Genomic DNA, 143,348 nt, shown 5'->3' on the forward strand with positions numbered 1-143,348 from the left:
CTTATGATCTTTAGAGATGTGCCAAATTGGAAAATTTCAACGAAATTGTCCAATTCGGCAGGTTTCGGGGAGCCCGATAAATGATCGGGATTTTCCCGTTTTTTCGCGAAAATTAGTTTTTCGGATTAGTGTGCACTAAAGGAAGTTAGTGCGCGCTAACTCCCATTAGTGCGCACTAACAAAAACCAACAAAAAGTAACAAAATCTAACGGTTTTTGTTAGCGCACACTAACGGGGAGATAGCGTGCACTAACGGGGAGTTAGCGCACTAACGGGTAATTAGCGCACTAACTCCCGTTAGCGCGCACTAACCAAACAACGATTTTCCGCGAAAAAAAACCCGAACTGCAAAAAAATGACATTTCCTGCGGCGGCCGAAAAACGAAGAACGACACGAACACAAAAAACGATTCACATCTCTAATGATCTTTTGTTCTTTTGTTCTTAAATGCACACAATTGTGTTATAAAATTGCTGCAGAATTTAAAAAATGAATGTTTTAACACTTGCCACAGAATCTACCCCTGAATTACTGTAGGAAAACAGGGCCTTGGCTATATTTCTGGAGGGCAGTTTTTAAAGCAATATAGATAGATATATTAAAATGAATGTATTAAAATGAATTAACATAGCTATATTGCCCTGTTTGAAAATCAACCTCTTCAGCTAAAAACATGCACTGGTGTGTCTTTTTAGCCACTGGTATGTCTTTTTAGCCAGATTGTGAGATGTTCTCAAGGCAAAGGGGGCTGTTTAAATTGGGGAAGAAAAATAGGATGTGTAGATGATATTTCCTAAGGGGCAGATTTTAAAACAAATGCGCAAGCGTACATTTTTGCGCGCAACCCGGCAGACACAAATGTACACCGATTTTATAACATGCGCAAGCAGCGGCACGCATGTTATAAAATCAGGGGTCGGCGCGCGCAAGGGGGTACACACTAGTGTAAATTGTGCGTGCCGAGCCCTCGGGGTTGGCTTTCCCCGTTCCGTCCCCCCCCCATCTTCCCCTCCCTTCCCCTCCCTGTCCCACCCCCAGCCCTAAAGAAACCCCCCCTTACCTTTACTTTGGAAGTTACACCTGCCAGAGGCAGGCGTAACTTGCGTGCACCGGCAGACTGCTGGCGCACGATCCCCCGCAATGGCTGCTGTGCCGGAATCCTCGGCCATGCCTCCAAGACCGCCCCCAGACCGCCACGCCATGCCCCCAGACCATCTGCCCCACCCGGTCCCACCCCCTGCCCGCCCATTCAGAAAAGCGCCGGGACATATGCGTGTCCCGGGGCTTTATGTGTGCTGCCGGGCCTTTTGAAAATAGGCCCGGCATGCGTAACCCCCCTATGCACGTAAATCCTCCTGGATTTACGAGCATAGGTCTTTGAAAATCTGCCCCTAAGTATGCTGGCTATTTTATGTTCTTGAGTTATTTGCATAAAATAATATATGCAAGGTATACTGGCACTTATAGCATGCACACTTTATGCTAATTATCTTTCTATTAGTTTCTGTTTCAGAATTAGCAGAAAGTTTGTGTTCTGATAGTGCCTGAATAGTTTGTAACTGTGCAAGCTGTTTGAAAATTGCTCTCATGATGTACATAGAACAGTGAGAAAGATGCATGGGTTTCTCTCTGAAAGGACCACAAAAGCAGCACATGAATTTGCAGGTCAGAATAGTATAGTTTTCACTTGAACGTGTGAAAGATCAGTAAAAAAAATAAAATTAGATGTTATAAATTAGTCCAATAAAAATGTTTTACCTTATGTTTATTTTTGTGGTTGGTAACCTCAGTTTTCAGATGAGAGCACTTCAGGGTTCATGCATAATATGAAGACACCTTGGACTAGCCTCCAACCCACTCCCTTCCCCTCTCATTCATCGCAAATAATTTCACAACACTAATGTTTGAGAGGTCAAAGGCCGCAGCTTTTATTCAAAATTCAGTACCTGAGCAAAATAACATAACAATAACTTTACTCAATTAAGCCATCCCCAACCAGCCCTGGTAGCTTAACTGCCACAACCAGCAAGTTAAGATTGCATGACCTGTAGGTTTGTTTAACCTCAGGCGTCCACCATAGCCAGCAATGAGCCAAATATCCGCAGTGCTGAACCCAGCCCACAAGGCATCACCTCTACCAGAGACTCCAAATATTGAAGCTTTCTTCTATCACTTGGGTACTCCGCCACAGGTTCATCTTCCTAAGACATCTGCCCCACATAGCCTGACCTTTAAACTTAGGCCAAGTGGGAGAGTGAGAGGAGAAAGAACTGCACTTTCCTACCTCATTGCCAGCAGCTGTTTGACCCGGGGGTGAGCGCTTTGGAACTTTCCCCAACGGTAATCGTCGGCCACTGTGAACTGTGACATCAAGGGGCGGACCAGGAGGCGGGACCCGGAAGCGACCTATATCATCGGCCCAACAGAACATCTTTCCGAGAGTGAGAGGAGAAATAACTGCACTTTCCTACCTCATTGCCAGCAGCTGTTTGACCCGGGGGTAAGCGCTTTGGAACTTTCCCCGATGGTAATCACCGGCTGCTGTGAACTGTGACGTCAAGGGGCGGACCAGGAGGCGGGACCCGGAAGCAGCCTATATCATCGGCCCAACAGAACATCTTTCCGAGAGTGAGAGGAGAAAGAACTGCACTTTCCTACCTCGTTACCAGCAGCTGTTTGACCCGGGGGTGAGCGCTTTGGAACTTTCCCCGACGGTAATCGCCGGCCGCTGTGAACTGTGACATCAAGGGGCGGACCAGGAAGCGGGACCCGGAAGCGGCCTATATCATCGGCCTGCCTGCGGCGGGCAGCAGACGCCGGCGCACCACCAAAGCCGCGCGCGCCTAAAGGGCGTGCGCTGGGCTTTGCCGGGATTCGCAGGGATTCGCCTAAGGTAGTCCGAACTCCTTAAAATTTTGTTTCTTACATTTATAGATTAAATTATATTTCCAGAGGTAAATATTAAGATTATCTGTGTCTTTCCCTTATATCAACTTATACTTGTTGGTTTAAGTTGGCTGCATAGATTGAGACGAAGTGTCTGTCCTTTGAATTTGCTTTTAGATAGATTACTGAATTGAGTCATGCCTCCCAGGCAAAAAGGGAAGGTTAGGGTCTTTCCCTCCCTTCCCTTACCTTCTCCTATTCAACAGGAGATTAGTCACTTTATGATCTCTCCTGCACTTAGAAAACAAGGTACTGAGGAGACTAATGTGCCAGGTAGTCAGGGAGAACTGCCTGGTCTGGCAGAGGAGGCGTCCTTAAGCCCCCACTTCAGATTACCACCAGCATAGAGAGTTAGTGAGGAGACTCCAGAGGGTGCAACCCTAAATAACAACACTATCGTTCCTGAAGCGGGAGCTTGCTTAACCCGTGAGAAAGGACCGGTAGTAGAAGGAGCTGTTTTTAGCACTGGTTTGACTCCAGAAGGGAAAGTAGAGGGACTAAAGTCCCTTTTCCCCGAAGGGGAAGCGGAACATCTAACTGGTGATAAAACTTTGGAACTCCTAACTCATCCTGAATTGGTTACATTAGACATTTTATGGGATATGATGGCTGGTATGATGTCAAATATTAAAGGTTTAGAAAAAAAAAGTGGATGCGTTAAGTATTGGTAATCAACGAGACTTTTTACTGACACAGAAACAGATAAAAGATTCAATGGAAAAAATGAAAAAATTGGAAGAACGTGAAAAAACAATACAAGATTTTAATATGGCAGTGGTGAAGGATAGAGAGATACTGGCCAGGAGAATAGAGTCTTTAGAAAACAATGCCAAGCGTCTTAATTTAAGATTTCTTAACTTTCCCAGGATTGTAGGGGAAGTTCCACTAATTAGTTAAAAAGTTTCTTATAGACAAGCTTGGCTTTGTTTTAGAAAATACTCCTGTAGTAAATAGTTGTTACTTTCTATCTAAGCCTAGAAATATAAATAACAGATCTGAATTGCTGTTCCAGCGTGATCTTACTAATTTCTTGGAAGATTCATCCGCACAAGTTATCGAATGGGGGAATTTATTGGTTACTTTTTCCTCCCTTGAGGATATAGGCGATAGCAAAAGCCAGAAGAATGCTGGGCTGCATAGAGAGAGGAATATCGAGTAAGAAAAGGGAAGTGATTATTCCCTTGTACAGGTCCTTGGTGAGGCCTCACCTGGAGTACTGTGTTCAGTTCTGGAGACCGTATCTACAAAAAGACAAAGACAAGATGGAAGCGGTACAGAAAAGGGCGACCAGGAAGGTGGAGGATCTTCATCGGATGACGTACGAGGAGAGATTGAAGAATCTAAATATGTACACCCTGGAGGAAAGGAGGAGCAGAGGTGATATGATACAGACTTTCAGATACTTGAAAGGTTTTAATGATCCAAAAACAACGACAAACCTTTTCCGTAGGAAAAAAATCAGCAGAACCAGGGGTCACGATTTGAGGCTCCAGGGAGGAAGATTCAGAACCAATGTCAGGAAGTATTTCTTCACGGAGAGGGTGGTGGATGCCTGGAATGCCCTTCCGGAGGAAGTGGTGAAGACCAGAACTGTGAAAGACTTCAAAGGGGCGTGGGATAAACACTGTGGATCCATAAAGTCAAGAGGCCGCCAATGAAGAGTGGGTGACTCGCCAGAATGATGGCTACTGCCTGGACACAATACCCTTATTCAATAAACATACACATGCTTACTGTGACTCCAACATCGCTCTAAGCTTCAACAGCAAGAGGAAATGGAAAAATGGATTTGCACTCACAAAGAGGGGAGTAGCTGGCTTGTTACGGCGGTTACTACCCCAAACCAAATATGCCTGATACTTCACTTTCAATGCATATACAGCATAGCTCTCTGCTTCAACGACAGAGGAGAAGAATAACTGATACTTCACACATCCAGCAGAGCTCTCTGCTTCAACGGCAAGGGAGAAGAAAAAAGGGTTCGCACTCACAAAGCGGGGAGTAGCTGGCTAGTTACGGCGGTTACTACCCCAAACCAAATGTGCCTGATACTTCACTTTTCATGCATATCCAGCATGGCTCTCTGCTTCAACGGCATGGGAGAAAGACTGATACATCACGCATTTCCAGCATAGCTCTCTGCTTCAACAGCAGGGGGAAAAAAAAAACAAAAAAAAAACTGATGCTTCACGCATATCCTGCATAGCTTCAACGACAGGGGTGAAGAAAAAAAGGATTCGCAATCACAAAGCGAGGAGTAGCTGGCTTGTTACGGCGGTTACTACCCCAAACCAAATGTGCCTGATACTTCACTTTCAATGCATATCCAACATGGCTCTCTGCTTCAACAGCAGGGGAGAAAAAAAACTGATACGTCACGCATATCCAGCATAGCTCCCTGCTTCAACGGCAGGGGAGAAGAAAAAAACAACCAACAAGGGCTGTACAACATAGTCTAGGTAAAACAAATAAGCATGGGTGTAGCTTGCTTATTGCGGCGGTTACTACCCCTGCTACCCCTAACTAATCAAGCTAGATATTTCACTTGGATGCAGCTCCATCACTGCTCTCTACATTAATGGTGGGGGTGGAAGGGGAATAGAACAAAGAGCTAAGAGAAACAGATAAGTATGAGAGAAAAAATGTGTGAAGCTTGCTGGGCAGACTGGATGGGCCATTCGGTCTTCTTCTGCCGTCATTTCTATGTTTCTATGTTTCTAAATTATGAAAAGATATTTTAATAAATATCCCATTGTGTATTTGGAAAAGGCTGTTAAAATATTTCCAGACTTAGTCGTATCCACACAGGTTAGGCGAAAGGCTTTTTTAGCCTTTCAACAGGAGGTAATCTCCCTGGGTTTTTTCATTTACATTACGGTATCCTTGTAAATATTTGATTAAGAAACAGGAAGATCTATATATATTTTTCATACCTGATCAGTTAAAAACTTTTCTTGCAGAAAGAAGGTTACCAACCTCATCCCCAGTGTCTAATTAGTAGAAAGTAAAGAGAAGTGCAGGTTCTATGTTATTGCCTTTACTGGATTATTAATGGTTAAAACTCCCCTTAGGTTTGCCACCATCAGGTATAACACTCTCCTTTTGAGCTTGATATGTTAATGGTATAGGTAAAAGATTTATAATTGTTGAGAATTTGTTTTTCTTTTTTTTTTTTTTGTTTGCTCAACTTTACCATACCATGTATTTCTGATGCAAACAATTAATAACATTTGTATTTTGTTTGAAAATTATAAATAAAGAATTTAAAAAAAAAAACTTAGGCCAAGTGATGACATCTGATAACACAACACTGAAGATGAAAACATATGCAAAAGCAACACAAAGTCCTTGCGAGCCACATCATTCAGCCTCCTATAAATCCATCGGTCTAGATCATTGACATCTAAATGCACAATTAGGATCTTGGGAGGAGCCATGGAGCCAATCAAGCAAGAGAGTAGTGGTAGCAACTGGTAGCAACTGATCCCAGCTCATGCCACAATTCCCCATCCAGCACACTTGAGCTCCTTAACCATCTAGACCCAAATGCAAACCATAGGAGCGCATTCGAATTCACTCAGCTGCCCAATGAATGTAGAATGGTCAAAGATCCAGACAGATCCAACAAAACACAGCATATCTGAAAAGCAAAAAGAGTATTAAAAGACTACTCACTTATTATGAATGTCATTCCTGACCTAGGATCAATAAACCCCCGGCTGCCATTGCCCAAACCGCTAAATAATGGAAGGGGGGAGGCCAGCTTCTGCAGTGCTGGTGGCTGAACCAGTTCAAAAAGAATGAGTTCCATATTCATCCACAGCACAAGCAGCTCAGATAGCACTTTTTTGAAAACTATAGTGAACTGGCATTTGGTCAAAGGTGGACCATTGGAATGTATCAAAAAATGAACCCCTCCAGGTGGGCGACACTTCAAATAATGATGAACATTGATAACAGGGCAGATAGCCAGACCTTCCGTAGCCCCCCACAACCGAGCTGATCAGTGGTAGGCAAAAGGCCTTACTCATCTTGACACTACCAGTCTGACCCTGCAACTCCCCATGGCAGGGAAACGCCATTGATGCATGTCTGCCATTGCTCCTCCACTTTCTAGGTGGGCGCATACATGACACGGCTGGTCTTAAGGGGCCCACAGTGGGAAAGGTCTGTGGTGCCCTCAGATGATGTCTTGCCAGCTTTCCTATAAAAGGGCTCTTTGGATACACCAGCATTGCCTCAGCAAGAAGGTTAACTGGTTCCTGATTCTTCTTGGTTCCAGTTCTAGTCTGACTCTTGCCCTGTTCCAGTCTCCGGCTTCTTCCTGGCTTCAGCCTTCTCCTAGTCTTCAGCTATTCTTCAGCTTCAGTGTAGTTCCTGTCTTCAGCTTCAGCCTGGTTCCTATCTTCAGTCTTCTGTTCTACTTCAGGCTTCAGCTTGCATCAGTCTTCAGCTCCGCTTCAGTCTTCAGCCTGTTTCAGTCTTCAGCCCCGCTTCTGTTATCAGCCTTGTCTTAAGCCATCAGCCTTGTCTCAAGCCATCAGCCTTGTCTTTGCCAGGTCTTCAGCTACAACCTGGTCTTCAGATAGACTTTTGGACTCAATCATAGTCTGGCCCATGCCAAGTCTCACTCACCTGCCATTGGCATGATCCTTGAGGAACTACCCATGAGGTTGCGCCACAGAAAGAGATGCTCATGCATACATCATTACCAATGGTTTTCTGAGGCCATGAGCTCGGTGAATGTGTCCCCACGATGGGCTATTGCTGCCTTTGTCCAACAGATGTCCTGCACCAGTTCATGCAATGGGCACAGCAGCAACACAATCAAGTAAAAAATTCACTACAGACCTTGACTCAGCGCCTATATATGTTACAGGCTCCACGTCCGGTTTCTGTTCCAGTGCCTGCCCTGGCGAATCCTGCACCAACACTCATCTGGGCCATGGAATCCCTGATTCAACTTCCACCAGCTCCAAGGTATAGTAGTGCTGCTAAGGGATACAGAGGATTCCTCAATGTGTGCAAGATGCAGTTTGAACTACAGCTGACTTGATTTTGTTCAGACTGTGTCAGGATAATGTATATTCTCTCCTTGTTGGACAACCCTGCTTTTACTTGGACTTCACCCTTGTGGGAACAAGATGATTTACTCCTCAGGAACTTGCATAACTTCATACAACAGTTTTGCTTGATCTTTGACCAGCCTGGTCACCTTTCGCTCGCTGCTACAGAAATTCAAGGCACTCATTCTGTCGGTGAGTACGCAGTAGAATTTCATACCCTAGCTTCTGAACCTGGTTAGGTGAAGACAGCCAAACCACCATTTTTTGGCAAGGGTTATCTGAGAGAATAAAAGACGAACTAGCAGCCCTGGCTATTTGAATAGATCTCAAATTACAGGAACAAGCTCAGGAAAAGAAGAGCTCCCATTGCACCATACCTGTGGTTCCCAGATCTCCAAATCTCTCACAACCCATCCTAGAACCTCAGAGGTCAGTTCCCGTCGAACACATGCATTTGGGTAATATCCGACTTTCGCTCGATGAGAAAAAAAGCGAAGATCGCTTAACCTCTGTCTCTATTATGTTATGCAAAACCATTTCATCAGTCAGTGTTCCCTGAGACTGTAAAGTTCTGTAAAAAGAAGCCTCATCGGGAAGGTAGTCTTGCACCCTCCTGCTTCCTCTCCACAACTAATGATACCAGTGTGTCTTACCTATGGAAAATAGTTCAAATTGAAGCCCTAGTAAACTCCGGAACCAGGGGCAACTTCATCCAAGAGCCACTGTTACGCCAACGTGGTTGTCCTACCACCACCTTACTCCCTGCATCATTTCTTCTGTCTACAGAGAGCCTTTACCTAGTTGTGTGACCACAGCTTCCTTGCCCATAACAATGCAGATGGGCCTCACCAAAAGAACCTTCAGTTCTATGTGCTATCTAAAGTATCCAGCCCTCTTGTTCTTGAACTATCTTGGCTTAGATTCCATCAGCCATCCATTGACTGGGGCATCCTACAGATTGACCAATGGGGTCTGTCCTGCCAGGAGCATTGTACAGCTTCATCCTCATCCCTGGGCTATTCACTCTGAACTACCTCGTCGGAAATACCAGTCTTGCCGCTTCAATGTACATCATGTTCCTACATGAATTCTAAAATGTGTTGTTTGCCTGCCAAAGAATTTTTGTTAATAGATCAGGACCAGCCTCAGTCTTCATCCAAGACTGCAGTCTCGAATGGTTCTTCAGTTCAGTCCCGAAACTAAAAAAATGTAAGGATCCTGTGTCTGGACTCCCAAACACCCATTTGGTAAAAGGAGCAAGCCTATATTTTTAAATGTGGAACAGTGGCCCCTAGGATCCTTAACAAGAGGTTGAGTGGAGTATGTTTTTTGAAGAAGGTGAGGGATTCTATCTATTATCACATCTGTAATGCCTCGTAAAGTCTTTTCTCCTTGATTTAATTTAAGTTCTCATTTATCTTAATTTGTTTTTACATTAATTGACCCATTTTATTTGTCAATGCCTTTTATAAATGTTTTTAATTTGTAAACTGCTTAGATGTGCAATTGCTTGTATAGGCGGTATAGAAAAACTTCTAATTAATTAATTAAATAAATAAATAAATAAATAAATAAATAAATAAAGTATCTGGAATAACAAACAGAAATTTGGTTTTGATGGGTGGAATGATTGCTATAAAGATGTTTATTTACATTTACATTCTGAATGGGGGTGTGAAGTATTACACTGGTGCATCTAAAAAACAGGCTCTGTCATCAGACAGGCATTAGTTAAATTGAGAATCAACGTTGCAAGGAATATTTGATACTGCCATCTTTGAACTTACAAACAGATGCTGAGAATGACAGTAAGAGCTTTCACACGTTTTAATGCATGATATAGACATAGTTTATAGAATTTGATTATGAAAATTATTTTTCAGATTGATGGCTTCATTCCCCTGATGCAGGAATAATGTTATGCCAACACACTGCAGTGTTCGGAAGCCAATTATTGTGGGATGGCAATATATGAGCCAAGGAAGCTGTGAAGTTTAAAGCTCCAGTGTTTTCAAACAGCCAATAGTGATAATATTGTAGCTCCGGTGATCCCTTGACTTCAAGAGGTTGTGGCAAAGATTGTGTTTTGTGCTTGAGTACAATAGTATTGTTTACTATTGGATGGTGAATACTGTAGGGGTGGACTATTGGATGGTGAACACTGTAGGGATGGACCCTGACCCGTTGGACTTTTCTAACAAGAGGTCGTAGCAAAGACTGTGTTACTCGCCAACTGAGCGGGTGCCTTGGTGGATATGAAGGAGTTCCATGGCGGCGGACAAAACACGCCCTGGCTGGTCAAAGATCAGTCAAAGTTGTTGAGTAAAGTTATCCAAATTCCTGAGAAGTAGGTCCATCTTATTCCCACAAGGGAAAAGCCCAGGAGAGAGCAGGACTGTCCAGTAAGGAGGGGATATACGTAATCTTGACACATCAGAAAAAATAATGAGCCGGTTATAATTCAAAATGCATCTTGCACATGTTGAGGAATCCTCTGACTCTTTAGGATCACCACTATAACTGGGAGGTAGTAGAAATTGAATCATGGATTCCCTGGTCCGAATGGGTGCCAGTATGGGATTCACCGGAGCTGAAACTGAGATGGAAGCTGGATATTGGACTTGTAACATATCTAAGTGCTGAGACAGGTTCTGTAGTGAGTCCTTTACTTGATTGAGTTGCTGATGGGCCTGTTGCATGAACTGGTACAGGAGACCAATCAATTCCATTATTTGCTCCTGCATCTGGGTGATCAAGGCAGCAATGGTCCGTCGCAGGGACTTATTCATCCAGCTCATGGCCTCAGCAATCTGTTGTAAACAACATGAGCGTGAGCCCCTTTTGCCGTGGTGCAATTGATGCAACCTCATGGGCTGTGCCCTAAGGCTTGCACCGACAGCAGGTGAGCAAGTCTTAGCATAGGCCAGACTATGACATAGTCCAAGAGTCTATACCTAGACAAAGCTGGGGCTGAAGACTTCAGCCCCAGCTTTGTAAGGCTGAAAAGCCGAGGCTGATGGCTGTAGCACAGACTGAAGACTGAAGCAGAGCTGAAAGCTGGAACAAGCTGAAGGCTGAAGCATAAGAAGAACATAAGAACATGCCATACTGGGGCAGACCAAGGGTCCATCAAGCCCAGCATCCTGTTTCCAACAATGGCCAATCCAGGCCATAAGAACCTGGCAAGTACCCAAAAACTAAGTCTATTCCATGTTACCATTGCTAGTAATAGCAGTGGCTATTTTCTAAGTCAACTTAATTAATAGCAGATAATGGACTTCTCCTCCAAGAACTTATCCAATCCTTTTTTAAACACAGCTATACTAACTGCACTAACCACATCCTCTGGCAACAAATTCCAGAGTTTAATTGTGCGTTGAGTAAAAAAGAACTTTCTCCAATTAGTTTTAAATGTGCCACATGCTAACTTCATGGAGTGCCCCCTAGTCTTTCTATTATCCGAAAGAGTAAATAACCAATTCACATCTACCTGTTCTAGACCTCTCATGATTTTAAACACCTCTATCATATCCTCCCTCAGCTGTCTCTTCTCCAAGCTGAAAAGCCCTAACCTCTTTAGTCTTTCCTCATAGGGGAGCTGTTCCATTCCCCTTATCATTTTGGTAGCCCTTCTTTGTACCTTCTCCATCGCAATTATATTTTTTTTGAGATGCGGCGACCAGAATTATACACAGTATTCAAGGTGCGGACTCACCATACACCATACAGAGGCATTATGACATTTTCCGTTTTATTCACCATTCCCTTTTTAATAATTCCCAACATTCTGTTTGTTTTTTTGACTGCCGCAGCACACTGAACCGACGATTTTAATGTGTTATCCACTATGATGCCTAGATCTCTTTCTTGGGTTGTAGCACCTAATATGGAACCTAAAATTGTGTAACTATAGCATGGGTTATTTTTCCCTATATGCATCACCTTGCACTTATCCACATTAAATTTCATCTGCCATTTTGATGCCCAATTTTCCAGTCTTACAAGGTGTTCCTGCAATTTATCATAATCTGCTTGTGATTTAACTACTCTGAACAATTTTGTATCATCTGCAGGAAATAAGACTGAAGCAAGAACAAAGCTGGAGGACCTGGAACAGGCACGAAGCTTAGAGACTGGATACAGGCAAAACAAGGAATCAGGCGACCTTGCTGAGGCAAGGCTGAAATGACTGAAAAGCCCTTTTATAGGGCAAGCAGCAATGTCATCATCCAAGGGTGCTCTGGACTTTTCCCATGACGGGCCCTTTAAAGGAAGCTGTGTGCATGTGCGCCTAGGAAGGAATAGGAGAGTGGTGGCATATGCCATATGGTGGTGGCATTTCCTTGTTGTGGAGAGTGACAGCATTGGGCAAGCAGCATCAGGGTGAGTGAAGCCACTCGCAGGGACATCCCATGTGCTGCAAAAATATCACCCATTCCTCATAATCTTTGTACCAGACATTATCGTATCCACATACACTAATAAAGGACCATTATTGCGAGGAGTCGTAATGGCTAGCCATGCTTGTAAAATGAAAAAAAAAAGCAATCAACCCAATTTAATATGTTCCTTGCTACTTTCAACTCGCACCCACACAAGTCATCTCTTTTAGATTTCTTCTTCTTCATTTTACCCTTTCCTCTATGCCCTTCCAACAAAGAAAACATGTATTTATATTGCAATTTTTAATCCGCTTATGCCTAGATCTGGGGATCCCTTCCCACAATTCAGGCAGTGTAACAAGAGCAGGGAAGTACTAGGTGGAGGGCAAGCTATGCCTGAAGGAGAATCTGGATCAGAGGAAGAGCTAGAAGAACTCAAAGAAGAGGATACAGTAGAACCAGAATGTGATCTATGGCAACACTTGCGCTTAGATTTCATGGCACTACTTTTCTTAGGTCCCACGCGCAGTTCCTTAACATTTTCAATCCCGGGGCAGCCTGAATGGTAACATCTGAAAGTCCTGTATTTGCAAGCATGCCTATATCACCTGATTTCATCCCTGCCACACTAGAATCCACCTCTTTTTCTACACCTCTGGACAAAGCTGCAGCCTGGATCACTCCTCTGCTCGCCGGGAAATTCCTCCAATCTTTCTGTCTTGATGTCCCTAGCTGATCCGACAAGTCCAAGACTCCCACTCTTTCTAAAGGCTGAGGAACTTGAGAAGAAGAAAGAACATTCACCATCCTGCTCGAGAGTGGGGCAGTGACATCACGCTAACCAACAGAGGCAGAAAGCAAGGACAAATATGGACAGGACACCAAAGCCTAACTCTGAGGTCAGGCAATAGAATTGGACCCAACAAGAGGACTATTTCCCCTGCCAGAAGCCCCAAAACCCCAGCCAAGCAGGAGTTGATACTGATGGAGAGGCAAGCCACTCAAAGGCAAAGCAAGAGCCTCTGCTGAACTGGGGGCAGTTACAAAAGGACCCAGCCAAGAGGTCAAATTAGTAGAAGTAAGGAGACCTGTCCAATGTCCATTCCAGCCTGTCAAGGAGCTACATCAGCTGATGGCCACAAATAAAGAGGGATAAAACTAGCAGCTGGTCCTTTAACATCTAAGGGGAAACAGAGAGAAAAGGGGGAAAGATAAACCAGTGCTGAGTGACGAAAAACCCAAACTTCCTGAAATAAGTGGAAAGTGGCCTCTAGAAAGGGGGAGTACCAATTCCAGCCTGGAAACTAAAAGATCAGAAGGCCAAGACCCCAAACTCACCACTCCAAGCCCAGGGATAGACCTCCAAGGCCTTGTTTGATTGCTTCTGGCCACACTACGGCTCCATCCCACGACTCCATCTCCTCCCTTTTAGGCAAGCACAGCCACAGACGTAGCTGAGCACCAACTCACCATCGCAGTAACAGACATGCTCCCGGCAGCACCAGTAGTCGATGCAAAGGGGGCAGATAACGCTGCCACATCACCCAAACCAATATATAAGGTACCTGGGGAGAGGGGGGTACTGGCTAACTAAAATGGGGTCCACGTGTGAATGAGCTAATAGCAGACTACTATGCACACTGTCTAGGGCAGGCAACTCACATGGGGGAGGATTGAATATTTGAAACCTCCAGTCCCCTACTAAGTTTCTATCTTCCCGGAGGGGGAGGGGTGGACGTAAACGTGCCTCCAGGCCAGCCAGGGGTCCACATTATTTTAGGCAGCCCAAGACAAGCTTGAGCTGCCGTTCCATTATGCTGGCATAGCGTAGTCTGGCTAGCATTCTTTCATGCTGCCCTGTGCCAAGCTCCACATTTTAACGGAATGGTTCATCTGATACTAAAATAATAAGAGGGTGTGCATTCAAACACATTTCTAAAATAAGCCAATCAGAATCCTGTACTATAAAGAATGCCAACAATGTGCTAAACCAGGGGTGCCCACACTTTTCAAGAGAAGGGCCACATAAGATACTTCAGATCGCTGAAAGGGCTGGGAGCAGGGGTTCCTCCTCAGGCAGGGGTGCCTAAAGGCAATCTGCTGCCTGAGGTGAGGGATAAGATGGCACCTCCCCTCTGCCGCCCTCTGCCCCTGCCCCCGCCCCCCCCCCCCCCCCCCCACATTCCCCATAGGCTTCCTCTCTCTGGCACCCACACGAAAGCACCCTCACACATGCTCTCCCCCCCAAGCATCCTCACACATGCTCTCTCTCACACACCCCCAAGCACCCTCACACATGCTCTTTCACCCTTCTCCCAGGCTCACAATCTCTCTCTCTCTCACACACACACACACACACACACATAAGCTGCCACTCACACACACAAAAGCTATCTCACACATGTGCACATACACACAAGCTGCCTCTCACCCAAGCACACACACATGCACACATACATGCAAGCTGCCTCTCAAACTCACACACACCCACATGCTGCCTCTCAAACTCACACAAGCTGCCTCACATCCATGCACACACACAAGCAAGCTGCCTCACACATGCACACATACACACATGCTGCCTCTCAAACTCACACACACATAAGCTGCCTCTCACACAAGCGCACACACTCACACACAAGCAAGCTGCCTCTCTTAAGTGGGGTCTTTTCTCTTTCTTCAGCAGATGCTGGCCTGCGCTCCAGCAGCAGCCCCCAGCCTCTCTCCGGTCTTCAACCGCCACCGGCCTGAGCACCGATGGCAGCCTCCAGCCTCTCTCTGTCTTTGCCCACTGTTGGCCTGAGCTGAGGCAGTCGCGGCAAGAGCAGGCAGTGTGAGGCGGACACCACAGTGGCATTCTGAGACAGGCATTTTTTTGCCACCTCAAAATTCTGCCGACTGAAGTGTCCGCCTCACCCTGCCTCCATTATAGAACCACCCCTGTCCTCGGGATTGTAGATCTGGGGAAGGAGGAAGGGAGAGAGAGAGAGTCCACCCCTCAGAGTTCTTTACTGAAAAAGGCTAGGGGGGGAGGGGAAGCAGGCAATCATGCCTGGTCTTTCAGTAATTTGAAATGCTGGGGAAGGGGCAAGGCAAGGGATAGGATTCCCAGGGGTGTAGGATGTGGCAGATAGCGACAGTAATTATATTTCTATGCTTCTCCAAAGTTGGAATTCCTTCCACATCCCCAGCAATCTTGCCCCATGCCTCCCACTCCCCTTTCTGCCCACCTAAGGAAGTAGAGAGAATGGAGGTTTAATGGATAATGGGATGGGGAGTCTATGGTGTGCACTCTCTCTCTCATTACCCCCTCCCCCTTGCACATTTGCTCCATCTCTACTTCCATATCCTTTCTCATCCCTTTTCCACACCCCTTCCTCCTCTTCCCCTCCTCTCACTCCCTTCTCTTCCAACATGCCAGGTTCATGGGATGAGCAAAATAGCCCCCTCTAGAGACCCGAATCCAGGGAGAGACATTCAGACTTGATATTGAGGATTTCTGCATCTGCGCCTCCAAAGCCTGCATCTTTAAAGGACCATGCCCATGCTCCCTCCCCCACAGCTCCAAAGAGGTGGCGGCATGGTTGGGAGCCTCCAGGATCCATCAGTCTTATCTAGTTTTCCCTGCTAACCCCACAGAACCCACAGCACAGTATCTGCTCAGTACTGCCAGTGCCTTCCTTCCCAGGGCCTGCACCACCCTCCACAGCATCCGAAAATTCCTTATGGCTGTGCTGCAGCCTCTCTCCCTGTCTGTGGCCCACGTTTCTTCACCTGAACAAGCAGCACTGACACCAGCAATGCATAAAGCAGCCAATCAGTGGTGGCATCACACCGATATGCCTTGCCCATGATCCTCTGATGTGCTGCCCCTTGCATATCCGACTTCATCTGGGTTGGTGGAAACGGTGGAATGCACTTCTGCCAATGCCATTATAGGCCAAATCCAGCTCCTTCTATCATCTCTCCTACAAGCCAGCTCAAATTCCTTCTGCTGCTGCTGCTAAGGGCCCGATAAACTTAAGCCAAGAGTCGCAGTTTGGGGATCCCTGTGCAAAACCATCGGGAAAACAGCTGGAAAAGGAGATTTCTCCACCACAGAAAATGTGTCGTTAGGAAATGTATAATATTGTCACAATGTGTCAAACCTCAAATTTTGTTTTGTTTTGGTTTTTTTTTGGGGGGGGGTTGTTTTTTTTTTGTTTTGTTTTGTTTTTACAAAGTTGAGTAAATCTTTTAAAGAGGGTGATCCACTCTCCCTTTGCTTTGCAGCAGTGTTAAACCTGAAACATTAAACTGGAATCTCTGCAACACTATACACTGAATTCATAAAGAAAACATTGAGGGGAAGGGCATTTGCTTACACAGCAAGAAGCCAAATCTAATGGGATTTGTACATTTGCATCTTAAGATAATTACAACACAAGATGACAGAAAATGCAGAAGCCCTACATGTGAGTAATATTTATATCACAATATGAGAATAGTCAACTAAATAATGTATCAACAACAAATCAAAACACCATCAATGTATTGCAAGAAGCAACCTAAATGAATAAAAGTCAGTCTACCCTGTCATAATAATAAACACAGATTAAACAAGTATGGTTTTGAAAGTACAATAAGTATATATAGAGAGAGAGAGGTAGGTGCTTGTGCAGCTGGGCCTTTGAAGAAACTCAGAAAGCAGATTTGAATTCCTTTGTGGCAGGCACAAAAAGAAGGATAAGGGAGCTCTTATGTCTTATTAGGTGCTAGTTTACCAGACATTGTGATCTCCTCTCATAGCAATGACTTATGTATTACAGATAACAGTTCATTAAGCATTGTCAGTCCAAACATATTTATGCCATGAGTGTCACAATACGTGACACTTCCAAGCAGATCATGCGTCTCCCAGTGTATAACATTTAGCAGAGATGGGCAGAGTGCATTTCTGAAGGAGGAAATCTTTTTTTTTTTTTTTTTTGCTTCGCTTAGCAGGACACAATATTGCTTTTACATATATTGCTTTTATTTCAGTACCTAAAGTACAAAGCAAGCTGGCTTCTTCTGTGACAGTATCTTTCTATCAACCTCCCGGGTTACAATAATGAGATACTTTATTTATACTGGCCATTACTGTGAACATAAGACGCACGCTGCCTTAGAAAACCTTCCCAAACGGAAAAGCCATAATAGTTAATTACGCTGCTAATTTTCAGCTAACTTGCCAGCCGGATTAACAATACAAGCAGTGAAAACATTAGTGTAAATAAGGATAATGTCTGTAATGAGTCATAAAATGAAGAAATGTCTTAAAAGAGTCATCAAATGAGCAAACGATGCCGATTTATGTAACTTCTTTTGGCGGAGGAGCCCATAAAGTTGCCTAACTCTGCTAATGAAATGCGCGTTTAAAGAGAAATGGCATCGGAACTCCTGCCCCCCCCCCCCCCCCCCCAATAAAACTTCAGGTGAATTTGATCCCTGGGCTTGATTCCTTGCAAATCACTTGAGCAGAAGAATGAATGCGATTATTACAAAAAAAAAAAAAAGAGAGAGAGAGAGAGAAATAGTTTAAAGAGGAGCTCTACTTCGTTTGGCAAGCAATGATGAAGAACATATGTGGCATGAAAAATAGAGGGGGTGGTGAAGGAGGAGGGTGGGCAGCTCAACTCTGTGTCAGCGTCTTTCAGCAAGTCAGGCAAGAAGGCGCCGGCTTCCCAGACCTGTGCTGGCCAAGGAAAAGAAGTTCGCCCTCGTCCCACAGCCTCCGCTGGCACTGCGGCCTGGAGGAAAGCCAGCGGAGAGGGAGAGGAAGGAAGACCAGAGCTCGCTTTCCTCCGATACCAAACGTTAGCAGGGGTGCAGTGCAGGGCTGACAGGGAGGCTGATCTGGGCCTCCCTCAGCTGGAGCAGGTAACAACCAGACTGAATCACGGACTCCCCCCCTCTCTGCTCATCAGTTACATTTGTGTATTCACCCCTAGAGGGGGGGGGCGGGGGGGAATAGCCGCTCCCTGGCTCCTGCATTGGATTCAGCCTTCTCTTTCTGGCCTGAGGACCAGAGCTCATTTCGGCGTGAACTTTCGGGCTTCAGTTTTCCAGGGGCAAGTCTTTTGTGGGGGCAACGATACCGGTTAGGCAACATTCTTCTACCTGCTACTCGCTTACACGTGTCCATCGAAATAGGTCTCCCAATACCATGACCAAAAAAAAAAGTAAATAGACACAGAGGAAAAAAAAAGAAAAATGATAATTTCGTACGAACGCATGGATGGAGGGGACTGAAAGAAGATACCGTGCAAGCCTTTATTTCATATTAAGGCAATATTTGCTCTCTCTGTGTTATTATGCTGGAAAATAAAGGTCACTAAACATACATGAAATAGTTATGAGCAAGCAGTTTGGGGGAAATAGTTCATCTTCATTATTCTAACGCTTTATAGCTGGTGGAACTCGGATCTCGGCAATTCGTTTCCTGTGCAAAGGTGACGTTGTGAGAGGCTCGACCTCCAGGCCCAGCGTTGAGCTGTCCACTGCCGTCTGTCCAGTGCTGGTGCATGACCAGAGGGAGAATGCCAAGACCTAGCAGGACTAACAAATCCCAATCCTATGGACGGATTGGGACTTGTAATTCCTGAACCAACTAAAGTCGCTTCCGGTTTTCTTTCACTGAGTTCTATATAAAATTAGGTTTTATGTTTATCAAAGGGCACTCATTTCTATATTTTTTTTACCAGTCTTTACTATGTAAAAATGGTTGGGAACGTAGGCAATAAATTAGCTTTACTTGAATATAGGCTATTCTTGTAGTGTCTCGTCTTTCTTTTCACGCGACAGTGTATTTACTATATTTATCCGAATGCATATAAATATATTTATCTGAATCTAGGCAAAAAAAAAAACCCAAAACCTTCTAATTTACTATTAGAACATTAACTAACTTTAATTAACTATTTTAACTTTTTGTTTGAATTTCGTTGTATGTACTTTCGTTTATCATAAAACAGGCATTCTTTTTCAATTGTACCAGAAATAACCTACTGGGATATTTGAAGCTCAGACTATTTGGTTTCTATAAGAAAAACAAATATATACATATATATATATATATATATATATATATATATATATATATATATATACACACACACACACACACACACACACACAGGAAGAGACAGTGACAGGGGGAGATATACTTGATTGCTACTCAAACACTGGATGAGTGACAAGACATTTTAAAATGAAATGGCATTCTAACTGAAACAGTTGTCTGTGCACATTAAGATATTAAAAAATTAAGAACGCTCTTTGTGAACGTTGACTTATTTAAATGTTGACTTTGAAATCTATTAGAAAACAGGCGCATAATTTAAAATAAGTATTTCTTATCTGAATGTGGTCGATATATACGCATTCCAATAGTTGTAATGAAGAATCCGTGGGGTGAACCCTAATGGATTTAAGGTACTTTGCCTGAAAGTTTGCAAATGGTGGTACACACAATAACACTGCTGCTGTAGGAATTATTTAACTACTACTGGTTAAACTGAGACACCAGAAGATAAAGTGCCTTGCCCGGGGGTCATACAGACAGTCACTGGTGGAAGGGAGTTGAACGAGTGTCTTGGGAGATTTCCTGACCTAAAGTAAAACTCAAACAGGAGTATTCACTTCCCGTGATGAAAAACTACAAGCCAGTCTGGTTTCCAGGATAAAAAAACAATGAATATTCATCAGAAATATTTGCATGCACTGAACTAACAATTGGATTCATTTCTTTAGTTTGTTTTTCCTCGAAAATCAGACCTGATTGGCCCTCGGAGAATTCTACCAAATTGTCATGACGTTTCAACCACTAAACCACCTCTGGTAACCCTAACAGCATCCTGTACAACAAGATGATGGAGATAGGATTTCTGCTTTGAACAAGTGGCCACCGCATGCGGCTAGTAAAAATGTTTGAAGACCAAAGCAATATTTTAATATTATGGGGCTCATTTACAAACTCTGCTGCACAAAATGCCAGGCACAGCATAGAACATTGCTATGCATCCGGCACCTAAATTTCGCACTCAGAAAAGTTACAAGGCAGTGGCAATTAATTATATGTATGCATTATTTAAAAAGAAACTTGTCTGTTGCCCATACTGTGAATAAATAGCACCAGAATCGGCCTCAGTAATATTATGCAGGTTAAAGATCAGCAGGCAAACTCCTTTCTCCACCAGTCTTTAACCAGAAAGGAATCCTACAAAAATGTCTCAAAGTGGACAGTTGGCAACCTTCATACTTTGTGAAGACTTTGTATTTTTAATTGGAGGAACTCTTTTGAAAACAATGCAGCCAACGTTGCCCCTATTTTTTTCAGTAGCAATGGAGCTGAAACAAGGCTAGGCAGGGTCCTTTTAATTGTGCAAGTTTTACTGAATTCCCTGAGCGGATTTATCCTCCCTCTGAAACTCAGTTTTATACCATTTTTATTTTATTCATTTTCGTTTCCATTTGGAAATGAAGGCTCATGGGATACAGGATTTAAAGCAATCCAGTTACTCCTCAGTTAAAAATACGGTGCTGTTTTCGGAGCTAAAGTGTATAGGGTGGGTTCGTAAATATGATCACAGCGTTAATACCACTGACCCATCCATCTCCTTTCCTATCTAGACAAAATTCGGTTCCGTCTTCCTCCGAGGTTGTAACGGCTCTTCTCAACTCTCCATCTCCTTCTGAATACAGCTCAGACTTCTGCTCACCTATAAGTGCCTTCACTCTGCAGCTCCTCATAACCTCTCCTCTCTTATCTCCCCCTGCAGCCCTCCTCCTGACCTCCATTCTTATCGGAGCCTTTCTCCTCCTCACCAGCTCCCGACTCTGCACTTTCTGCCTGCTGCATCTTGCCTTTTGATGAGTTGGTGCCTCATGCCCCCTTTCTGGCTATTTTCAAGCCCCACCTAAAAAGACGCATCATTTAGAGTTTGTTTTTAAATCGTAATCATGACCTTTTTCTGATCAAAGCCTTCTTGATTTTAACATTTACAGAAATAAGCGCATTTCTGGAAACCTTCCGGGTGTCTTGTCTGTATATCTTGACTAGACCATAGGGAAGGGGCTCTAATTTGTATCGGTAGGCCAGGCCACTACATGCCTCCAGTAATGGTACTGAAATGATAAATATGAATAGTGATAGCCAAGCACTAGCGCATCTGTTGCAAATGATCCCCATGAAGTACCAAACCTATGACTATATAGTTACTTGTAGCATACTGATGGCATGGTTTTCAGCTCAAAATTTAGGAAAAAGGAAACTATAAACCTAGCATTCCGAGCTGTGTTTGATAAACTGTTGTGTAACACTATAAAAGATATAGAATTATTTCTGTAATCCTGTGACTGAAATATGCTGTCCAGTTAGTTTGCAAGCACATCTGTCATGGCTGCCTCTAAAAAAAAAAAAATAGCCTCTAAACGCACCATACGGATGTAGGTTAATATAATATGACCCTTTGTGCAAGGATGGCGTTGAAAGTTTTTCAGACCTACAGTTCTCTGTTCTAGCAATGAGAGAGCTGTTTTCCAAAGACATTTCCTGGACTGGGAGAGAAAACGCGGGTTCCGGAGGGGGGATGATTGTCACATTTTGCCTATAAGACACATCCACGGGAAAAAGCAATTAGGGATCCGCAGTCTATCCTTTCACCCTTTACTTTCCCCCTCCTCTTCCTGTCCCCGTTCTCAACCCGTCTTCCCCTTTCTCCATTTAGGACTAGGGAAGTTTTCAGCTTCTAAAAATGAATCTTGTAGCATTTTTTGACAGAATCTAATAAATGTACCAAACCTCCATCGCAAAAAAAAATACATTAAATAGCCATTTGAGAGTTTAAAAAAAAATGTGCATTTATTTTCTTTCGGTCAAGAAGTAAAGCATTTATTGACCATAGGTCGGGTTTTGCCGTTCGGGGCCCTGAGCATAACATCTACTGTGCTTATGAAGGAAAAAGAAACGGATGTTTGAGTTCTTGTATTGTACTTGTGGAAAGTGTTCAGGAGATTACCCAAAACGTGACTTGCCATGTAAGTAGGGCTAATAGATTCCTACTAAATATTCATTTATGCAGTGATTACGTGAACTTTGACTTATGAGCGTTTGTAGCAATTAGCTGTAAATGCCTAATACTTTTACTAACACTCCCTCACGTTGTTCATTCTTTAATTTGAGTCCGATATACCAGGTGAAAATGATAAACAACAGGCTAGGTGTGAATTAACTTTGCACAGTCCCCGGTTCTGATCATTAGCAAGCAATATTCTGGAATAATCGAATCTATGTGGGGTAAAGAAGGAGTCGTGTTATCCCGTGTCATTGAAAAAAAAAAAAAAACCTATATAGTGCTTTGTAAAATATATTCTCCATACAATGCTGGCAATTAAAATAGTGATCATCCTTCTAATGTTAGCACCGTTTTTAGCTTTATAAATAATAATTTAAAAAAAAAAAAGACGTGAACTTCAGAAATCGATTTTCCATACATTCCAATATAGGTTCATAGTTTCGCTAAAATTCTGGGTCACTGATAATTCAGGCTTGTAAAATATTGTACACCACACACACGTAATACAGTTTACCAAATGACTGTAATTTATTGATATGTACTGGTAAAAGCCTAATAAGAAATAGCACATGATTTGCAGAATATAATGCGGGATGGAGTAATATACTGGAAAGTCTTTATTAATTTTCTGCTAGATTAATTCCAGCGATTTTGGTGGGGGGAAATGGGGGAGAAGAAGGTACTTAAAAAAAAAAAGAGAGAAAGAGAAAGAGAGAACGATGTTATTTAGTGGGGGGGGGAAAAAAAAAGCAAGAAAGCCGGGCATGGCGTGGAGGGGCGGTTCTGCAGTTGTTGCCTTTAGCAGAGGCCAGAGATGCTCCACGGGGACTCGTTCTAAAGTGACCCATCGCCGAATTCGTTCCTGCGTGAACTTTCGGTGAACCTGAGATTAAACAGGGGTGAGCTGCTAAGCAGTTTGTTCCTAGCTGCCTTTTCAACGGCCCTTTCAGACTGAGTAAATATTGATCGCTTTCAATCTGATTGCCCCAGAGGAAAAACACCCAAACATCTGAATTCCCTCAAAAAGTAAACTTTGAAGGAACAGATTTTAAGAACTACAAACAGCCCGAGATTTCGGCAGGACTATTGACTGCCTGCATGAAGTTCTTGGGGAAAATAAATGGATCGTTTTAATCTAACAGCTGGAACTCGTCTGCCCCCCCCCCCCCCCGAAAAAAAAAAGATATTTGGGTCTTAATTTTAAACGTATTATAGCTGGAGATCAAGATAATATTCCAAGGAAAACGATTTTACAGGTGTGAGGAAAATAGATGCGCTGGTTAGGGACGGGCTCTGCTAATTTCAATATGATTGTTTTTAAAAAGTTGTAAAAAAAAAAGTGCATTATGACATTCATAAACAATTATTAATATACTTGCAGTTGCTTACAACATGAATTTCGTTTTATCGGAACAGAGACACCTTAACTTTTTTTTTCCGTTTAGAATTTTTTTCTACATGTTAGATAGTGTTTGTTATTCAAAATTTCTCCCATTCTGTACTTATGGGAAATGTCCGTACTCAGCAGGACTAACGATCTGCATTTTGCTGTCTGAACTTTGCAATTCATTTCAAGATAGCACAACAGCCTGCAGCATTAACCTTATTGTGTCCTGCCCTTTGAATTGAAAATTCATTCACATTAGGAAATGTCCGCTGCTTTTTTTTTATTAACCCTACCTCGCCACAAAAAGAAACCTTTATTTTAAGTTGAATTTCAACCAGAGATTGAAAAAGTCAACCAGACTTTGGTTATTGTCTTATTTTAAACTTATTTTATATCTGCATAGTGACGTGTTTCTCAGAGCACTTCAGGTAGGAAGGCGATTTATAATTTCTGCTTTAGGCCACAAGGTAAAATACGGTATTTGGCGATGAGTGGCCTCCTCCTCTTCCTCAAACTCCTCTCCTCTCTTTCGCCAATAGCCGCTGATCTCACCGACTTACCTAAACTGCTATTGATTTCATAGAGATTGGACTTTTTTTTTTTGAGAGTATATACTGTTGTTTTGAAATAATTGGTACGAGCTATTTTTACTTGATTAAAAAATTAGCAAATCTTTTTTTTTTTTTTTTTTAAAGAAGGCGTTCTTTAGACTGTGAACTTGTAAACCTGCTGTGCAAAATATTCAACCACCAAATATTTTCCTCCTAAAACAAGATTTTCGCTTTCATTCGATTCACCTTGACTTAACTGTCTTTCCTTTTTGTATTTTTCGTTCTTGCCTCCAATTTGTTAGCTGACTTTTCTTTATGTGTTTCTGTTATTGTTTATGCTAACAAGAAAACGAATGCTGCGTCTTCCTTTAAATTTATATTTAAGCAGTGTGTCCCATAAAAAAAGAAAACCTTTGAAGCTAAGAAACGGAGACCCTAAATGTGTTCCTTGATTTCCGTTTTAGATATGGAAATATTGAGCTTTCACGTGCAGATGCATTTTAAACACATGAAAGTATTTGGAAGAAAGCCATCTGTTTGGCTCGGTGTCCTTACACTAATAAACAAAGATACAGTACAAGAGCAGGCGGCGGGCAGGGCATTAAAGCTCGGCCTCCTCTTTGAAGTTTCTCCACCATCCATTTACATTTTTCTTGTCAGCCTCTCCTTTTCCACAGCCCCCTGCCCTTGATATGGCCGAGCTGCCTGGGGGGGAATGGCGGGTGGTGTCACCCTAAATTGCGGGAAATCCTGTTAATGCTCTATAAAATCGGAATAGCATCGTCATGTAAATCAGACGAGTTTATTTTATTTATTTATTTATTTAGATGTTTATATTCCGCTTTTCGCACTTTTTTCAGCACTTCAAAGTAGATTACATTCAGTTATTGCAAGACACTCCGATGTTCATTTCTTAAATGCTGCAGGTTAATATTAATTTTACAAGCAAGAGGCAAAATATGTTTCCATCCAGTTTTATGATATGAATATATATAAAAAAAAAAAAGGTCTTAAAAGTGTAGCAGCAGTCTGTGCACATTTGAAATGTTAATTCGATTTTGAATATGGTCAATGCAATACTAGAATGTGCAGTGTTTCCGGGCGTCTTGGGTTACCTGAAATAATTCGCACTGTCATGTGAAGCCTTAAATTTAGTTGGGTAATTGTTCACAAGCAGGCAATACCTCTACCTGCTTTGCCGAGGTAATTGGATAAGGAAAGTTTAGAAACGATGTGGGACTGGTCAGCAGAAAAGACAAAAGCCTCGAGGATTGCCTTCACTGTCCCCGTGTTTCAAACTTAGGCTAATTGAACCTTTTTGTATATTCTGTATCTAAAAACTGAAACATTGTTCATTCATCCTTATGTCATTGCGTCAAAACAAAATAATAACGTGTCATGACAAATAAAACCTCTGGTTCCGTTTACTACTCTGTCTAACTTATCTCGGGAAATGTTAGTATGCCATTAGAACTTTGTTTTATAAAGCATTTTTCCCATCATGTATTTCATGGGAACATCTTTAGGTTGGACGGACTGGCACTGCAGTAATTATAGGAAAACACTATACCTGGACATCTTTCTGCTTATGGTAATTAAAAGTGCATCTCGTGTCTTAACCACCGAAGAAGTGAAGTGAAGAAAGACTGAAGGAAGAGAGTTTCAGCTTTTGAAGAGTGCTCTGTTTATGTATATGTCAACATCGCATCTGAGGTGAAAAGGTTACTACGTGACCCAGGAAGTTCTTGGAGAACAGACTGCTACAAGCCGATCTTGGGTCACACATTCTCTCCCTTTCTATATATGACAGTTGCAGCCATGAAAAGTACAGCCAAGAAAAAGCCTGTGAGCTGAGCCCAGGGACACACAGTTAGGTCAGAGGTGGTGCCACTCGATGTGGCGAACTAGCGTTGCCCAAAGTTCTGACCTCTGCAGATAAAGCAGTTCAGGACTTTTAAAGAAGTGTTTCGCTCAAGATCCCAGCACATCGCTGGCCAGATCAAAGAAAACAAGAGCGCACGCGTCTCGAGCTGTGGTCTGACTCCTGGTTTTGAAGGACTGAAGAGAAATAGACAACTGTAAAGAGGCATACTTGAAACTTCAATATGTTTATTACAGACATCTTAGGACCCGTAAACTTTGCCCTGGATTCCACCACTCGCAGAATCTCAGAGCCTTGAATGATTGTACAGAAATATGATTGGATCACAGACGACAACTGATAGAACTCAGTGTGCAGTAGTCACATCTAAGCACTGTGCATCATGCAAATTTCGATATACATCAATCACATAAAATATACATTCATTTGGCCATTAATCACATTTACGATTTGGTTGAGAAGACCTCACGTCTAAGAAAGAATTAATGTGAAGTTAAGGATTTTAAGGTCTTTTGGATAATATACCCTTCAGTTCATTGTAGTCCATCAGGCATGTCAGAGGACAAAAACAAAAACAAAAAAAAACCAAAAACACACCTTGCTGGGTTTACAAAATCCAGCGCAACTTCAGCAGTTTCTTTTTCTTCAAATAGAGAAAAGTGCTACCATGTGAGGTATATCTTTGGAATAAGCTAGTTGATTTGATCATCAGTTTTATACTGCACTTATAAAATTGTATTCAGCTCTTAAGGACTTCTCCACCTGTTTTAATACCATAGTCTAAACATTTTTAGAAAATTTGTAAAAAGATAAATCTCTTGGACTAATTATTTACAACCAACAAACTCAGACACACAAAATAGAATACATTAAATTATAAGATGTAAATTATTCCACCTTTGTAAACACTTCCTACAGTGCATCTCTTCTGTATGAGGCTGTGTATTATTTTCTGACTCTTATAGGAAACAAGTGACAGAAAACTCCCTTATTCAGTTCTGTTTGGCTAGATTCTGTCTGGTAAAGGTTCCAACTACTTCTCTGTAGCAAAAACAGCTCACATAAGGGTTTGTATATGTTAAGAAATGTACAGGAGTATCATTAGCGTTATCAGTTCACAACCTTTCTAAATCCAGATTAGCTCTAGAATTCAGTGGGCTTGATGTAAAGGATTAAGCTTTCTAGAGAACAAACGCAGGCTTTCAAATCATCAACATAAATCAAGAGTGTGCTAGACAGAGCAGGCAGCAGCCCTTGGAGAGTTTTAGTTCGAGGTAGTTAGGTTATCCGAGCTGGTTGAAGCTGGTGAAGGGGTACAGGGAGACGAGTGGGGTTTTTCAGTCTCTCCTGTTTTATCTTCACTTCCTACAGGAGTGGCGGGAGATAAGGGGAGCAGCCCTTCCTTCTCCCTTTTTTTCTGCTTCATCCGTCGGTTTTGGAACCATATTTTCACCTGGGTCTCGTTCAGTTGCAGGGCAGCTGCTATCTCCACCCTTCTGGCCCTAGTCAGGTACTTGTTGAAGTGAAATTCTTTCTCCAGTTCTGTGAGCTGTTTGGTGGTAAAATTTGTTCTTACTGTATTAGGTTGGCCCACGTACCCGTACTCTCCGGCTTTCCCTAAAAGAGTAGAGAGAAAAATGGTAATAATGCAATATTAATACGCTGTGATGTATACATGTGCTGTGCCTATTATCTGGAAAAGCAAACGGGCATGATAAAAGGACCGATCTTAACAGGATTGCTTTAAAACATAAACAAACCAGGGAAAATGGAATCTAAGGTGTGAATATAATAATGTTGTTGTTGTTGTTGTTGTTTTTAATGTATATTCCGCCTTTCAGACGTTGTGCATAGAGTGATCCATCAGGATAAACCAGAGACTTCTACTAAATGGTTTATGAAGGGCATGTAATTATTACTACAGAGAATTAACGTTTAGCTTCCAGAGTCTTCCAGGGAAAGTCTGTTTCACACACACACAGGGATCAAAAAACACCCTTAGGTGTTTACATAATTATATATCCACATATATCTATGTCTTTCATAGAACCAGGATGCCTATGTGCTTTATAATACAATGCTCCAGACATATGGATGCAGCCACCTCTAATGTGGAACACCTGACTACCTTTATAATAGTAATGAACGTTTTAATATGCACATTTTTAAGAACTGATAAGATCCTTTCCTCATGCAATGTCAATGCCATATTCCTTCATAAAAGGAACATTAGTAGCCCTGAAAGGCTGCATCTTAAAGACATGTTGACTTGTTAAAGGAATCATTTCTACTCAGATATTTAGTTTTCCTTTTCCAAAACTGTATGTCTGGGTCGCTAAGATCATTAGTATGATGCCTTTTTATCAATTTACAGTGTGCAAACTGAGACATGCACGCTGAGCTAAAATTATTTCCCTAAGTTTTGATCAGCGACTGGGAAGTGCTGGAACCACATCTCCTATGGTGTCTTCTAACACTCGATTCATTGCTCTGTGTAAAACTTACGCACTACGTAGGACAACAAACAAGCAGTGACGCCTTTCAGTTCAGGAAACCTTTTTCAATAAGAGCGACAACAAAATGAACCAGGGACTCAATGTCTTGACATACCTGTTTTTGGTGGATTTCTTTTCACTTTCATCCAATCAAACGTTTGTGCTGGAGGCGATATATCTGCAGAGGGAGAGTGACAGGCTTCCTGGTGACTGGCATGGAGGGGGGATAATGAATTATTGTAACCTGCCAGAGTCAGGTTTTGCTGTTCTGGTCCATATGGATGATGAATGTATTGAGCTGAACCCACTGTCCCTCCGCCATAGCCCTGGTGGTGATGAGGCTGGACCATGGACGATGAAATGTTCCCAGGGTAAACAGCAGGCGTGCACTGAGCATACCCTGCACTCACATCTGGCTCCTGATTTAATGGGTAGTGACTGTAACCTGGGTTGAAATTCTGCGAACTATACCCTGTGCCACAGCCAGTGTGGGGATAGGAACCCCCCAGACCGTTGTGATGCTGGTAAGCAGCAGGCTGATGGTGGGGGTGGTGGCGAGGACTTATCTGGACCCCCCTGCCCACAATAAAGCGATCCTCCCCGCTGCAGGTATTAGCACTGACCGCACAGGACTGGAAAGTTGCAATTCCATGATCTGGGTGATAGGCTCGGGAGGAACAGGTCCCCGCTTCTCCGCTCATGAGGGGTGAATAATCAAGGAAGGAACTCATCCTCGCATTGTCCATTTATCACTAAAGTGACTGGGTCTTCAGAGTCCTGGATGACCGTGCCAACTTTCTCACTTCCTCCATGGGGGCCAGAAGAAAAATGATATGAATGTACAGTGAACCTGGGTCAGGTGACTGCGGCAGCCAATGGCTGCGCGCCCTGCTAAGGTTTGCCTGCTCCTTGCGGTGATGGATCGCCCTTTCAGTGGCATTTAAATTCCGAGCGCTCCTCCATCAAGGTGACGCACGGCAGCCCATTTCTCGTCCTGGCGCTGGGAAACATGGGCCAGACTGAGGTAGTGAGCAGAGGGGAAAGGAGCCGGGGAGCGCGGCGTAAGCCCCGAGCCTGCAGCGGACAAGCAGCCTGTACCCGGAAGGAAGGGGGGGACGGGGACGGGACCGGGGGAGGGGGTGGGCTTTATTGACAGGGAGAGAGAGCGCACGCTGGCAGGCAAATGCTAGGAGCCCAGGCGGGAGACTTCGGATCAAGGCTTCCACTCTCGGCAGAGATCCTGCTCGCTTGGCGAGCCGAGCAGCAAAGATTGCCGGAATTCCTTCGTAGGTGAGTATCCCGTGTGTGTTTCTTTATTAAAAAGGCCGAATCTGATCTGTACTTTGCCTCTCTTTATTGCACCGTAGATCGCCTAATATTATTCAGAACAGTGTGACTAGGCTGTCTCTGGCTTACTGAATAAAGACCGGAAGAAAGCCATTTGGGGGGGAGGGGAGGGGAGGGTGAGTGCGTGTGTGCGTGTGTGTGCCCGTGTTTAGTTTTAAATACTGCAGTTCAACGCCGCTGTGCTAACCTCAGAGATGTCTTAGTAAACTGGGCAGGCTAACGCTGAGCAACGGCATCGACAGGGCTTCACCGCGGCACAAACGATCGCAGCTAATGCCGGTCAGCACAGTGCCCTGCTGGCTAAGGAGCATGGATGAGGGCTTCAAGCAGCGTAATTATTGTTAGAGAGTTCGGCGGGAAGGTGAAATCGCAAAGCCAGCGACAGTTTTCTTTTCATTCTGATCCGCAGTTCTTTTTTTTTTAACAGATATAAAAAAAAACAAAACAAAACCTAAAAGGTTGTAAAAGCTCCTCCTACTTAGCCACTCCCATCCTTATGAACTAAGTAAAGCAGGGTGTTCCCGTGCTGATCCTCCTTTGAACCTTATTGCAGGATGATACACACGTGAAGCATGAGAATAGCAGGCACCATAGAAAAGTGGATTTAAGGACGTGCGTTGCTATAACAAACAGGGCAGGAGCAAAGCCTTTATTACAAAAAAAAAAAAAAAGATACAAATGTAAGAAATAAAAAAATATATCTATAAATATTAAGACATTAGGACGGAGACTTAGGAATAAGACCAGACAGGAAGCAGTAGAGGCCAGAAATAAGTGAGTTGATATTTGGAGCAATCTAGCAGGCACTGCAGCTTTAAAACTTAAGCCACGTAAGAAGCCTGCCTGCCTGCCTAGGCTCTGCATTGCAGCTGCCAGTTTTCGGCAGCGCTCCTGACTGGGCGCACATTTGCTGGCTCTGCTTGGGAACCACGGGCAGGGCTTCTGTCCCGGCATTGAAAGCACTGGATGACCTCACGAACGAAGGAGGAGGGAGGGGGGGGGGAGGGGAGCTCGGAGGGCAGTAATCATTTTACTTCAATTAATTCTTTCTGTCACATCATAGTTGAACCCCCCCACCATACTGTACACATGCGAGGACGGTACAAGCAGACAGATGTCTAGTGCTACATGGCCAGGGATATCCTTTGTGAGCTGCGCTTGTAATTTGCCACCCCTGGCCCTGATGTTACCTTTATTCTTCCTTGCTTGCTTTCTGTTTGAAAAGATAAACGCTGCTGGAATAGGGAAACTAATGTCTTCCCGGAAAAGTGTAGCTGGCCTAGCAATTAATAATTAGTGACAAATGCTAATAGGATAGAAATTGCCATTTGGTGTATGGCCTGACAAGCCACTTTCTACATGATTATATAGGAAACATCTAGACAAAGAGAGGGAGAGAGAATTTGAGATTGAGTAGGCACAGTTACTCAGACAGGAAAAGTTTCAATTCCTGCTTAGCCTGTAGAGTGTACGATTTCTCATGCAGGTCGTTCTGGTTTGACATTTTGTAATCATGGTTTTATTTATTAATCTGCGGGCATCTGATACACTGAATTTTTTATTTTTATTTTTTTGCAATAGGGAGACATACCTTCTGAATATTTTTTATTCAATTAGTATGTTCCTGATTCTAATTAGACTTGAAGTTAGAAGGCAAAACCTGATAGTGAACCAAGAAACCAATTTCTGGCCGTTGCTGCGTGGAATCTATTTTTCAAGCTGGTCCTTATCCTCAAAAGCATTGCTTTCCTCCTACGTCCCGCTTTTCTTTTCTTCTTGACCAACGGCCAAGAATGCGTAGGGGAGGTAGCTTGAACATTTAAAACAATTAGATCCCACACAATTGGCCAAGAGGAATTAAAATGGAAAATGGATTACATTTTTACTTGTTAAAGCTCCCTTTCTTTTAAAATACATTGTTTAAATGTATGCAAATTACTCGTGCTTACCTACATATGAATGTGATTATTCGGCTTATTTTATGTCAGCATTATAAGAAATGTAACTTTGTAATGATTAATATAAAATATTTAAGAGGTTTTCAGACATATCTTCAGCCGAGGAAGAGGATAGGGGTTGTTGGTTTTTTTTTTGGGGGGGGGGGGGGGGGGGAGGTTGGTGCGTGTGAATTGTTTCAAAGAAGTAGGTTTCTTTTGTTGTATTTTCCCAAGCAATGCTCAGGAATCCGCTACTGCTTACGTTTAGAAAAGAAGTACAAAGAGAGAAGGAATAAACTATACACAGATGGATCTCACGATCTTTGAAATTAAATTAAAAATGACCATCATATACGAGCTCGGAGAAGAATCATTAAAATAACACTGATTCATACGTTGTGGTCTCTTTAAGCCTTGTAAGCCACATTTTTTGGACAAAGGTTTTGTCGAAAGACCCTTATCTTATCCTGTGCTATTTGGCAGAAGTTAGAATTGTTTCTCGATTAATGGAGACTACACGGCCTGCATCAGGTAGCTCCGCGGTCTCCTTCTGCCCACATTATGATATTCGGAATTAGGGGGGGAGGGGTTCAGTTCTAATTCTTTTATGAACGTGATCGTTTGTCGAACTTCCTAAAGGCTTTAGTTAGCAAAAGATGCGCCTATAATTTAACAAGGGCATGCGCAGCAATAGCAATTAATTAAAAAAAAAAATCACATTAAACAAGTGCGGTTGAATTTTAAAGTAGACTTGTTCGGCAAACGCGTAAGTTAGAGAGCGAGCGAGAAAGAGAAGAAAGCAGGCTGCTGCTTTGTTACTGCATCCACAGCTCAGCCAGGCTGTTGTTTTTAAACAGCATTAAAAATGAATTATGACTTAACGCCTGCTAACTTAATGCTTGTGGACGGGGAACCCCAGCCCAGACTAATACGTAAGAGGAGTTTTATTTGTGCATGTGTTCCTGCAATTGATCTCTTTGATGACATTCTCATTCATAGAAAGAGTTTGATTTATTAGTTTAGGAAGAATTGCATCCAGCTCGTCCAACTATTGGCTAGGCGGCTTCACAACGTGTTGCAGTACTAGCAGTACTAGCAAAGCAAAACACACAATGGACTATATATATCCATGTATGACTTAGATACAAACACAAATCAGTTACCGGACATTGAAAAGTTGTCTTTGCTATAGACTATAAAATACGTAACACTTACACGCATCGTTTAGTTTAGGGGCATATAATTTAAAGCCCCCAAAAGCATTCTTCTCCAATCCAGAAATTTTAGAAAGAAGATAAGTGAGAAATAATAATACAGATTTACAGTGATGAATGCGGCTGTGTTTTTATTTTAAGAAGTGCCTCTCCCTTTGGAGTGGGCCCAGATCCCAGACTTTCAAACATCTAACTTTATAAACATGGTTGAATTTTTAGGTCTCTAGTCCTGCACTAGGTAAATATTTTTAAGAATGGACTTTAGATTAATTTCTTTAAGCTTTGATTCTGTTTGTAAACTAAATATTGATTTATTTCTTAAACGTAAAACCTATTGTTCAGATATTAACCGATTATTCTTTTGTTGTTTTTGTGTCATTTTAGGTCTGTTTTTTGGACTCTACCTACAGTTGTGGCACCAACAAACTTATTGCAAAACTGGAATTTAAGTTACATAAAGCCTCCGGATAAATGCAATGCAGTATTAATAGAATAAATATTTAATAATATAAATCTATAAAAAAATATTTATTCAGTTTTAAAATTGTACTTATTCTGCAACTTTTATTATTATTTTAAAGATGTTTAAAATATTGCCTTCTGTGTGCATTATATTTGGAATTTACAAAATCTTGTATCTGCACTCTTAGAACTTAAAATATTTTGTCAATGGAAAGCAAACGATCCATGTATGATCCTCTTCTCATTGTTAATTTTATTTTTTATTTGTGACAAGAAAAAAGGAAAATTGAAAATTCTCTTTTATCTAATAAATATGTTGGACTGCAGAAAAAAAGCTCAGTTGTGACCAGAATATTTGATTTTATTTGTGAACTGAACGTGAGTGGAGGGTGTGGAATTATATTATAAAAAGTTCTGGAAGAGGCAAAAATAACAACCTACTTGTAGCAAATAGCAATTTATTCTACCAAAAATACTTATGACAACATATCCTAATGTAATACAAAAATAAAAAGAAAGTGAAGAAACTATTAGATTTCCTCACTTTCTTTACAGGCCTCATATATTGCTTTCAAAGAATGGTCTAGACTGTAATTAGCTTAAACTGAATACAACTAAACTTTCATAATAAACCGAGAAGTGGATGCAAATTACAGTAAAGAGAGTTAAAAACAAATCAAAAGAAGGTACTGACCAGTAAAAGAAAAAGAAGCAAATTCAATTCACTTAAAAAGAGAAGGCATAACCCACATTTTTAGGGAAAAGAAGTCTTCTTTTTTTTTTCAATAATTCAAATGTTGCAAATCAATTGTAGTAAATGTGTCTGTAAAAAAGTCAAAACTGTCAGCTGAAATATCTACAGGGCTGTCGAGAGATTCTGGCAAACTGGGTGAAACTGCATCTGAAAGCTGTAGGCAGGAATCTGTAGAGAAAACATTGAAGTCCTGCAAAGAAGAGACATCCAGGGCCTCCGGACTGTCATTGTTCAGGCCAGCTGCACAGTTCTGGGCCATTGTTGACAGGCAGTTTTGAACAGTGGGTGACTGGTGCGGAAAATGTTTCAGATTTTTCTCATTGCTTGTTAAAGGTGAAACGGGGAAACTTTGGGATTCTCCATTGTGTACATTCTGAGCCTGCTGCTGGGATAGTGCATTTTGTTGAAAAGTGTAACTTTCTCGTTCCAAAAGAGCTCCTGAGACACTATTCAGGGCTTGCTCGAAGAGAGATTTCTCCTCCTCTTCTTCGGCTTTTTCGGGGTCCTCCAAATTCTTAAATTTCCCATCCCCATTTTGGTTCTCCTTACATTGGGTCTGTCTTTTGTGCTTCATTCTCCTGTTCTGAAACCACACTTTTACTTGTCTCTCAGTCAAATCCAGCAAAGCTGCAATCTCCACCCTCCTTGGTCTACAGAGATACTTGTTGAAATGGAATTCTTTTTCCAGCTCCAAAAGCTGTGTGTTGGTGTACGCTGTCCTTAATCGCCTGGATCCTCCATTACTGTTATCTGGGATTTCAATAGCCTCTGTAAAATATAGAACATACAAACTCCTACTTAAATGCCAAACATATTTTAGATAAAAATAAAAAAAATAGAAAAATATCCCCTGCAACAAAATGGCCGCCCTGTATGCAGTAAATCCCATTGTTGAGCACTTAGGCGCAGGCAGTGTGTGTGGAGGCTTGCTTTTTTTTTTTTTTTAAACAAATTAGAAATAATCCAATATCTCAGCGCCATCAGCAACAGAAGAAACTTTTATATTAGCCACAGTACTATTTCTAATTAATGCATCAGCTGCTTAGCTGAACAAGAGCAATCTATCACTCTTCATTACTGTCAAATATCAAAACTCTAGGATAGCCAGACAACAGGAGGTCAGCTGCAACTCCAATAAATCACTCTGTGTTATATAAGTTAAGGAAAAGTCCTTAGTAATTTGGAACTCGCCAATCCTTTCACCTCAAAAGATTTCCGAATCCCCCACTCAGGTAAGAAAGCAATAAAAGAAAGTGCCCGTAGGAAAGTCTTTGAACTGACCTTTCTGGCTCAGGCAGGCTGGTCCAGTGGCAGAGGCTGCGGATGAAGCAGGTAGAGCATTCCTCTTCGAGGCTTTTTTCTCTTTCATCCAGGGGTACTCCGGAGGCAAGGCGCCGGCTGGCACAGGGCTGCTGCTGCCATTGGGACTCTGTTTTGGTCGGCTGTGGCGAGGGTGGCTGCCTGGGTTCAGGCTGGGGATGGTCTGCTCAAAAGGAGGAGGAATCAGTGTCGAGTGTGAAAGCGTCGAGTTCTTGATTGATGAACTTTGAAATGTATCACCGACAGGGGGAAAAGATGTCAGGCACTCAGCAAGCGACGGCTGACTATTGATAAAACCGATCTCTCGCTCAAATTCGTAATTCATGGCCTTCTCCTCAGGTCTTGAGAAAAGTTAGCTCTTATTTATGGTTTTGGAAGGCCCCGGCAACAACAAAAAATATCATAAAATCGCTGCTAGTGTTTTTTTTCTAATTCACTGATTACAGCCGTATGGGGACCGTGCTACTATTAAACTATTGAATTCATGGAGACAAGGTTGAAATTGGACCGAATTGGCTGTCACATGATTGCCTCTGCCCAATGACAATTTGGGGTTTAATCAAAAGAAGCCACTGTCTGTGTGATTGATCCAAAAAAGTCAGGGAGGAACGCCTCATTCTAGACCGGCAAGGTTTTTATTTACACTTCTTTTAATCCGACCTTCATAATATAGATAGATAGATAGAAAGATAGATAGATAGATAGATAGATAGATAGATAGATATTTTATCGCCTGTCCTACAAGCTGTCTCTTTTTAACCTTTGTCTCCTGCACACTCCTTGTATTGTTCCTGACTGTCAGGAAGACGCTTTACACCTCACAAATCATTTAAGCATCTAAATCTGACGCCTTTAGTCATTAACAAAGTAATCCATTAATCTTCAAAGTTTTGACACCCAGACCCCCTCAATCTCAGCTACATAAGAAGTTTCATCCAAGCTGCAGCGAGACCCATTTAGTGCCTGTTTTCCTTGGGAATCTGGGTTGCCATGAAGCTACTTTCCCTGCTTTCTGGCTGGTAGATCTCTTACATGTTTTTATTATTTGTTGTACAGTTGGGAGAACAATTGGGCAGCGGCTGAGCCCATTGTTAGCAGCACCCTGCACAGTAGACATGTTCTTGGCTCATATAGGACGCGTAGGGGACATAACCAGCCTCATCTTTTATGACTTGAATATTGCCAGCGACTAAATTGAACTGAACCATAAACAATTTTTAAAGGGCATTAGTTTGTAAACTACCAGCGTCTGCTGACTGACACATATTTCTTTTAAAAACGACCTTAATAGACCGAAGCAGGTGAGTAGTTTTCTTCCAATTTAAGATAAAATTATGAGGAGCCAGTTTATTAGTTGTTTCTTCTTAAACGGTGATGGTAATAAAAAAAAAAATATGAATTAATTATTATTGCGATACCTGCAAAAGCTGCACAGTAGCTACTGTTTATTTTCTAGATCCTCTTACAGGCAAATCGCTAAGGTTATAATGCTTTGGACACAAAGTCATTTTCAATTATAGCAATGATATATTAAATATATTAGTAGAAATTTAAACGCAGTGAATATATAAGGCTTTGACAAGCACTGTAGGACATAAAGCTTCTCCTTTAATTTACTGTACATACTGAAGGATTTTTAAATGTAAGATAAACTGTGTTACCTTTCCTTTTTACAATCTAACAAAGGGAAAAAATGAAAACTTGTTACAATTCTGTCACTTAGTTCACATCTTTTGAATTGATTTTGATCAACCTTCAAGCTCCTATTACTTGGATAAAGTTTTATTTCTTGAAAAGTCATTGTTTAGTTAGTAGAAGTGTAGATAAGAAAGCCTTAGGTTGTAAATAAAAATGAAAAAAAAAAAAACAACAACAACAATTGTGATTCTTCGCGAGAAATCAGAGTAGAATAAGGTGTTTGCGCTGTCTTTGTTCAGTGGGAACCTAGGAAGGAAGGGGTTATTTAATACCTAAAGGTAGTGTTTAAAATATAAACGTGATGTAAGAAAATGGAAGGTTTATAATTTTCCTGCTTTTATTCCAAACAAAGCTCTAAGGAAGTCTGCGCGCGATCAATCTTGTTCACCAAAAGGTTTGACAGCTTCTGGTCCTTAAGACCACATTTAAAGCTTCTTGCTCTTTCCAAGATCAAATGTTCCTGGGAAAAAAAAGGAGAACAAGAAACGCAAGCTCCCAAGGAATATGGGTTTTCAAATATTTTTAAACCAAGGAGTAGTGCAGATGTGCAAGGTATGGTACCTTTCTTTTGTTTAATGATCAGCTACTCTCCTTTATTCTTCCTTTTCTTAAGGTTTACAAGTACAAGGCAGAAAAACGAGAAAGAGGGAGATTCTCATGCAATTTAGTTGCGCTTTGTGAGAAAAACCTGTGGGGGTGTTGCTATTTTGCAAACCTTTTATTCTTTTTGTACTTCTAATACAGAACCATCCGAGACGTTTGACTATATCCTTGACTATCAAGAACATCTTCTCATCCCCTCTACTACTTTCACTCTAAGTATTATACTAAGAAGGAATATAGTGAAAGCACATATACAGCAGAGATGCAGAGAGGAGAATTCTTTCCTTCACAATTCATAGGATGATTATTAGTTTTGTTGTAAACAAGTGAAAAATCGCTTAAAGTTCTTTTTTTTTTTTTTTACCGGTAAGAGGAAACAAAGGGAAAGCACTGTTAACCCGCTACTAAGAAAAACATTTTATGTTAATGTTTTACCTGCAATCGAAGTTAAATATAGGGAGCTAGAATTACTAATTTATTGATTATTTTAATTTCTTCTGATGTATTATTGATATGATAATATCTCTGTAAGAAAATGTTTATCCTGATCCACAGTCAAATGTATTATCATATCCGATAATTTCTGTCATACATCTGTTGTCAACATATATAATGTTTCACAGAAAAACGGATATAAAAATAATCTATATACATTTTGCCAGTGCCACATCGCATCGGAAGGTTGATGTGGCAATTGATTTTACATAGCAAGATCACCACTGAGTAGGGAAAAACATTATATAGATATTTAGATATTTTGAATAATTCCCAATATGAAACCTAGAATATGACTTTCTATTTAGACTTTGAGATTGAAGTTGAAAATGCATTAGTAACTTTTAAGAATGCCAACAAAATGGCGGCTTTTTCTGCATTAAACCATGCAGATAGTGAATATGTGTGCATGTATGTGTGTGTGTGTATATATATAAATACATATATATATATATGTAATTAATCACAATTGGGAAAATATAAATTGAAAAATAGAAGCTGTGTTTGAAAACGGTGTTTAAAGTTGCAACGCTATTTGTGCTATGCAAATATTATTTTGAAACTGAATTCTCTTTATCTCTATTTGCTTATCCATCCATATGTGCATGTATATTTTGTCTATAAAATGAAGACTTGCAGAAAGTAAACCGTTTGCAGGCCCCATTTGTCTTTCATAAATAGATTTGCATCTATCTATCTGTTTCTACTTATCCGTCTTTGTAACTATCGCTGGCTGCGAGGGAAGAACAAAAGACATGATTGTTAAGGCTCTTTCATTTTTAGTCTGCTGATAAACGAGAGATGATCACATTTTCTAAACAAAACCCTTTTTCCTTTCATAGTTTTACTTGGGGCCTGATTTATCCAATCTCTGTAAATATGTATTTCTTCAATGAATAAAGCAGATCTATGTTTTTATTGACTTCTTTTTGTTATTTTGAGCAATAGGCATATATATTTTTTTCAATATATCCCTTTCATACCGCATTACACGTTATGTGTATGCTTTAAGTCTTTTTGCCTATACTTTTTTTTTCTTTTATATTTTAACTGGGGTTTTGGGTTTTTTTCGGTTTCTTTTAGCACATTTGCTGTTAATGCAGCATTTTGATACTGGAAGAAAAACGGTGGGAGTAGAAACCTCTGTACTTTTCAAAGTTCTTCTCCGAGCCGAAGAAGAAAAGAGCCCTTTTTCCGTTTGGACGGATGTTTCTGAGCGGGGGCTGAAGCCTTCAGCCTGAAAGAGAAGATCCCAACATGGCGCAATCTGCACATTCAGGACTCACTGCTCAGCAGTAACTGGCCTCCTCTCCATTTGCAATTGCAATCAGATGTCCTCTCGCCCACTGCTGTTATTAATAGCATCTGTATTCACAGCGGAGACTATTTACCAGTATTGTTACTGACCAGTATTTCAGCTAAGGTTTGCTTTCTTTCTTTTTTTTTTCCTGGAAATATATAGATATATAATATATAGGGAATGAAACCAATGTTTCATTGAAACGTGTCTAGCATTCTGTTTTAAACGGATATGTACAATCCTCATCAATATGTTGCTGGCTGACTGAGACACGCATGCTGCCCTATGTAATCATCATACGTTACAGTTCTTTAAAACCACAGGGCCTTATTTTCAGAACACTTTCTCCCAGGCTGGGACTATATATGTATACATATTTGAGGCTATAGAACCATTTGGCACCGTTTTCTGGTGTTTTGTTCATAGATAGGAATCAGAAGACGGCTTTTGAAACAAATAAGGTCATTAGCTCAGAAAAAAAGGACCTCATTAAAGCAATCTGAATACATTTTCTCCTCTTGCAATATTTGAATGTATTTGCGTCTCTATTCAATTGGATTTTGCACTTTAGTTGTTGTTTGCTTGGTTTGCTAATAAAATGTTCTTTACACTTTGTTATTCAGAATAAAAACTTTATTTTTTCTCAGAACGTGAGCAGCAAGGAATGTTTAACCATAGAAACAAATTTAGTATTTTACCCTTTACAGAATTTACGGTATAGGTGGATCTCACAAGCACAGATATAGGTTATTCATATTTTGATTTCTCTCTGCTTTATTGCATCATTATTTTTATATATTGGATTCTTCCTTTTTTTTTTCTTCAAATAGAAATCCCTAGGTTTGCCAATATGCCATTCAGTGAAAGGCCCAGTATTATATCCTGAATATCCAGGGTACATATTTTATAAATATGACAGATGGGGATAAATAATATTTTAAACATGTAAGACTATTCAATTTTTGCAAAAAAAAAATAAGAAAAGAAAATAATAAATAAATCCGAATGTTCACCAGTATACACACACTGAAAGACGTACACATATTAATAAATGTCCAGGGAGCCCCGGTTCAAGCGCCTTTGAATTTTTTTTTCTTGCTATTTAAAAGAAGTGCAATAAAATTCGTAAATTGCTTCCCTGTGGGATAAATAATGTACGAACAAATTTACATTGAATAATTTCTTTTATAGAAAATTTGTTCATATACCCTGTTTTGATAAAAGTGTAGAAGTTAAAATGTAAAGCCTTAAGTACTCCTAAAGCGAGTTACAAGGCTAGATAGTTCAAGAAGAAAGAGAACACTATAGAAACTATAGGGCAATTCAAGCAACAAATATTGCTACGTCACATAAACTATAAAAACGTGTTACCAAAGGAGAAAAGAAGACAGTAGGGTGGAAAGCACTTAAAAATATTGATAACCGATGTTCCATTACAAGTGACTTGTCCATTACAGGTGGGTCAGCTTGGGCGCTTCCTGAATTCTTCCCTGAGAAGGATGATGAGAAGTAAGGTCTGTATATGTTGGATGTGAATCACAAGGTCCATGATGGTGATTACTAGTCATTGGACCAGGGCCACTGTAGTCCATATTGGTGGAAGAAGGATGAGGAAGATGAGTTAAGCCAAAGATGGAAGGCCCAGAGTTAGTCATGGTATCCACATAGCTGCCACCGACATAGACGGGGCTTCCCTGTATATGAGGATTTCCATAACTACTGTTGCCTTGAAGAGGATGAGCATCGTATTCAGGAGTAACAGCTGATGTTCCTGTATACCGCTTTTGAGGAGGAGGAGGAGGGCAATTATTGAGAGGGGCTGAATAGGAAGTAGGTATGCCATATGCATTTTGATGAGGCTTGTTAAATGGTGGTGGTGACTGTGGCTCGTATGGAACACTATTTACCAAAGAATGCATAGAGTTTAGATATCCTCCAGCAGTTGATGGTGGCACAGGGCTTCTGCTGGGGGACTGTCCTCCTGATGAGGTCATCATGCCTTTCCCTTTCTGATCTTTTTTATATTTCATCCGGCGGTTTTGAAACCATATTTTGATCTGTCTTTCTGTGAGATTAAGTAAATTAGCCATTTCTACTCTTCTTGGCCTGCAAAGGTATCTATTGAAGTGAAATTCCTTTTCCAGTTCTACCAGCTGGGCACTTGTGTAGGCCGTTCGAGCCCGTTTGGAGGAGGCTTGCCCTGGAGGGCTTTTATCACCAGCGCAACTTTCCCCTGGATAAATTAAAAACGTAAAACAAAAAAGTTATTAAAAGCTGTCCAAGAAACATCACAGGATCATATGCATAAGCAAAATAGATTTAGTTAAAGATCCTAAACATGAAAGTCTGCAGATTCTTCAAGCATCACTTATCTCTGGGCTCTGTCATTTTACGTTACCTTCCCTTGTCCTAATATGTTTTTGTCTCTTATATTTACAGTTTGTTGAAATAAATGTGTGCAGATTTTTTTTTTAAAGCCCACATCTGCAGGTTTAAAAAATATCTCCTATCCTGCGCTCACTTCTCAATTGTCCCTTCAATGTCCTATTTCGTATTTTCCAGCATGAAGGATCAGCATAGCCCCGCCCAACTTTCTTAGATTTATAATGGTGGGAGTGGCTAAATCGGAGGCACGTTCAAAAACTTTACTAATATCCCCTCACGAATGAAATAAAAATCAAACCTGAAAAGATGAATCCTTATCATTTTAGCTTTCAACTGAATGGACATTTTTCCTAATATTTCTTGCTTCAATGTTGCAATATATTCAGGATCCTTCCCAAAATTACTTCCCTGAATCAAGGAGTAAGCTCAAATTTGTCATGTACTCTTACTAACATATTTGAGCTAGGAGCTATATTTGGGTTTCTGGTCATAGCTTTCCATTACCACCAGTTCTTATAGAAATCATTTATTTTTTCCTTAAAAGATATTATTGTTCACATTAATCTGTAATCTAGTTAAGGACTAAAATAGAAAATTGCTGGATACAAGATACCAAAAAAAGTAATAGCTATACTTGCTATTAGCTAAAATAGGGGTAGGCAATTCTGATCCTGGGGTGCCACAAACGTTTCTGGTTTACAGAACATCCTCAGTGAATATGCATGAGATATATTTGCATGCATTTGAAGCAGTGTATTCAAATATACCTGTTGCATATTCATTGTGGATATCCTGAAAATCAGACCTGTTCATGGCACTCCAGGACCAGAGTTGTTTAGGCTGTGACACAATTATGTCGAGTAATATTTTATTTAAAAGATGTACCTACTAACACAATTGGAAGGAAGCATTTGGAAAATAATTCTCTCAAAGCAACAATATTAGTAAAAACAAATATTAGATAAATTGGTTGGTAATTAAAACAAGAAAAATGATTAAGATCGCTTTCCTTCATTCTGATTTTAAGTTACATTTTTGAGAAGACAGTTTCTTAAGCATTTGAAAGCTCCTCCTCCTTAACCAAAAAGCCCCTCCTATTATTATGAATCTAAACAAACTGGGATGCTGCTGTATTGAGCCTTAATCCACTGGAGGAAAGTACTATTGAAATAGTATGAACTGACAAGACGTATGAAAGAAAACAAGAATATATATATATATATATATATATATATATATATATATATATATATATATATATGAAAAGAGTATGGACATAATAAGAGAGCACACCTTTTATTTTAAAGGGAATAAAAGCGTGAAAAATAATATGTATTGTTACATTTAAAGGACATCCAGGAATTAAGAACTATAGAAGAAATTTAAAAAGTTAAGAAACATGCAAATTGATATTGCTGTTTTAAATGTCATTGTTTTGAAGGCGGGATCCTATTCAAAAGGTTTGGTCCTTGCTTTTAAGTATTGCCCCCTTGACCAGTATTAAAGAGTTGATAGGAATTATTTCGGATGAAATAAAATATTTATTTATTTATTTATTTATTTTTAGTTTTTATATACCGATGTTCCTGTATAATATACATATCACACCGGTTTACAAGGAACTCAAACTGACGCCTCAGTGGGCAGTTTACATTGCAACAAGATAACAAGATAACAGATAATATGGGGGGGGGGGGGGCAGCGGAACTTGGCAAAGGATACAGAGATTAAGCATAAATAGCTAAATAGAGGTAACTAAATATACAAAATACAGTAAACAATGTACATAAGGTGAGTTGGGTCAGAGGCCAATATATTAGGTAGATAAGAAGAGTATGTGTCCTTTTTTTCCCCTTTAATTTTATCAGGTTATAGAATGGGACGGGCATTTTGGGAAACAGGATCATAAACAAATTTTAATGAACATATTTGAGTATGAAATTATATTCACTATAGCTATTGTCAAGCACAGACATGGGTAAGAAAAGCAGTGCTTCCCAGTCTTGTTGCAGTGTTCTCTGACATTAGGGGAACATTTTTAACTGCAAAAGATACTTGCGGAAGTTTCAGGTTATATTTTCATACCATAAAATTATCTCCGTGCAAAACTGGCACATGTAAACAAAATGGGTGACGACTATAGTTAGTGCTTGTTTTATCAGCGGGAGTGTATTTGTGCAGCACATTTAAGACCCATATGTTTTACGGTAAGTTGATAAACTATCCAACTGTGCTGGATAAGGATAAGACTTTTCTGCTATAATTTAAAAAAGCACTGAGAATGGGACCAGCTACGTGTTGCAGGAATAAAAAAGCACGGTTGATTAAACTTTTGCAAGAAGAAGTAATTCTGCCTGTGGGTGTCCCAGGGTATTCTATTTGTAATCATTTTTGTTTATTACTGTAATTGTGTCATCAAAAAAGCACATGCCTTTGTATCCAGACAAAAACCTCTCCTGGAAGGCAGGCATTAAACACTAGTCTGTGTTTCGTTTGGCGCGACTGGCCCTATGTGCTATTTATTCTCGAGAGAAACCAATGAGGAGACATTAAAATACTTGCCATATTTTAGAAAAGCCTAACTGTGTCTTTGATTGCCAGATCCAGATACAGAGCGCTAAGGACGTTTACTTCAAACAAGTTGAAACACATTTTACAGCTTCAAAACCAAACAGTGTTTCCAAGTCCAGAGTGCTGTAAACAGCAAGTTTTGGTAGAAGTGGGTTGTTTTGAAGACACTGCATTGTGTGAATGATAGAATTTAATGCTAAAGTCTTATTTTCTAAAGATGTTGCTAACAGATGAAAGATAGGCGTGAACCATTAGAAAAGAGCGCATTTAGACTTGCTGGGCCCTAGGTTGTTGTTATCTATACGGGAGACATTCTTTGGAAGTAAGCGCTACAATTCAGAACTGAAATGCATTCCTTTACCTGAACTGGAACTGCCCGTTTTCTGCTTTGTGTTTTGGCGAGACTCTTTCATCCAAGGAAATATTTGTTTGGACATGGTGGGTGATGTAATATTTGTCGACTTGGTAGTGCTAGCTGAGGCCGAATTGCTGCTGGCATTTTGAGGTGGTGAGACAGAGGGGGGAGGTGGTAGCACTGCTTGTGCTGGAGGCTGCTGCTGCTGCTGCTGCTGCTGATCTGAGATTGTTGGGGGCTGGCTAGATTGATTATTGATGGTCCTCATGCAATTCTCATTGATTTCATTGGCCTTGTGGTGGGACACAATACTGCCAGGTGACTGCAAAGAGCAAGCAGGTCGATGATACTCAGTTTCCACAAGAGATGAAGACGTAGGATATTGCTGCTGACTGGCATTATAAGTGTAACCATTTGCTCCTTGGTAGGGGTAGCCACCATAGATTGCAGAGCTGTCGTAGTAGGTCGCTTTTTGCATTTCGTTGTTTCCCAATATTTATTTCACAAACTGACAGGGTCTTGACACCCGTAAAGAATAACATTGGCACCCCTCTGTCACGTGACGTTTTTCCTCCAATGGCCTCTTAGGATAGACCTAGGGTGTACAAAAAGCACACTATAGTGAAGAAATAGTACAAATCCATCTTACTTTCAATAGCTAAGTGACATGAAAGCCATAAAAGAAAAAGTGGTCAGCAATATTTAGCAGCATGACTTGGCCTGAGGCTAAGGGGGGTTCGATATAAAAGCTGCTTGAATTTACTTGCAGTTACAAATATTTGGTTAACTGCAGCTGGAGATGATGCTGTGTAGGGATTTACATTAGAAACCGATTCATGGAAGTTTTAGCATTTAGCACAAAAGGAGAACGGTAGGTTATTTGCAGATCACATACAGATAAGTTTGATCAAAGAAAACATGTATTTAACTATGTCCTGTTTCCGTATTCCTTTTTCTTTGTTGTGGGAGGTTTAATATGCAGCCTACTTCCTACCACTGGAGGTACAGTGTTTTTAAAAAGTCATTTAATGAATCCAAATGCTAAATAGTTTCGAACATATAGTTGCATTAAAAAAAGTGAAACAAGCACAGGAGAACTAAACCGAAAGTTATCACTGTTTACAGAATATGTTCCCTACAGATTCAGCAACATATTTCTGTATAAACAGCTGCAGACGTTGGACTTTTAACTCCAGAGTGGATGTTAAAAATACGCTCTGATGAAATACTATCAAAGCTTGAATAAAGATGTTACATTCTAGTTTTTCTCGGGTCAGATTATTTCGGCTAAACCTGAGCATGTGGGGACCAATGTACACAATAACTCCTGCATTCAATTTGCTTTATTGCTGCAGGGCCTTATTCAAAGCTTCTTTCCCATGTTTTCTTCTTACATAAAACAGAAAGATGCACAGCACATATTGGACACAGGTTTGTACACAGAAAATAAAAAGCTTCAGGCAGCTTAACCTCGAAACCTGTAAGTTCTAAAGCTATCGCCTGGAATGGTATGAAAGTGTGAAAGTCCTTAATATGGCTTTATTGCTCATAAGTTCCGAACGTGTACTTATTTAACCATAATGTCAAAAGTCATTACTGAAAAGGGCAGTATAGTGTTTTTCACGTTTAAGAGGGTGCATAATTAGGTATAACAGAGTCCAGTATCTGAAAAAATAAACCTTAATTTATACTGAAACCAGTAAATATCCACACTTTCTTTCTATTACACAGCATTAAAAAATATTTTTTAAAAAAATAGTTGAGGGTAAACAATAGAAACAACAATGGCAAATAATTAAATATTTCTTCAACTGTACCAAAAATCAAAACGGTGCTATAATTATATTTTAAGGCCACACTTTTCATAGAGACTACCAAATTTTACCTGTTAAGACATGATGGATTGAAATAAAAACACCAGAAACCTGAAAAACCAGCGTTCATCTCCATGACCACGGCTTGAACTTTCCTTCCAACCTAAAGATAATAGGTTCTGTCTTAGAAACTGCTATGTAATTTGATGTATGGGGGTCATTTGGCCGGAGAGAGAGAGAGGATTGAAACGCAAACCATAAAATACTTCTCCAAGCTGGTACAAATCTCTCTATGAACTCACTATTTATTCTTCCCAAAATAACCAATTAAAGGAGTTGCTCTAATAAGGTGTGAAGAAAAGTAATATGTATAAAACGTAGGAGATCTTAAAGATGACAAGACAAAATGAGATCCTGAAGACTCATATCTAAACATTGTTTTTGGAAATTTCAATTCTTTCAGAATAAGGCAGATCTCATACCTTTTTGTGACCAGGTCAAAAATGACTCTTCGGATGTTTATAGTAGTGCTTTTTTTTTTTTTTTTTTAATTCTAATGCATGTAGAAATAAAGGTCAAGAAATCTCTTTTGTTAACCTATATTTCTGTATATCTAAGTGGGCTAAAAGGGAGACAGTCACACAACATACATCCCCATCGTTTTACCTATGGTTAAGATTACACGGCTGCGCAATATAGCAGTGTAGCTCTTTGTTATGTTTCAAAAGTATACATATAGTAATACAGGTCTAATCATGGGAAGCAGATGTACAACAGTCTTTTGTGTTTTCATCAAATCGAAAACAATGTGATCAGCATAGCAAAGCCATACGCAATTAAGTGTCCAGTTCCATAATTAAAAACCATAGCATCCTATACAATGAATAAATCTGAGGGTATAAGAGGCCCAGGAGTATTCATGCAACTTCATCTATTGAAATAGATAGATAGAACATTTGTAAAAATACAAAGCAATTACAATTAAATTCATGTTTTGTGCACTTGATTTTTAAAATGAATAATTACTATGTGTAGTGGTATCAACCGAAAACGCTTAGTCAGACACCTCAGGCCACATTTAATTGAATGATTTGGTAAATAGGTTATACTTTCAAGACTTTCAAACTCTCACTAGCAACTATAGTACCATAAGCACTTGAAGAGTCGGATCTTAACAAAATATGTGCACTTGTACTAAAATAATTCTAGGAAATTTAGCAAGCGTAAAAATGTAAATCTAGCAATTTCTCCAAATTTTGGAAGCTTATGTCGTACAGCGTATTTAGTATACTAAATGATGTTTCCATAAGACAACATAAAGGATGAGGTAAATATCAAGAAAGGGAAACAGCTACACTTCAAAAGTTTAATCGTAGGTAAATGTCGAGCAAAAGTTTTGAAACCCAAATGAGTCGTAAGGGACTTGGCTGTTTTCCTTGCGTGGTGCTTTCTTACAGGCAAGTGTCAAAGGCTGATGCAATACGAGTTATCACACCACCTACTCTCTCCATTTGTTATATCAAAGACATTTTTTGCATTCACCTTAGCGCCGGGAGCAATGAAAGAGGTGTAGATTGCTGCAACAGCACTTTGGAAGACAAAGTTCCAGACATTTACCAAAGACATGTCAGTTTCATTTACGAAAGCTGGGGCATTGTTTCTGAATCGTCTTTCGTATGCCTGGTAACATTCAGATTAAGCCGGCCACGAAACAGAGAAAAACAGGTAATTTCCTCAAGATTTCATGAAATGTAAAGACACAACTTTGTCGAAGAGGGGCGAAAACAGCCTAAACTCGAAATCTAAAGCTTTCAGCCACTGACTGAAAGGAAGCTGGAGCTTGTGAACTCTTCTTGAACCGAGATTTAAGTCTGCGGTCATAAATCACTGGGACGTAAACTCCACCATTCAGGAGTGTGAGCGGATTTCTGGCCTGCTTACCTTTACTTCTGACGACTGAGGCGGAACACAGCACACTGTCCTCGCATTCGGCGATACAATCGATAGAGCTCCGAGATCCTCCCTAAAAACACTTCTACATCTGGTGGAGGACCCGGAACTTCTCCTACTGTACTGTACTGTCTGTGCATCAGCCTGAAGCACCGAGCAGAAAGTAAAGCCAAGATGGGAGCAGCGCACTGCTCCGAGAGAGCTGAAGGAAAAAAAAATGTCTGACTCAACTTGGACAACCCCTAGGGTTACTCATGGGCGACCTGGTCACCGAGATAAGATATATCAACTCACAGGGCTTTCCTAGTGTAATGCTTCCGAAACAAGGGTATGTTTCTTATGAATATTACACGCTAAAATCCTGCTTCCAAATCAGAGTCTCCCCCGCCCTCCCCTTCCCCCCCCCCCCTGATTTGGAAGTCTGGGGAGTGGGGAGGGTGCGGAGTGAAGGGGAGGGAGTGGGGGTGCCAGTTCTCCCAGAACCCAAGCGTCACTAAAGTCCAGGAAAATTATGCTAATGAAGACAAACGGATCTCACAAAGGGTTAGTCTTGCTAGTCTTTTCGTTTTAAATGAGTTGTCTTCCAACTGAATATGCAAGTTGAGACACCCTAAGAAAATGCCAAAAAGATAGGGTTAAAGATGCTTATGAAGCAACCTCGGTACTGTACTCTTTGTTCTTCTTTGGTAGAAACATATATAATATGAACCCTCTCTTCGGCACTTCTTTAATTTTCGTATGACCAGGAAAATAAACTAACCAAAAAAAAAAAAAAACCCGCAAGGAATACTTAGGTCTATCCAGCTATTTCAGGACAGAACTTAAAAAAAATTCATTCTCCCCTCCAACCATGTAAAACCTAAAGCCAGTAATAGAAACAGTCACAAACAATTGCTCATGCTCATATTTACAACCAAACTGAATAATAAAATGAATAATAATACCTAAATCCTAATCCACCCCGAGTAGTTGAAGGAAATTTCTAATACAGTTAAAGGAGAGATTACAAATTATTACAAGACGTAGACTGGTATTATTTGTGTAATTATGGTGTTAAAAATAGGAGTGATCCTTATCCAGATGAGAGAGGGAATAGTGTCACCTTTAAACAAAAACAAGGGAAAACCCAGAAATAATAATAATAAAAAAGACCACTATGGCCTCCTATGCATACCAATGTTGTTGGGGTTTTTTTTTTTTTTTTTTTTTTGTCATTTATGGCTCGGCAAGATTTATGACTTCATGCAGCAAAGCTGTAAACAGAGCACTAAAACAGAAAACACTTGCTTCCTATGCCATATTGCGATGGCACAACATGAAAGGAGAAGCTAGGCAGCGTAGGAGGGAAGAAGGGGCAAAAATTCACGCGTATGCATTTTTTTTTTCAAACAAACCCTTGAATGTTGCATTTCAGGAAAAGCTGCTGTGGTGAATAATCAACCCCACCACTTTTCTTTTTAAACTGCTGAATCGTCTTCTAACTCAAAGACCAGGAGGAAGGAAAATTAAGCTTAGGAACTGATAGGGACAGCAAACCTGCTATGATCGTCTCTTTCTTTTGTCCACTTCTTTAAAATTTATCGGACTATTAAAATTGTGTTCTTGGAAGATTAGTAAACTTCATACTGGGTTTTTTGTTTGTTTGTTTTTTTTAATGAATTCTGACTTAGAAAACTAAAATTTCTTTATTGTGAATTAATACTGTTTTTTTTCTTTCTGTGATACTATGGCATAGGCCAGCACCTTGAGATTCAATTCGATTTTATATGAATATAATATAATATAGTTTATGTTCCTAAAGATGTATTTACATTACAAATATTTTAACGGTTTGTTACTATTGCAATTAGCATGCACACATGTATATTTAGTACATGTAGATATGTACATAGCCATGTGTATATACATAGTGTATAGAAACGTTTATTTTAAACAATTTTCAATTGTTTTCAATGGGGTTCTAGGTTTACTGGTTGTTGTTGTTTTTTTTTAATTTTCGATGGAATAAATTGATCAGATTGTTGAAAGATGTAATGGCAATATTCCCTTATGTGAAACGTAGTAAGTCTTAATTAAAATCATAGAATGTACATTTGATTTTGCAAGATATTTTGAACGAACATGTTCTATCAAAAATCTGTACTATATACCTACAAAAAGCTGCTAATGGTTAAATAAAGAGAACAATGAAAGAACACTGGAATTAAAATTGGATATAAGAAAATATAAGTACAAACATAAGATAGTTTTGTGATCAAAGACATTTGAGTGCGGATAAGATCAAACTGAACAAAATTCTAGGTCTAATTTCGACTAGTTACTTAATAAACAACTGCTGAAGCACCATTACAATTTATGCTTTCAAACCATATAAAAGTACAAAGTCTGTTTTATTTATGTTGATACAGGGTGGGTATTTACAAAAACATTAAACCGCTAATAAAATAATCTGGTACCTACGCTTGATTTTCCACGCTCCACAATGAAACTTTATTATTTATGAGTGCTTTAACTGGGTCAGAATGCACAAAACTGAGTCATAAATCACGGAAAATGCTGACAAGTAATTGAGCTGCAATTAAAACCTGAGTTTTAAATTTTCCAAGACGGTTTTTAATCAGCTAAAAAGTACACCAGTAATACGATATCATTAATTGGAAATGATATAACTTAACTTTTAGCGATAGAAATAGATATTGAATTTACTAAAGAAAACCTTGTTTCTTTTTTTGTCTCAAAAACTATTTTTAGAAACCTATTGTGCTGCACTTTTCCAAAATATGATGATATCTGTCAACGAAAGCGTTACCTATTTTCACTGAACAAATATTCAGGATAGCACAGTCTATAAACATCATTTACCCGGGGATTAAAACCGCAAACATTCTATCTAAAATTAAAGCCTTTCAAATACCCAATAAAAGGATATGCATCGGTAATATTACATTATTTTATAGGTTTCATTCGGACATGCACATAATTATGCTTAGATATTAATACATTTAGCAGAGGGAGTGTAAATAACTATCCAGTAATGTGGGGCAACATTTAAAGCGTTTCGTTCAGCAGCTTTAGCCAGCCGGGGTGGCTGCCCCAACTCACTAGATACATAAATCAAATCTCCACACTCTGACCTTTCCCAAAGCTGAACCCACTGATGGATGCAATTGTGTATAACATTTGGACCTTTGTATAACACAAGGCATTCTCTCTTTTTCTGCTATTTAATATGCGTTTTTATTCGCAAACTAGCAGGATAAAAACGGGTTTTATGAAGAGGAGTTAGATATACCTTTCTTCCAATCTGACCTGAAAGAGTTTTGAGCCCGAAATAGATGCGTTCTCTCCTTCGTTTGGACTTAACTTTGAGATTGTAAGGATTTTCAGGCTAGCGTTTAGAAATATACAAAATTAATGGTCATATAAAATAATTTGTTTCCAGTTTGTTTAATTCGCCAATAACATAAACAAAACAAAATCTCCATTATTGTCTTTGTTAATTCAGTATTTGAGACTCTTTGTCCTAATTTAGGCATGCAGTATGCAAAACGATAAATGAAGGTCTATTTAACTACAACAAGAAAAATGGAAGGAACATGGCAGAACTGTGGATTTTAGCTTTTCAATATCTATTGCTCATATTCAGTAATAAATCACATCTGGTTTTACATTTCTCTGAAGTATGAAATACGTTTTTAACACGCAAGCTTTGTTTTTCATTCCATTCCAAAAACATGTACAATAATGATGAAGCACGTATTGAAAGTTAACAATGAAATACAGACAAAGCTTTAATGCCAAACATGGAAAAAGCACTAATCTATTTGTTACTGGAGCAACTCAATATTTTCTTCAGTAAACTAAGAAACAAAGGGGAAACCAAGCTTGATTTCGATACACACACCCTTAAGCCTTTCTACTGACCTTTGCCTTGAACAGCAATAACTCACCACATTAATGAACAATCAACGGATATACCTTAAAATAAAGTCCATCCTTTTAACGAAGCATTTCGTCCCATCAGCTTGCAAGAAATCTTTCCATAAGGACTAAATAATGCAACCGAAATGGAAAGCTCTTACAGGGAGGGGGAAGGGGTAGTGGTGGTGGAAAGAAAAGCTCTTGTTCTCAACAGAAACTGGAAAAGCGTAATCACAGCCGAAGCCAGCCTGGCTCTTCGCTCCAAATGCCACAATAATGCGCTGTATTATGTGCTCACGTGGTCATACGTCAACTTAAATCCTTTTATTTGAAATAGGGAATCAGTGAAGGAACTCTTCCTAGCGAAGAACTCTACCTTTAAAGCGTTTAAAAGGAAATAAGGAGATGTGGCTGATATTTTTTCATTTATACTTCATTGCACATTTTTGTAATTTGAGGTAAGATCGATAATTTTCATATTACCTAATTTCACCAACTCTTCTAGTGATTCCCCCCAAATTTTTTTTTAATTAAAACATGACTAACTGTCATGTGGATTACTATTCAATAATAAATCAATCCTAGATACCATGATTTAGATTTAAAAAAAAAAAATCTTAACTGGTTTGATTAGCAACCTTCCCTACAGATGCTTCCTTATATCGCTATTGTATGAACCATGCTCAACACCCACACATAACATCAGTACAACTGAGAAAACTAAAAAGGCCTATAATTACCAGACAAAGGCAAAGCAGTCTCTTCTAAGTATAGCTGATGTTTGTCCTTGTGAAGAATGTGCCTGACTCCAATGTGGTGGATCTGAATTTTGCATAGTCTTTAGGGACCCTTTTGGTAAAACCTGCGCTTACGCATTTCCTATATAGCTATTTGAGATTTGAGTGATGCTCAAAATTATAGGTTTGTGTTAACGAAAGCATGATTCAGGATAACCTACTACTACTACTACTACTACTACTACTACTGCTACTACTACTACTACTACTACTACTACTATGACTACGACTGCTGCTGCTACTTTTCATTTCTAAAGTCCTACTAGACCTACACAGATAAACCCGTCTCTTCCATGTTAATCTATTGGAAGATATATCCAACATAAACTAGTATTTTATTCTCTTCTCCTTGAAAAAAAAAAAATATATATATATATATATATATATATAATGTTTTTTTTCAACATTGTAAACATTTTGACTCAGTTACTACAGGAAACAATGAATAGTATGAGTACTTATTACCAAGGAAGAATAATATGTTGATGCACTTAAAGGTGTTGCATTTTCAGATAGGTGCTTTCCAAAAGGGCCTCTGCTTTTTATTTTGTATTTAATACCTCACATGCTTATTTTGTTTTCTAGAGTGACGATTTGATACATGCTTGTTCATTATTAAAGATTGCAATGAAATGACTTAAATAATCTTTCCTGCCTTTGCCTGTTCCTTTCCTAGTGTTACCTCACTTTCCTACGTCTTCTATTTCCTAGATGTAGCATTTTTTACAGTTTTCCCTGTTCAATTAGCAGTCTAACATCTAACACCCATAGAGAAAAATACTTTCTAATTTTATAAACTTCTATACTAAAGTATTGATATTTCAGTTCAGTTGACAGTGTATATTTAAAACTGACTTTGATAACATCAAGTTTCTTAAACAGAGACAAGATTTACACACTTTCAAATTGGGGCAGAGTTTAAGATTACATTTTATCACAGGGAAAGGTTTTAAGGTACTTAAAAACCAGTAAGGTCTTCACGAGTTAAGGTGAACACAAAGCTTGCAAAACATTTGTGCTATTAGGCATTAAGGCTGCCTCATATATTTATATTATTCTGAGCTTTCACCAACAGTGAGAGCGACTGCCATAGAGGGGATAATGAACATTTTAAACAAAATGCCTTTGGAGTCTTCCAAAAGAAGCTGAAACAAGAAGTTGTTCGCAACAATGCAACTGAAAATTAATGGATAATGGAGCAGATGTTGAAAAAGCACAGCACGTATACTCGTTGTGATAAACAATTATCTACTACTTTGCATGGAAGGCTGGAAATGGCTTTAGAACTTTCAGTCCTGAGGAAACAGACTTACAAAAGCAATAAATCACCATCATAAGTCGGGGATATATCTTCTCGACTAAATGCCCTAACTACACGCTGTTAGCGCTGACTTCAAAAGCCCGTTTCTACTTTCTATCAACATCTTCATCCTACTACTAATAAAATTATTTTAATAACATACATCATAGATCAGAAAACTAAATGAGCAAGCAAACTTCTCAAGCTACGAAGTGAACTTTGGAGGACCACAAGAGAAGATTTTGTTTTCCAGGATAGCCAAGAACTGAGCAAAACAAAAGTAGCAAAATTAATCTTGATTTTCATTAGTTCTGCAGTTCATTTCCTCAGGACAAGGATTTTCCAAGAATTCTCAAAAAACGGACAAGCAAATACCAGATGTGTTATTTGCTTCTTGTTCCTTATTCATGAAGGATCAAGCACATTTTACTACCCGGGAACAATGAATTAGTATCCTGGAACTGAAACTGAAAGCCACTTTTGCTGCTATCCTCACATTTTAAGCTCTTTCCACAGGAGTCCATGAGCGATTTTATTTTATTAAATGACATTATCTATTGTACGTTGCTAACCAAGGAATTACTTTGTGACTATGTAAACAGAATTGTCATGAGTTTTAATATTTTAGCTAAACATAACCTTTTCCTTTATACCTTTTTTAACTGGTGCAAGATAAAATAGAGTTATTTTTGCTTTTCCTCCTATTTCATGTTCGTGGCACTAGTTGAGGGGTAAGCATACCAAGGGAAACATTTGTTACTGATTTGCATTTCCTGTTAGAATGAGTACAATCCAATTAGTTTTGTCTGCAAATTATATATAAAAACAAAACAAAGTTTATTAAACTTTTTTGATTAATACAAGAATGGTACTAAAACAGTAAAGGTAGTATTGTTGAAATTTTTTACCTAATCGAAAATTCTACTTAATGTTAGAGCTGAGTGCTAATTAAAACTAGAATAGACCTGGACGTTAACTTTGGTAAAGGTCTCCAAAGTTTAGGACAAAATACTATTGGAAATATAGAACTGAAACAGTCTGGTATTTCTTGCTGATATTTTGGAAATAATTTTATTTCTCACAGCTTATCTCTGAAATGCTTGTAGCAAACAAAGAAAATATTTCGTTTTCAATGTCTTTGTGTGAATGAGTTCGTCAGGGCACTGGAGTAAACAACGAGCCAGGAAAAGACTAATCTGTAACTGCCTTTACAAGATATAAACAATAATGATTATCCTTCTCCATTTAAAACTAAGAACTTGTAACAAAAACCTGAACAAATTTAGTATGCCCTCCTCTGGAAATACGTCTTTTATTATAGTGATTATTTCACGTTTATTGTGACACATAAGCATTCTATTAATTTTGGTTTCAAAATAACAGGCATGCAAAAGTATACAGACCAAAGAGCTCATAATACTGTTATCATTTTTATTATACCTAATGTCTAGAAATGTGAGAGATTTAGTACTTAACACCAAATGGAGAGACTAATTTCTGAGTTTTCTTCACAGCAACATTTTTAAATAAAGATAGATAGATGGGCACCTTAAGATCAAATACTCATACATCTTTCGTTTTTACAGCGGAATCAGTTTATCTTTGTGTGTTTACACCTATAGAAATCAAGTTGACAGCCAAGAAAAATACCATACCGGGTGAACATCTGAACAAGCTCTCTAAAATGTCAACGATTGAATCAATTCAATTTAGCAATAAACCAAGTCGAAATCGTTGCAAAAATAATAAAAGCCAGGTATATTTTAAAACTGAAAGCCTTCCAAAACAAATCCTTACGCTTTTATGTGGAAGTCCATATTTTTCGCACAATGAGAAATCTGAACCAATAAGAATCTGTTCCTATCATCCTTTGTTCTTCAAAATGCTATGTCTTCTTCCCATTGCAAATGCCTGCATAACTTCAATCATTAGTGGGTTAAGCCTGTCGAGACCCATGCATTTACTGACACAGATGAATACTTGTAGTTCAACAAATTCTACCTCAGTTAAACATTATCAAAACAAAGCCCTTTTTATTAGTTTGCTTTCCTACTGGTAAGCACACATAGCATGATGATTAGATTAAAAAATCAGTTTATGAGTATATATGTCTTGAGCGATATCAGTGGATGTAGTAGATTTGAAAATTTCAGTCCTGTGCATTACAATGTTTTCTGCTTTCTATAAATCTATAAATTACCTCTTTCCTGTGATTGAGATATACTACCCCACCCCAATATATATATATATATATATATATATATATATATATATATATATATATATATATATATATATATAAAAGGGGGGGGAGAAAACAATGTTTACAATACTTGGGTTTACATTCCTTCAAAACTGAATAGTGAAATGAATGGGGGAGGGGAAGATACCTATTCAGGCATACTCAAACATAAATACATGATCAGTCCAAACTCCCAGAAACACACATGTACATAATCCTTTAAGGGAGCGGATGTACTAAATATAGTACATTACACTATATTTTTGTTTTATGATGAATCTCTCTACATGATTTAAAGTGCATTTATTATTTGTGAAAATGGTGTTTTTGTGTTCTTACAGAGCACTACCCATAACAGCAAACTCTAGGAGTCCACTATTTATGACATTTAAACTCAAAACCTTAATAATATGTATTTCTGCTAAATACAAATAAAACTGGAATTCTTCTTATGTGCATAGCTGTGAAAGTTGGGTTTATTTTTCTCTGTTTCAGATGTTTATGTCTTCTGCTTTTTATCAAAGAAACATCTTTGAGAGATTAAAAGAGTGGATTGTATTTCACATACATGTAATGTTATTTTTCAGCAGTAGTCTGTTAATAAAACAAACAAATGCTGGGAAAGGCTGTGAATTATTTTATTTTACGTGTATGTGTTGTATCTGTTACAATAATTGTTCATTTTATATTACTTTCTATTGCACTGATTGTTCATTTACTTTTTTAAGCAATAAAAGTGCATTCAAATGTTAATGGTTTAATAATGAGATTGTTTAAAGAAAGCTCTTGGTTAAGGTTGAAAAAGATGCATATTATTTTAGGGATTCTTCTAAGACTGCAGTATTATTACCAGACTACCTATCAATATTTTTACATTTATGCAACAAACCTTCTTAATCCATGCTTGCTAAACTTTTTAATATCTTTCTACAAGGAGTCATGCTGAGAGCTAGAATTTAAAATAAAGGTTCCTTGAACAAGAAAGGTAAATTGTTGTCATACATACATTCTTCACCTTATCTGAGATATTCTGCCATTATCTGTACTACAACTATCTGTATAGTTCTGCAAGAATCTGAAATATCACATTCATGATAGAGAGATAATTAACACTTAATTTGTGATCGAGATCCTTTCAACATATAATGATAAGATTCAGTTTCTCCTTGCTTCAACCTTTATCTTCTTATAATATGAGCCTTGTATGCATTATTTTTTTTTAATTCTTTTTTGGGGGGACTATGTAAAAATAATTAAGGTAGCCATAACTATACTGAACTTCTTCCTGAAATATTTGTTAAGTAGCAATAAACTACTTTTCAGACACCTTGTCATATATTTTTTTATTTTCTTGATATCCCTAACTTGCTGCACTTTAACTTCATACATAAATCGTTCAGACTAATGAGTCAGAGAGAAATTTGCCCAGGACTTTTTCTTTCAAATGGTTACTGCCTCTCCAGTGCTTCTTTGGCCCTGCTCTTGATTTATTGATGCCAGGAAAATTGAACAAAGCAGTACTCCTGCACTGTGGTGTCCAAGCTTCCACAGTGTGTGAATTAGAATGTTATCACATGTGTTTGCATTGGTTATACTAAATAACCAAAAACTAGAATGTTACCATATAGCATCTTAAACAAAATATTTCACATTTTAAAAAATATTAAATTTACTCAGTAACACCATTAAAAGAAAAAGCAACAAGGAAACACAAATAAGACAAAGACACTGGAAATGCACTGTTCATACTTACCAATATGGACCCTGTTCTCTTTCCTAGGAAGTTTAAAATTGTTTATGAATTGGCTGGGATCGTTTTGTTTTGTTTCTGCTTTTACTACTACTACTACTATTACTATTATTATTATTATTATTATTATTATTATTATTATTATTAAAAGGGGAATTTGGGTTTCAATGTGAAGGAATCATGCCTAGTGCTATCTGAAGACCATAGATCCATTCCTGACTATCTGCATTAATTATTTAATGAGTCATGTGACTTTAAGCTTTGCAATTGCAATCTTAACCCAAGAGGCAGCACATTTACTGCAGATGCTGGTTAGTGTAGTGGATATTCTTTTGCTCAGTTAGTTATAGCAATTTTTGTTGCTTCTGATAATAATGTAACTTTCATAAATAGTTAAGCATTAAAAATATGTAAACTTGGCATGTAAATACTGGATATTGTGAACATCTTCTAGAGCAGCATTTAAGACTATTTTTTATTCTAAGAAGTAAATTATATTAACATTGTTTTATTGTAGTTCATTTTATCTAATATTGTTAGTAAACAAATTGCAACACTGTTTTGAGTACCTATAATGAACGAAATGGACAAAGAATATTTCTCCATTAATCTCTCTCTCTGTTTCTCTCTCTCTCTCTCTCTTGCTCTTGCTCTCTCACTCAACAATCATGGTTTCACTGTATAACTCAAAATTTCTTATTTGTTTTTGTTGTGTGCCTTGTCTATCCATCTTGACTAGATTGTAAGCTCCAAGGGGTAGGACTGTCCATTCTGTGTCTGTAAAGTGCTGTGCATATCCGTTAGGTGCTATAGAAATGATGACGACGACGATGATGATATAATATATAGTAGTCCATACAGGACATCTACTGGCTATTTCAAATGCTATGAATGTAATACCAACAATAGCAATTTAGTTTTCTTTAGACATTTCATCCTCTGTCCCACAATATGCTTTATTGCTTTTGAAACATAGAATCGCCATTATAAAGTGGATGATCTGGAAGCACTTTTTCAGTGCTCAGATTGCAAAAGAATTAAAAAAAAAAAACCGAAGGAAAAGGTAATAGCATTATTTATATAATAACAGGAATAATAAAAGAGAAAATAATGTGGTATCCGTAATTAAAGATGACAAGTTTATGCAAGATGTAAGTACTTTAAAATTGGACACAGCAGTTCATACTGCTCCCATTAAAACAATTAATTGATATTCCTCAATAAGTGTTAAAATTTATATTTCTGGCAAGGTGAGCCTTGTTATGCCTCACAATATAACTATAGTTGGCATTTCTTTGTATCCAGCAGAGGAATCTGAAGAAAAATAATAATGCAAGAAGTGAAATTGAAATTCTGAGATTTGGATACCATTAAGAACTCAAAGAATCCAATATCTTTTTTTTTTTTTTTTTTTTTTTAAGAATCATTTAGGCATGTTCCTGACTCAGGAAACTTTTCTCCAACAGTGACAGAATGGGAGAAAAGCCTTAGTAAATCAAGCTCCTAAAGGTTAATTTTTTATGATGTTCTGTAAAGTAGTATCCAATCTTGTCTGTATTTCTTCTGAAAGTCTAACATGAAAAATATAGGTTTAAACATTGAAGAACAGATAGGATTATAGTTTGAAATTAGTTTGGGAATATAAAACAAGAAATAAGAAGCTAAACCAAACAAAATAGGCATCTTAAACTCCTCCTTCCACATACGATTGAAAAATAATAAGTTCTATCCGTCTGTACTAAAATAAAACCTAAACTGATTTAAGTATGGGGAAACTTTCATACATGCAACTATTATAATACTAAATGGTGTACAAAGTTTGTCACAGTAAGACTGTTCCTGAAAATATCTAGCAATTTCACACGAAATTAGAATACTGATAGATCCTGAGATAACCCTTTTATCGAGGATAGGACATTTTAAATCCTGGTTCATACTGTGCCATATAAGAACAAGGTTCAAGGCCTTATTTTCACAGACAAAGCCTGAAGTAGTGTGGTTGCCCTCTTAGTCCATTTGGATCAGAGAAATAAAGGTGAAGAAATTGTAGGTGATATATTTTTATTGAACTAAAAAATTATTTATTTATTTATTTATTTAACATATTTGGGGCCTGCATCATCATCATTTGGAATAGAAGCCCTAAGTTGTTTTTTTTTTGTGTTTTTTTTGTACCATAGACACAAAATGGTGAAAACACTTTCCTGCATCTGGCCCAAAGTGACTAACTTTTGAGAGCTATGCTCCCTTAATCAGATCAATGTAAAACTGAAGGGGTACAGCTTTCCAAAGCTAGTCACAAAGGTAGAAGGTTAATGCAATAAAAAAAGGTGTCACCTACAGCACATTTGTTGACCTTTATTTCTAACTTAATGAAAGATAAAATCTGTCTTAAGCAGAACCTGCAAATTCCATCATATCTTCCTTTCTTGAATGTACCCCGTAAATGAATGCAGCAGAGGTACAACTGCAGGATTGTAGAAAACACTATCCTTAAAGGTCAAGGGTTTGAGGGTCAGTCTGCATCACTAGAAAAAGCAATTAATGGGATAGAAAATGTGTCCTCCCGATGAACTCTTCTGGTTGCCTGGCAAAGGACAAACAATGTACGATTTTAAACAAAAGATGTACCAACTTATGAAACGTTCTGATTTCTGGGTTTTTCGATCGCCAAGTGGATAGTGCAATATTAATTTCAACACTGAATTTAGTTAAAGATAAAAGGATAAATTATTAAATATTTACCTGGAATAGTGAAAATCCATTACATATTTTGCAATCTGGTATCGATTTTCGAGCAACAAACTGAATATTTTTAGCAGGCAGACAAAATGCTCTGTCTGTATACGTGGCCACATTTTTCCAAGAAAATCCTCTCCCTCTTCACAGAATTTTCCAAGAGAATGCCCTTCAGAACTGCTGTTGAATTACAAAGAAGTATTTATTGTATGAGGTGATTAATGATTGTCAGTAAAATTGCTATTTTCAGGTTGCTTTAAAATCGTTTTCCAATAGAATACAATCGTTGCCATTTACTTAAAAAAATGTGGCATGCTAAACACTCTGTATACAATGATTTATCTCTCAAAAACTTCTAATATGTACTGCTATATTTTGTTTAGAGTAAACAACTATCTAGCTCAGAGTAAACAAAAGGCTTGCAAGCTGTGTGAGAGTGTGTGTGTGTGTGTGTGTGTGTGTGTGTATTGGATCATTTTGTCACATATTTTTCTTTTAACTTACAATTGAACTAACCTGAATTTTTGTAAATACTTGAGCTTCTCCAGAAATCAAGTGAGTAGAAATTAGTTATGCTTCTGTGTTTATTAGTTAAGTAATTGAAACAGGTTACTGATTAGTAATTATGTTTATATCCATACAGCAATATGTAATTACATAGTGAGTATTTTAAAAGTCAAAATACTATTTCTTAATACACTAAATTATGAATCCAAGTTTCATAATGCCACCATAGTTAACACTAATACACTAAAATAAAGTGTACTCATTGAACGTTGATTGACGAGCAATATGCATTTGTGATAATGCGTTTGCTCTGTTTCACTGTGTTTTGTAAGCAAAAGACGAACAACATTATTATTAATACTCGGTTCAATTAGCAGTATTTAGTTGTAACTTAAGGCAATTTAGCTACTGTCTATTTATGCTTGCAGTTTTTCTTCAAATCCTTACTTTGTTCTCTATTATTAGTCAGTGCTACTTTCAGTGAAGAGGAATGTATAAATCCTTGCTATCTCATTTACTCATCCTTAGGTGTCCTACAATTTTTGAATCTGTTTCGGTTCATCTGTATAGCGATATCACACGTTCATGACTAGTAACATTTTTTAAATTAGCTTATGAGTTGATCGTGGCAGTTTCCTTTTATTGTATCTTTTATTTACACACCACTCAGAATAGCTTTTCTATATATATATTTAAAATATATTTTAACAGAACTTCTTTTTTGTAATCATAATATTCCATAACTCGTAGTGAATTGAAGTACAATGAAAATTAAATGAATAACCATTACTGAATCCAAGTTCCATAATGCCACCATATTTAATTTTGTACAGTCTCTTGCTATCTCTTGACCTTAAATGGAGTCTCGATTCTTGCTGTATTATTACATTGTAGGAGCAGTAACAGATGTGCCTAGAACTCTATCTGTCTATGGCCAACAGACATGTAAACATATCTGTACAATGAGACTGCTAAACATAAATAGCTTTTAACTTTGAAATGATTGTTGGGAGAAATCAATTAACCGAAGTACACGTCGCTATTGCTCACTTCATTTTGTGCAGACCCAGCTAAACAGCAGCTAAAACAATACTTTCTTCGGTTTCTGTGATAAACTCAATGATAAAGTTTAGGAAAATCGCTTGACTTATGTTTGAAACCTTTAATTGTACACAGAGTATCAGCCAGCATTTGGCACTGTACACAATACACCAGAATAAAACACAGACAGTACACAAATCTGAACGTCCTTGCCTCATCCTTTAATTGTTGCCATATATATTAAGAAACACTCTCTCAACTATATTTTAAATAAATGAACTTCCGAGGAGAAACGACGCTGTCACATCTACTTCAGTACTACACGTTGAACACATCCTGATACATCTAGCATTTTCTTTCGGAATGAAAATTAACAGGTTTTTTTTTATAATCCATTAATGAATATCTTGGAAAACATTTGGTTTCTTCTTCTACCGAAATACTTAAAGCACCCACAAACAGCCCACGGAATGGCTCAACAGAATCCAATGCCCCTGCACAATGTCCAGAAGGGCTTTCCGAACCATCATTTAATTTATTTTACATCTTTTATCAAAATAGTCTTTGTCAGATACATAAACTTCCATTCCTGTGTCTGTAATGATGAAAATACGGAATATTTGCATAAATAGAAAAAGCAGGGAGCCATATTAATCTGTGTCTAAATAGAGTAGGCAATGATATTTGTTTTGGGATTTTGTGTACACCCTTTATTGGGCACGTTACTTACTATTTACATAGTTTATTTGGTTCAAATAATCACAAAAGAATAGTTAGCTGAAAAAAAAATATATATAGCGAGGAAACAGTTATAGCGCTGAAGAGTTTCGTGCTGGTGACCCCTCTAGGTGTGGGGGGGCCTGTGACTGAACTTTAGATTGTTGGCTGGCAGTGGAGGGGTTGGCAGAGCGCATCTTTGTGTTAGGAAGTTTGTGGTCTTTCTTCCACTTCATTCTTCTGTTCTGAAACCATATCTTGACCTGCCGTTCAGAAAGGCAAAGTGTGTGCGCTATCTCAATGCGTCGACGTCTGGTAAGGTAACGGTTAAAATGAAACTCCTTCTCCAGCTCTAGGACTTGCTGTCTGGTGTAGGCAGTTCGAGACCTTTTGGGTTCTCCTCCACTGTAATTGGGACTGACTGAACACACACACACACACAAAAAGAAAGCAATTGAACATAATCATTATATAATAACTTGACATCATGGCTCAAACAAGATACAGAACAGCAAGAAAAAAAAAAGGTTTCACAGGCTCCTGACAATAGGAAACAACTGAGAGCAATAAAATATGGTGATGGACTTTTGGGTTAGAAAAGCTTCAAAGACACATGGGCCGGAGTCACTAGCAGGGCAATTCAATTTATTGCGGGGGTTATAATTACTGCCCTAACAGTTTGGCGTTCGTAAATCTCCGGAGGAAAGATCACACAGAGCACAGAGAAAGAACAGGAAAGGCAGACCAATTGCTCAGGTTCTGCCAGGCGACTACGCTTCAGCTTTCTCTCGGTTTCTCTTGCCCCCCTTCCTCTCACTGTTGTGTTTATTTTTACTGTCATGGGTGCAGAACTTACCGTTGTTCACGTGGATCTTCTTCATCCAGGGGTAGACCACGGGCTCTTTGCCTCTGAGCCCTGGGAGGCGGCTGTCAGTGAGGGTGCACTCGGCAGTCACTTGCAGGGCTTCGCAGGCCTGCGGCGGCAGAGGGGAAGGAGGAGGGAGAAGCTCCGGCTGCTGCTGCTGCTGGCGCTGCCGCGGCTGCCTGGGGCCGTGGTCCTGGAGCCCGGGCTCTGGCTGGCCGTGCCTCTCCGGGGGAGCCATGCCTGGCCCGAGGAGGGCTGCTCGGGGCTCGGCGGGCGGTTGTTGCTGCCGAGCATGGTGGTAGCCGCGGTAGGCGGCTGTGGGTGCGGGGTAGCCGGCTCGGCTGTTGCCCTCCGGCGGGCGCAGCGTCTCGGTGGTGGGAGGCTGGAAGTCGGGTTCCGCCCGCTGCCGCGGCAAGTAGTCGGTGCCGGCAGGCTGCAGGCTCTGCAGGTAGCAGCCGGTCGGCGGATACTCCTCACAGGGCGGAAATTTGGGCTCCATGTAGCTGGAGTTGATCAAAAACGAACTCATGGCCATTAATTTGTGAAGTCCCGTCCCCCCCCCACCCCCAAAAAAAAAAAAAACCAACAACAACAACTCTCAATTTACACCCAATAATAATTTTTCTCGTGTTTGTCGTTTTTCTGGTCTCTGCTGGTCCCTCCTCTGCCCTCACTTGTCAAGTGAGCAAAGTTAGCAGCCCGCGTGACCGGCCAGGCCAATCCCCTAGCCGCACCCGAGCCCCGGATAAGGAAATGGTAAGGTGATGAATGTTTTGGCAGCCAGCCGTGATAAAGACACACACACACACACACACACACACACACACACAACAGCTCTACCAGTACCAGCAATAGCAGTAAGCTTATTGCCCCTACCAAAACATACACACACAACATCATACCGGGGTAAAAACATGGAGAATGAGAGAGAGAGAGAGAGAGATTCAGCTGCGGTGAAGATAATTTTTGTAGGTTTTCTTAATCACATCCTGTCCTGATATATATTTCCCCAAGAAATTCCGTGCTTTTTGTTTCACATAAATTTCATTTAAAAATTAGGATAGTAGCGTTTTAGAGAACTCTTGTATTTTTTTTCTTTATGATTTTTAATTTAGAAGACATTTTTGCCTTTGTGAAAGTATTCCAAACCCTGAAGTCCCATTCAACCAACACACAAACGAGCGAAGTGCAAGTGTGACAAAAGAGGAAAGAGTAGGCATTTCTGAAGGCATTAGAAAAATCACATAAGCAATTTTATGGGGAAAGTAACATCGAAACAGGTCCAGTCAAGAATAAGCTCGTACTACCTATAACACAAATGTATTATAATATTAAAATACGAGCAGATTTTTTTTCGTCCTACCTCTATACTCTGAATAATCTCGTGCAATCAGCTGTGTATTTTATTGATTACAGTTATAGTTTAAAAAATATATAGCCACATTTAGATTTGAAAAAATACAAAGTGATTTTACCCTAAGGTTGTTGAAAGTAAAAGAACAGTTAAATCAATCCATGAACCCCTACATCCATGGATCGATGCAGCATATAATACAGATCAGCATCTCTCCCTCGGAACCATTCTTTCAGATTTCCGAAAGCTGTACATGTTTGTCCTTATTGCTATAGTATCCACCAGTAACAGCTTTTGTTGTCCAGCGACGTTAGTTAATTTTTCAGTACGCTTTCGAAATAGATGAAACTGAGCATATTAATAATATTTCCAGTTTCCTCAGAAAATATGCAGCTAACTGAAACTGAGATTTGGCTGTTAAAACCCTTAAACTAGTTTCACTATTGTTTACAATAAATCATTTAGTAATGACATTTAATTTGTATCAAGTACTATTAATGGTTTACTTTTTATTTTCATGTACCTTCAATCATGTGTGTATGAAAATATACCATCTACTATAATCTATTTCACTACTGATGGTGCCTTAGCATTCTTAACCACAGAAATATACATTTCCCTTGCTATATGAAGCAGAAATTGTCCAGATGGTGCATTTTCTATTAGTTTCCAGAAGACATCATATGAAGGCCCATCGCGTGCTGAGCTAAGAGTCTATGAAATGTAATGGATAAAGCTAACGAGAAAGGGAAGTCGAATTAAAAGATTTGACACAGACCAAATGAATTGTTGCATTTTTTTTTAATCAAACGTAAATGCGATTCCTTCGGCGTTTTTAAAATGTTTTCATTGTGTAAGAGAAAGTTTTGTGTCTAGTATATTTTTAAAATAGTATGTATTACATGGGGGAAAAATGTTTTAATGGTGCCGATAGAAAGATGGCAGGAACCGAACTCTGTGCATAAGGGATAACTCAAATAAGGATATAAATCAATACATACATTAAAAAAACCCCATAAAGTCCTAATCTAACAAGGGTTTTCCCATATGCACAAATTAGGGGAAAACCCATAAGCGGTCCCTAAAGTGTTTCTGTAAAGAGAACAAAATCATAATTTGTTCTTGCTACCAGAAATTACTATTTAAATGAATGACTACTATAATAGTATGCATACATATATGTCACCATTCATGAAGCATATAGACGTACACATGTCAAACTATGGTCGAAGAAAACCACGATAAAAATATAATCTAGAGGTTGCCTGTGTAAATCGCATTATTCAAAGCTATCTTCTCCAGAGCTGGTTGCATTTGCCATTTCTATATGTAAAATCATTCTTGCTTCATTAGCTGTGCACCTTATAGGTTTATGCACTTTATAGGTTAAAAAGAAGTCAATGTAAGCTTGTGCAGCACAAGAAGCGCTAAACTGGTTAGAGAGTCTGGATCTGTTAGTGAAGATGTCCTGGTGCAGATTCTCAGAAGGCCTGTTACTTGTCTTTGTGGTTTGGTTATCATAAACAAGAACTTAACCGCCTTAGACCACATGTGATATCTCACACACGGACATTTAGACATGTTATTGCAGGATTTATGGCTATATCTTACTTATAATAAATAGTTTGTCATGCCACTGCCCTAGCCCCTTAATACAAAAATTAGTATAATTTAATATAAACATTTTTTTTAAATCTACTTTACTTTGTCAGAAGAATTGCTTACTTAATTCTGCACAACATCGCAACAATGAAGGCGTGAAAGTTTGCTATGTCCAAAGTCGGGATGCAGTTCTCTGAGATGATGGAGTTGGCAGTAAAATAGCTCATCTTCATGCACCCTCTTGGATCCAGAATCATGTGATTATGTACCTAGTTGCTACAAAAGCAATTTCCCTTCCCTCCTGAACACAACTACTTCAGAATTAGTCTTCACTTTAATGAATGAAATGTATTTTCAGTACAAGATTTTAAAATGATTTAGGATAACATTTCAAGGTTTTCCCTAAGCCAAATCACAGCAATAGAGAAAGAGTAAAAGAAGAGCAGGTTGTGGGGTCCTTGGAATCGAGTTGTAAACTATTCTGAATGTATTTGAAACGGTTTTCCCCCTTGAATGCAACCCCGTCCCAAGCTGCAAAGTGACCGAGAGGTGACACCGTGTGCATTTTGTTTCTTATTAATCTTACACATTGACAGTCTTTGTTAAATAACAAGGCGTGCCGTTCACCAGGCGACATTTTCATATTTGGTAGACGCGGTGACCTGAAGTTCACCTCGGCCTTGGACTTAGTTTGTCTAAAAGGTCTATACAGTGTCTTTTAGTCTGCAGGGAGCTTTGCCAGGTCACAAATTGAGAGAAAATTAAGAAGGAAAATCGAAATAAAATGTTAACAACTATCGACCATATTAACTGTAGTTCTTCTTTTATTTTCCAGAAGAAAGGGACATATGAATACGATAAACATGTGGTTGGTTTTAGAAGCTCTATGGCTGGGATCTGTCTTCGTCCTCTGTCTTCTCTGTTCCTTAAAGATGCAAGTCTCACTTACTAGTAATTCAGGAATAAAAGTGGCCTTTAGTGTTTTGTTTTGTAGACTGCAACCTGAAGCATTAGCTTCAAGTGGAAAGTAGTTTCTCTGTGTGGGTATTGCTTACCTAATCAAATATGCCAAAAGTGAATGCTGTTTTATTAAGATATCTATATCTATCTATATAGATCAGATAAGCCTGCACTCATTTTGGCACACTGTCTCAATAATATAAAAAATGAATGTAGGAACTTAAAATATTTTGTATACACATTTTGAATAAAATACCGGCTTATTTTAAACCCTCCTCCCCCCCCCCCCCCCCAAGCATTATTTAGCGTCTTTCATTTAATATTTGATTAGGTAAGCATTCCCACACAGGAAATACTTTCCACTTTAATCTAATGCTTCAGTTTGCAGTCTACAAAACACGAAAACCACGTTTATTCAACATATACATGTGTATGTGTGTGTGTGTGTGTGTGTGTGTAAGTGTTTTGTTCAAGCAAATAAAGCTACATTTTCTTAATCTGCTTAATCTATCAAATGGAATTTGACATTATCAAGACAGCCTACGTTGTTATCGGATATTTCTGACCTGTTAGGCAGCAAGAGATATCTTTTCCTATACTGTAGGTCTACTCTTTCCACCCTTCCCCATCTCCCTATCCTCAGATGTTATTAAACTGTTAAACTTATCAGTTTCTTAAAAGCATAACACAGAGCTGTTCAAGTGCTTTTATCTCTGCTTTCGTTCGGCTCTGCCCCTTCATTCTAAAAATTTACACTTAAATCATAATTTAGCAACCTCAAATGTAACTGTTGCCAGGCGAATAGGGCCTTACACACAGTGATTATTTTTAGCTGAATTTGAAATGTAGATACATTACTTGAGGCATAGCAGTTTTGAAATTCTGTTTTTATATGTTCTACACTCACTTTTTAAAGTTTATTATTTACTTATGCATTGTCAGTGTATGTAGAAAATAATATTATTCATTAAGCTTTATCCAGCAAACCACCAGTATAATCAATTTCATGCTAATCCAAACCTGAATCTGGGTATTTTAACACTACTATTCTGACAGGGTGCTTTTAATACTCTGAGTTCTGTAGAATGCCTTTATATTTCGTATGTAGTTTTTCACAACTTCCTTTACTATAGACTTCTTTTCCTGCACCGTTTCAATTTTTTATTTCTACCTCTTTTTATCACTACCTCCGAGTTTTGGATCTGCATAGCTCACTACCGTCATTTCTGGCAAACTATATTACAGTATATTAGAGAAAACACTGTATAAAGATAATTGTGTAAAAACAGACAAGATCTTATTCAGTGAAGACTTTTCCAGAAACTGCTTACTGCAGATTTCAATGTATTCCAATGCCTAGTTATATGTTATCTTTCTGACAAATTAAAAAAGGAAAACACTTTACAAGTATAGTTTTAAATTAAATGCTGGAAATTAAAACGCATTTCGCTACACTGTTATCAGTACACGTATAAAACTCAGGATAGTCAGTGAAATATTCAGGATTATTTGCTGCATTTGGGCTACAAATATTCAAATTGAATGTGGCTGATAATTCAAGATAAAGTACAACATATACAGATCTTGAAAAGAGGAATTTTCTATCCTTTCGTCAGTAATTGAGGTCACTCAACCGCTAGAGTTCACCTGGAGTCCATACCCTGATACACGCGTAACTCAATGCTATTTTATCTTTTGTGCTGATATCAAGATCTCGACTATAACATTGACATCAAACTGTGTCTGGGCAGATGACTAAGTGTGGTGCAAAATGTAAACTTTTGACCCTCAACTTTTTGACCTGTAGTTGAAACGCCCTAACCACAAAGATATACATAAGCTTTGCCCTCTTCTTTTAGGACTAAGAAGTTGCACTGTTTGTCTCTGTGGTTCTGCAGTCCCCCAAGTTTCTATTTATATTTCTAAAAGAAAGGGGTCTTTATCTTTCATCTTTGCAAATGATGCTATTTCAGTTTTCAAACTGCATTCTCAGCGTTGGAAAGAAACATTAACTCAAAGATGCTGCATGAAAATATTTGCCTTTGAAACCAAAAGGGTGAGTTATGTACATTAAAAGCGAAAGTATTTTGAGTAGTGAAATATGGCAACCCGGGTACTAGGCTGGTAAATATTTAGATGTTTAGTGCTTTATTTTATAATATAATGGTAACTCAAATTGTTTGGTGAAGGCTTCTCAAGGCAAACGAGTTGACTGTGAACTTGGTCTAAAGCGAGCTCTGCTGGTGATTCCTAGGGTCTGCAGATTTATCTATTCTGCATTTACTTAACCTGGCAGTGAACTGCAAGAGCTATCATTTTTTATGCAATGACAGACTTCACCTCAAGCAAGGACTGTTTCACAAAATTGCAGTAATTACCCAATAACCTTCACAACAAATATTATTTATAAAACAAAACCACATCCAAATTGTGCATAGGATAATTTACTTATACACAATAATTAGACAAAATCTATGAAAATGCCCTGTATTATATCATATTGTATTATATTACATTGTATAAGTAACTAGCTAAAAATAGGCATATGTGTACATTTGTGCACATATGTTTGAATGTTGGCCTTGATTGTAGCTATTTCAACAGAACAGTTTTTCTTCATTAAAGTGGAACTGGGATCATATCAAAATGATAAGATTTGTTGGTATTAGGAAAATAGATAAATTATATTTATTTAGAGCTAAAAGGACATGTCAAGTTTTGTTATGTTATTTTTATTTACTACATGTTTTCAAGGAAATATACTTCAGACACTTCATACCAAATACACCAACCAGATAGCTCAGATTTCAATCCCAAATGCTGATGCATTAGGAAAATCTTATGAAGTAAAATAAATGTTGGTTTCAAAAGGAAGGACTGTGTTATATCAACTCACAAAAAGTAAGACTACCTCAAAAGAACCCCTTGGAAAATTTCTACTTTTGTATTATTATCATGAAAAGATCCACTTATAGCTTTAGTTAAATGAGTTCGAAATATTATAGAATTTAGAGGAGTAAATCATGCTAGTTGCAATAGAAACAGCTGCTTTAACAAGTTATATAGAATATTGTCTTCACTACTGAATTGCAAAGAATACACCAATACTTATTTAAACAGTTTATCGCACTATATTTTAGCAGTGAGAAGATTGCCGGCAATATTTTATACTAAATAGGACATATGGAGAAAACATGTGCAAAAGAATGATACGAGGCTTCTCATTCACACCCATAATTCCCAGACAGGTCGCTTTCTGTTAAACAGAGACAACGTTTCATCTCAGATACAGTAGAGAACATTTTCAATGTTTTGAAGTTTAGTGTCCTGTCCGGCAAACTATTCCTTTCAGTTTGGATTTACACAGTTTATAGAATTACACAGCATTTACAAAATTGCAGAATTAAAACAGATTACATTTACACAAATTGCACCAAGAAATACCTGATGGTTGTGACAAATCAGTTTGCATTACACAATTAAACGTATTTTATGTCAAAGAAACAGGGCTATGTTTCTACTTAAAGTTTGCGAACCGTCGACTCTGCCTTTCTCAAAAAGTGCTAGTGCAGATTTAAAAATCATGAAATAAACTCCTTCATTAGGTACAGTTGATGGATATAGGCTGACATTTGCCCCATCCACCAAATAAAAAAGCAATTATCTGAAAGCTTAGAAAAGTATAATTTGGTATGAACAAAAATATTCGGTATGGTGTGGTGGAGCAGTTATAAACGGGTTATATTTTTAAACGAACACAAATGAATTATTGATAATAGCTCAGCCACTAGTGGGTAATGCGGTCAAACCTAGGTCACGAAAACCTAACTCCTCACCACATCTCTCTTTCTTCCCCCCCCCCCCCCCCCCCCCCCCCCCCCCCCCACTACACACTATCATTTCTTTGGTGTGTGTATTTCAGTATGAATTATATTATATAAGTACTTACATTCAGAACCATGATCTTATGTGTAACTGGAATCACTGATAAATTATTGCACCAGATCAAACATCATTGAACTGAGCCTCGTAGAAAATGTTTTGGTGTAATATTTGATAGCTTAAGAGACAGGATATTCTATTACAATAGATTTTGCGTTCCCTACAGATCCTTTCAAATGAATATTTCAAGACAAAAATAATTTAGTAGTGATATTTGATATGCTCTAGGCATTTTGACCACAAAGTTTTTGAAAAATGCAATTCTATATTTTTGTGCAATTTTATATAGTAATTAATTTGTATTAGTTTAAATTATGAAACACAGCATATAATGAAGTGCTCTGTATTTTAAGAAGATAATGCATGTAAATGTAAGGTTATATAAGTGCAATAAACTTTGGAAACCGATTTCAAGTATGTTTATCTTACATTTGATTATTATCTCCTTTTTAGAGTTCAAAGTACATTTCTTTGTAGAGTACTAACATATCTGAAGCATGCTTTCAGCTACCAAGCTTTGTTTATTTAATGGGAACTTTTGTTGCTTGGTATAAGACCAAACTCTCGGATTTTAATGTCATCAACACTTGGTATTAGATAGAAATATTATTTTAAAATATACAGATCTAAAACTGGACACCTTAGATGTTATGTGTACACATCATTACAATGTCAACATGGATAAATTATTCTGTACTATAATTGTCCTTTTCTTCAATAAATACTCTATGTGAATAAACTTTATACAAGTGGTGAAAAAGTGCCCTTCTACTAATTAGAGATACGTTTTTTAATCTTGATACTACTCTTAGAGGTCACATTGTCTGTTAATGTGCATGGGCCTCGCTAAATGAAGACGGAAAAAAAGCCGGAAATCTTCTATTAACCATCCATCCATTCTCTTCTTTAAAATTAGAAGTTTATGGCATATTAGAAAACATACTTTTTCTGTAAAGCTTCCAAAGGTATAAAAACAAATGGCTCTCCAAATCAGCAAAAGTGAAATTATATAGTCTTTCATCAGCTGGACAGATAACTTCAAAAGCGAGAGCAATTAAAACAGTGAAAAAGAAAAGAGGAAAGGAAGGAAAGAATTTCCTTTCACCCTTTCATTCAACACTACAAATTCAAACACTAAAGTGAAATCCGGCCATAAACTTTATTGCTCAATAATCACACTTTGGTGAGAGCGGTGTACTTACATAAAAAGAAGGTTGAAGTAAACAAGCAGATGGAGCCTGTCCTGCAGTTGCCAGTCAGTATCAATATATAAACTGGATTCTTTAAAGTCTTCTTTAAACCTTGCCCCACACGATATTTCACAATTTACATCACTGGAACACCATGCAATAAGTATATTATTTTACAGTTCTCACCAAGTTTCTTTCCGAAAGAAAAAAAAATGTGGCACTTCAATAGATGGCCAACTAGATTTCCAAAGAACACCTCACAAAAAAAATATCTTCATTTTCCTCAGAATATTAGCTCTTTACAAAATGTGGAAAGCAAACATAAAGTACAGTATGTGAAAGCTTCTTTATATTTCTGTCCGCTGATAAACAGAATCTTTGTGGCTTATGGTTAGGGACAGAACCTTCCAAAAATATCCACAACTTATTCTCTACCAACGTCTTTTAAAATAATTGTGCACTACAACAAGATAGTCTTCTGTTCATATAAAGCCAAATATTATCAATAATGTTTGAAAAATAAACTTCTGCCATCAGTAACATTTCAATGGCAACTTGAATCCTTGCAAATGAAAAGAATATTGAGCAGCGGAAGTAATTAACTTCTGCTATAGTCAAAGTAATAAAACTTAGGCCTCTAAAATCAATCTTTACCGAACCAGTTATTATGGTTCATTTTGATTTCTATTTCTTTATAAGTAATAGTTATTTGCAAATAAAACGTTTTAAGGAAACCAGTGTCCTGACTGGATCACTCTGCTTTTCTGAACTGTCTGACAGTTATAAAAGTTAGAGAACCTGAGTGGTGCTTTCACTGAGGAAATCAACTTTAAGCAATGTGTGAACAAAACTTACCTTAACTTGGAAGAAGCCATTTTTCACACATACAGTTTAGATACTGCTGTACTTAAAAATGACCATTTCAATAACCAGAAAGCACACGTAGCCTGCAAAACAGCCAAGTGAAGTCCAGCGTCAGTGAGATTATATGTTATGTGGTATATAATGTTGGATGTCAACTCCCCAAAACCATAAAACTTACTTTAATGGCACCACGTGACTTTTTATAGCCCGTGAGCCTATCTGTCTGTGCTATGGATGATTTTACGATCTAATTCATAGACAAAACCCTATTCATTTGGCACCCAAATGTCATATAGCCGGAACGAGGGCTTATAAAGTTTACTGTTTTATAACTTTTGGGACGACATCCATGTAAGCTCTCAGTAAATGAGCAAAGCTTTACTTGCTCTTGGAAGCTGAGAAGAGTTAGCCATCCAAGCTATAGAGGGGTAAGTAAAATTACATTTGTATAAAACTTACTGTAGACAAAAAAAAAACCCCTAATCTTTATAAATTGGTAATAGGCATGAAAAATGGATAAGGCAGTTAAAGTCTGCTTAGAAGACTTGATCTTTGAGATAGTTATCCAGTAAAATATTTAGGGTGAAGGAAAGGGATTATTTGAGCGAAAAGAGTGGACTTTGCAGTGTTCTATAACCAAACACCTTATGAAATAGCTGTCTAAAATTTGCTTCCACCACATATGCAGTGGCTAGTGTTTCTCTGATGCAGGTTTTAATATGCTGTACACAAACCGTGGACAGATTTGATATCGGGTAAGTTGTACTATTTGCAACATGCAGTGTAAAGCAAAGCATTCTAAGCTAGGAAAATTGAAAATGCAGAGTTTAAATCTGTGAAAAGAACATCTCAGACATGTAGGTGATCCTTTTTACAAAAAATAATACCAGGAGAAATAACAATAGAAAGTTTATTTTGCTTTTTTCCAGTCATTTGTTTCTTTTATATATAAAAAACAAACAAATACAAAAATGCTGATCACATTTAGCTTAAACAGCCAGGCTTTGACTATACTTTTTTTTTTTTTTTTTAACTTTGTGCACAAAAACATACATCACTGAAGCTGCCTTATAAGAGCCACTTCTAGGAGTTCGTGCAAAGAGTCATACAAAGGCACAGCAAGGACATACTGCTTGGGATCACAGTTCTCGTCACAGGTTCACTATTCACTACACGTAGTACAAGATCAGTTGCATTTCAACAGTTCTCTTCTACAACAGCATTAATTAAACAGGAATTATAGGTAGTCTGAATGAAAATATGTTTGACAGCTTGGAGCTATTCAGACAAAACACTTTCACACATATACAATTTAGCACATCAAGTGCAACACGTAACATTTGTACTAAACAATGTAATTTTTGTTTTTTTACAGTTACTTCAAGTAACACAGTTCTCTTCATATATAAATAAGTTAAAACATCTAGTTGTCAAGACAAAGCCATTCAAGACAAAAGAAATTTACATAAAAGCCGATCTACTTATACAGGCGAAATAAGGAGAACAAGCAGGCTCATGATTAAAAGATGGAATAGGGCGACAAGGACACGGTCTCTTCACAGAAGTAACACAAGGAAGTTTTCGAAAGTCACCTTAGTACTGACGTTATGCAGGTTCGGTTATCCTACTTCTCAGTACTTTTAATTAATCAAATAATTAAGGGCGAAAGGCGCCTCCTGCAGCTGCCATGCTCATGCTTTTCAGTTTATTATCCTTTTTCCACTTCATCCTCCTGTTTTGGAACCAGATCTTAATCTGTCTCTCTGAGAGGCAAAGAGCATGTGCTATTTCAATCCTTCTTCTGCGGGTCAGGTACCTATTGAAGTGAAATTCCTTTTCCAGCTCCAGGGTCTGGTACCGGGTGTAAGCTGTCCGAGCCCTTTTTCCTTCTGGTCCCCCCATGTCTGCAAAAGAAAAGTGAATGGCTTAAGACTTTCTCTTGGATTTCAAGAATCTGCCCAACAGCGCACACAGACCGTTATCTCGCGAGTAGCATTTTTATATTCAGGCAGCACCCTTAGCTAGTACCTCCTCGAGAAGATCATTTGGATTATCATTTCAGTTAATCCATCGTACTCCCATACGCATCTACTTCTTTAGTTGTGCTACTCATGGCATTACCTAGGTTGCCTCACCATGTTTTCAAATACAAGGTGTTTTTTTTTTTTAACATTTTGAGGATTTGTGCTTCCTCCTAATTAAAGTGGTCAATATTTTCCTACAAGACTGCCTCCAGGATCAACGGGTTTCTTAAAGTTACACCATGAGCTGCGGTATACACGCGCATACCCCCAAGCTGTTCGCATGCTCTGCATCCTGGAATTAAGTAAGGTGTATAGTTTTACTACTTTCTTAAATGCTTTAAAAAAAAAAATAGCAATCTATTTTGATCTAGCCTTTCTCATAAACAACACATTGTAACAACTCAAGCCATCCTTGAGAAGCGAAACCCCGTTTAAAATATCTACAGCATTTTCTCCCTTGCCCTGGTGACTCTGTAGCTTTTAAATTCCGATTTCCCACCCATACTTTCATTTCGCTCTGCAACCCAAAACTGGCCATTCGAAATGACACCGATTAAGCCTTTTACTACTAGTGGTACAATTTTTAGCTGAATTCTACCTCGAGTTCTCTCTGTCAAGAAAACAAAAGCGGCTTTGCTTTACCATGACTTATGTGCAGTTTTCGCATCCAGGGGTAGATTTGGGGTTGTGCGGCTGGAGCTGTGCTTTGGCCGTTCTGTGAACTTGCCTGGTCGCTGCTTGCTGGGGTGTCATCCTCGGGACCAGACGACGTGCCCACTCCCTCTCTGTTTATGTGAGAAGTATTGCTGTGGTGGCTGCTGCTGCTGCTGCTGGTGCTGCTGCTGGAATTGGACGAAGTACTGCTGGAGTTGGCTGTGGAGTTTTTCAGCCCCTGATGGCCGTCGCTGACAGGCGGGGTAGCCAAGGCAGCGCAGGGCAGAGGAGGGTCAGGTGGAGCAGGCGAGTGAGAAGCAGTCGCAGGTTGGTTATACCTGGGCTCTGCCGGGGCAGCGGTTGCATTGGCTTGGTAATTTCGAGCCCGCTCATTGGCACCAAAGCGGTTGGAAGCTGAGCGCCCAACGCTGAGATCCATGCCATTGTAGCCGTAGCCGTACCTGCTGGAATGCATGTTTGCAGAATCCCTGTATTGCTCGCTCACGGCGCTATGATCTCCATAATTATGTAACTGGTAGTCCGGGCCATTTGGATAGCGACCGCAAAATGAGTTTACAAAATAAGAGCTCATTTGTTTTTTGATGTGTGTGTGCTTGATTTGTGGCTCTTGGTCGTTTTGTGCGTCTATAGCACCCTTGCACAATTTATGATGAATTATGGAAATGACTGGGACATGTACTTGGTTCCCTCCTACGTAGGCACCCAAATATGGGGTACGACTTCAAATCACGTGCTTTTGTTGTCCAGTCGTAAATCCTGCCTGATGACCTCTAGAGGTAAACTCATGCACTAATGGAGGAGTTGGGTGGATGCTGGGCGCGGGGGCGCGCCTATAAGCGCGGCCCCGCTTCCAGCTGTTGACTTTCAGTTGGACTCTTGCGCCACCCTCTGGAGACAAGTCAGATTTTAACGCTTTCTAGCCAGGGTCTGCAGGGCTAGGGTCGAATTGAGGTTACAGCCCATTATAGAAAAATTATTGCATTTCCCTCGCAGTTCCATTAGTGTGTACCAAATCTACGACTATAGCAGCCGCCGTTCACTAAAGCAGCATTAATGGAGAAATCTGAAGAAAAATACGCTTTTTGTATTTACAGGAACCGCCTATATCTTTCTTTTCTGTCTCTCTTACTTTCTTTCTCCTTTTTTTCCCTTTCATTCGGAATATAATTTAAAAACGAAGCGAAATTTCTTCTTATAACTAGGTTATATTAATTTAAGGAATTATAGACGGAAATGGTCGTAAGGAGCGGGCAATCTTAGACTCATTTTGAGTCTCTGTACTGACGGCTCCATTAAAAAAGGTATCATTTTAAGAACAAGCTGCATTTCTATTTTAACTATAGTTTAAAGGTTTATTATTAAATGTATTTTCTTTACATTATGGAAATTTAAGAAATACAGCCCTATTTTCCGTGTGTGAGTGAGTGTGTGTGTGAAAGTACATGATTTTAAAAGATAAATTATCATATTATTTGTATATACTATATTCATACACATAATAAACATTGCTGCTTAATTTATTTTGTGAGCAAAGTAAGAAATGCACTTGTTTAGTTTTACAGCAGCTTTCATCTAGTTTCCAGATGCCTATTCATTTTCTTTTGCCTGGTAGACGCAAAGTAAGAAACTAGGGATCGTTGGACAAAAGATGTCCACGATCTGATATTTTCAACATTATTATTTTATTTTAAAGCAGCAGAGAGTACTTAATTTCAAAATTTTGTCCAAAGAGATAGATTGGAAGAAAATGTTTGGAATACAGGATTCTTAATGATCTCCCTCTCTCTCTCTCTCTATATATATATATGTGTGTGTGTGTGTGTGTTTGTGTGTGTATTGTCCCCTGACTGATCTGTATATTATGTGGTCATTACCAATAAATCCCAAAATTAGGACCTATAGACCACAGGAGATTTTGTCTATATTTCAAACTTTAATTTGTAGAAATTTGTTTTCTTGCCAGCAAAACAGTTATAGTTTTGTTGGGTGGACCTTATCTGAGCTTTTTTTTTTTTAAACTCAATAGTAGTTTTCCATATTGGGATTTACAATTGGATTTTATGTATTTCAAAAAACATAAAATCAATATACTTGTTTTTTGTGCTATTGTTTTACTTATATCCTACGTTTTGTTACACACCAATGGATCATTGGATATCAAATGCAGTACATATTGAGAATTATTTGACTGGTAATTAGAAATAAAGAAGGAAAAATATGAATTCCCTCAAATCTATCACAAATGAAAGCTTTTATAGTTCCTGACCTGTTACACATCAATCTCCTTATTCATGTATAACACATTCATTCATGGCCAACTTAAAATAATATTGACACCTCTGTAATTCTGTAATACACTTACATTAACTACGCTTATTTACCTAATATATACACTGCTTCTCTGTAAACTATGGACTTTTTTTTTTTTTTTTTTTTTTAGAAATTTACAGTTAATACCAAATGTACATATTTTGACAAAGCCTTTAGAAACCAACAGAAGGTGAAAACATACTGCGTTTTCAGTAGCAAAATATACACAAGGGGGAAGCTAATAAGGAAAGCGAGGCCTGATAAATTTTATTAAGCATAATTCTACTCCCCTGACTTTTCTTCTGTTTCTTCACTGCTGGGCTGTGTGGAATTTATGAGTTTGTTCTCCTTTTTCCATTTCATCCTCCGATTTTGAAACCATATTTTAATCTGTCGCTCAGTGAGGCAGAGAGCGTTTGCAATCTCAATCCGTCGTCTTCTGGTTAAGTATCTGTTGAAATGAAATTCTTTTTCCAACTCTAGGGTTTGGTATCTGGTGTAAGTTTGCCTTCCTCGTCTTCCATGTGTTCCATATACTGTACCTGTAGAAACAAAGTCATAAAGACCGGATTAAGCAGGGCCTTAAAACATCTTCTCTAGTTTAGAATTAGCATACACATTTGTTAAATTGTCTGCCTCTAGCTGGGACAATTGGCTAAGGCCACGGAAACTTCTGTAAGTTATTTTTTAGTACAGAAAATAAGGCAGGGGATTATTGTAACATTTGCCAGCCCAAGTCTAGCTTGCAAATGAAGGCGGCATAGCTGTGCTAAAATAATATAAGACTATTTAAAAGTTCTTTTGCAAGCAAAGACTCATTAAGGCGAATTAAACTGCCCATAATCAAACACAATTAAAGTCCAAAGTCTACGGGATATTAACTTTCCCTAGTTTTACAAAATATTGTACACAAGGAATAGTAAAGTCTACACTGAGAATTTAGAAGTTTTCCTGTCAGGGGTCTGCTTTACATAGGAAGGGCTAGATAACCTTTTTGTGTTTTGTTTTTTTTAAAGATCTTAACTGAGGGGAAACTGCCTCAAACAAAAATGCAAGACAATGTTTTGATGCAAGTCTATGTCTGTAAACGACTATGGTGAAATGTTCAGGTGTCAATTCGACTAATATCAGACACTTGGCACATCTATGCAGCACCGTATCATCATTACGTGTGGTATCTTTATATAGTCTACAGTAAGTATCAATAATATCCAGGAAGTCTGAAATATTGTCTTTAAATTTATTAGATCATCAATACCACGATCATGTTCTGCGGCGTAATCAATTTTGAGAACCGATGACTTTAAGAAGAGGGTCTTGGTGGAATTTTGGATTAGAGGTGGGTTCACTAAGATTGTTGCAAGTCAAGTCACTGCTGAGTAACTTCAGTGCTAGTGAAGGGCTTCAAGTAGGTTGTTGCTGGTCGGTTTACAGGGTTTGCTGGTGTCAGTGTCCTAAAACATAGTTCAATTTAAAGCTTTATGGATTATTGTCACAGCAAGGCAGTTCCCAAGAACAGCATCCCTTTCCCCCTAGCCTTTTAGCAGTTTTCAAGTCCCTTGAAGTTCAACTTTTTATTGCATTGAAATGACTTACCAGCACAGGAGTTCATCCGCTGCATCCAGGGATAAACAGGATTAGAGTATTTCCGGTCGTTGCCTTCGTCATTTAAAATCTTGCTTTGCATACTGTCGGGTTTGTATTGTTGATCTGGAGAAAAGTGCAGATAGTCACCCTGCCCCCTCTGCTTACCACTGCTGGATGGAGAAGCACTACTTATGTCCTTTTCTGAATAGAAGCAAGAAGCCCCGTAGTCATAAGAGGTTCGGTTACAAGCAATAACTGCGTTGGACTGTTGATAGAAGCAAGGTGAAGTGTAGGTCTTGTCCGGAAGGCTTGATGTCCCATAAGAAGCTGGCAAATGCCTCAAAGCATCATAGCCAGCTGGATAAAGGGGAATTTGCCCGATGAAGGAGTCCTGACCATTAGGCAGGCTCCCAGAGAAAGTGCTATTCACAAAATACGAACTCATTTGCTCTGCACTCTCTAGTACCGTGATTTGTTGTGTATTAGTACATCTGGCTATAACTATTAGTAGTCATCGAACTGGTTTGTTTCTGGATGGCCGAGCGCCAAAAGCGACAGCAGCAAATATAACCATCTGATCCCTCACTGGCCAATAGCGAGGAGCCTTAGAGAAAGCTCCCCTGGGAGCCAGGGACTGAGGCAGCAAACTTACAAACAACCAGAGCGTTCCATAACCTGGCCTCACCTATTCAGCGAGAATTGAGCACTAGGTTTATGTGACCGGGTAGGGGATTGTATATATATATATGCAAGAGCAAAACCAGTTCCGTTTCTGATTTCAGTAACATAAGTGGGGGTGATGCGACAGTCACATAGCAAAACAGGACAGTACGGAAGTCAGACAAGTGCAGACAAATCTATAAAACCAGGAAACAGACTGGATGACCCTTCTTTGATTGTACAGAGCCCTCTGACATAAAGAGAAACTAGCCCTCTTTGTGTTTCTGTTCGGAAAATACGGACTGGCATTTCCTGTGCTGCTTAAACTTGAATATCTGAGCTGGATTCAGGCATACAGTGATGTAGATAAGTTTTCTGGAGAAATCCTGAATTTGTAAATAAAACATGTGATATCAGTATAACCCCTATCAAGAGTTTAACTGAATGATTAAAAAAAAAAATCAGGAAACGATATTTTAAGTGAAAAAAAACGTGTTTTCCAGTTCAGAATGCTGATTAAGTGATACAGTTTTACAAATTAAGGTAATTAAACCGATGCATTTTCAAATATTACAAAACCTCTAAATGGTATCACTAGAGTGATCATGAACCAGTGACGAACTTTATAATATTCAAGGGAATTCATGGGGTCTGAGACAGACCAATTTACCAGCAAAACCATATCTTTCGAGCCCTAAAAAAATCCTTTTCAGATTGTGTTACGTTTCAGTTTCCTAAATCTTGCCGTGAGATCTGTAACTCGTATAACGTATTAAAAAATACCATCGAAATAATGTTTCACTGTATCAGACATGATCAAACTTTAGGCAGCCGCCCAGCTGATTTTATTGAAAGAAAACTTCATTAACTGCATTATATCCAGAATATCGTTCTTATTGAGAGTGATAACAAGTATTGCAGTAGAAATACTTTCTAAGCATTTAAGTTAACACAAAAACTCTTCTATATGACAGATGTTCCCTGGAGTAAGAATTAAAACTTGGCCAGGATATATGATAATACCGACGAAACTCACTTTTTTTTTTATTCTTAGATATGCAAATATATTAGGAAATAAAATACGAATACTCTTCATTTTTTTTAATAGTGTAAAAGGCTATTCGAAACCGTACTGTTTCTTTGCCAAGTTTAGATGACTCGATATTAGTAATCGGAAATATGCAATTCATTAGCAGCACGCATCAGTTTTTAAACTTGATACAGTTTACGTGTCATATTTTATTACCGTTTGTTGTTTTGAAATCGCCTAATTGCCTGACACCAAGTGGATTAATATGCTATTTGGATAAAGTATTCTGAAATGGTCAAAGCTGATTAAAAGGTCAAAACAGATACCTTCAGCTAAAAGTTTATTTTTCAAAGGTTTTCAAGTGGTCTATTAATTTGAGAAGACAATAATTTTCATACACATTCCTTAAAGAAGGGACACTGTTTTACTGGACCAACTTAATACATTTGTGACTAGCTTTGGAAAGCTATTTTCCCTTCTTCAGATTAGTGTTTAGAAAAGGTAGTCACAAATATGTTAAGTTGGTTTAATAAAAAGGTATCACCTAAAGCTGGTCTGTTTACAATTAATTCTATATAGCTGAAGAGCAGATGAACTAAAGGGTTTATCCCAGCTGGCCCGAAATGGACTAACAAGGCGACCACACCACTTTATTCACAAACATTCTGAAAGGAAGGCTCTAAAAGAAAAAAAATGCCTTGATTAAAAAGCCTGAGATGAATTTGTAGCCCACAGATACAAAAAGCTTAATTTAATAGGAGAAAAATTTTGCTCTGGAATATTATTATAGGGAACAACTACCTTGAGAATTAAACAAATGTATTTTTTATATCAAGCAAAAAAAAAAATTAAAAATCCCTGAAGGGTAGAATTCAAGCTCTCCAACTCATCAGAGAATCCTTCAAAAAATTATTTTCGGGGGTGCCAGAGGTCTTCCTTGTGCATAGTCTGAATCAATGAATACATGGTCTTCATGTGAGCAATGTTTCAGACCTAACAGTGTTACTAGTTGTTCACCTTTCATTGTTGCTCTTTTTGTTTCTTATCTAGGCAAGAATCTTAATTCTTAAAAAAATTAACATTTAAAAAAATATATATTTATTGTGCTCTACGCTACAATGAGAGGGCAAAATCTAAAATATTTCTAAACGTTTCTATAGACATCAAACTGAGGAAAATTAAAAAAAGAGAGTATAAAAAGCATTTCAAAGGGGATTTATTTGTCCTGTTTAATACATGCTTTGTTAATATCCTCCGCTTGTGTTTCTGTGATGTTTCAAATTTAATTTGTGACGTGTTTTCTACAGTAAAACACGTTACCATTACGAATGACTTAGTAAAGAAACGATCATGTGTTTATAGTAGTTAATAACATTATTAGCTGATAATGCAAAGCCTATTGTTTCACTTTCTAGCTCATCATAAAAAGTAGTTCTGCAGAAGAAATAATTTAACTTTCAACTTAATTCAAAAAATAACACCAGACAGCTATGTAGCATCCTATCTAGGAGGCCACTACAGCAATATATTTTCTCTCTCCGCCATCTATAAGTAAAAAGACTTTAATAATATCGCAGGTATTGAAACGGTTAAACTCTCAACATAAATGACATGTTTTCTGAATCATACATGACTTTAAGGATTATCATTATTTTCGACTGTATAACAAAAATAAAATATTCATCACATTTCTGATAATTAAATATCTAGAGTTTGTAAGCTGAATATTTTCAATGCTCATATGCATCAGGAGGTCACCAAATCAGCTATGATTTAACCTTCACTCTTCATATTTCAACACAGTTCTTTCCAATCCAGTGCAGAATAGATAGATAGATAGATAGATAGACAGACAGACAGACAGACAGAAAATATACAAGCGTCTAATCTGCAACAGTTTCATTTTAGGAGACTGAATTTTTCAAGCACCGTTTAAATGAGCAATACAGACTAACTTAGCAAGATCCCGTCTATTGCCTTTGCCTGACCCCCACCTCTGTGTCTCTCCCTGGCTCTCTCTGGAATACAATCTACACTACCTATTCCCACCACACAGTGGCAGCACAGTGCATTCTCCTAACCACAATAAATAACCACACACTCACTGCAGCTGTAATCAAGCAGATACTGCAATGCAATGCAAATGTAATTCTTTATCGGCCAACAGAACACAAACACCGGTGTTAACATTTAAAACACTTATAGCTCATTCTTAATTACTATAACGAATATCGAAATATTACGAGAGCAAATCCTCAATCCACTGCCGAGTTTTAAGGAAGATGACAACAAAAATGAAACTCGAGATCTTCTAAACACAAAGAAATTAACGCAACGCTTCAAAGACAGCATATATTTTATACGTTTAAATTTTTCTCTGTTATTTTCAGATTTTAATTCAGATTTGAATATTTGTCAATACAAGAAAATTGCATGTATCCTAGTACTATCGAACTCTATAGCTGTTATATACATAAAATTATCAATAGTGAAATCAAATTTCATTGGTAAAAATAAATTCCCTATGATATTTTAAGAAACCCAGTATGCTGGAACAACAGGGAAAATAGTTGCTAAATTTTCAAAGGTTCCAAATCATTCCATATATATCTATATAGTTACAACTCCATGCAATTATTATCAAATATGTGTATATGTGTGTGTGTACATATATACACACAGACATAACTATATATATATATATATATATATATATATATATATATATATATATATATATATATATATATATTTATATATAATATCAAAATAAGGGCATGCCGTTTTTTTTACTAGACAGTGAGAAATAACTCTGTTTCAGGCAATCATGTATCTTTTTTCATTTGACACAGAGAGATATGCTTTTGTCAGAGGAGAAAAACAATAACGAATTGAAAAATAAATAATACAATATAGATTATTTCTGCTAGAATAATATTTTCTTGTACGAACAATTTCTTCCCTGTACTTGCAAAGTGCCACAAATGAACTCAGGTTAGACTTGTTAAGCATATCAAAGCAGCATTGACCCTTTCCCCCTCCAAAATTAAAACATTTTGAATTCTATATTGGAAGCGTCAGCAAAGAATATAAAATCTACATACGAGAAGTAAGCCTGAAACGAGACATGTTTTCCCTATATTATATAAACTGCTTTCAGATTGCCGAGTGCTTGTAATACACTGTTTACACAGAAAATATTAACATTTCCATTGCCGTGATTATCTTCTCATTTTGCTTAAATGTCAATGAAAATGTATGAGAACGCTGATATGAATCTTTCGAAATGGCACGAAATAATTTTTTAAAATATGCCTATGGTGTATACATTTCTCACCTTTAGGTTCTGACTCACAGAAGCCCTGCTACTTTGACAGCTGTCGTTTTGGCTGCACAGGAGACGAATCGCCCTCCTTTTGGTGCCAGAAGAAGCAGGAAATTAGCCAGGCTGCAAGTTGAAAATCTGCCACTCCAATGTTTTGAATTCAATCTGCCACACCTTCCAGCGGAGGAATTGGAAATTGCCATCCAGGACCTGTGTTCTAGACGGATGCTTGTGCTGAATCTCCATATACTTTGTTCACAATTTGCCTTACAAAGAACAAATGAAATGGGGGGTTGAAAGCCAGAGAGATCCGAAGCAGTACGGAGCTGAGCAAAAGAATGCAGCTCTATTCTCGCAAGGGAAATTATAAAAAAGTTCATGTTCACGGTTACCATCCACATGACCGACAGCGGCCAATGGAAAAACCGAACAACTCATAAAGTTGTATTGCAAAGTTGTAAATTTTCATAAACAACAACGGATTTATGGCCTTTTTCTCATCACTAAGAAGGGGCAGGTCTTAGGCGCCATCTTACCCAAGAAGCAGCCTTAGAGTTTTTAACAGACCTACTTTGTACTAATTTTATTAAAATTACAATTAGTACATTTGCAAGCAATTGAGTGCATTAGAAACAATGGAAGTGTGTGGCGGCACTGGCGCCAATAAAGCAGCCTGCTCTTTTTGGTAGATTATCTCATGTACCAATATTAATTCCATTTTCCTATTGCTCGGTGTGCTTTTAATTCGTATTTATTGTATAAGAAAAGATATCATTTTTAAATTTGTTTCTAACAATATCTTATTTTGTAAAATGCCTACATTTATCAACCTTTCCTTAAAATACCGATTTGTTCGCTTTGTTGATCAAATTATTAAATGTATATTTAAAACATTCATGCACTGTACGGATTCATATTACTATATAACATGAATGTATGAATGAATAAAAATATATACATTGTGGTTCATAGCTAACTCGGAACACACAAAAATCTTTCCATTTTAAGGTTTATCTCCCTCTCTAGTATATCATAACATTAATTATCTCTGGCATTATAATTAAAAAGTGCAATAATTTAAATGATTATTTAAAAAATCTAGTTTATTTTTTTTCAATTTAGAGGTTGAATATTCATGTTTTTATTGCATTGATTCTTCAAAAACTGTAATTGGCGTTTTCTCTTTTTGAACTATTTTATAATAAAGAAACACAATCCACAGACAACAAGCATGATATTTATTTTCTGTGTGACAGAAAATACATTTTACAATGGATGATACTTGAATACGGTATCATTTAAGCATACTTAACACATTTATTCCCCCCCCCCCCCAACACACACACCTTACAGTAGAACACGAAATATCAAATGTTCACAACGAACACATCAAAACACATTGTAACATACAATTTATGAACAATTTTAGTCAAATCTTCAAGACGGATTTATACATACTTCTTTACAATACATCATGCTACAAAGTTACCAAATTAATTACATTCTTTTCTATTGATGATATAATCTCGCAAATAAAATCCAAGATAAAATAAATGACAAACAGCGTTTAGATACACAGTATTTATTATTGTAGTAAAATTAGTGTTATTATGTTAATGCATTGTAGGAATTTGATTTTATCTTTTCACTTTTCAAAAGTGATAAAATAGTGGTTTGCTTTAAATGCCTCTGTAATTTTTGCAATATTTGAATAAAGGCAAACGTTTGGAAATAGAAAAAGTACGAGAGTGTTTGCAAGATGAGGAAATTCAGCGGAAATGTTTGTTTGTTTTTTTTAAAATAGTAGCTTATAGGGAGAATAATGAAAAAAGTCTGAGAAGAAAGACGGATAACATCCTCTCGTGTCTTCTATGGGATCGTTTGGGTTTGTCTATATGCGTTAATTTCAGCTATTATAAATTCAGCATTCTGGGTATCAAAAAGACCAAAGCTCCTGAAATTTGCCTTTTGTCTGGAAGCTTTACACAATTCACATTATTATGCTGTCTTTATAGTTTATTAAAATACAGCATCCTAAATACAGCAGGTAGGTGAACAAGAATTAGGTAGTTTGGAAAGATAGGTAGTACAAAATCATTGCAAGATGTTAGAGGTTATTAATATTTTCACATGCAACGTTTTCCACGTGCTATTCCACTCCATTTACAGCGATGTTTTTCTTTTTAGAATAACAAAAGATACAAATTAAATAGTAATATTACGTTTTTTTCTTTTTGATATTAGGTAGTTGTACACGAGTCTAATGCACTTACCCCTGAACAATGGCAAAATATTATTTCTGTTAGGCAGTTAAATATGGAAGTTTTACAATTTTGTGTGCAAGTAGCAGCTCTGTTATTTAAGAAATAAAAACGATCTGGGCAATTGAAAAGGGGAAAGGATTTAAAAAAAAATGGAAATTTACCATAAAGCTGTTCAATACATATTTGAGTCGATGTGAAATACAACTTGGAAAACCTATACTACGCGAATCTAAAAGGTTCATTTGAAGTTCTCTATATGTTTATGAAAAGGAATAGATTGTGTTTTCTTAGTGGAACAGTCTTCTGTAAGAGCTTTAACCAGACAACTGTCACGTGCATACACAATAACACATATTGCTTCTTTAAATAGGAGTTTATTCTTCCTCAACTTTTTCTCCAGCTGCTGCTGCTGTGTCTTCACTGGCAGAAGGGACGTTGCTGCTGTCTTCCTTGTGCTCCTTCTTCCACTTCATCCTCCTGTTCTGAAACCAGATTTTGATCTGCCTCTCTGTGAGACACAGGGCATGGGCGATCTCTATCCTCCGCCTGCGAGTTAGATAGCGGTTAAAGTGGAATTCCTTCTCCAGCTCCAGGGTCTGATAGCGGGTGTAGGTCTGGCGACCCCGTTTCCTGTCTGGACCTAAAAACGTACAAACATTTACAGCATTTACAACCTCAGCAAAGAGCCACATTCTCACATAACTAACATTGCATTTCACATTTCATAATACTGGGGATTTTTTTTTCTCTTTTTAGAATGTAATTTTATTTAATGATTGAGATAATCCAATTTATGGATAAATTAGTTTTGTGAGCTATATATATTTTAAAAAAAAAAAAGGTGAAAGGAGTGAAGAGGAAACTGAGCACCTTGAAATATGTGAGTTAGCAATTCAGACTGATACAGAGTGTGGACTTCACATTCCACATTGCTTTAAAAATGTCCATAAGCGCTGAGTTCCTCCAGTGAAGCAATAAACTGTTTTTGTACTTTGTTTCGTTATATTTTCCATTGATGTATGTTTGTCTGTTGGTCTTTTTACAGTGAAGATAAAATTAATTACATTGTAATCCAGGTTGTGCATTGCCTTAGGTTCGCCGCATTTAAATATTCAAAAGATTTAATTGCAAAGCAGCCTTTATAGGAAATAAACAATGCCGTTTAAGACTCGAAAGCAAACCTTGCTATCACAATCACATTTCTTTCTTCACTAAATTTCTTATGTCCCTATCTGTTTCTACTTTTGTCTCAGACTCTATCTATCTCTCACTCCCATCTCTCGCTCTTTCGCTGGCCCTCTGTCTTTTCTTCTCGCTTGTTCCCTATGAAAATATTGTCCAACACTTTATCTCAGATACACTTAATAGTGCTGTATGGTTAACAACCAGGAAAGCAGTTCTTAATATTTCTTTGAAAATAAGAATGGAAAAAAATAAACACACACCGTTAAAGTTCCAAAAGCAAATGGAGTTAAATAAATTTACGAGGATAGAACCCATTAATTGGGCTATAAAAAGTTTTATGATACTCATTTACATACAATGCCACGGGCTTTCTACGCAATGGCGCCTCTGCTATAATTAAAACCATAAAGGCTGCACTGACAGCAATTCTGGCCACATATTTGCCTGACTGCCATAGATTTTGCCCTCTAGCTTACCCATACCTGAAGACCTCATCCAGGGGTATATCCGGAAATTATTCTCTGCTTGGGCGTGCAGGTTTGTTGCATCCGATTTCTCACAGCTGGATTTTGTTACATCACTGCAGAGGACCGGAATGTTCTGATCAAAAGTGGAACAATGCAGGTTGTACGCATCTGAAGCCAGACTGTATCCAGAAGAGAACGGGCTTTGATATATCGTACTGTTCACATTGTACAAGCCAGGCATGGATGATGGGAAAGCACTAGTGCCTGGTCCATAGCCGGTTCTTTGAGAGTTGGTAGCAAAAGAACAAGAAGTAGGCTCTGCATTTTGGAAAAGAGAAGCCCCCGTCGTATATTTGCTGAAAAGAGCATTCACATAATACGAAGAACTCATATTTTGACCTGTGATTTGTTGTCCGGTAGGCTTCAGTGTCGGTTTTACGAGGTAGCGTGATATATGATAACATTACACCCCCAGATTTACACCAAACCCCATTTTCTTTTGGACTGAGCTGCCTCCTGCACGTGATCAACCATATGACTGCATCATCCAATCTCCGCCAGCATCACAGGTGGTATAGATCAGGGAGTCTCACGATGTCCTGTAATGTAAAGGCAAGAAGAGGAAAACATACAAGTCTAGCGTACCTAAAACAGTTTTAATTTTCTGGATCTATTTTTGTATCTGTATGCTTGCTTTTTGTGAAGTATAGTAAGTAGATAACCTGATTTATTTTCAGCTACCCTAAAGCATAGAAGGCTGATATATATAACCTGAAATCCTTATGCTTCTGTATTAATGTGTATGTATAGATATAGATATATAGATATATTCGATTCACCATAGCATGTCTCTGCTTGTTTGTACTCTTTCTTACTTTCTCGCTTTAATTTTAAATAATCATCCGTCAGTCTACATATCAATTCAAAGGAATTATTACTTTATATATTAGAGATGTATTAATTTTATGCAAACATTTTACTTTAAAAGATTATATGTATCCAGTGCATAGTAATCACCAAGGTTCTAGCTGAAAGTCAGACTGATTCAATCAAAGCATGCTAAAAATGCTTTCTTCTAGTTATGTATTCATACGAGTGGATAAATGTTTAGATTTGAGCTTGCAAATTGTTCAAAATATTTTCATCTGTTGGCACATAGAACTCAATATTTATCTGTCTGTTTTCTGGAAAATCTTTTGAAAAATCTTATATACTTCTCTAGATTATTTGTCAAACTAGACGCTGTATTTGCAAAACAATAATTCATTTGAATAAAGTGAGTCTGTTTGTATTCACACTGTATACAAAGTACATTCTCTTTTGCCTATTTGAAAGCTATATTAATCAACAACAGCAGCATTATTTTGTTATGATGGCACTGATAATAAAGAATTATTTACTTATACCTATTTAATGATTTAACTATGATAATTAAACTGCACTGTACATTTCAGTAAGTGAAACCTTTCTTTGACAACATCCTGCCAAAATATCATGTTTTGGCTTCCTGTGGATCAAGACTCTGTCAAATCAATTCATCGTTGTTTACTGTTTTGCACATACCTTTACCACTGCCTTGAGATGCTGAAGCAACGCTTAGAATATACTTCTTGATCTGTAAACACTCCGGCATTCCAACATAAAGAAAGCCTTCCCATTGAGCTGGTTGTACAGTCCCTTCCTTTAAACGGATCGTAAAATGACTGCTTCCCTCAGACACAGAATTTTGGTAAAAGGCAGCTTTTACTGCCCTGCTATATTGCACATCATAAACTGGAAGGACTACAATAGAATTGCTCCGGAAATTCTACCGTCAATTATAGACTTTTAGTTCCCTGTGTACAAAGAGCTTCTCACCATTTCAGCTCGAGTCTGGTACCGCATTTTTCACGGTTTTTATATTCACAGTTTGAAAATAGAAAGACCCACTTTAGAGTCATTCAGAAATCAACATCTGCAGGAGCTATATTTCAAGGATTGATATTAAAATGTAAGTGATGTGTTTTTCTCAAAACCGGGACACTAGAGATCTATGCCACTACCACGTCTCTGCAAGCTAATAATTCTAAATTTGCAATAGGGCTAACACGGCAGCTTTCAACAAGGCCAGGTCTGTATTTCTAAATTAACTTTTAAGTTTATAATGTTTGGGGATTTTTCTCTTTGTTTTCCCGATTGTATCACATTTTGCAAAAAAAAAAAAAAAAATGAAAAATTCGAATAAATAAAGCGGTCTATAGGGAAATAAAAGGACACGAAGTTAAAAAGAATAAAAAGGGGAGAAATTATCAAGAAGATCAAAGAGATTGAATTAGACAGGATTAGACCTATAAATTGCACTTCTGGGTGACAACACACCAATGATGCTAGAAGAAACAAAAAACAGAACCAATGTCTAGACTTCAGGTATTGATTACACAAGCCAGCACTGAGATGATGCTCACAAGAGTGATAGGTGCACATTTCACAGCGACTAGATACTTTAATTTCATCGTTTTCAACAAACGAATAATCAGGATTTGTGGCGTCTTCTGTATCTTTCTAAATGTTGTTTTACTTATATTTTGTTTTTACTTTAAATAAATAAAATGAGTATATTTCTCAAAAACATAGTTCTTTGCAGTTTTGTGAGGAAAGATTTTTTTCAGGGACTTTATAAATATGTTCTCAAGCAGATAATGTGTGTTTTTTAACGATCTTTTTAGAATACTTATCTCAGGAAAACGATATCTATGTGTAAATAATTCCTGGACAAAAAAAAAGGGCTCCATAGATGTTCCACAGTGGCTCAGTATCAAATTAGAAGTGCACGTCAGAAAAAAAATGAATTAAATCAGAAAATGACAATATTTCAGTAAAATGATCCCATTAAGACCTAGGAATTGTGTTCAGTAAGATATTTTCTGGTTTTTATGCTTGCCACAAAAAATCTAATGATCAGGTAAAAAAAAGCCTTTAATAAAAAGTACTAAATACTAGAAAATATGCCGATATGAAATACGTTTTGTCCCCGTTCAGACATAATTGTATATTATTTGTAATATAATATTTTTTATGTTCTATAAACATTGAGAAAGAATGAATGCAATTAGAGTTGATATACAGTATATTAAAACAATTATGGGCATTTAAAGTCAGATGTCTGGTTTTTTTTTCAGAAACATTTTTTCTTCTGCTAAAAATCTCTATTTAGCATTTTTAATTAGGTTTAATGCTTTACAAACTCTAAATATTTTTTTATGTTTTCTAATGCATCCATGTTAAAATAAGAATACATCACCTTCATTCAATAAGTACATTGATAAAAAAAATTAATGATATAAATTGCTTTACTAATTGGAAACTGATTAGCAAAATAGCACAATTCAAAGTGTAATCACAACATATTTCAAGGATTGGGAGTTTGAAATGAAACTGCTCCTACCAGAAAAGTGAGAACATTTGATTTTCTATTCTACTAAATGTTAAAATGTTTGAAAATACACCAAGACAAATAAATACCAATTCTAAGGGGGGGAAAACCCTTTAGATTATGACCTGGAGGTTCTGATTTTATCTGCACTGAAATATGAATCGTATTGCTTAATCTATGCTCATATTAGACATTTAAAATTCAAATTAAAGGAAGGTGCAATAATTGGACACATTCCTGAAATACATCATTGTCCTTGTTTATGGCGTCTGCTACCTTCTTTGAAAAATAAATGTCTTAAAAAATAACAAGTTGTACTGGCTTATACAATTTGTATCGTTCTTGTTGTTTCCTTCCTTTCCTTCCTGTCCTTCTGTTGCAAGAAAGACCTCTGAAAGTGTAGTATAGTCAGTCACACTACACGACATATTTATGGCTGCCAAGGAAAAATACTGCAGCAAGTTTCTAATACGAAAATAAAGCCATTAGTTTATAGTAAGTCTGCAGTATATACAAGAAAAGAAAATTATGCTAACTTTTAGAATTCGGCTGTAGAGCTTTCTTGGTTCTCCACTAGCCTATTAGATATTCAGAAATGAATAAAATTAACAATATTTCAATGGGCCTGACATTAATCTTGAGAGCAGAGCAATGGTTAAAGTGTAAACATCTAACAAAGGAAGCTACTGAAGAATTTCCGTGCCTGTAAACATTTTCCATATTTTGAATCTGTAGCCTTAGGGGGCTACAGACTCTCAAAAATGTTTATTTTTAAACCATTAACAGTCAAAAATCAGCATATTTGGTCACATTATTGCACATTTTTGTTTAGAGAAACATATATATTAAAAATCCTATTTTAAATGTATTATGTCAAATTTAACGCCATAGTGCTTTCAGATTCTGCACTATTCAAAATTGTTAATATTATATTCTAACTCTATAATATTATAAATTGATCAAACAAATGGAGTCATCGGTATGGAAATCAATGTGAAGAAATGCTAATAACTGGTTTTGCAAGAATCAGTTTGTTGATTAATAATTTTAACTTGGATTATACTATAACCAACATGTATGCAGCCTGTATTCCCCAAAGGAACCTTAACCGTTTCTAATTCTGAAAATACTAAACACTTAAGAGAAAAATATATTCATTATCACCAGATTTGCTATAGGTAAACTTCTGGAGGGCGGGGGCCAAATCGTCATTTACTAAATATTTTTCAGTGGCCCACCATAAATGTAGACCACAACCATTCAACCTAGCTGAAACCAGATCCATAATTTTAAATCTGGATAGATTCTTAAAATCGACATTTTAGGTGCCTCCAGCTATCCCATTTGGTGTTTCATGGCGGATTTGAATAACTTTCCATGGAATAGCAGTGCCATCTGCTGTTTTCTACCCGCAACTGCAAGCTAGAAATGAGTATTTAAATTTGCCAGTGCAATTTGCATTTATACCAAACAAATACATATATTCTGCATCTAGCAAACAAATATAAACATAGAAAAGTTACCAACTTTATGTACTGAGAATTACTTAAAAAATAAAAGTTAAACTTCTAGAGTGCACTGAAGAAGAGGAAGGCCAATAAAAGCTAGCTATTTCCGCCTACCCGCATTATCTGGGGCAGCCAGACAAAACAAATGAAAAGGCTTCTGTAGAAAATCTTAATTGTGGCTGGACAGTTGTAAACTCATTAAGAGCCGAATTCCAGACAGTTTGCAGACCTGCCATTTATTACACGCTCTTAGTCCTGATTCTTTGAAGTTTCTTCTGTCTGCAACAACAGAGGGCGTCCCAACACCCCGAAACCCAGTAACCAGGATCAATTAAATTCTGCACACCGAGAACTGCTGACCTTTTTAATAATTACAACATATCAAACTCATAATAGTTTTATGGTAAAAAGGAAAAAAATATGTTCTCCTGAACATATGTACCAGTATAATGTTGTTTTGTTTCCTAAGTTTTGCGTTTAACCCTCCAGCTTTTTACACACCATAAATGGTTACAGCAGTCATTTTCTTTTATTGCACTATATGGCTCTGAATTTTCCTAACAACATCCTCTGTCATGACTTGAGACTAAAGTGATCTGACCTGTTTTTCTATTTTTTTTAAACGTGGTACTTGCTCTTCATATTTACAAACATTGATTGTTGATCTTGTTTGAAAAGGCATTCTGGATCGTGGGGTTTTGTTTTGTTTTTTTTGGAAGAAATGAAAGCCTGAATATTGCCTTCCCAGAGCTGTAAGATGTCCGCCCAAGGCTGAAATTTCTTTAGGGTAACTCACTGAATTATACATTTTATTTTATTATACACCTTTCATCCTAAATGCCAAATTGCCTTGCTTTTCTCCGTTTTTATTTCCTTTATAACAATTACACCTTCTGTTCATATTTTGTTGTCTACTGACTTTAGAAAAGGGAGTTTTGTAGATGTAGTTATAAATGAGATTATATTCAAATATTCTTTTTCACAATGGTTTGCGAAGATTTGCTTTACTAGTGCTTTAGACCAAGCTTTGAATATATAACTATACAACCTATAACATTCTATGTATGTGTGTGCCTGCATGTGAGTAGGGGTGGGGTGGGGGATTGTGTGTGTGTGTTGTGCATATGTGTTGTCTATAAATCTGGCATATATATATATATATATGTGTGTGTGTGTGTGTGTGTGTGTGTATATATATATGTATGTATATATACACTTTACTCCATATATATGTTTAGGTCAAATACACGCACACCTACATCACACCCACACATACACACATATTAAACAAAATGATTGTTTTATAAATTTTAAGCATAATTTTAGTATTTGAAAAAAAAATTAAAATAAGTAGCTTGTACTATAATCACAATGCGTTCTTCAATCTATTTTCTTGATTTTAACGACTTAAATAATAATGACAACACTGCACCAGACTGATCAAGTGATACAATGTGTTTAATATTTTAGTAGAACTTATAAATTATTAGAATTTAGATTTTTTTTTTACTTTAAAATTCTAGGAATTTAAAGCTTACATATGGCTCACTCTTAGTAAATACTAAATGTAATTTTAAAAAGTATATTTTTAAAGTATATTTTACTTATTATACATTTGCACACAGTGCGTTCTACATCCGGGTGCCTGGCATTCTTTATTATCGAAGATGGCAAGTGCTCTTAAGGAATGAACAATGGTTGGTTGTGAAGTTCCTTGACTGCTTCTCTCTTGCAAATAATGTTGTATCTCTCCAGATTGCAAGTAGTTGGTTTCTTTTTACATAATTAAAAAATAAATCACCAAAATAAAAGAATCAATATATTTTATTTGGCAAAAAGTTAAATATTTCAACACAACAATTTGGTCAGTAGGCCATGAGGTAACTATTGCAAAATATACAGTGTATGTTTTGTATAACATAATTTCCCATGTGTTAAAAGTAATACAAATATACTATAACCAAATGTGTGTTTTATAGTGTATAATTTATTATCAATAAAATTAACTTCATTACAACAAGCATCAAATTATTTGATTAAAATTTAACATAAATCGTAGGTAGTTACCCTCTATTTTCACATATACGTATAGCTCCAAAATCTGATAACTGCTTACTGGTGCAAAAACAATAGTCAAGCTATTCAGCTTATTTACTTTTTCTCTAATATATAGATTATATATACAACTGACAAAGACAGTACTATATCAATTGTGCATACTAAAATATCTTGCGTTGAAATAGTTGGGAAACCGTGATTGCTATACATCCCGGACAGAATCACTTTTTGCATTGGGATATAGATTTTTACAATAACAGGTTAACTGTCTAGTTACAGGAAAGACTTATTACACTACAGAGCTATACTCTATGCAACTTTATATATTAAACAACCTGAGTTCAAATTGAATTCTAGCTTACACAGTCACAAAGTGTACAGCACCCAAGCACATAAGTTGAGTCACAAACATAATTACCACGGTAAAACACAGTATTCAAGTATTTCAGCAGATCTTTCTGCCGCACAAAGAGCAAATAAAATAAACTACACATATACTAAACTATACAGTCCATCAATAGTTGTGCATTATGAAAAGGTAGTTTCTGTAAGTGAAGAACAGGTAGATTTATACAAGCCAACACATAGCCATCAGCGCTAATGCCCCCTCTCCTTTCCTATTATAAAATTAAAGAATTACAGTACCTCATGCATAGCACTGGAAACCGGGCTCTGGGTGCTACTTTTGCAAGGTACAATAAACATATGAATCTGCCAGAAAAAAAATGAGGCCTGGATACAGTCGCATTGTGTGTTGGGGAGTTTTATTAATAACTTGGCTTCATTCGTCCTTTGATCGGTCTTTGTTAATTTTTTTCATCTTCATCCTCCTGTTTTGAAACCATATTTTGACTTGTCTTTCAGTTAGATTAAGTAATCTGGCCACTTCGTATCTACGGTCCCTAGTAAGATACATATTGAACAAAAACTCCTTTTCCAGTTCCAGCGTTTGGTGTTTGGTGTAGGGACAGCGTTTTTTCCTAGTGGATCTTGCGTGCAGCCAGTTCGCAGATGGATTATCTGCAAATAAAATTAAAGCATTAAGTTTAAAAAGATTGAAAAATCTGCGTAGCAACAATTTGGAATCCTTTCTTTATGGTGCATCTATACTTAACTTTGCAGTCACGTTTGAATAAAAGGGCTTAAAGAATGGCTAGACACAATGGAATCAAAATAGAGACACATGGAGAGAGGTCACATAGAAGGAGAAGTAGTAAAACCTTAGCTCACGCCTACTTTCTCTTTTTTATATTGTTTATGGAATTGAATTTTAAAAGAGACCTCTGCTCCTTATGAAATGTCAGTGAGATACAAGGACATTGCAAAAATCACTTGATCATTTCGAATCTTTCAGAAACGCATTCAAACTAAAATCAGATTCATTTCTGCAGAAGCACTCAAAATGACTTTGCTCGTGAATGGCATTTACATAAAGCAAAGTATTTTACTGCCTGACTCTAAAGATTCAAAGCAATCGCATGAAGATCATGCCAATTTACAAAAAAAAAAAAAAAAGTATTATTAATCTTAACATTATTGTTAATTTTATTCCTGAAAGCTTCCTGACAGACTAAATCACCATAGTACCAAATTTAAGCAAATGGAATAAGGTAACTGTTTTATTGATTATCCTGCTGTATATTTAAGGTAATGTCTTGCTATTTGTAGCTCAGAAATAGGTTGCATACTATTGTTATGCTGAAGCCCACTGCGAGAACAGCATGTCTGCCTCCTTGTCTACATGCATTCTACGAAATTAGGAAGGTATGACTGCGTGATTACCGAGGAATATTTCAGTTATGACACCTACTCGACACTTTGATGCCCTTCCTCCATAGCCTCTTCCTGGAAACCTGGAGGTGCTCTGACTTTTCAAGCAAGAAAAAAGCAAGGTCTGTGTAAATTTGCACTTACTTGGGTCAATCGGAGGCTTCTCTCCATTTGTCTCGCTGTCCCCATTGTTTTCAGAAAATACACCTTCGCAGGTCTGCTTGTCCCTCTCAGCCGGCGAGGAGCCGCAAGCATAGTCAGAGAGAGACAACGTGTGAGTGTCAAACGTCGTGCAGTCTCCCCTCCTGGCAGAGATCGGTTCAGGTTTAATGCCGTAATGCCTGCTAGAAGGTAACCCGGGGAAGGAGAGGGATCCCGGCATAGGCTCGAGCCAGGAGCGCATGTACCTGCCGTCCGGCGCTGTCATTGGTGCCTGGTGATGCACATATGGATGGTACACGGCGGGCACATTGCCGCTACTCGGGGGATGCACCGGGTTCCAGGAGGCGCTAAACACGGAAGTTTTCGACTGAAAGCTGCACGGGGTGAACTCAGGGTGCTCGCTGAGCGCTGCCTGCCTCGGCGCCTGAGCCAGGGCGCCGGATGCATATCTGGACTGCACTAGGTCTTCACTCTCGTGAATTATGAACGAGTCCACATAGTAATTGCTGAGCGTCCCCGAAGTCGACATTGCCATTCAAGAAACGGAGGAGGACCGCCTGAAATTATGAAACTGCAGATTTCATGTAACAACTTGGTCCTACGAAGAAGTACAGTCACCTAATAAGTTGAAGGCTGCCCGGCCCTTGATTGGCTGCCGGGTGTCACGTGGCCGTGCAGCAGAACAATAAAGTATAAATCAGTCCGCAGGCTATTAATGGGTCAGTGTTTTCCAGTCATAATTTTTATAGCAAAGCCGTATGTTTTTTATGCAAAGGGATATTTGAGTTATATGATAAAGTTTGTTTTAATTGTGGCCAACTGAGATTAAAAGATCAAATTTTGTATTACTACCCCTTTTAAGCGGACTATTTTATATCATAATTAATCATACCATCAGAGGTTCCTGTTCCTAGCGAAAAACCTTGCGATCAGAGACCTCCACATAAAAATTATACAATAATTGAAGCAATAAAAAAGCAAAATAGCAGTTGCGCTATACTGTATTTAAATATATATTTATGATATTTCATAAGGAGTTATTGTTTCAGGAGTCAGGGGGTTGTTATTAAGTCAGTTACTACGAGCATATTCATTTGCATTGCTGGGATTCACGGTAGTTAAAAATTTATGAGTACTTCGAAATGTTAAATTATACTATTGTATTTAGTTTTGGAATTAACTGTAAATAATATTGTTCTATTCAGTTCACAGCTAGCTGCGAATGGGAAACAAATGTAAAATTCGAAAGCCCCAGCTTCCGAAAGAGAGCTGCACTGCACATCCCAGTAATCCAGTCAAAGCAGGGATATGGGGCATATTTTAAATCGATATGTATATTTGCATTTTTATAGACCATTAACTAGACCTAGATGTATGAGATATTCTAATAAACGTTTTTGGAATTCACTGACAAAAAATTGTATCCCACCCTCCAAATTCGTCAAATAATATCTAGATGGATAGCTATATATATATAAATATGTGTGTGAATATATACATACATTCAGATTTCAAATATATGTATAGATGCAAGAACAAATGTACCTATATAGTAATATTTAATGTATCTGCTGGTATATACAGGAATATATATTATATATGTATACGAATCTTATCTCATAAATAATAATTAAAACAAGCACTTAATTTATACCTTGATTTGAACAAGCTATTTGTATTTCAGTGCAATCTAATTTTGTGCATGCCTTGATGACTTCCAAATGCAATCGTTATCTTATATAGAAACAATAGAAGACATCTAGGTTGATAAATGGACAACTTTGTTGTTAATTCAGCTCAGATATACACAATCTTTCATATGCTCATAATCACAGTTTACATGTAGGTTTAAATGTGTTAAGGTGCTACAATTGAGCTAAACTATAGTTGTTTTAAAGTATTACCACATTTGTGTATTAATATATGATATTTTTTTAAATTTAAGATGTGAGTTCCACTTCCTCTAATATAGCTAACATTTAATAGATGGGTTGTAAGCCAAAGCAATAGAAGGAAGAAAGAGAAAAGAGGGGGGAGGATGGGGGAGGATTAAGAAACATAGGAAGAAGGGGGGCGAGAGAGTGAGAGAGAGAGAGAGAGAGAGAGAGAGAGAGTGAGGGAGAGAGCGAGAAAGAGCGGCATACTGACAGGAGGGACAAAAAGTATTTCTTAATTATATTAATAACTATATACATATTAATTAAAATAGTGCAAGAACTCAAAATGTATATAATTCCGGATGCTTGCTTATTTAAATCCTTTGCGTTAAACAGTTCGAGCCTTCTTGACAAAAGCAACTATGTAATTTGGTAGAACGCCCTTTGACTTCAGTGAGCATATAGCATCAATACAGGCGGAAGGTTACAAACCTTCACAACAAGTGATAGGACCGGCAGATCATGCCCAGTGTTATGAATTTAAAACATTCTCAGTTTCTTTTTCTAAATATGACAACCTATTTTAGGAATTATTGGTGGTAATTATAATTATTAAGCTATTGCTTAGTATCTGATTTCAAAATTGCCAAATGGAATCCAGAAAACTGTTATATATTAATTTTCATGATTTTAAAACTACTGCTAATCCTGCATTAATTATATTTGTGTGTGCATGTTCTCTATCCTGAAATGCGTTTCTCATTAGCTTTCTGTTGCTATTTTGTTTCTTGTTTTGGCTTTCAGATTTTGCAATAGATGCATCGGAATTGCTACAAAGATGTCGCTTTTCTTCAAACAAAACAGTTTTGTGCTTGTTAGACGTCTACAAAGTATTAGACTTGGAGACTTGCATACTCCATCGATAGTCAGAAGTATTACAAATGCAGAAAGATGCTTCAAACGAATCTATTTTTTAAACGATTTCAAGTGGGAATAAAGTTGTACCAACATACGGTTGTAAATTAATTACTAGATACAGAAACAAAGTTATTATTTTTTATGTCAGACTAGTCGATAATCGTTTTCAATTAGCAAGAAAGATTTTCAGTTTAATAAAGACAAAATAACATTTTCGTGGAATTTTTTTATCGTGAATAATATAATATTAATTGTAAATTTTAAGGCTTTTGTTGTTTACATTTTTTTCACATCCTAAAAGGTGCAATATGTTAATGAAAAAGATTTTAATAAATACGAGCTAATAATTGCTAGTATTGCTTAAAATTGAGTTTTTATTAGTTGAAGTGGCTGATCGACACCATTAAGATTATTATAGTATAGAAACAATATAAATTTCTTGAAACATTGATCTTAGTGAATGGGCTAAGAATTTAGATTTTTGTTTCGGTGCTCTCCTTTGCTTTGTAATTATTAAGTGGATGTAATTTTTTTTCTTTGATTCATTATCTAAAGCTATATTTCTGTAAAAAAAAACTATGAATGTTTCTATGCAGAAAATTCTAAGATCAAAAGAAAATAAATACTGCAAAGTCATAAACAAGTAAGATTTAGCTACTGATAGAATTTCAAAATGTTCAGAAATCTGAGTTTAAAGTGCTTTAACTATAAAAATGTGCGCAGAACCAAAAATGCGTTTTCCAAGTTGATAAGATCCCACGCTCTCAAGCTCTTAGCCTCTAATCAGGAAAAGTGGCTTTTTAAAAATTTAATTTAAAGAAAGAATGTGTAAATATCCCCTCCTTCATATTGCAGAATGCACACAGGCATTTAAGTTTGCATTCTAATATCTCTAGGAGGTTGTATCTCTTTCTGAATTTCATTGGCAAGAATGCCTATTTCTGATTTGCTCCATTATGTTCAGTGTTGCTAAAGTACAATTCTCCCAAATCCAAACTAAATTTTAATGGATTCGTATAGCTTTCTAAATACATTTCTTTGAAAAAAAGTTTCCATAGACTCAAAGAAATAAAAAAAAAACCAAAAAAACAAACAAGCAGTAAGAATTCCGGTACAGAACTATAGCGCGGGTCATTATTTATCCCCCCAACTTATTTTGAAGTCTGAAAAACCTTAAAACAAAAGGAGGATGCCTGTATTTCATGTCTAGGCATTTTACGAGCCATTTTAGGGTAGAGAACAGATATTGTGGCTTCCTCCACGTTAAGAGATAAATTTTCTGCATGTCCTTAAAGCAAATCTGCTTTGCTTGTTGCTATTTTTGTTGGAGTATGTTTGCACAAAAGCCAGGCTGGCTGCTTCGCCTGGGCCCAGCGAGGTCGCTGTTGCGCGTTGAGCTCAATGGAATGTCACTGCCTGGACACAATGTAATAATGATCGTAACCGAGGCCTTGCCAGCCTGCAAGCGTTTCATTTCCACTATTAGAATAAAAAAAATCGCTATTTTCTACACGGCTCCATCACACCAGATGCACTTGTGGAGCTATGATTCAGGATCTGCATGTTTGGTGAGCCGCTTCGTGCACCTAAATCAGAACATTTACAAGGAATAAACAGTACACAGCCCTAGCGCGGCCCTGCCGTGCAGCACACCTTAACACAAAAAAGGGAAGGATTCGCTTCCTTCTTTTTCTAGCATGGGAAAATGACATGTTCATCGGTTTATTATATTATTAAGCATTCATTATTACAGAAGCGTTACAAAGCAGAAGCCACAGAACAGTGGGAGAAAGCAAGATAGCCGCAGTGAGGCTTAGCCGCAAAGCAACGAGAAATAAACAGGAGAAAAAAGCATTTTTTTTGTAGAATCCAAACCGCACCTGACCTTGAATGGCTCATCCTGCGAGATTAAAATCCAGAGGCGAGTACGCTGAGCGAGTTACTCGCTACCCTTGAGTTCTCTTTGCTGGGCTTTATTTGAGCTGGCTCACGTTTCCTAGGGCTACAGGCAGGAAGCGTTCCGTTTCCCAGAAACAATGGCATTGGGACTTGACATCTAGATTCACGTTTACATCTTCCACCACCAGCGACTTGAGCTACCTGCATGGTGACGACTTTAACTGAAGTAATTCAGGCAGTTTATTGTTGTAGAGAGAAAGGTGGAGCCCCAACAACATGAAACTACCTAAATCACAGAGCAGTTCTGGTCTAAGTATTAGGAGCCTTTTTCGCTGAGACAGGCAAGGATCCTGCTACAAAATAAATACAATCCAGAAATGTGACTATAAACTTTTACTTTTTTTTTTTTCTTTTTCAAACGATTTTACACCGAGAATGCATTTTTCTAAAATAACTCCCCCGCACCCCCCTCCCAGCGCAAAGAAAAAACGCCGCCTGGTAATGACACATCATAAAAAGCTAAAAGGTTGCAATCAACACGGGTTCAAAGTCTATGCCCCTAAAAGACATCATTAGAGATTTTATATATGTTTTCATTTGTACATATTGTCTCATCATTAAACCTGCAGCAAAAAAGTGAATAAAAACATGAATTAATACTTCGGTTCAGGTGCAGTTAATCAAGAAACAGAAGGTAGGCTGTTCAGGGAAGACGAAGAAGAGCCGGAGCCTATATTTCACGAGCTCACCTTTATTTATTTCTTCTGGCTCAGCTGATAAACTCAGGAAGGTTTTTGGCGGCCCTTTTTGGGGGGACGGGTCTCGATGTGCTGGAGTTCTAAAAGGAGACTCAGACCCCCACAGTCAAGAAATAGTAATTTGCTTCCTCTGTCTATCCAGTTCCTTACTCAACTGAAACCACTCGTCCAAGACAGCAACAATCCAGATATACTAGCAAGTCATAAAACTGAACAAAAGCCGACAAACCTTACAGCACCATTGCTATATGGCCCAGACAAATTACGACCGTCTAGGTAATATTTAAATAGATTCCTAAAGTAATTGCAGGGGGTTTAGGCAACTATTCCTGTTGTAAAAGTTCTTGCAGAGATAAAATAGAACCTGGGGATAAACAGTCACAAAAAAAGAGGTAAAATTAAAAGGATTCACATGTCTTTTATTCTTCCATGAGAACATAAACATTGTCTTTTTCCACGCACAGCAGCATTACATTATTAATTTATTCCGCTTTAAGGTAAGGATTTCATATAGATGGGTCTAACATTATAATAACGATAGAATGTATTTGCTTAAAACATTATTGGCATTTTAATAATAATAATAATAATAATAATAATAGACATTTATACAAATTAGTTTTATAGAGTTCTTTTTTTCCTTTTTTCCTTTAGTGTTTGCTCTTCCACTTTGACTCTTGTATATAGATGCAACTTCACAGTACTCAGGTAATATGTATAAGTTCTCTTTTCTCTTTAGTACAATTGCTTAGAAAGCTTTTATATTTGGAAATAGAAACATTTCAATTTCATCTAATGAATCAGAATGAATATATACATTTTTTTTCTCTCAAGATTGGGAGAATTGTTGTGTGCTTGTCAGACGTTACCATGGGTAACGTTATTTTATCGACAATACTCCACTAATCCCACATATAAACAAAACTACATTTAAGTAAATATCTACAACCAGACGGATTCTGAAATTCAGAGGTAAGTGTAACCATTTCGTTCATAAACAATACCAGATCTCGGATATACTTAGAGGACGTCTCATTCCCTACTCGGTTTTAAAGCTGAATACTGAACTAATAAAAAAAAAAATTAAAGAAAAAGGGGAAAGCTCCCAACTCCTCATAGAAGCCCTTTTCTAAGAGTATAAGTGTTATTGGATGCCCATTTCTACTTACAATAATGACCTTTGTTTATACGGACATTTTAAACATAATTTAAAAGTATTTAAAACTAAACCAAGGACATTTCCTACGCTTTGTAATTTTGAGTTTTCATGCTGTGTTGGTAGGAATTTATCACTTTTGGCAATGAAATCTAGCAGTCCCAAGAATGAAATGGTTTCTACAACTGCTATGGATGCAACGAAAAGTTAAAAAAAAGAAAGAAAGCAAAATAAATGGATGTGTACGCAGACGTAACTTTGTGCAATTATGGCTTTTTCCCACAGAAATAGCTCTAGAGATGTAGTCGAACTATGGACACACTGACACTATAATATAGCAGTTCAATCCAGAGAGGCAGCGTAATACTGAATGTCTAGGACAATGCTACTGGCTGTTTATATGATTGGGAAATTAATTTAGGTTCATCATGAGAAATTAAAGTTGGCTGTCAGCTCCCGAATTCTGTTCTCCCGGTTCATCTTCTTCAGTTTCATTCTGCGGTTCTGAAACCAGATTTTCACTTGTCTGTCCGAGAGGTGAACGCTGCGGCTGATCTCTAGGCGACGCTCGCGAGTCAGGTACATGTTGAAAAGAAATTCCTTTTCCAGCTCCAGAGTCTGGTGCTTAGTGTAAGGGCAGCGTTTTTTCCGGCCACTTTTTGCGGTCAGCCAGTTTGCTGCATTTTCTCCTTTCGAATTTCCTATTGTTTTTAAGACAAAGGAAAGAAGATATTACGAAATAATTATAACCCTGGTATATTACGGGAGGACTGCAGAGAATAGTAATTTCATAGATCTAGTATTCATCACTGGAACATTCTCCCTTTGCCTGTTAAAATAGCTCAATTTTATTTTTATTTTTCTCAGAAATGCCTCCAGAAAACAAAGCAAAAGCAAATAAGTGACAAGCCCCTCCACAATGAATTTGCTGACGTGCAATATTTTTATATTAAAAGGACATATAAATGTTTTAAAACAAATCAGGTTAACATAATACAATAACATAATGCAGAGTTGTGCTTGTCTTATGGATCATTCTCAGCAGTAAGGAACATGTTCTCTCAGCAAAGGAGAAAAACAGAACATTTCAGAATTTTCAAGGTTATCTACTTTAAATTGCATAATAAAAGATATTAGCTATGAATGCATTGATACGTGGATATAGTTAAATACGTTGAGGAAATTCAATAATATTCTAATAATAATATTCAAATAATATTCTATTCCATTGGTGACTGTTTCAAATGTAAGTATATTTAACTAATTTTATGATGTCACTTATGTAATAGCTGATCTGATATTTTCTTATATTGTGATTGTCCTGGTTTTTTTTTTTTTTTTGTTAGGACACTAACAACGATTTAGCCAAAACAATAGAATAGACACAGACGTATATTATAGTATCCAACGTTTTTCATTTAAATACAGAACATTTTCAAATACAATTAAGAGAGTGAGAATTGTATTTGGACACAATTACATAATATTTGTAGAAATAAGGCGATAGTTTATATGCTCATCATAGATTGTATTTCGTTGTTTCTTTTCATGATTTTTTTCAGCTGGGACTTGAATACTTTGTATACAGTTTTTTTCAGTCAAGGTCATTTTATTTAAACCTGAAACCCAGATAATAGCTTTGTAAAGATTTAGAGGTCTGCAAACTGAGCAGTAAAGCTGTTATTTATTTATTTATTTAAATTATTTAATTTATTAGAAATATAATGGCTAATAATGTGAAGAAACCAAGATCAACTCAATTTTCTTTAGGGCATGTTGAATTATACTGAAATACATATAGTTCGACAGAACGCATCCTACAGTTTAGTTTGCTAACAATTGACAGTGAGGACATTTTAACCCGTCTCATTAAAAAAAAAAAAAAAAAAAAAATTTGGATCATAAAATATAACTTACCTCGTTTATAGATTTATTTACAGGCAGAGCCTGCTGCTGATTTCGGATGCTTTATAAACATCTATGTTATCTGTTAAGGCACCTTCAAAAATCACCAAAAAAGATTAATCCTGTTTTACCATTAGCTGCATTTAAGCATTCATAGAACTAAGCTTTATCCTGCAGAGCTGGCGCGGAGGGTGTACATTCTTATAGATAAACATTAAATTTTACAACAACTGCACGCCCAAATATTTTAGAAGTTCGTAAGGTCATAATAAGAGACGCTTGGTGCCAGCTCTGACTGCTTGTTAAATCCTCCTTTTCATTTGAGATGCAGAGACTATCATGGCTCTCCATAGCTTACCTATGGTTTCTTTCTCAGGAGAGTGTTTGCTGCTTTCTGAAGGGGTCGGAGAAGATTCCTCAGCAGCCGAGAAGCAAGCCTGAGTCTCTTCTCTCTGGGAGCCACAAGCCAGGTTACTGGGGGACAAATCTTCGTTTTCTTTCCTCCCGGATTCCGCTGAGGCTGAAGCCAAAGATGGAGGCGTATCAAAACGAACTTGGGGCTGCGGTGTAAACTGGGAAGCAACAATTTGTCCAGCGTTATAGCTCTTCGAAGTGCCATAAGCCTGTGATAAGCGGAAGTAGCCTGGGACAGGGACCCCACTCACATTAGTCATAGAACAAGCCTCAGCAGTAAGCCTGGGGAAAACAGACAGATCAGTTGCAGTTGAACTTTTAGGACATTTATCAGAATCATAGAGGCAATAAGAGTTCTCCTCTTTAATGCTTTGAGTAAAGGAGCAGGAGGTTGCCTGCTGGCTCTCGGACTGTTCCACACGGCAGGACCTTGGGGGATCTAACCAAACCTCCATGCCCGGCATATAAGGATGAGAAGAAGGGACCATACTTTGGGAAGTACCTTCATTTCGTTTGCTCAAAACTGGAAAAAGTCCGCAGCTTTGCAACCCATAGGATAGATCGGACGCCTGTGGCAGGTAAACCCCACTATTCGGATAGTAGCCACCACCACCTCCTCCTCCTCCTCCTTCCCCTCTGCTTCCACTGATTAAAGCGTCTACCAAAAACGAGTTTGCAGCCGGGCTCTCAGAGCATGACATTGTTGTTGAATAATTTGGCGAAGGGAGCAGATAGTCCTTTCTGGCTGACATTTCTTGTGCAAAACATGCTGAATATGATTAGAGATACCCCCGTAGCACGGCAGACGCTGACAGCCAATGAAAGTCCCGGTCTTGCCACCAGCCCCTCCCAGTTTGGTTTCGCATGCACAGAGTTGATCCCAGCTCGATCTCTGGATTTAATTGATATGTTATAATTATGATATCTCTATCTATCTATCTATCTATCTATCTATCTATCTATCTATCTATCTATCTAATTGACATTTGAAAAGACACGCCTAGTGAATATGTTAAAGGAAGATATTTGTATCTGCAGCATATATCTTAAGGTGAATATGAAATGGTAATAAATCTTTTATTTTTCAGATTGGTTTTTATGTCTTATTATTTCTCGGAAATGCAGCATATATTACTGTACAGCATGTTTCAGATGTGGTTAATAAAGCTACTTACCCCACATTTTTTGTGGATATTTCGATACTTTTGGTCGACTTCTCTACTTTTTGATGTATCAGGGTTTATCTGAAACTATAAACTGACTTGGCTGATGGCTGTTTAATTGTGACTTTTTGAGTACTTGGCAGTGACAAATGCCATGATTTCTACAATATCAGTTCTTGTGAAGCTAGCAGCAGGTTGTGTTGGTTAAGCTTGTAATCTTAATCTCATAAAAAGGTTGCCCATGGTAATGAGAAAGGTATTAACAGCCATTGTTTAGTATACTAAGGAATATTTATGTTATGTGTTGTAAAGTATTTATTAATAAATTATTTATATAGGTTTCCAATATTTCTTTTCTATTTAATACTAGGAAAATGTATTATTACCATTAAAAATCAAATTGCAATGCATGCGTGTCATAATTATAAACAAATTCTTTAGCTGATTTATCTTTTATGTGTAATAATTTCAAATATCACTTACTGTAAATAAGCGTAGTGCTGATGAATCTAACGTTTTACCTCAGCAAAATGCTGAAAAATAGTGCAATTAAATAATTGTCTCTCCAATATTAAGAGAGGAGGACGGAAAAGAAAGAAAGAAAGAATGAATGAAAGAAAGATTTTTCCAGTGTCTGAATGAATGGGCCCTTTTCCTATAGTTATCAAGTAAAGAGGGACAGGTAGTAATTGCACTGTATCTTGAAAAAAAAAAGCATTCTTTTTATTCGAACATGTAGCTAGATTTGAAATGTTAACGTTAAAAAAAAAAAAGATAATGACGCATTGTTTTATTCTCTTGAATGGCAACAGAAAGTAAGGCCTGCAATGGAAAAAGTTAGATGGTTTCTGAGGCTGTTCCCCAGCTTATCTCAGGCCTTGGTATTTAATTCGGAACAGCGTTTCCTCTGTGCACTCCTGCGTGCAGCGTTTACCCTTGGCTTTCAGACAATTCCCGAGAATGCTACTTAGGAATAATACTGTCACATGCAGGCTATGTACACTTTCCAGAGCTCCTATTTATCCTTCGTTTCTTCGGTGCTTACATATATCTGTGCTTATATACACTACGGAATTTCCTTTCTCTATTTTGACTTTCCCTCAGACAAGTTATTTTGAAATATACAGAAGCCAGCAGGACGCAAATGTTACATTCTATAGGCAAGTTAGTTCATGGGGCCCTCTCCAAGGTTCTTTGCCAGTTGGAAATGCTGAAAGCTTCTGGAAATTGTTATAACTTTCCAGTTTACCCATAAAACCTTTATGGAAATCCTTCTTTTGCAAACATTATCAAATGAGTACGGTAACAGAAAAACTGACTGCTTTCTCCATTTGCTGTAGCTTAAAGATAATGTAATGAGCAATAAGGCACAACCCTCTCGTCCTCTGCTATAATATTGTTTGCATTTTAACATGCTATGTGTGAATTTGTGGTGGATAGCCCTTTATCGGGCTCCTAGGAGAGTAACCATAGCTGAAAAAAAAATTAATGCCATATAAGGAACGATTTTATTAGCTAGTATACCGGAAGGTTAATATCAATAGGCTTAACGTTACAAATACAGATCTAAATAAAATGAAATTTGAGTCCTCCCTTCGCGTACCAGATGTACTGCACTGCAGAACTCAGCTTTCAGATCTTTGCCGGGAAGTCCGCATTTCCGCCTTCTTATTTTGCCTTTCCTAAAGTAAATATAAATGGATGGCAAACTTAACATTAGAAAAATAAGGAAATAACATTACTACTTTACAACTTTCTAAAAATTATTTTAAACAGCTACCAAAGATCTTAAGAACAGATCAAATGCATATCTATATTTTTCAAAACGCAAAAGGAAATAAGATTCTAAAAGTATTTTTTTTTTTTTACTTTTAATGCTGTAGAATAGCATTGCAGGAAATCATCTACTTAATCTCTTTTGACAGCAAAAGATTGATAGTTCTGTTCATTTTCTCTTTATAAATACAGAAGCTTTTATATTAGTAATAGACATACAAAACAAATATTGAATATAGTATATTAAATTAAAAACGCTAAGATACAAGTCTATTTTTTTTCAGTTGTGCTTTTGCTCACGGACACTGTAGCTTTTTTTTTTTTTTTTTTATGATCACGACACACGTCTAGATCATGAACTTAATAGCTCAGTGGTGTATTATCCATGCTTTCTTTAATCACTAACAAGGCCAAGGCAAATGGTAAACTACAGCATCATCAAAGCCAGTGAAGTAAAACTAATAAAGCACGTTTGATTCTTAACTATAAAAAATAATGGTCGGTTTGGGATAAAAGTGAAACAATTTGGCAAGCACCTGGGGTGTATTGTATGAAACTGTGTTTTAAATACCGGATAACTTCTCCTTTCAAGCACTAATAAGTCCCTATTTAAGAAAGATTTTTGTTATACACATGAAGTGGGAGAAAATTCCCGCTGATATAATCCACCTTAGGATCTTTAGCGATGAGATGTATGTATTTTAAAGGCGTTTGTTAGAGACTATTAACTCACATTTGCAGCAAAAATGTAGAAACATCAACTTATTTTTTTTATATAAGTTATATGTTCAGTATAAATTACAGATAATATGAAATCAACAGTGGATTAATATGTTGACCTATTGTGCCATGATTTGTGAAAAGACTTAAACACACAAAAAAAACCCAACAAAAAACAAAAACAAAACAAAACAACAAATGATATAAGGGGCCTTATCCACTGTAGACTTTCCCATAGGTGCAGAATGGGAAAAGTACTTTTGAAAGACACAAGTGTAACAATGCACCGCATTAAAGGACACAGAAGGACCAATATACTAAGCATACTGACATAATAAATCTAAACCTATTTTTCTCCAGTTCTTGGGCCTACGTTTGAAACCAAAATAATAGCCCTGCTAGATATATGAAGAATATTCTGACATGTGAAAACTGAAGTCTGTAAGAATGGAAACAATCTTATAAATCGGTTATAATCTATTTCAAGACACATACACACACACACACACACACACACACACACACACATATAGCAGAACGAGATGGACCACCGGGGCCATAAGCTCAACCAACGTTTTGCCCATACAGAATTAACATCTAAGGATGGAAGTCGATTTGCTTGCCCCCCCCCCCCATCAAAAAGGTGTTTCCTGTCCCTCTGTGAGTGAATGTGGGTGTGTATGTGTGTGTGTGCGTATATATATATAACATGAAATAGTTTACATTTTTTTGAAAAGCCTGAAAAAAAGTGAAAACTTTTTTTTTTTCAATCCTTACTCAATATTTGAACTATCAATTGTCACAATCTTGTAAGGTTGCCAAATTGGTTTGCTTCTTTGGATGTGTTCCAGATTAGGAGGCTTTCAATCAAATGGCTTAGGAACTGTGTCTACTGGGCCAAGGAGGGTGACAAATGCCCAGCTCACAAATTTTATCTTTGCTGAAATGAGTTCCCTGCACTTCTCCGGCAGAAATGAGGATGCAATTTAGATTTGGTCCTTCAAATATAATAACGTTTAGAATTTTCAAAACCTTCCTATTTCCTCTAAAAAAAATTTAATGAAAGCATGTTGACCGTTAAAATTCTTCCAGGTTACTATATAGTTATGCGGAATAGCATAATTTGTAAAGATTTAGATTACACTCAACTCAAAAACTCTTTAGTGTAAGCTCATCTCTCCACAACATAGTGCAATCAATTAGATATTAGACTATTCCAGTTATTGGGTTTTTTCTTTTTTTAATTTATTATACCTTGTCCCAACTATATGAGTATTTCAGAAATGTTCATGGCTAAGACATTTTCGTGATTACTTTCAATGTAAATGATATGAATTTTAAATTATAAAGTAAATAGAATGCAGAGTTAAAATCTCTCTCTCTCTCTCCCTCCCTTTCTCTGTCGCGCGCTCTCTCCCCCTCTCTGTCGCTCTCTCTCTCTTTGTTGCTCTCTCTTTCTCTTCCTTTCCTGTGATATATCTATCTAAATTTAAATTAATGCTGCAAAAAGTGTGGTTTAATAACTATGCCCTGCTACATTGCACTCTAAAATAAGGTTAACATAGGTTATTTTTCCTCAAGATATATGTTTAAAAATGACGTTTATATAAACCCGGAGTTGCTGCGTACACTTTATTTTAGACTTTTGTAGGTTGTAAAGCATAACAAAAGGCACAGAAAGACGGCTTAGTAAAAATGAAGATTTTTGGTTATTTATATCCTATGTTTTAGACCTTTCAGTAAACAACTTGTAACCAGAGGGCGCTTTAATGCTTTCATTACCGCTATAGTCTTTCTGATGTATACAATTTAGTGTCTGAAGTGATACTGGGGAGGGGTTACAATGAAAATACACAACACAACCCCCTCCGCCCTACATAACCTAATCTTTACTGATTATTGCAGTTAACTTCTAGATCATTTTACTAACGGCCTTTCTTGTTGTATTGAAATTCGGCTTTCGGAGTTGTTCTTAATGGAATAGTATGTATCTGCAAAAGAATATTTAATGCCTTGAATGCAAATGGGAAAGTATAATGTCTTTCGATGTGTGGATTCTACACGCATTTTATTTTTTTAATTAATTAATTAGCATATTTTCCATGGCTATGAACTACTAGCTCTATTCAAATTTCACCTTTTAAATGTGAGCATTGTATGCCAGAGATCATATTACATTTAAAAAAAAAGTCACCATAAACTGATTTAAGAAATAAAACATGCATGAGTTGCATAAAAATATTATCCTCCCATCCCATAAAGCTATAGAAGATATAAAGTTTTGGAATCCATAGAATGAAGAAATTTAGTTAAAAACCCCAGAACCAAAAAAAGCACCTACATTATTCCATTATCCAGAGATTTTCTTTCATGTTATGTTCTATGGGTTTCACTTGATATAACAAGGCCCTATAATTAAAAAAAAAATAAAATCCATAAACTGGATATGTTAAAATGTGTGTATGTGCCTATAATATACACAAACACACAATATATCTACACTATTATGTTTGTATATGCAAATGCACACGTATATAAGTAGACATGTTTATACAGTAATTCTTTAGAGTACTGTCGAACCTGTTAAAAATAAAAAAAGTTTCTATATATATATATATATAGCCAATTATTATTAATGTTGGAAAATATTTCACTCGTATTAAAAAGGTTTTCATTTTCATCCTTATAGAATAAGGAAATATAGTTAAAATGAAATGTTACAGTTGTCCTGAAGTAGGGATTTATCTTTGGAAGGTTAGTTTAGAATATTTAGAATTGGTCCAATAATTCGGACTAGTTTCGTAAATATTTTACTAATATTTATTTCAAGAAAAATGTTTATTTGAAAAATGGTTAGCATATAACTCCTTAAACACATATACGCAGATTATGTGTGTGTACGCGGGAGCATGCGGCACATGTATGTAAGGAGTCGTTTGCCATGTACTGCAATCATACATAACTTTTAATGTCCGAAACAGTAGAGAGCCTTCAGAAAATATAGATTTCTTTAAATTACTATCAAACGCGTGTTACCTGAATGAATGCTTTTGCAGATCATCAAAGCACTGCTTGAAATATGCAGTCATATTTTTTCTCTTCACAAATGATTATGCTCCTTTGATTTAGTCTAAAATCATCAACTTTGTTAGCAAGCAAATAACCACTGTAATGCATGCTCGCAATCCATTAACAATTACTAACCTGAGTACGTTTTCTGAAGCAATGGCTAGTATGACGGGGTTCCTCTTTGGTCAAGGGGAAACTGTAAAAGTACCGAACAGACTCGATCTATAATAATCTGCTCGAAATACTTTTGCAGATCCTAATAAAAGAAGTTAAATAAGTCAACGTGCTTCTCCTAGGAACTGAAAAGAACAAAGGCCAAGAGTTTTTCACTGGTTCCCTTCTCTGACTTCGGCTTTGACATTGATCTAAAGGACGCCATCTTGTGGCAATCCACTTTAAAAGATTTCAGTTCTGTCCTGGTATGATAATACAAGAATGCTGCAGAATCTGTCCAGACAACTTCTACTGAGCTCTAATTTTCACCTCTCAGAAACTGCTGCAAACCTTCAGTTTGCTTTATAGGACTGCATACCAAACATGCAATAGTAAAGTCACGGGCATTTTTTATGACTAAATTGCCCTAGTAACATAAAGGATGTGCATTTACTGGGTCAGGATACCAAAGGCTCCCCTAAATAAACTCTACATTTAACTGTCTGGAGTATTTGCAAGGAATACAAGTTAATTTTTAACCAGAAAGGGAAGTTTCCTTTATAATGTTGATCGCAATTGGTCAGTGTGTCTGGCTTACTGTTTAGTTTCCTAGTTTACTTACCTTTTAAGTTGTATTCTGTATTGATAGTCCTCCTTAACCAATGCACACATACCTACCTAGATATACACACACAAAGAACATGGAAACTCACCTTTTCAACTTATTTTTCACAATTTCTGATCCTGGCCTTGTATAACATTATGAAATACTTGTCAATAAAAGTTCCAGATCCTGTTAGCTTTTCATCTCAAGGTTATGGACAATGTCCAAAGCAATACAGAAGTTCAAAGCCAATAAACAATAGGAAAACAATATTTTCTTACCTCCCTGATATCAGAGATGTTCTTCCTTAAATGTTCTATCTCTCTCTCTCTCTCTCTCTCTCTCTGTGTGTGTGGGTGTGTGTGTGTGTAGAAAGAGAGAAAGAGTGAGTGTTTTTTACAAAAAAAGTTTGCTTTTTTTTTTCTTCTTATGTACATTAAAAAAGAAGAAGAAAAAAAAAAGTCAACCTGGGGTGAAACATACTATCAAACAAAAAGCATACTAATGAAATGCTTCAACTCACATCCTTGCTATTCATACATTCTCCTTTTTTACTTTTCTCATTTTTCTCTAGATCTATTTTTCTAGGAAACCTAAATAGGAATGGAAGTGACAATTGAAATACTTTGCTCGAATCTGACTTTCACTTTTTGAAATAATGTAGAAATGCTGGCGAAAGGGACAACGCTTTGAAATTGCCCAGTAGCAATAAAGGAAGATAATGCGGAGGTTTTGCCTAAAAACGATTAATAGTGTTTGCGTTATTATAATCTGTATCAGTCAGCTGTATAACCTCAGACACGCAGAAATGCAGAGTACTGCACTGATTGAAAGTGAGGTGCTAGGAACGAAAAGCAAATATAATATGTGGCCCTATTTTCAAGGCAATTTCCAATTTGGATTGTTACCGTGCTTCTCATGACAGGCTTCTAAAATAAACATAGAAATGTGTCATTTAAAACCCCCAAAAATATGAATTGTCCAATATTTTTATTTTTCTTGTGCATTGTTTCATTTTATACATGCAACCCAGTATTTCTGAATAAAAGAAAACTGTATAAACATATAAGGTATACGTTTTAATTACTTAAAAGGTAATGAAACATAAGGACTGTTTTTTTGTGATCTGTGTGAAAGATATACCTCCATTTACGGCCTGGTTTACTAAGCTTTTTCTCCAAACACACAGAATGGGGGGAAGTCTTAGTAAATCAAGACCCTAGTAAGCGGATGGATCCTAAATATTTCAGAAAATTCGGTTATCACTGTTTGGTGGAACAAGTAAAAATCAAATCCAACACATCAGAAAAGTTATATAAAATATATATGGAAGCAAAATAGGTTATGGAATTTTATTTACAAGATTTTTCAAAACACTAACTTATGAATTATACATTCAAATTTTTAAACGGCAAATAGTATTACCTGTAAGACACCGCATATCGTTTGTAAATTAATATAGAATTTCAAATACTGAGTATTCTTTAATTTTAAATTGCATTTTAGTCGCTTTGGTTTCTCCAAACTTAACAATTCATGGGTTTTTGTGTTTTTTCTTGTTGTTGCATATTCAAGGTCGACTGAAAACAAAATAACAAAATAGAGATCATGTCACTTAAGGTCACCATAAAACCAAAATAGCTATATTTACATTGTTTTTGCTTCGGCATATATTGATTAATTCAGCATTTTTTTCTTGGTAAAGCAAGCACCAGATTAGCTTTCTAATGGCTGAATGTTGCCTCATTGCACAGATCCAAGTTCCAATTAAGGGTTGTATGATATTTGCCAAATGTCGCTTTCCACAGGTATTTCCTGCCAGTCAAGAGCCAGGAGAATATATTTTCCATTTCCACATCTCTGAGATGTAAACAATGTTGTAGGCTTTTTTTTTTTTTTTTAATCTGAGCATTGAATACTAATATACAATGGTTTCTCAGAAATGATTGTCAAACGGATTTTTGGGATCATTAAAATGCACACATATATATGTTATCGAGTTTGATGCTTTACTATGTGTGTATCTATCTATACATAAATAGACACACTTTTTTTTTTTTTTAATCTGTGCTGGCTTTTCTTGTTGACTTGACTTGGAAACAGCAGAAAGAGCTTGTTTGCATTTACTATTTTATTTAGACATGATGGACTGGACAGGGTGCTCCTCCAGAAATTCACAGGAGAATAAAACGTCGTTTTTCAAAGTTATTCGTGTCTTGAAAAGGAGGATCTCTTTTTCAGACCTTCTCTCCAGACACCTGAAGGGAACAGGAAGGTAACCAGCGCAGTATAGTGTGGTTTCATCTCATTTTTGTACTATGGCGACATCTTGAGTGCAGATTGCAATGTTTCTGAAATAAAATTGCAGGAACCATGCATGTAGACAGTATATGGGCTTGCTCTTCGGATTGTAACTCATGTGTATGACAACACCACCATCAGTTCCAGTTGATTTAAATATCATGAGTAGGCAACTGCAGTCCAAAATACGGCTCTTTTCTCATTATCTATGTAAAAGCGTAGTTCCCTCGCCCCTAACAGGTACACAACTCTTCCTTAAATGACACCCTGTAGTTTGTCCTTGTCAAATCTTTAATCTCATTTAAAAAAAAATACAACGTTTTAAAGCAGTGGATTAGCTGAGTAATACTGCAATCGGTCCCTGTTGATTTTTTTCTCTTTCATTCTTCTGTTTTGAAACCATATTTTTACTTGGCGGTCGGTTAAATTAAGCATCCTGGAAAGCTGTAGGCGCTTCTCTTTGTTAATATAGACACTGAAGAAGAATTCCCTTTCTAATTCCCTGATCTGATATTTGGTGTAGGGGCATCTCTTTTTACGGGTACGCTGTCCACCTGTGGAGGGCAAAGAAAAAAGCAGAAGCAATGTGAGAAAAAAAATGGTGGCGCAATCAACAAAGCACTGCCTATGAGACATTCATACTGAAAGCCGCGCGGAAGACCTTTGCTAGTTTCAAGATGGTAATATGGAAACCTACTTTCAAGAATACTTGGAAACCTTGGAACCAGTAAATTAGGTCCCCTATTTCACTCCGTAGGTGATGTTTCCAGAGACATCCAAAGGAACGTAACCATGCAAACCAATCTGCCTGCGCTAATAACTAACAAATTTAACATTCAGATCAGTCTCTTAGGGACTGTTTGCATCATTTTGTGACACACGCATACAAAACGTGGATTCTTAGCTCGGTTCTGAAGTAATTAATATTGTCAATATTAGCGAATTTTTTTTTTTTTAACATCTCCTGTCTTTTTCGAAACCAGTCAAAATCATACTCAAACCACCTAGAGACCAGCTTTCTGATACCTGTCCCTAGAATTCTGATTATTCTGGAATAATCAAACTCTGTATACATCGGCAGTATTTAAAAAAATATATATATTTGTATTCAAAAGTGTCTTCGGAGATCTTAAATATGAAAAAACAATAGTTGCAAGGTTTGGGAGAACCCCATCAGAGTAGGACACATTTGGAAAACCTTGGATCATACCGCTCTGAAGAGCTTTATCGCTTAACACTATTCATTTTCAAATCATTTTCGAATTGCGCAGACTATCTGATCTGTTGGATTACCCACAAGAAGTCAGACTTTACTATAGTGACAATTTTTCATCACGGTAACTAGCTGTTGAATAGAACTCAGCGCTGAGTTAGCCCATTGTTGGGAAAAAGGACGAACTGAAATGGGTCAATTTTTTTTAGCAAAATGTGTTTCCTGTAATCTGTGGCCCTATGGTTTTGCAGAGTACATTCTTTCCCAGTTTGCATTCTGCTTCTGTATTTGACAATGTTTTTTGAAGAAACAATACAACTGAACTTCTGCTGCAATACCTGGCATTAGAGGATGAAAATAGTGGAATATGTACATATCAAAGGAACCCGAATACTTTTTTTTTTTTTTGGTGTGGCGAATTTGCAGTCTTTATATTTTCTAAAATCGACCCAGGAGTTTTTAAAGGAAGGAGAAAGATTGTTTTCAAGCTTCCATTGGTCGGAGGTATTTCACGGTCAGTTTCAGCACTAAACACGTGATCCTGCTTTTTATAACAAAGTTTTGTTGGGAGAAATCTAAAGGCCTTCCATAAACCTTATATGCTTATAAAACAGCATATAAAATTTTAACAGCAGTGCGCTAGAATGCAAACTCTCGTCCCTAAGCAAGGCGCCGGTTTTATACGTACTGGGATTGCTGGCTCTTTCCTCATTGTTGCCGGAAGATGATTCCGGGCTGCTGCTGCTCTCGGTCCTTCTCTCCTTCTCCTCCGGCTCCTTGCAGGGCTCCGAACTTGAAGTTGCAGCTGCGGCGGGCACTTTCTCGCAGCTTTTATCCGTTGGATAGTCCGAGGACTGGTTTTCCGTGGGGCCATAAGCCGTCTCGAAAAACTGGTCGAAGGCTTGCGGCAGCACCCCGTTTCTTCCCACGGTGCTGTAAAAACTGGAGGAGACGTTGGCACTGGGATGGTAGACGTTAGAGGGGCTTTTGCCGACCATTTCGCCCATAATAGCAGTGTTCGAGGCAGGCAAACAGTCCCTGTGCATGATCTCCTCTGCTGAATAGCAATGGGGAAGGTTATTCCGGGGATGCCATTTACTGGCTGTATCAATGGCATACTCCCTGAAGGTAACTTCTCTCACAGGTTGAACCTGGGCTAGGTTGGCGGAGTAGGAGTAGGTCATAGGGCGAGAAGACGGGGTCTGGGGCAAAAAAGAAGGGAGGCCGGAGAAATCAGGACCGGAGACGTAGTAAGTACAACTTGGCAAATACATATTAGAGGAGCAAGGAACCCGCTCATCAAAATCCATCATTAGGCTATCTCGGGCTGTCCGCATTAGCTGAGCAGCTTAACATGGTTCTCTAGTGCAGCTGCCCCTTTGAAGCAGATCCGTGAAGTAGAAATTTGGAGACGTAAGCTGACGTGGAAATCTATCCCCATCCTTAGCAGGGAGGTGCTGGTCATGTGATCAGATGTTGAAATTGACAAGCTGTAAGTATGGGCCGTTTTCTTTGTAGCCATCTCAAGGGAAGCAACAGATCGTCACTTAGTAGTTTCACTAAAAGCATGTAATCTAAAATGAACTCATGTTTGCTTCATACCCTTAGTGGAGAGAAAGGCGCATGACACTGGCAGCTGCTTATCAGTTTGACCAATTGCACACAATGGCTGTGAATCATAAAGGAATAGAACTCCCCCAGTGCATAGGTGAGATAATATTTTACTGGAAAAATAGGCATATAATTATTTTTAAGCTATAGCTTTCTAGTAATAAATATTTATAAAACTGGCTTGTTTCTGTTGGTTGTGGACATTCGCTAGAATGCTGGATAAGTGGAGGGAAACTACCTGGCAAGGTAAAACAAAACAGGAATAAAACCAAAGGCATGTGAGTAATGTAAGCTTCTGTAATTGTCATGTAAAAAATTACTAAACTTTCTTAAAATTGCAGATTGTAACGCCACAGCAATCTAAACGAATGTCGTTCTTGTCCTCTGTTCTGGTAAACAGATTAAATAATCACGTCCACTTCCGAAGCTTTCAGTAGCTTCCTTCCCCCTGTTTTTTATACATTGACCTAAAAAACTATGTGTGGTTTCATCTGAGAGTTTCTTCGATATTTAGCAATATTTTGTTTTAATGGCATGCATTCGCGTTCCTAACGCGTTCATTTCTACTAAATCAGACATTCCTTCATCCAGACCACTTAGCAAAAAATGTTATTGCTTTCCTTGCTTATTAACAGGACTGAGAAATACTTTGGGAGCCAATGGATATTGGACGTCCTAGAGATTTTTGTTAAAGATGGTCCATTCTTAATTGCCAAAATGTAATTAACCCCTAGTAGCAAACGGATAGCTCCTCAATGCTTACCTCTTTGCTAACATCAGTCTCTATACAGAAACATTCTTTCAATAGATAGTATTTTAAAAATATTTGTATGAGCATTTACAGGATGAGGCAACAATCGGATTGTGCAGGCTAAGTTAAAAGTTGTTTGTTAGTCAATAAAAAATCCACTCCCATACAAATTATCAATGCCAAAGAAAACAAAAACAAAACAAGAAAAGGGCGCCAAATAATACAGAACCTTTTCAGATATGGGCAACTTTAGGATGTTGAAAATACACATTTTCGGTATTCTGATGGTTAGTTGAAAAAAAAATCATTATTGCTTCAGTCAGATTTCATTAAAGAAAGACTTATTGGAATAGTGACGTTTTATGCTACTAAATAAAATACCCATAGAGATATTCTATATTAATATTTGAAAGGATATGAAATTGAAGTGCGTTTTCTTAAAATTAAAAGAGAAGAAGAAATGCATTTCAGCATTCTTAGAGTACTCCAGACTGTCTAAACAAAAAAGTGTTGTCAGAGAACTTTCGGATTTAAGTAGCAATAACGATTTAGATTCGTTCCTTGGCGTCAAAAGTATAGAACACAATCTTTCTTTGCACTGGGAATGTGTTTTCAGTTTGTGGAAATTCTTAAGTATAATTGCTATTGACCCCCCCCCCCCCCCACACACACACACACATACACACACACTAATTTAGTAATTTTCTTCCTGGAGTGGTGGTTGTGTGGGCGAATGTACAATCAAAGAGGTCATCTGTAGGTTTTAATTAGCACATCTCTTAAGAGATTTAAGAATTATCCGTGTAGAAATTATCTATGTTTTTCAGTCTGCAAAGATGTTTCTTCACCTTATGCAGGAGCAGTGTTTGTATGACCTCTTCTTTTTTAAAATCCTCTCAGATGTCATCTAGGAAAAAAGGAGCTATTTACTATCAGGTGAATTTTCAAAAGGACTTGCATGTGTACCATCGTAGCAATTTTCAAAAGATATTTACCCATGTAAAGTGCATTTACATGCGCAAATCCTATGAACATTTCAATGGCATATATTGTAGCAATTTTCGAAAGTTCATCTAATCTAGTAGAGAGCATTTACTGAAGTAAAACCCAGTTTTACTTCTGTAAATGCTTTTTTAAAATCAGGCCCCCAGTGAACATTGCCTTGCTGGTCAGGACTGTAAAAGTTTCAATTTCACATAGGTTTTCATTACTATCCAGTAGTCCGTTCTTATGGTTTATATTCTTTAACTCATTGTCCAAAAGTCGTGCGAAAAGATAACTAGCTTCTGTATTTCTGAGCATATTTTCCATGTTATCATCTTGTTTTATTAAATCTGTTCACACACGCACACACACACACACACACACTCACACACACACACGAAAAGGAATTTTTAAAGGATTTGACTGAGATAACAAAGGCGCTCCTATCGCACAGACTTGCCCCGCCTCTCTGTGAATACAAACAAATTCTTGCACTTGCATTAGGGCTTTTAGGCTATAATTGAACGCGGCGCGTCTAGAGGAACCAAAAACAGTTCTAGACTGCCCCGCGGTTTTATAGCACTTTTGGCAGTCAACTTCAGCTTGTGTCAGGGCAAACATGACAGAGCTGACCAACGGTTAATCGGAGACACCACCTACATGGATCCTTGACGTCTACTCTAAATAAACTCCAAGCAATGCGATGGAATGGGGGGTGCAGTTTTGAGAGGTTTGTATGTGGTTTAACAGTTCTGAATGGATTGAAGAAGTCTATCGGAGCTAAAATATTATTGGGGATGTGAAAGTACATACACTGGTGGTTTCATTCAAAACCAGAGCTGGGTTAACACGCAGCAAGCCATGTGTTCTGTTTTGTTGGGTCAATTTTTTTTTATACTAAGTTACAATTATCTCAGAAAATATTTTAACAAAAGAGAAAAATAAGGAAAGGATATGAAAAATAAATTTGCAGAACAGATGAGGCTACGGGTAGGGGGCTGCCCTTCCTGTACTGCAGAAACAAGCGTATACCTAGTTTTTCTTTTGTCTGCTATGAGTAGGAACCATCGTTTTCAATTTTTATTTTATTTTTCCTGGGAATTTCAATGTTATAACAAAATAGTCAGTGGAAAAAATAATTTTGATATAACGCACAGGAGAAAAATCACTGATTTATTTTTTGTTCTAGCATTGAAATTCCCAGCCAAAATAAAATAGAAACTGAAATTAAGGTTCCTAGCTATGGGGTAAAACAATGAAGTTAGATCGGCGTTTACATTCTTTGAATGGGTAGGCATTTACATGCTGAATATTATTTTTTGTGCGGTTATATTGTTTACTGTGATAGCTTATATTTTGCCCAGTTAGCGTATCTCTTAATTCGTTCTAATTGGAACTTTGCTAAATAAAGTGCAAGTAATGGAGCTGACAAATATCACAATTATTCTCTGTATTATAACGTTTAATGTTTTGAAATGAATATGAGACATTCCAGAAATATTGATGAAGACACATATGGATGAACTATAGGCCTTACGGATACACTGAGACAAAACAATTTAAGGCGGACCTAGGTGTGTTCCCAGAAAGATGTATGAAACCAGGACATCTCAATCATTAAATGTGTCTGTCTGGATCCCATTTACAGATATTCCCGATATTTTTTAGAATTCTAAGCTACAGCATTTAAACTTCATTTTTATATTGACCTTAATGGCGTCTAAATAATATGTCTAAGGAATAGTATTAAAAACTATTTACCGTACTTGGATAGACAGGTACAAAAATAATTGAAAATAGACATGTTTATCCCATGAAATTTAAAAGAAAATACTGACGTGTAAAATGTCTGGCACTGTGTGCAATAACTGTAGCAGCTACTCAATAATTTAGCATGCATGTTATCTAATAACCTGCAATTGATGTTTATGCCGCTTCAGAATCTGATTTTGAATTAACTGTCTCATTCTGATGTTTGCCGTCTTGTTTTTCATTGCAGACCTAATTCTGCCCATATTCTTAAAATATAAACGCATATATATATATATATATATATATATATATATATATATATATATATATATATATATATATATATATATATATATATATATATAAATCTGGCACTGTGAATTGTGTATTAAAAGCTGTAAAAAGAGCTTAAGAAAGGATGCAAAAGCTTTCAATACTTTCATTTTTGAATTATGCCTTTCTTGCCCAAATTGCGAAGTTGTGTACCTCCATACCTTACCCTCAGTAAGAAAGCCTATGTAAAATAGTACAGACTTCAATTTGGTCACAGCTCTGAAAAATCAGAAAGCCTGTTCTGGATGGTTTTATGTATCAAAATTTAGGGTACTTTACATATTATTTAAAATGTGTCATCATTTTCAACGTGATACCACTTTGGTTCGAAATTTTCGTGTGATGTAGTTATTTGACAGAATAGAATATTGAGCAATATTTATTTATTTATTTATTTGTTGAGTTTTATATACCGTCATTCGGTAAGTATGAGAGGATAATTTGGCCAGAGGTTGGTTTTGCTTCCAGAGAAAGATTTCCTGCTTTATTATCAAACAGATAGACTCCTTATAAAACAATGACGTTATAGAATATGGCATATTTATGTACTCCTGAAATAAACAAGAATGGAGAACGAAATGCACTAACTCAGAACCCCATAAGGTTTATTTTCCACAGTCAGAAAATGGGAGGGAATGTATTGAGTTAGGATTTTAGTTTATGACCCTCCTACAGTGTGGAAGTAATTTGATGCCATCTTCAGCGGTTTCTTCTTAAAATGTTGAAATGCTATTGGTAGAGCCAACTCTCATTCCCAGAGTGTATTTTCTCCTCTATTTTTAGTACTGACTTTCAAAACTTTTCTATTTTGTTTTATTTGCTGTAGTTGTTTTATTTTTTTTTGTTCTGATTCTCTAAGAAAAGTCAAAAAAATATTGATATAAAAAAGTTTTTTTTAAAGTAAACTGGTTCTGCAATGTACAGCTATAGTTGCCCGCCCTTGTATACATACAAAAAGTGATAGTATCATACAGGTGCAGGGCATTCTGCTGGTAATGGTGAGAATTTTAGGTAGGTGTCTAGACCAGTTGGCTGTTCGAAAGCGGCTAGTTAGGAGAAAAAGGAAAAAAAAAAAAAAAGTAACACTGGTTTCAATACCTAGATGTAGAAACCGTGTACATTTAGTTGAGCCACATTCATATTCATATATAAGCGATGGGAAACACTAATGCCACTTGCTGTAAAAAGGTTCCAAACACCAATCATGTGGATATATTAGATGTGGAAGTGATCACAATGTTTAGGTGATATCACTTAACATTTTTTTATCCACGGAGAGAATTATAAATATGTGCTGCCAATACATCACTTTAATCAAGCAAAAGCATTAATAACGGTGATCCCTTAATAATTAAAAAAATGCCAATATGTCCCAAAACGCAATGCTCCCATATTAAATATAATTCATACTACAGCAATGTTTTCCTTAGGCGTAGTTGAAATATGTTTGAAAAATAATTCTAGTAAATATAATACCGTGAACTTGACCTTAAATGTGAGATTTTCTTGCAGAATGTTCTTGGAGTATTTTTTCAGGGATTAAACGTTTTAAACAATGCACACATTCAGTTGCTGAAATAAGTGATTAGTTTATAGCTTTAAGAGAATTCTGTTTTCTCGATGAATTAGATAAGATTATTTTTCACAATATTTTCCATGCTTAATATAGTCAAGTGCATTAATTGAACGCATACGGAAAATGTTTGAACTAGCACGCGATTCATACTTCTGCTAGCTCAATCTTTTTCTCCCTTGGGGCTTAAAGAGAGACTACTGAAAACGTATTAAAGACGGACAGTTAGAGATGAGATTCAATTGATTTTATACGCTGTACTAAACATATTTTCAGACTTTGTTTTCTTTCTTTTTTTCAGTTCTAAGGCCAAAGCCAAGCTATTTCCGTGTTTCATCTTCCTATATGCAACCGCGAAGATTTCAGTGCTGCTGTGAAATTTTCACACAAGGTATTCCTGTCATCGCAAATACAATAACTACATTTCAAGAACAAGGACTTTTTCCTTGGATGCTTGTAAAGCAAATAAAAGACAACAGTGAAAGAAGAAACTCAGTGCTTTAACTTCACATTCGGACAGCCCTAAGAAAAATATATTTCTATATAGCAAAAATATACACGTATCTTATTTTTAATATTAAAATATTTGGTTAAAAGCAAAAAATGCATTTAAAAATCTTAGAAAACTGATTTTTATTAATGTATTTATGTTTGTATTGGTAAATATGATTTTGCCTTTAAAGCCTCCTAATCTGGTGTCATTTTCAAAAAGTCTTGCTATGTTCCATATCCATTAAAAATAAATCTCATACAAAAAAATCATACTTTTTGTGTAGGTTCTGTTTTTATTGTTATCACTATGCTTTTTTTCCCCCCTATTTTAACTTTGGTTTAAATAATCGTTTTCAAGGTATATCAGACTCTTACAGAATTTAGCCATTGCCCTGGCAGCGCCTATATAAATTCAATGTATTTCCCCACAAGATGTACCCCTAAGCAAATACAAATTCAGAGATAAATAAATTCCGAATTCAGATACTTTTCTGTTATCAAACGTATTCGGTTTTTTTAACTATAATATTGCAATGTTAAATAGTCTAAACTCATTAGTTCATATTCCTACGATTACTTATTATTAACAGAATTCAAAGCGTTGTGCTTTCCATAAGTAAATTAATGTTCAGAGTTATACTAACAGAGGCAGCTCTGTCATAATATGAATAAAGGTACACGATGTGTAATATTTTCAAGTTATTTTGTCGCTGCCTATGCGTTTTATATTTCGGGTAAACCTAATGAAATACATTGGCTATCAGAACTCTGGGGTACTTTTGTCATTCAGGCCAGCGATTAATACTGCGATGGATTCTTGTAAGGTCCTTTTTCCCAGGCTTTCTTCCATTTTGTAACTATGGACAGGGTCCTTCGTGTATTTTGTATGTTTTTGACTGTTCATAGATTCAATTAATATTATTACAACGTGGAAAACATTTTAAGCAAGGCAAATTCAGCCAATTGTTTATCAACTAGTCAGAGAAACAAAAGAAAGGTATTTTAATCAAGGTACCAGACTAGACGTTCACTTGGTGTCCAGGATTTTACAATACAAATATAGTCTCTCTTTATGTACCTTTGCTCATGCTGCTGCTTCAGGTAATACTTGTGCTGCCCCATTGTTGAAGACAGTGGGTCATGTATATTAAGAAATATCATATTTAGGGCTTTTCTTGAATTTGATCTATCAAATAACGTGAAGGAAGGCTTAACCGAGAAAAAATGTAGAAAGAGAATCAAGAGCCTGTGGTATTATGCGCTACCAGCGGCGCCGACGGCTAAACGCTGGCGGTAATTGCCGCTAGCGGCTCTCATTTATGATCGAGACCATAACAGTGGCGAGTTCTTGGGGAACAGCGCTGCGATGCACAGATTTGATTTATCATAAGGCTGAAGGTATTCATTGTGCATTGCTATGAAACTCAGTGTTACTCAAGTCCTTTCGAAGAAATTAGTATTTACTGAGCCGGGATCTATACATGGAATGAGTGCAGTCATAAGTATATCCTAGCAATTGCAGTCTTTTTAAAATTAAAATAATTTTGATCGTGCACAAAAGATATTGGGCGTTGTAAACCATTGTACAGTTAAGGTAGAATAATTCAAATTTAAATTTAAAAAGGGGGCATCAGGGAAGGAAGAGAGAGAGAGAGAGAGAACAGTTTAATGCTATTATTTTACATCCATATATGTAATTTAAAGCTAATAAGTAATTACACAGAGGCTGAAAAAAATGAAAAAGCGACACGCATATAATCTCTGCTACGGAGCTCTATTGGAAATATATCAATAGTAACTGGAAAGTTGGAAAGCTATTTTTTCTGCAGTTAATCTGACACAAACCCATATCTTAGAAAATATTTTACTTGTATTTATTTTCGAAGAACAATGGCATTTTCATTTGGCGAATGCATTTTAGAATAGAGGTAAACAGCACGACAGTAATTTCCGATATTATTTACACAATGCGGTTTAGAAAGGACAGCAAAATATACGCTGTCCTTTCTAAACCGCATTTGTTAATATATGAATGTGTCAGACAGGAATGAGAGATACCAAAGATTAAAAAAACATAGAAGAAATCTATTTCCCTAGAATTCATAACAAGTATTTCCTTCCCCCTTCACTTTCATTCACCAGTGACTTAAGCATGAAAATGAAAGACCTACAAAATAACTGCTAGAAATGTTAAGATACTGATAGCAATAAATAAATAAGTAAATGAATTTCTTTAAATAAATAAATAAATAAATAAATAAATAAATAAATACATGTAAGAAACTGAGGGAATGATTTTAAAAGACCGCGAATCAATTTTGCCCCTAATTTGGACTGACGGAAAAATGTCAGCACTGGAGCAATTTCCCTGCATTCCGCAATTAGAAGGCAAATCTTTACGCTGTTTTAGTGATTCTGCAAGCCGTTTTCATTACTTTAAATACTTGTAAGAGTTATCCTGCCTTGATTTCGATATTTTAATCAAATCCTAACGCAATCTATCCCATACTAAAGGCAGTTACATATGTTCAATAATATTACCCTAACCTAGCTCATAATGGATTTTGCGCTAGTTCATACATTTCTAACAAAAAGTTGGCCAGAGCTAAGTTTTCATAAACAGGCCGTTTAGTTAGCGCTCAATGTCAAGGGAATCCTTAATACAGCAAAGGCCTGAATCACTAAAATTCCTCTCCTATTCTGTGTCCACGAGGAAAAACTTTGATGAATCTGGCCCTGAGTAGCCTTAGATAGCTTTGCGCTTTAATTTTAACATGGGAAAGAAGCTGGACGCCGATATTAAGTACTTGAAAATAGCGGGAATATTTAAATTTCAGTGATACAGGAACTGTTTATTAAAGGTTTTGTGCCAAGTTTATTCTACCGCTAAAGTTGCAAAACTTTACCTACAGAATTTTCCGGGAGGAAAACGGCGGTTCTCTTTCATTTCATGTTAAGAATTGTAATAATTCCAAGCGATCAGGACCTCACTGCAGTAAACCAAGAGTTATTTTGTATTGTATCAAACCTTCATCATGTACAAATACAAACAATGTATTTACAAAGGCTGCTGCCCCTCAAGCGCTGATTCAACACTATTAAAGAGGCACTATTTGTATTATCAAGTTGAATTTATGAATGACCATCCACCAAGGCCAAGGATAGCATTCGATGAAGCATTAACTGTGAATTAATTCCTATCATTTAAAATCTGTCTTGAGAATAATGGATGAGTCCTATTTCCCCATAGGGTTTTCTATTTCTCCATCCAGGAGACGTTTAGGAATTAGGTTGCTATGATTATTATTCAATTACAGTAGCTAGAAGCTAGAAACCACTTTTAGAAATATGCCTTACTGCTGTATATAAAATGGACACGATTATAATTAATGTATGTAGCATCTTTCTCATTTTTAAACCCATAATAAATCTAAAGACATCATTTTCTACGGCAATGCATGATGATTTCCAAAATTTCAATAATTGTTTAAAGCTGAGAAAAGTATTCAATGTGTTGATTTGGTGATGGATACCTCATAGACGCTTTTCATTTTATGTAGATATTTGTGCCTCCATCTGCTTGACTTAACTCCTATCTAAATCAAAGACATGCAAAGATGCCAATATTAATTAGTTGTGAAATCTTCAGATAAATCACTTATTAGCTAGTCATTGTAATTTTTATAGAAGGAGTACTTAGGTCAAATGATTTTACTATTCTCAACTGAAGACGACCGTGTTGCTTCTTGTCAGATGTGTAGTGAGTTTCAAAAAATAGAAAAATAAAAACTGTATTTGATTGTTTAACATTCGGAAATGTACTGCAGGTTTGCAATATTCACTGCTCATTGCTATTTAATTTAATTTTAATTGTCATCATTTCTACTGCGCTGTATCATTAGATACTCGATAAAATTATGCTTTTGTGGCTGCAGCTTAAAAGCTATAGATATGACACAACTTACTATGAAAATATATACACCCAAGCATATAGTAGAGGTACAGTGTCTTTTATTCTATTATAGTTTACCCTAGCATAACAAATACATCGATCTCCTTCACACACACACACACAGACACAGACACAGACACACACACACACACACACACACACGTGTTTAATTTTATGTCAGAAAGAGAATAACAAGAACAAATGCTTCCACCTATATGTATAATTTTAATTGTGAAAAAATGATGCCCCACATGCCTCACCTCTTATTTTAGAACTACGTCACATAAACTGGTGGAAGTAGATGTCAAATTATTACGTTTCCGAAAACAGAAAAACACACAAAACAATCCATTTACAATTTCGCTACAATGACCTGGCACAAAACGTGTATCTAGTCTTTTATTCGATAGTAAATATAAGGTTTAGTGACGTCATATATAATTTTACAGACATAAATCCTATACTGAAACTGATGTTTGTACGCTATATTCCTGAAGAAATGGAAACTCTGCAACAAATCCTTTTAACTTTAACAATACTATTCCTTCAAATTAATATGCAAACAGTTATAAATAATCTGACAACTGTTTCCAGGTTTCTGCAGTTTGAAAGAAATATTTGTTCATACTACCTATTCCAATTTCTCTAAACTTGGAAGAAAATCTCTAGAAAAAGAAAAAAACACTGGGACTCTGTCCTTTAAGCATTCTAACACGGAATCGTGATAGGCCCTATGTTGGAATGTTTACCTTCCTCATTACATTGCTGCTCTAAAAAGTGTAATGGTTAAATATCAAGCAATAAAAACTGATCTTGAAGAAAAAAAGAAAGTTTTAGGAAGACTTCGAATTGTGTTTTCAGTCATCTTTAAAACACATGCCCGATATGATTGAGGATCAGAACAGGACAAACATGATCACATTCAGTAATTGAGGAAAAGGTCACAGAAAACTAACAGCATAAGCAGGAGCGTTGTTTAAATCATTTAGGATTGTGATGTTCATTGTATCATATGCAAATTCAAAAGGGTTGCAGCTGAAAAACACAATAAAGTGGGTCGACTGAAGAAATTGTGGCGACTTATTGAGATGTATTTATGTTTGAAGTAAACTATGCTGAGATGTATGTTGGTTTCTTTTTTGTATAATGGCTTCATCTATCGTTAAATCCCATAGAACTAGTTTAACGTTTTCGTATAATTTGAGCCTTAATAATGAAACTGGGACTTAAGGTTTGTAATGTTCAGTCCATTTTTTTCCACAAAACATATAACAATGAAAAAACCTTAAACATTAATGATTTATCTATCTCTCTAGTGGCCAGAGAGGGAAAAGAGTATAGCGAGAAACATATAACACTCCACAAAAATAACAAATGATGGTCATTATGGAAACGTACTTGAATACAAACATCTCATTCCTGAAATAATATATTTGACAATTAAAACTATGTAAACTGAATCAGGATAACTGTGGCAAAATCACTACATATAGTTTGCACTTTTTGATGTTTTGCATCTCACTTTTCTAAAAGTTAGGCATAACGCAAACGTTGGATCAAGTTCAAGGACTTCTTCCGGGGCTATAACCATTCTACCACAATTTGTACATCACATCAAAAGTCAAATGTTATTTTAATATATACATATCAGTTTTTCATTTTTATCATCTAAACTCGGTGAAAAGCATGACAAAGCCTGAAAAGTATTAACGAACATTTTGAAGACGCATAGTTCTATTTGATTATAGATTACACAATATGTTTTATCGTTCCATGTAATTATCTATACAATATTTGTTGTGAATTCATAGTTGTCTAAGACTAATGATTATCACCTTGGGTGGTACGCCTTATTAAGTTACAGTTTCAGAGATTACATTAATGCATGAATGCCACAGGGTAAACTTAAATCTGTTTCTCTTAGTTCTATTTTAAGGCTTAAGAGATAGATGAATAGAGTTAGAAATATTATAATAGTTGGACATAGAAATAAATAATAGAAATTTTAAAAAGTGGAACAAGCAGCGTGATGAAACATATTTGCTGATTCAATCCAGATATTTTGGAAATATTAGCCCGTAGCATTCAGACCCGTTGGACAACAAAATATATGTTTTAACTTTCTTTAGGTTTGCAGGTCAAATAGTTAAAAAGAAACTTCGATTCACAGTGAAATTCTTTCTAGACAGGTTAAAAATGTGCAAAAAGAAACCTAAATGGAGAGATTCTACTATATGGGCCTTCTAATAGACGTATAAACATATCACTACATTAAATTGCTATGAAAAGTTAGGTGACAGCACCGTGTGTGACTGGTCAAATAAATAGTTATGCCTTCCATCCCCCACCCAAAAGAACACAAAAACATTGCCATCTAACACTATTACCTGAATTTTGCATGTACACTCTGGCTTCTAGCCTGCAGTTCAGGGATGTACCAAAATATATGTACAGAAGAACATTTTCGGATAGTGTTAAGTGTCCCCTGAGTCAGACCAAATATCTTTATTTTCTGCATAACACAAAATGTATGTGTTGTGAAAGAGAGAGAGAGAGAGAGAGGGACAGAGAGAGAGAGAGTCTATTTTGGGTGCGGTGCGAGTTTGGAAATTTCCACATATTCGGTATTTTGCAGAAATTTAGAGTTATTTGAGCATAGTAGTCAAATATTTTGATTTTTACAAGCAAAATGTTGTCTTTTGATTCAAAAAAATTCTGTTTAGTTTAGGAATTCATATAATCTATCGCTAAATCACTTCAAATGCATTTTTCTATTCCTTTAAGTTATTTTTTTAGAGTTGCATTATACCATTGTCAAAAGTAAACTATTTTTCTATGATCACAGTTAACAGACATTACTAAATTATACCTCTAATATTCATTCGGTACTCAGTTTTAAGGGCTTTGTGCACGTAACTAAAATAACACTTTCATCTGACTGCTAGTTGATGTATAATATTCTTTTAATAAACATACATTTGAAAGTAGTACAGATTTTCATTTAGGGAAGAGCGATTTCATTTTGGACATTATATTGTAGAAAAAAATTACAAAAGTACAAAACAATACCTAGATATAAAGGTTTTTTGAAACTCAAATGAAATCGCACAAAGCGCAATCTACTAATTAGTCTTGCTCAGAAATATTCATTTATAACAGAATGATCTGTCATATTCCGTGTTATTCAGAAAGAATAACTGTTCATAGTTAAACTTGTAGGTTTTACCTCCAGATTAAGGGTACAATGACCTAAAAAATATGCTTCATTAAATTTCTGAAATGTAGTTCTAGAAGCCTGAAGTTAGTTTGACACGAAATGTACTTTTATTCCCCATAAAATGTTCTCGATAATTCTAATTAGGCTAGAGGACCACCATGAAAGAAACAAAAAATAACTAAACAAAATTTCGGAAGATATGTTAGAAATATATTCAAGTTAAAAGACACTAGTGAAAACAAATATTTATTGAGAAATGCTCTTATTTCTTCTTGGGCTGTGAATGATAGCCATTTTGAAATGTCTTTATTCTATGTGGTATACATGAAAATACATATTATAGCATATAAACAGTGCACAGACAGCTTGCACTGTACTTGCTCTATCCTTGGGTACAAAGTCCTGATCAATAAGGAACAAATGAGTAGTACTCACAGCTTAGCAGCTAGCAGATTTCATATACTAAACTTAAACGCCAGGTGGCGCACTTGATCTATTAATCCCAAGGATGCCTATGAGCTGTCAAAAGTCAAGGTCACAAATTGCCTGTTTTCGTCAAGGTCAAGGTTTAAGGCCTTCCAAGTCCCGTCATTTCAACAAATACCCCAAACTGTTTTAATTATACATTTCAGTCCTTGCTGTGAGGCTTTAATTTTGACGTCTCTGCATTCTGGGAATCCATAAATGGTTTTCATTTTCAAGCAGGGAGACAGGGCTCGCTATGTATATCAGTTTGGCTATCAAAATAGCTGCCACTCTAATTTTGATGAAACATTTATAGATTTTAAAGCTGGTTATTGTGATTTTTCATTTATTTAAATAAGTTGCAGATCATGATCATGAACCTTAGAACTTGGAAACCAGTTAACTGAATGTCACTGCTTTATAAGCATAAACGGAATGTTTTGCGCAAATATATTTACAAAACTGTTAAATGAAGAGTGTTTCATCCTTTACCACAGTGAACTATTTATTAACATAATTAATAGTACGTCTATCTACAGGTCTTGGGGTTTTCTTTTCCTTTTTCTGTAGAAATATAAAATCGAGGGTGCAAGAAATACATTTTCACAGTGCGCTGAAATTGTTTTTTATTTACAAGATAGCATTTTATAGTGAATAAAACAAAAAAAATAATGTGTTATTAGAATAACTAGATAGATGAAAAATTGTGCTGTAACATGACTGCTTAAAGTGTCTATTGCAGTCTCATTGCAGCCAATAAACAAAATAATTACTTATACAACGGAGAAATCAAAATGGTTCAGGAAACAAATTTCAGTCTGGAGTTCGCTAAAAGTGTTTGAAAATGGAGTTTGTTTTCAGCAAGAATCCTATTTTTGTATCTGTAATACATACATAAAGGTTTTTTGAAAAAGAAATACAATTCACTGCACTTACAGTAGTTAGTATAACTTGATCATTTGATTCCGAGAATATGTAGAGTCCTAATATCCTAGTTTGCAGGAAATGACAGTTCCAATGACACGAAATCTGTCACTGAAAATCAATCGAAACAGTAAAAGGAGTTTTGCAGTACACAATTTGCAGTGGCATCCTCGGCAGTTTATGTTCTTTATATGACCATTTTCCCATACAGCTTTCTTTTTTTTTTTTCTCAAATATTTATTTCAGTACTCACTTTATAGATAAAATGCGTAAACAGATAGTAATTATACATTTTCACTATAATTTACCTGAGCAGTCATTCAACATGCCTTCTGGATTGTGAATCAGAAATACATTAATATCCTTGACAATGACCAAATTTTGTTTTTAATCTGTTTCCAGATTCTAACTGCTGACTCAGTGTCCGTTTAGAGATCACGAAATATACTTACAAGATCGCACTAATCGATGACTTTAATTGAAATTGTATATTTCACATCCGCATTTTTTTTTCTCCCTACAGTTTCTGATTTAACAGTCTATTTTTTTTTTTTTTAATTTCTGGAGAAATGTCAGTCACAACCGTTTCTTAAGCAGTTGTTTTCAAATGTTATAAATTCCACAAACGATTCAAGTTTCTTTTAGAAAAAAACAGAAGAGGTTCATTGTCTTTAATTGTATTTGCTTTTAACTTGCATTAATCGTGGGTGAAACCGAGTCCTCTAACTTTGGGGAGCCGCAGCGTTTGTTATTCCACTAGCTGGTAGTTTTCAGCTTGTTGATGACTTTTTTCTCTTTGACCCTCCTATTTTGAAACCAGATTGTGACCTGTCTCTCTGAGAGATTTGTTGTGGCCGATATTCTCCTGCGTTTGTCCTTGGTAATGAATTTATTTGTTGCATATTCCCTTTCCAGTTCTTTGAGCTGAACCTTTGTGTAGGGCACTCGCTTCTTCCTCCCCCTTCTATAAGAGTTGGCATCGGAAGGATGCGAGACAACATCTGAAAGAGGAGGAAAGGTGGGGGGGTTACACGGGCAACACAAAGAGACAAGCAAGTGACAATGACACCTCCTGACTTTCCACCGAGCCTTGGGGGGGGGGGTCATGCAACCGCACCAGCAACAACTGCTCCCCAAGCTTACACTGAATTTACTGAGAACACCGCACCTGACGTGGGATTTTATGTGCTTATTTTCGGAGAATAAAAAGCTAGATTCCTTGCAAAAAAAAAAAAAAAAAAAAGGGCTACATGCACTACTGGCTATCTGCTAGCTGGTCACCCTATTCATTGTTGCTCTGCCTTGCACTGCTACTCGGAACAGCAGCACCGTCATGGCTACCCGTAGCCGTAGCAGTATGGGCGGCAGTGACCGCTATAAGACACAATGGCAAACGTTCAGGTGCTTTACCAGGTAGGGTGGATTTCCAGAGATGGGCGGGCTGGGCTTGCTCCTTGGAGCAGTACACTTGCCCGTTCCAGCCGTTCGTGATGGCCCAGGGCTGGTAGCTTTCCATGGGCAGCAAGGGCTCGTGCCTCGGCTCTCCGGGTCCCCCGAGGGTGGGCACCACGGGCATGTCCAGATAGCCAGGCACCGTCTGGTAGGGCCCGGCGGCGTAGCCCTGGTAGAAGGCAAACTCCTTGGCCCGGGAGCTGAGCTCGTCGCCCGCGGGCCCCGACGTGTCCATGTACTTGTCCGCGAAGGTGGACGGCTGGGCGCAGGACTTGATGGCGCTGTGGTGGGTCATCCGGCAGGGGTAGTAGCCGCCGCCGAAGTAGCCGTAGGGCAGCGCGGCCCCGGAGGAGCCGGAGCAGGGGCTGCACTGCTTGCCGGGCTCGGCCATGCCAGGGGCCGGGACGTCCCCCGAGGCGTAGGCAGCGCCCGGGGCCAGCGAGGCGGGATGCGCCATCAGATTCCGGCACTGGTTCGCGGCAAAGTTGCTTCCTGGAAAGCCTTCCATGTTTTTATTCATTTCGTCCAGGCTGTTGTCGTAGAGGAACATCACCGGCTCGATCCAGCGGGAATGGAGGAGCACTGAAGCTGTCATAGCCCGGCCAGCATTGAGACCAGTGGCTCTTTTTTAAAAGCCCCAAAGACTGGAAAAAGCGATTCCAAACCTCCGAGACTTTAGCAGGGCTGACGCGCCAGGGTCGCGCCAGGCGGCCGCCCATTGGCCGCCTGGCGCTCACGTGATATGCAAAGCATATGATAAACATCTGAAGAATAAAATGCAGATAATTAAATAATTTAGTGGCCGGGTGGGGGAGGGGGAGAGTGCGCGCTAACTGTGACTGAGAGTGCGCTGCAGCCGGAGTCTCCATGGATTATGTGGTTGGGGAGTGAGTGTGTGTGTGTGTGTGTGTGTGTGTTGGGGGGGGGGGGGGGGGTTGCTGGTTTGTTTGAATGGAAAACAAAAAAAGGAAAATTAAGGCAGATAGGTTTGTGTCGAGGAGAGGGAGAAGTCAAAGCATTTGTCTGAAAAGATTTCAGCCTAAAGTAGACCTTATTCTCCATGTCGCTTATTCAAAGCCTCTGCCCATCTCAGTCTAGTGAGGATGACACCCACAGGATTTCAGGTTCATATGACTTTTGATCATTCTATATAATAGTAGTACAACTATACATTTTTATTTTTCATGCGATGACCTGTAAGGCTGACTTTATGTATTTATTGCTAGACAGATACAGATATTTATATCTATAATTCTTAAGTCACATTTTTTTTTAATTATTCTTAAGTAAAGAAAAGTAAAAGCGACCTAGATAAATGCATGCGCTCACATAACAGAGAATAATTAGATAGCTAAGTAGAGCGAGAGAGAGAGACTAATTTTTGCCATCTTACTTTCTTTAAAGTTTCTTGATTAAGGTAACAATATAGCATGTAACATTGTTATTTTTATTCCTACTTCAACATAGTAGAGTATCCTTATGTTTAAATTCAGTAATGTAGTTATATAATAAATATTCAGAAAATGCATATATGAAAGTCTCTCTGATACTGCGCAGAGCTAAACAAAATGTCATAAAATGCAAGTAACACGCATTGGAAAATGTCTTTATTTTGTGTCGACAATGATATATATGTATGTATACATACAGAGAAAGAGAGAGATATAGATACATATCTCTCAGCAGATAGTTAATAGCTATAGGTAAGAGGTGTTCTACTTATAAATATATTAGAACTAATTTTATAAGCATGACGGGAACCTGCGACACGATAAATAGGAATATCAAACTATTTCATATAGAAAGGATAAAAGCAGGATCCTTTGGAGAATGGTGCACATTAAAGACTCTAGGGGAAAAAAAATCTATTACAAAAAACAGTCATGAGCAAAATGTAAAATATGATGAAATAATATTCTTAAAATCAGACCATGAACTGCATATTTTGTTTAATGCAATTGTTTGAAATCCCTGTTCTTTGCTAAATACTTTTGCTATCCAATTATGGGTGCATGCTTTGTCTTGCTTTATTTCGCGTACATATATGTATAATTTATTCAGTACTTTTTTCCCCAGTTGAAACTTGTAATTAGTATGCGCTGTTGTATGTTCTATAATGCTATATTACTTTGTTGCTATTTAGCTACCCTGCTTTTCTATTTCCACGCTATTTCTGTCCGAGGAAACCTGTAGCTGGTAGTTATTGCACGATATTCATGCCTCATTCAGACTTCACTCCAACAACGTCAATTATGCAATTTCAGGATAATTTCCTCCTCGAGGGATATGATTGCAACTAATAGATCTGAAACCCACCCCCCCCCCCCTTTTTTTTTTTTTTCGTGCTGTTTGATTGCAATTTGTTTATGTCATTGAGAAAGGCTCTGTGTACAACAAACATGGCTGTATGGGCTGCTCTGCTTTACATACGGGTTAGACACGGCTAGAGGCCAAGGTCAAGTTGAAAGTTGTAGTCTCGCCAATGTGAGAACTGCCATTCAACCCCTGCAGACCTCCGGGGTGATTTGTTCAGAAGGAGCAGCCAGGAGGACGCGAATTTCCCCTACTGTAGCTCTCTTAATCCGCTTCGCCTTCCTTCCACCCAGCGATGAGAGTTTGACCTCAGCTTTTCTCTTTTCCTCCCGTTCTTGCGAAGCTGGGTTTAAATTGTAGCCTGGAGAAGCGCTGCAAGCCGTGTAAGAGTGTTGGGAGAGCGGGGCTTTAGCTCGGCCTGTTTTTTGTTTACCTACCTGGCCTTTTTCCAGTGATCTTCAGAAATGGAGTTAAGGCATGACGAACAGGTTATTCAATTCCTCTTCTTTAGGTGATGTGGCCGCCTTCAGCTGTAAATCTCAACAAATAGGTATTTGCAGTAGAACACATCTCAAAAAAAGTACCTGAATGTTATATTTTAGGGAGCAAAATAGTGTTTTAGGAAATTTCCGGCTTGCTTTATCACTTTGATTGCTTTGTTGCCTATGCTCAGAATTCTAGATGGGCCACAACAGTTTATTTTCTTGGGTACCTATCAATAAGAATTTCACTCAGTCAGGGCCTTATGGCTCTTATTGAGTGCGTTTACATCTTTTAGCTTGTGAATACGAATGGCCATTTAAATAGATTGCTATAACATAAATAATCAGGACTATGACTTAGTTCAGCAGTTTTCAATAAAGCTTGTGTACAGTGCAGTGGAAACTCTATGTAATGACACCATCTTGTATGCATAAATTATTTTTGGCGAAACTGATCAGACTCCTATAAAACTTTTTTTTCCTTTAGTAAAGGTGATGAAAAGTGTATTAAGAAGCCTCTATATCTGACAGAACACCTCCAATTCCACAGCGCACAAAAAAAAAATGGCTGTCATTTTACAACCCACAAGTACATTATTTCATACGCCTTCTTTTTTCAAACTCTGTTGAAAAGAAAACACAGTTACCATTTGTCTGGAAGTATTTTGGCTCTATGGAGATAGTGTAAGTAAGCCTTCGAGTTGCATTCTATACCAAATCAGACTGCATTTGTTTTAACTCTTGTCTGAACCATCCTAATTGCTGGAATCTGCAGTCATCTCAAACTCTGTCCTTATTCATTACAATAAATTACATCTTTGTTCGAAATGTGCAGAAGATTCATGTTACCAGAAAATAATATATGTTAATGAGAATAAACCACCTTACTTACAATCCATGACATAAGCAGATAGATTTGTTGTTTTTTTTTTTGTCAAATAGTTACTTTTTATGACATTACATGAGAACTTTTAAAATAAACATAATGGACTTTGAAGCGGAACTTATACTGTTGATATGAACAGGGTTGTCAGTATGGAACCTTCAGGAGCAAGCATTTCGGACTGGTAAATTAAAAATGCTTATAAATAGATTATGTAATCCTCAAAAAAATTAACAAAAATACATAATCGGAGATTTAAACCTGTGATATATATATGACGCAGTAAAGTTAAACTTGAATTTTAAGGTACATTTATTTATCATATCGGTCACAAACATACGTCATATAACTGGAAAAATAACTACTTTCATAGCAAATTCAGCTTTGTTAATTATCACTCAACCTTTCGTTGTAATTTATTCATAAAGGCTAACTGTTAAAAATTCAAATTGGAAGGTTAAAGCTTTGTTAAAAAAAGAAAAAAAAAGTATAAAAATCTTGGAAGCCCATACATATTATGACGGTATATGTGGGGGAAAAAAAGCCCCGTAGTGAATCAGACTCATGATTTGGTTTTAAATATATTGCTCTTCAGTCTTCAAAAATAAATAAAAAAATAAATAAAGCGATAGAGGAAGCAAAAAAGATCTTGGAAAATTACAATTGTAATGAAGTTTATCTTAAATAAATGTGTGAAATGTGGCTTATTATTCCTAAATCATATTTTTTCTTCCCATTTGAAGACAGACATTTCTTAGTTCTTTCTACATACGCTTTGTACCTCAGGCTTTTAACTTAATTGTTTAAAGTTAAACCCTGAATATGAAGTATATATTTGAGAGACTTGCGTCAACTGCGTTGTTGATTATTATAACAGCTACTTTGCTGAACGATCTCTTTAAATGTCTTTAACTAAATGTTCTTATGTAAATAAATTAAGATACAGTCAAGGATTGCAATAACAGGTCCTTTATTAAGCTGCTTAGTGTATAGCGCAAACGCAGGAATAAACAGCAACATCAGCATGAAGGTATTTTCCATTCTTTGATTTGGAAGTAATGTAATTCACTAACTGGTCAAATGATGATATCTTGCTAAATAAATCAGATTTGATCGTTCTTAAACTTTTTTAAATGAACTTCTAAAAAATGAAAAAAAAAAAGAAAAAGAAAGAGAGAAACTAGGCAGTACATAACATTATAGTACTCTGTGCTACAGAGGCTGGCCATAAACACAACTGAGATTTCAGAACCCTTAAAAATAAAAGAATGCTGGAAACAAAACACATATAACATAACTAGTAAATAACAAAAGCTAGTTGATAAATTCTAACAATACTTGTTGACAGCAAGGGTTATTCACACTTTAAAAAGCAGGCAATCAGGCTATCAGAAGCTACTGTATGCTAACTGCTGAAATTACAGCTAACACCCTAATACATGGCTATATGATGACATATTACTGACTGGCTACAATCAAAATCAACATTTTTTGTTTTTACAGATTTTCATAAAAGTTCCTTTTGAGTAAGAAAGAGTAATCGTAGCATTCATTAATTTTTCTTTGAAAAGGTAAGAGAAATTGTCAGGAATCACAATCAGAGAGTTCTTAATGGGCAGAGATTTAATCACCGTACAATTCCTTTAGCAGTGTAGTATTTGCGAAGATTTCCATCAAGTCTGCTCTGTAACTGAGGAGAAGTTTACCGCAGGCTGACGAAGGAGCAGCTTCTTTTCTTTCTGTCGCTGATTCTGAAACCAGATCTTCACCTAGGGGAAGAATTAGACATTAAGACTTCAATCTGACCAAACCCACAGAAACGTTAATGTAAATCATCACGTAAAAATTAATAGTGGCGTCCCTCACAAGGACAATCCTTTTATAACAAACTCTTTTTGATCTAGACCTGTCCTGTATATTTGTCTGCCGAATTTTACAATTGGTTTTATTCAACAACTCGTTTAAAACACACTCAGACACATGAAACATATTTGGCAAGTCTTTACTTAAAAAGGTGAATCACTAATGTGTCGTCTTTCTAGGATTACCAGTAAAGATATTAAGTCTCTCTCTCTCTCGCTCGGGCGCTCCCCCCTCCCCCCCTCTCTCTCTCTAGCTTTCTGATTCAGGAAATTGTTTTAGCATGGCAATTAGTCCTTCCGTTGCCAAAGTAATACATATTGGATAAAGTGGGTAAAAAATGAAAGAGAAAAAAATATATAATATATAATCTCTCTTCCCCACCCTTTATTTTCTCTGTCGCTTTCTCTCGCTCTTTCACCCTGCCCCCCCCCCCCCACACATGCTAATACTCCATACACTCAATGTATTTGGCAAATGTATTGAGTTATCTAGTTAATTTTTATACTCTGAAGCCCATCTGCGGCGGCGAAGGTTTCACTGCAAAAGTCACAGTAATGTGTTTATGAGAATTATTGGGTATGTATGTAATACACCGGCCCAAGAACAATATGCTAGAGAAGTAGCTATTAAGACTTGGATCTTCACTTCCACATAACATCTCTGCTAATCCTGAGACAATATTTGCAAAGTAGCTGTAATGCAATTGCACTGTTTTCTCCAGATTTGTATTCGGTAATGCAGTATTTGGAAAGGATATATGCACGGCAGCTTCTGAGCAGGACAATACATCTACCCTTTATTTTCAATTCTAGTAGCCAGATTTTCTTCCAGGTTATGTCTTTATAGCAGTCTCCTCTTGATAAAATTGTGGCGGAATTACTGTAATAATTCAATAAATGTATATTGGATTGGAACCTTTCCCATATCAGAGAAGACACTGTATTGTTTTACCTGTCTCTCTGTGAGTCCCAGCTTAACAGCAATATTTTGTCTTACTTCTGGTGTCAGAAAACGATTTTCTTCAAATGCCCTTTCCAATTCTCCTATCTGAAATTTATTGTAAGGGGCTCTCTTCTTCCTTGTTTTCTTCTCGGGCATTGGCTTGTTTGCCCAGGTCTGAGGATGTCCTGTTTGC

At 37.3% G+C, this 143,348-nt stretch overlaps 11 protein-coding genes and 3 long non-coding RNA genes across 20 annotated transcripts; 2 read left to right on the forward strand and 12 right to left on the reverse strand.

Moving 5' to 3' along the window:
- Positions 1-26,557: 26,557 nt before the first annotated feature.
- HOXA1 (homeobox A1) lies at positions 26,558-29,721 on the reverse strand. The gene is made up of 2 exons (XM_029589169.1): positions 28,923-29,721; positions 26,558-27,929 (listed from the first exon to the last, which is right to left on the reverse strand). Exons 1-2 carry the CDS (start codon positions 29,551-29,553, stop codon positions 27,577-27,579), a joined length of 984 nt encoding a protein of 327 aa, XP_029445029.1. The 5' UTR covers positions 29,554-29,721; the 3' UTR covers positions 26,558-27,576.
- Positions 29,722-34,130: 4,409 nt separating this feature from the next.
- On the reverse strand, positions 34,131-36,615 carry HOXA2 (homeobox A2). The gene is made up of 2 exons (XM_029589168.1): positions 35,803-36,615; positions 34,131-35,289 (listed from the first exon to the last, which is right to left on the reverse strand). The coding sequence occupies exons 1-2, from the start codon at positions 36,164-36,166 to the stop codon at positions 34,550-34,552; spliced, it is 1,104 nt and encodes a 367-aa protein (XP_029445028.1). The 5' UTR covers positions 36,167-36,615; the 3' UTR covers positions 34,131-34,549.
- Positions 36,616-36,673: 58 nt separating this feature from the next.
- Positions 36,674-40,552, forward strand: LOC115084376. The gene is made up of 2 exons (XR_003854534.1): positions 36,674-38,091; positions 39,721-40,552. It is a non-coding gene; the product is annotated as an uncharacterized LOC115084376 (long non-coding RNA).
- A 21-nt stretch (positions 40,553-40,573) lies between these two features.
- HOXA3 (homeobox A3) lies at positions 40,574-86,557 on the reverse strand. Of its 5 annotated transcripts, XM_029589163.1 has the most exons (4): positions 74,795-74,814; positions 61,768-61,941; positions 45,255-45,843; positions 40,574-42,170 (listed from the first exon to the last, which is right to left on the reverse strand). In XM_029589163.1, the coding sequence occupies exons 3-4, from the start codon at positions 45,724-45,726 to the stop codon at positions 41,389-41,391; spliced, it is 1,254 nt and encodes a 417-aa protein (XP_029445023.1). In that variant the 5' UTR covers positions 45,727-45,843; positions 61,768-61,941; positions 74,795-74,814; the 3' UTR covers positions 40,574-41,388. The 5 variants fall into 5 exon arrangements, with proteins under 5 accessions (XP_029445023.1, XP_029445025.1, XP_029445027.1 ...); XM_029589165.1 differs by lacking the exons at positions 61,768-61,941; positions 74,795-74,814 and adding an exon at positions 86,427-86,557; XM_029589167.1 differs by lacking the exon at positions 61,768-61,941 and having other exon boundaries at positions 74,795-74,904.
- Positions 63,411-65,463, reverse strand: HOXA4 (homeobox A4). Its single transcript, XM_029589170.1, has 2 exons — positions 64,883-65,463; positions 63,411-64,447 (listed from the first exon to the last, which is right to left on the reverse strand). Exons 1-2 carry the CDS (start codon positions 65,424-65,426, stop codon positions 64,119-64,121), a joined length of 873 nt encoding a protein of 290 aa, XP_029445030.1. The 5' UTR covers positions 65,427-65,463; the 3' UTR covers positions 63,411-64,118.
- On the forward strand, positions 75,115-86,561 carry LOC115084377. The gene is made up of 3 exons (XR_003854535.1): positions 75,115-75,231; positions 80,829-81,006; positions 86,433-86,561. It is a non-coding gene; the product is annotated as an uncharacterized LOC115084377 (long non-coding RNA).
- Positions 75,802-79,933, reverse strand: HOXA5 (homeobox A5). Its single transcript, XM_029589171.1, has 2 exons — positions 77,470-79,933; positions 75,802-76,707 (listed from the first exon to the last, which is right to left on the reverse strand). Exons 1-2 carry the CDS (start codon positions 78,071-78,073, stop codon positions 76,460-76,462), a joined length of 852 nt encoding a protein of 283 aa, XP_029445031.1. The 5' UTR covers positions 78,074-79,933; the 3' UTR covers positions 75,802-76,459.
- HOXA6 (homeobox A6) lies at positions 79,919-82,401 on the reverse strand. The gene is made up of 2 exons (XM_029589172.1): positions 81,409-82,401; positions 79,919-80,354 (listed from the first exon to the last, which is right to left on the reverse strand). Exons 1-2 carry the CDS (start codon positions 81,842-81,844, stop codon positions 80,095-80,097), a joined length of 696 nt encoding a protein of 231 aa, XP_029445032.1. The 5' UTR covers positions 81,845-82,401; the 3' UTR covers positions 79,919-80,094.
- Positions 86,562-87,731: 1,170 nt separating the features above from the next.
- Positions 87,732-91,051, reverse strand: HOXA7 (homeobox A7). Of its 2 annotated transcripts, none has more exons than XM_029589174.1 (2): positions 90,340-91,051; positions 87,732-89,318 (listed from the first exon to the last, which is right to left on the reverse strand). In XM_029589174.1, exons 1-2 carry the CDS (start codon positions 90,719-90,721, stop codon positions 89,053-89,055), a joined length of 648 nt encoding a protein of 215 aa, XP_029445034.1. In that variant the 5' UTR covers positions 90,722-91,051; the 3' UTR covers positions 87,732-89,052. The 2 variants fall into 2 exon arrangements, with proteins under 2 accessions (XP_029445034.1, XP_029445035.1); XM_029589175.1 differs by having other exon boundaries at positions 87,735-89,318; positions 90,346-91,047.
- Positions 91,052-97,056: 6,005 nt separating this feature from the next.
- Positions 97,057-100,505, reverse strand: HOXA9 (homeobox A9). The gene is made up of 2 exons (XM_029589176.1): positions 99,223-100,505; positions 97,057-98,328 (listed from the first exon to the last, which is right to left on the reverse strand). Exons 1-2 carry the CDS (start codon positions 99,773-99,775, stop codon positions 98,090-98,092), a joined length of 792 nt encoding a protein of 263 aa, XP_029445036.1. The 5' UTR covers positions 99,776-100,505; the 3' UTR covers positions 97,057-98,089.
- Positions 100,506-105,096: 4,591 nt separating this feature from the next.
- HOXA10 (homeobox A10) lies at positions 105,097-108,941 on the reverse strand. Of its 2 annotated transcripts, XM_029589178.1 has the most exons (3): positions 108,112-108,941; positions 107,766-107,847; positions 106,416-106,549 (listed from the first exon to the last, which is right to left on the reverse strand). In XM_029589178.1, the coding sequence occupies exons 1-2, from the start codon at positions 108,917-108,919 to the stop codon at positions 107,783-107,785; spliced, it is 873 nt and encodes a 290-aa protein (XP_029445038.1). In that variant the 5' UTR covers positions 108,920-108,941; the 3' UTR covers positions 106,416-106,549; positions 107,766-107,782. The 2 variants fall into 2 exon arrangements, with proteins under 2 accessions (XP_029445037.1, XP_029445038.1); XM_029589177.1 differs by lacking the exon at positions 107,766-107,847 and having other exon boundaries at positions 105,097-106,549.
- Positions 108,942-110,941: 2,000 nt separating this feature from the next.
- Positions 110,942-115,168, reverse strand: LOC115084381. The gene is made up of 3 exons (XR_003854536.1): positions 115,031-115,168; positions 114,168-114,235; positions 110,942-111,012 (listed from the first exon to the last, which is right to left on the reverse strand). It is a non-coding gene; the product is annotated as an uncharacterized LOC115084381 (long non-coding RNA).
- Positions 115,169-117,071: 1,903 nt separating this feature from the next.
- On the reverse strand, positions 117,072-120,550 carry HOXA11 (homeobox A11). The gene is made up of 2 exons (XM_029589179.1): positions 119,855-120,550; positions 117,072-118,507 (listed from the first exon to the last, which is right to left on the reverse strand). Exons 1-2 carry the CDS (start codon positions 120,501-120,503, stop codon positions 118,275-118,277), a joined length of 882 nt encoding a protein of 293 aa, XP_029445039.1. The 5' UTR covers positions 120,504-120,550; the 3' UTR covers positions 117,072-118,274.
- Positions 120,551-135,976: 15,426 nt separating this feature from the next.
- HOXA13 (homeobox A13) lies at positions 135,977-137,267 on the reverse strand. The gene is made up of 2 exons (XM_029592623.1): positions 136,631-137,267; positions 135,977-136,221 (listed from the first exon to the last, which is right to left on the reverse strand). The coding sequence occupies exons 1-2, from the start codon at positions 137,265-137,267 to the stop codon at positions 135,977-135,979; spliced, it is 882 nt and encodes a 293-aa protein (XP_029448483.1).
- Between the last annotated feature and the right edge of the window lie 6,081 nt (positions 137,268-143,348).

This window comes from Rhinatrema bivittatum, chromosome 2 (genome assembly GCF_901001135.1).
Source record: "Rhinatrema bivittatum chromosome 2, aRhiBiv1.1, whole genome shotgun sequence".
Lineage (NCBI taxonomy): Eukaryota > Metazoa > Chordata > Amphibia > Gymnophiona > Rhinatrematidae > Rhinatrema > Rhinatrema bivittatum.

What these genes read in the sequence shown, in the direction of transcription:
- HOXA1 (XM_029589169.1), bottom strand. Translation starts at nt 29,553, where the DNA reads ATGGACAATGCGAGGATGAGTTCCTTCCTTGATTATTCACCCCTCATG. An exon ending in AAGAAATCCACCAAAAACAG is followed by an intron (nt 27,930 to 28,922) that starts GTATGTCAAGAC and finishes CTACTCTTTTAG; the next exon opens with GGAAAGCCGGAGAGTACGGG.
- HOXA2 (XM_029589168.1), bottom strand. Translation starts at nt 36,166, where the DNA reads ATGAATTACGAATTTGAGCGAGAGATCGGTTTTATCAATAGTCAGCCG. An exon ending in AGCCTGCCTGAGCCAGAAAG is followed by an intron (nt 35,290 to 35,802) that starts GTCAGTTCAAAG and finishes TATATTTTACAG; the next exon opens with AGGCTATTGAAATCCCAGAT.
- HOXA3 (XM_029589165.1), bottom strand. Translation starts at nt 45,726, where the DNA reads ATGCAAAAAGCGACCTACTACGACAGCTCTGCAATCTATGGTGGCTAC. An exon ending in AACGGGCAGTTCCAGTTCAG is followed by an intron (nt 42,171 to 45,254) that starts GTAAAGGAATGC and finishes TAATTTATCCAG; the next exon opens with GGGAAAGTTGCGCTGGTGAT.
- HOXA4 (XM_029589170.1), bottom strand. Translation starts at nt 65,426, where the DNA reads ATGGCCATGAGTTCGTTTTTGATCAACTCCAGCTACATGGAGCCCAAA. An exon ending in GAAGATCCACGTGAACAACG is followed by an intron (nt 64,448 to 64,882) that starts GTAAGTTCTGCA and finishes GTGTGTGTTCAG; the next exon opens with TCAGTCCCAATTACAGTGGA.
- HOXA5 (XM_029589171.1), bottom strand. Translation starts at nt 78,073, where the DNA reads ATGAGCTCTTATTTTGTAAACTCATTTTGCGGTCGCTATCCAAATGGC. An exon ending in AAAACTGCACATAAGTCATG is followed by an intron (nt 76,708 to 77,469) that starts GTAAAGCAAAGC and finishes TTTCTTTTGCAG; the next exon opens with ACATGGGGGGACCAGAAGGA.
- HOXA6 (XM_029589172.1), bottom strand. Translation starts at nt 81,844, where the DNA reads ATGAGTTCGTATTTTGTGAATAGCACTTTCTCTGGGAGCCTGCCTAAT. An exon ending in GCGGATGAACTCCTGTGCTG is followed by an intron (nt 80,355 to 81,408) that starts GTAAGTCATTTC and finishes TTGTTTCTACAG; the next exon opens with GTACAGTATATGGAACACAT.
- HOXA7 (XM_029589174.1), bottom strand. Translation starts at nt 90,721, where the DNA reads ATGAGTTCTTCGTATTATGTGAATGCTCTTTTCAGCAAATATACGACG. An exon ending in GATGAGGTCTTCAGGTATGG is followed by an intron (nt 89,319 to 90,339) that starts GTAAGCTAGAGG and finishes GTACGTTTTTAG; the next exon opens with GTCCAGACAGGAAACGGGGT.
- HOXA9 (XM_029589176.1), bottom strand. Translation starts at nt 99,775, where the DNA reads ATGGCAATGTCGACTTCGGGGACGCTCAGCAATTACTATGTGGACTCG. An exon ending in GAAGCCTCCGATTGACCCAA is followed by an intron (nt 98,329 to 99,222) that starts GTAAGTGCAAAT and finishes TTTTATTTGCAG; the next exon opens with ATAATCCATCTGCGAACTGG.
- HOXA10 (XM_029589177.1), bottom strand. Translation starts at nt 108,919, where the DNA reads ATGTCAGCCAGAAAGGACTATCTGCTCCCTTCGCCAAATTATTCAACA. An exon ending in TCCTGAGAAAGAAACCATAG is followed by an intron (nt 106,550 to 108,111) that starts GTAAGCTATGGA and finishes TAAAAACAATAG; the next exon opens with GAAATTCGAAAGGAGAAAAT.
- HOXA11 (XM_029589179.1), bottom strand. Translation starts at nt 120,503, where the DNA reads ATGCGGACAGCCCGAGATAGCCTAATGATGGATTTTGATGAGCGGGTT. An exon ending in GGAAAGAGCCAGCAATCCCA is followed by an intron (nt 118,508 to 119,854) that starts GTACGTATAAAA and finishes TGCCCTCCACAG; the next exon opens with GTGGACAGCGTACCCGTAAA.
- HOXA13 (XM_029592623.1), bottom strand. Translation starts at nt 137,267, where the DNA reads ATGACAGCTTCAGTGCTCCTCCATTCCCGCTGGATCGAGCCGGTGATG. An exon ending in CTGGAAATCCACCCTACCTG is followed by an intron (nt 136,222 to 136,630) that starts GTAAAGCACCTG and finishes CTCCTCTTTCAG; the next exon opens with ATGTTGTCTCGCATCCTTCC.